The sequence below is a fragment of the Lissotriton vulgaris genome, chromosome 5 (assembly GCF_964263255.1).
Source record: "Lissotriton vulgaris chromosome 5, aLisVul1.2, whole genome shotgun sequence".
NCBI lineage: Eukaryota > Metazoa > Chordata > Amphibia > Caudata > Salamandridae > Lissotriton > Lissotriton vulgaris.
Window position 1 is genome coordinate 1,987,920,880 of NC_141693.1, and position 118,467 is coordinate 1,988,039,346.

At 45.7% G+C, this 118,467-nt stretch overlaps 2 protein-coding genes across 2 annotated transcripts; one reads left to right on the forward strand and one right to left on the reverse strand.

The window, feature by feature from the left end:
• Window positions 1-791: 791 nt before the first annotated feature.
• SURF2 (surfeit 2) lies at window positions 792-26,234 on the reverse strand. The gene is made up of 6 exons (XM_086924730.1): window positions 25,929-26,234; window positions 20,678-20,832; window positions 19,606-19,709; window positions 17,842-18,018; window positions 4,148-4,317; window positions 792-948 (listed from the first exon to the last, which is right to left on the reverse strand). Exons 1-6 carry the CDS (start codon window positions 26,001-26,003, stop codon window positions 865-867), a joined length of 765 nt encoding a protein of 254 aa, XP_086780856.1. The 5' UTR covers window positions 26,004-26,234; the 3' UTR covers window positions 792-864.
• Window positions 26,235-26,369: 135 nt separating this feature from the next.
• On the forward strand, window positions 26,370-106,015 carry SURF1 (SURF1 cytochrome c oxidase assembly factor). The gene is made up of 12 exons (XM_086924728.1): window positions 26,370-26,507; window positions 46,644-46,726; window positions 59,657-59,747; window positions 79,550-79,689; window positions 91,669-91,751; window positions 92,741-92,932; window positions 93,013-93,085; window positions 94,378-94,540; window positions 98,084-98,165; window positions 101,509-104,240; window positions 104,375-104,698; window positions 105,029-106,015. Exons 2-10 carry the CDS (start codon window positions 46,655-46,657, stop codon window positions 101,573-101,575), a joined length of 963 nt encoding a protein of 320 aa, XP_086780854.1. The 5' UTR covers window positions 26,370-26,507; window positions 46,644-46,654; the 3' UTR covers window positions 101,576-104,240; window positions 104,375-104,698; window positions 105,029-106,015.
• Window positions 106,016-118,467: the final 12,452 nt, after the last annotated feature.

The following is a 118,467-nucleotide window of genomic DNA, read 5'->3' on the forward strand; positions in this document are numbered from 1 at the left end:
TGGCCTCCTCCAAAGGTAATGAGAAATTCTTCTTAAAACCTACCACAAGTACAGAAGAAGGGGTAAAGGAGATATGATAATAAATTACACAATAGAGTGAGTAGGGTACCTCTTATCCATAGTTCACTTTTCTCCCTATAAGCACATCTGCTGCCCTCCTTTACATCACATATACAGAATAGATTGCTTGTATCAATGAATAATAAAGACAGGAGCTCTGAAAACAGGCCGCTGTGTGACAGAATGGGCTCATACAAGAACACACTAGGTTTCAGAACTTGTGATAGTAAATCTGTGATGTTCTAGAATGATCTGGTGCACTCTTACGCCTACCAGGCACTCCACCAGTAGCAGGTTAAAAAAGACTGGGGCTCTCCGGCCTGGCAGAATAACAGCCACTAGTGAATAGCTCGCACCACTTGCCAAAGTGCCAAGTCACGTCATTTAGTTTTAAGGCAGACTTCAAAAACACAGTACTTTAGAACAGGTATGCAATGCTCTGATTGGTGATGGCTGTGTATGCTTGTTGACCCGATGTCCTTTTAAGTCTGATCAGCGTACAGCTTTTTTTGCCCTTACTTGGGCATTCCTAGTACATGAAAATTCAAAGATCAACCATTTCCTGACCCATTACACAGAGGCCCATGGGAAACAGACATCATGATTTACTTATGTTCCTCACACAGACCCTACGACTGCCCCCACACTGTTCCGCTATATATACAGGTATTTTTTTGTTTCAAATTTGCATCTTAATACTTCTGTTTCCAGACTATGATACTGCAGAGGAGTTTTGTAACCACAAAAACGTTGTTTTATTAAAGTATTTAGCTAAACATCTCTATAAAGGAACCGGTACAGCTTTTATTTCCCATTTACAGTTTGCCTGAAAGATTTAGGCTTCCTGTGGTGACTCTTGAACTTCTTCTTTAATGACCCCGTCTGCTTCTGCAAAGAGAGGACACATTTCATCATGTGGTGTGCAGACTGCACAGTCAAGCGTTAGCAAAGGTAATGAAAAAAGCAAAGGGCTATTGCATTGCACTCACATAAAATATTGGGCCTGCTCACAACAGCATCAGTTTTAAAGGACTCAAAATGGCTGCTGCTCCGTCACCTGATATTTATAGAAAGGCCCCCACTCAAGGACCTGGAAGGTTGAGCATGAACTTTGTTGCAAGATAGCAAAGCAGGTTTGTCCTCGTGCATTCAACTGACTAATTTGTGGATTCAAACAACTGTTCAGATGAATGTTCAAGGAACAACATGGAACTCAATGTAACAATGCTGATTTGTGGTGGTAAGGTCACATGACCAAAATCTAAATAATAGACCTAAAGCCTCCAAAAGACACTGAGAAAATGTCTCTTCCTCCTTTTCTGATTTCACCCAAATGTAAACAAAACAATCCCTTCTCAATCACATCGCTACTCACCCCAACATCCCCTGTATCAATTCTCCTCTACATTCTATACCACACTCACTACAATCTGGAGTCTGTCTTGCAGCCTGCTGGATATCCAAGGCCTCCTCTGCTTATTTTACACTATGGACTTACACCATCTCATAGTACTATGGTGCTCTGCAAAGACCCCACCACAAAGAAGTTCAGCAACCTACCTTCCTCCAGCAACTACAGAATCCACCGGTTAGGAGACAACAAACCCTCTGGAAGGCATAGACTCGTTAGGCGTGGTTCACAGCTTTGAAGGTTTGGTGGGAATCCCACTGGCACAACCACAGGTCAGGCGTTAATGCCATCCGACCAGATGGTTAGAAGTACAACCAAATGAGCGTTCTGTATAAATACTGCTAGGGTGGACAATTAGGAGAGCAGGATGGGGGGGCACTCCTGCCCAGAAGGCAACCCCACTTCCTGGAGTGCTCTTTCCTTGAGAACACTGCCTGCACAGTTTATACTGTCATCGCTGTGATGGTGAGGAATTAAGGGCCCCAGGTGACATGTAAGGCTTGGGAAAAGGTGGTGGGGCTGGTCCAAAACCCCTGCCACTCTTACAGCCTGCTAGGTGATGGATCTAAGATGAGCTCAAGGAAAGAGAAATTGGAGAAGAGTGCCAGATATCTATATACAGGAAAGTACAGAACGGATTCAAGGACCTTCTCAATTAAATATCTAAGCAGTTTGCCTACAGCCCCTTGATATTCTCCAGGTTTATTCAAGTGTAATGAATTAATGCTGAGCACGTACAAACAAAAAGGATTCTCACAGCAGTCATTTTCATGAATTTCAAAATTTATGTGGCACTAAACAATTACCCATGTATTGTCTAAAGACTTTGTGAAACGCTAAATATGTAGGAGAAACTGAATCTCCACTTAACAAAGTTGCTCCATATAGCAATGCCACAAAATCCTCATGAGAAACTGCCTTTTGGACTGGTAAGGGGTACTCCTAAATTTAACAGTTGTGATGTATATTTAGTGTTAACAAAATTGAAGGGAATGGGAGATAGATATCCATGAGAGAGAGCACTCAATTCTCCAAATAACTGCTTTTATTATCTCTTAAGTGTACTTTACATTTTGCCACATATACGATTCCCAAGCTTGCGCTTGTCTCAGACTCACTGAAATCCACTTGCCCGCTGCGGGTTAAACAGTTAGTTTGACAGGTAGCTTCAAACAAGAACTAACTATGCCAGTGGAATCTATAAAACACATTGATTGTATCTGCATCCGAATTTTTAAGAACTTTACGTGAGCTATAACAATTCACTTAAAGAGAAAGGCTGTCAGAAAGCAAGTTGATTGAATGGGCTACTATACGGGAGAAGAAATAGATACGGGTCTGCACCGAAAACATGTTTTGTTGAGCAGGAAAAGTAGTCAACACTGCAAAACTATATGTTAGACCTCCACACTGTGGACTCAGGCTGCATATCTACTTTCACTTCTTTATCCCACGATTAACAAAGTAAAGTCCAAAACCATGTCACAACGCCTCAGCAACATCGGAATCCAAGGAAAAGCACTGGAATGGATCACCTCGTTCCTCGCCGGCAGAACTCAGAGAGTCCACCTCCCACCGTTCAAGTCAGAGGCCACCGAAGTCATTTGCGGCGTGCCACAAGGATCTTCACTCTGCCCCACCCTCTTCAACGTATACATGAGCGTCCTCGCGACCATCGCACGCCAACACAACCTCAACATCATCTCCTACGCTGATGACACTCAACTGATCCTCTCACTCACCAAAGACCCTAACACCGCCAAAACCAACCTACATGAAGGAATGAAAGAAGTAGCCGAGTGGATGAAGCACAGCCGTCTGAAACTGAACTCGGACAAAACGGAAGTCCTTATCTTAGGTGCATCCCCTTCCGCCTGGGACGACTCTTGGTGGCCAACGGCCCTAGGAAAAGCACCCATCCCGACGGACCACGCACGGAATCTGGGCGTCATCCTGGACTCCTCACTCTCGATGACCAGACAAGTCAACGCCGTCTCATCATCCTGCTTCAACATTCTTCGCATGCTCCAAAAAACATTTAGTTGGATCCCCACCGAAACTAGAAAAACGGTCACCCACGCTCTGGTTACAAGCCGCCTGGACTACGGAAACACCCTATACGCCGGCACCACCGCAAAACTTCTGAAAAAACTCCAACGCATCCAGAACGCATCAGCCAGACTCATACTAGACATCCCGCGTAAAGACCACATCTCTGGTCATCTGAAAAACCTCCACTGGCTCCCCGTCAATAAGAGGATAACATTCCGCCTCCTAACCCACGCACACAAAGCACTTTACGAACTTGGACCCGAATGCACCCGAATGCCTCAACACACGACTTTCCTTCTACACCCCCTCCCGCCAGCTACGCTCTTCCAACCAAGCCCTTGCTGCTGTACCCCGCATCAACAAAATCACCATGGGAGGAAGATCCTTCTCCTACCTGGCGGCTAAAACCTGGAACTCACTTCCCATTCACCTTCGTCTCACTCAGAACCACTTTGCATTCAGAAAGCAACTTAAAACTTGGATTTTCGACTTGTAATCCCCCACCCCTCTTCAAGCGCCTTGAGACCCTCTGGGTATGTAGCGCGCTATATAAATTACTTGACTTGACTAGAATATAAACACAGTGCAACTCTGCCATTTCTATTCACTGCTGCAGCTGCTCACCTGATGCCTCTTTGGGGCGGGAGGCCTCTCCACATCCATCCCTGCATCCTGTCCACTGCTTGTGTCACCGTCTTCTTCCTCCACATCCATAGTTTTCCGTCTCTCTGTGTGCTTTGGGAGGTCTTTGACTTTTTCCGAAGCAACGTTTCCCCTCTCGCCGAAGAGCTCAGCTGAAAACATAAACAAGAGGTGGAAGAAAGTCTGTATGCAATCACTTTCAGCGTGCAAATATTATGCAAAAGATAATCAACTGCTTTACCTCAAGTTGCCCAAGAACACATCAGTGGGATGTGACGTAAGCAAGAATGCAAAAAGTATTGCAGAAACTAAATTATTGTGGGATTACTAAAATGAGTATTAGTGTGACTGAATGAAATTGCGCTTGTTTTATTTAAATTCAAACCTTCCTGGTAATTCAATTGCCAATACAATGAATAAAACAAACAAAGCGAGCCAATATAAAATATTTATTAAAGAGTTTTGGATTAATATTACAGGAAAGGAAGAGCTCAGTACCAAAGCATTCACACATTGAAGGGTAAGGACAGTGTGCAAGTCTTTAAGTCTAGAACAAATGTCTAAGCTCAAAATGTGTCGTCTGGGATCTACAATATAGATACAAAGCAGTTCTTAGATGGTGCAAGTTAAAACTTAGACCTAGAAAAATCATAAAAATTTTACCACACATGCAGGTCTAGTAACTTGAAAAATCTAATCGACCTAACTAATGTACTTGACCCATAAACTGGTCTCATTATGTCATATGAAGTAAATCTTTTATTTTGCAGAGCCAACTTTTTCTTCATTATGACATATGTGAGCACTTTCGGATATGCAAGTTCAGCATTCCTGCTGTACATAAAAACCCCAATTTGTTTTGATTTAATAGACTAAACGTTTACTGTATTAAAAACAAGAAGCAAGCTTTCATGTAGGGTACACGTGACCCCTGACTTGCCTCTTAGTTCACAAATAGCATTGCCACTAGGGCAGGGGCAGGAATGTTTCACAGTTCATGTTTAAAAACTCACTTTTAATAAAAAGATTACCAAAGCATGATATGGTAGTGCATTGTTATTTACAGACAGCACATTTCCCATTTAACTGGCCACAAACTTTCCAAGTAACATGCAGTTTTAGTGATACAAATAAATAGTACATAAACGAAATTGGGTTTCAGCAAAAATATTTATCATTTGCACATAACCACGTAAATTGTTCTGATTTGGTTTCATCCTATAAAATCAATTTTCATCTCAAAGAATTACAAAAATGTGCTTTGATAACACTGAAATCTATGTTAAAAAGTAAGTGCAGTTCACATATTAGCTACTTAAATGCTGTTAGAAAAAAAGCCTTACATCCTCTTTTCATACATTTTGCACATCACGATTGTCAGTCAATTCCCTTTACAAAATCCTCTAATTTCGCAGTCAGAGAAAGAAAAGTGAATGTAAGAAGACAACCTGCCTTTTGAATGTGACACGATGAAACACAAATTGAAGGGATCTTTATTGCTCATTTACCTAGTGATTGAACATAACACCTGCTACTGGTCAACTGGCCGGAACTGGCCAGTATGCCCTTAAAGTAGCTCACCCCGATGACATCCGACTCACCAAAGCGAGTAGATTCCTCGAGGCCTGAAGTGTTCCGTTCTGTTTTCATCTTATTAAAATATTTTGTTCCATCATACAGAATAACAAAATAAGGTATTTCATAACGACTGAAATGTGTTTTAAAATGTTTGTACAGTTCACCTTTTAGCTATTTAAATGTCTGCTACAATAAAACATGACATCCTACAGCCTTTCATTTCATACTTTTTGGACAGCATGTTTGTCTGACAGATTCAAGTACAAAATCTTCTAACTTTGCAGTCAGAGAAAGAAAAGTAATTGTAGATGTAAACTGACTTTTGACCTCTGTCTTTGAACACAGAATAAATGTGACAAGATAAAAACAAGAGTTAAAGGCATCTTTAATGCTCCTTCATTTTGAGAGTAAAAAAATACACCTGTTTGTCAGCTCGCCCGCCCTGACAAAATCTGACGCTACCTAGTGAGTGGGCGAGTAGATTTGTCAAAGCCTGACGCTAGTCTGTTGAAATGCTGATGTTCCAACCTTTTTGGTAATTTGGTCATCATTAGGACGAAAATGTTTTTTAAAGCACTTAAATTGCAAAAAAAATTGTATACTAGGTAGACTAACTGTGGTAATACAGTTACTGTAATAAAACAAGTGGAATAATATTACATTATATGTCCAAAAGGGAGGAAACCACAAGTCTCCAGGGAAAAAACACCTGAGCAAAATGAAGAACTATTCACGCTGCATGAACTGATTTAGAGCCATATTAGTACTATAATGGAAAAAGATATTACCAGATGTGACACTGACGTTAAATGGAGCAAGAGGCAGTGTACTAGATAAGTACACTCCCTAGGTATTACAGACGTTGCCCACAAACATTACCCAGCCAGAGGAGCCACTGTGAGTAATTCAGTGGTCAGTCCTCGGCAGTGTGAGGTTCCGTGACGATCATAAGTGGTGTTTTCGACTCGCACGAATATGGTCGAGTCTGGTATCTATGAACCGCAAATGACGAGTTTAGTGGGTGTACGCGTTTTCGCTGTGCTAGCCTAAACCGTTCGTTTGTTTCATGGGTTTCTTCATCTGAACCCACGGGTTCCATTTTAGATACGGCATCCATTTTGTCTCTTGCCCTCAAGTAGCCAGCGAACGGACGCTGTCCGCTTCACGACCCTGGGATTCCCAAACTCTTGCGGAAGACACGTGTTCCTTTGAAGGTGTCTTTATGATGAGGGGGATGACACTGTAAGGCAGATGGCCCTGCTCGAGGCTCATCTTGCCGTGCCGGACTATTGTCTTAGTCGTGCATCTCATTAGGCACGTCCTTTGATTCTTGCAGCTCGTGTTTCCCGGTACCTCCCCTTTTACACCCTCTTCGTTCTCATCTTCCTCTGCACCTGTTTCTGTCTCTTCCTTGGTTCGTTTACTGCTGATTGGAATGTACTAATGGTGGGAAGTTGTGCTTTTACAGTTGAGAACTACCAAACGTTACTGTACTTATGTTCCGGGCCCTGAATACATGAAAGCGACCCCTTATGGTCTTTACGATGGGAACCAAGTTGTAAACCTTTGTGTACCATGTTATCCTATGTACGAAAACTGTATAAAAGGAGCGATCCACAGATACAATTTGAAGCAGTCTCCTCGAACCTACACGTGTTGTACTTCCTGTGACTTCTGTGCTCCCTGCAGTAAATAAACCTTGAATCTTTGACGCCGAAGGAAGTGTCCCGTGTCTCTGTTATTTGTACGCCGGAACAGGTAACCCACGAAGGTTTCAGGTGTTATCCCTGGCACCGCTGGGTCTTAAATTAACCCAGTCCTTCAGTTGGCGCCCAACGTGTGGCTGCATCGGTGGTACCGGTCCAAAGCCCAACGATCGTGAGGAACTTCGTGTGAAATCTCCGAGGGAAGGTGCACCCCGCTTCATCGATCCTGTTGTCGAAACAAGTGGCCCGACGACTTTTCCCGCGAAGATTCCCGCCTCCTGACGGCTGCGACGGACTGCTGCCCTGACTGTAGACCTGTTTTGGCGCCTGGCGTAGACCTTGGTACAGCGAGACGATAGACGGGCCTTCCTGGTGACGCCATAGATCTTTGAGTTAAGTATTTGTGGGTCGCTCCCAGAGTCCTTTGTTGTGTGTGCTTAGTTGTTGCATGGTTCCATTGCATTTGTGGTTCTTAGTACGTTGTTCTTTGTTGTGATATTTGACGTCTGCAGTCGCCAAAAACCGAGGGTTTTGCTCATTACTGGGATAGTGTAATCCTGTAACCCTTGACGTTAGTGAAACTCGGTTAGTGTGCACGATGCCTGGCTGTAGTACTTTGTTCGGTTGCTTTAAAGGTTGTGGTACGGATTCCCGACTGGAGGACTCGTGTCCGATACCTCCGGTTGGAACTCCAACTTATGAGTTCTATAGCCGCCATGGTTTGGGTCCAATCACATTCAATGAGTGTTGGGTTCGTTATACTAAAAAAGACGGTGTCCTTAGTTGGCCACCTCATGGTAGTTTTGAGACCCCGATTTTAGATAATCTTGAAGCGAAATTGTTCCAAAGAAAAGCAAGGCCGGCCATGTTTGATTCCTTTCGGTTGTGGCGTAAAGAGGCCAAGCAGAGAGAAATCAAACAGCTAAAACGTAATAAGAGAGAAGGTATTGTTACAACGGTAAGAAACGCAGAGCAGTTTCAGCGAGATAAGGAGGGAAAGGAGAAGGAAGTTTGATAGATTGCAGCGTATGACTATAGATAAGTGCTACCCCGCTTTACCGACGGGTACAGATAAAAAGGAGGAAGTGGTAGAGGACCCCCTGTTGTTCTATCTCTTGAAGTCACCACCTCCGTACGCACAGGGTACTGTAGTTCCTGTGGTTCCCCCTGCTCCTGTTCCTCCACCTGCTCCTGCTCCACAACCTGTTCCCGTACTTCAACCTGTTCCTGCTCCCCTACCTGCTTCTGTCCCTACTGCTCCTCTGCTCGTACTTCCCCATACTCCTGTTCCCGCTGCTCCTACTGTTCTGGTTACTCCTGCTGTTTCTTCTGTTTCTGACACTTCTCTTATTACTCCGTTGAGTTACTCTTCTTCTCCATCTGTTCGACGTCGTACCCTTTCTGTTGCTGCTAATTTCTTTAATTCTCTTGGACCTATTCTTGAGTCCGCTGGTTCGGATGGTCCTCAAAGACTGAGTCAGCTTCCCGGTAGTGAAGAACGTGATTCGCTGTATAACATGGCGATGGGTTGGATGAAATACCCCCTTAGAAATCCTCCACGTGTGGTGCTTGATACGTTTTGTCAATTCAACGAACCGACACAAAGGTTCGTGTTTGAAGAAATGTGCAAGCATTTACGTGACCTGATATCGGCTGATGCATCTGACGATGTAATGACTGCTCTCACTAATCTTCAGCTCCAGTTTGCGAGCGGAATATTGGTGGGTACTAATGTTCGACGTGCCGTCGAGCAGTTGTCTTTTCGTCCTTCTATAATGCCTCGGGCATTGTTTTTAGAAGACATTGAGGGACCGCTTGCAGCGCCTGGTCAGTATCCTATGCGCGAAGTTCCACCAGTGTGGATGCCAGGTGATGCTAATGCCGTTCCTATTATCCTGCCGCATTTCCAGAGAGTGTGAATACACCTCCCATGGAAACGATCGGAAGTTTTGCAGGTAAAGCAATCTTTGCCTGACCCTCGCAAAAATCCTGCAGGGTATTATAAAGAATTATCGCAGCTAGTGGATGCTACGATAATGAATCTTGCTGACATTGATATGTTGTTCGGTAACGTAGTTCCACAACCGGTTTGGGCGAAAATTCGTCAGGAAAATCATGTAGCAGAATTAGGTGGTGATTGGGCTGCTCTTATAGCGGCGGATACACGGCAAGTTGGTGGAGCTAAGCCTGAACAGTTAATTACGGCTTTGCCCCAGAGAATTATTACTCTTATGAAAACACTTATGCCAGCTATGAAGGTAAATTGGGACAAATTGTCCGCTTGCAAACAAAAGAAGGATGAGAGTGTCTCGGATTTCTTTACGAGATTTGAGGAGGCATTCATTGATCATAGTGGTCAAGATATGGGCACTGAGGGAGGTCAGCGATTGTTTGTGGACAAGCTTGTCTCAAATTTGTTGCCGGACCTAAGCAACAAATTACGAAATTCAGTAAGTGCGTGGGCTGTTTCCACTTCTGCTCAAATATTGGCCACGGCCCAATATTATGAGAATAGAGAGAAAGAGGAAAGTGATTGTGCCGATAAGAAAACAAAAGAGCTCAAAACTAAAGTGTTGTTGCAACAAGCGTATCCTCCACGTTCGAATCAGAACGATTCGCAACAGCAGAATCGATCGCAGTCTCAGTCAAATAGGTCGCAATCGCGAAATGACTTCTCTTCGCAGAGATCTTCGTTAGGGTACAATCAATGTGCCTATTGTAGGGGAGAGGGTCATTTAAAATTCGATTGTCCAGTTTTGCGTGATCGAAATAGTGGAAATTCATCTAGAGGAGGTCGTAGCGGTCCTCAGCAGGCTTCCCGTGGTAGAGGTCGTGGTGTCCAAAATGATCGTTCTAACAATTCTTCTGATTCTAATAATTGTTTTGATCAGCGTGGTTCGTCACAAGGAAGATCTGCGCAGTACAATGTGGACGATTATTACGTCGATCAGGATGCTGACGACGGTAATTACTAGAACAGCCATAGACAAGGAGAGGGAGTGGTATCAGTTCCGGTTGATCAGAGAGGGCCTTACGTCGCAGTTGCCACCTCGGGCGTCGTTGAGCCTTTTCTGTTGGACACTGGTGCAGCGAAAAGTTCCATCATGCATTCGAAACTCCCTGGCGCACCTTTGTCTGGCTTAACAAATGTTTCCGTTGGATTCTCTGGCGCCCCTGTTAGCAATCCGGTTTCTCGTCCGTTGCCCCTTACAATTGGGCCACGTGAGCTGAAAGCTCCTTTGATTTTGACTACTGGTTGTGGTGAAAATCTTTTGGGCTTGGATTTGCTGAAATGACTATATGCGACTTTGTATTGTTCTCCTGCGGGAGTGAAGCTTACTTTGGGTGAGAGAGTCATCTCACCTATGTACTTGTCTCTCGATAAGCTTCCACCGGAATTGAGTTCTCTTCCTGCATCTTTGTGGGCAACAGGCCCCAATGACGTGGGCCTGCTTGACATCTCCCCTTATGTTGTTCATTTGAAATCTAATGTGCGATTGCCACGTATTCCCCAGTACCGTATCTCCCTTGATGGTGAGCGAGCGCTGTTAGCGATCATTTATGATTTGATCGAGAAAGATGTTATTGAGGAGACTCGGGGAAACGTGTGCAATAGCCCTGTACTGCCCATTGTGAAGCGCACTGATCCATCAAAACCACCTGTTTATCGTTTTGTTATCGATTTACGGGAAGTGAATAAAATTGTGATTCCTCAGTTCCCTGTGGTGCCTGACATCACAGCTCTACTAACTCTGATTCCAGCCTCTGCATCCTGGTTCTCGGTGATCGATCTGAAGAATGCTTTCTTCAGCATTCCGATTGCCGAGGAGAGCAGGGACCTTTTCGGTTTCTCTCTTGGAGGTCGCAGCTTTAGGTTTAAACGCGCTCCTCAGGGCTACTGTGAGAGTCCATCGATATACAGTCAAGCCTTGAAGGGCCAACTTGACGCGTTTGTGTTGCCGGTTGGTGCGGCCTTGATCCAATATGTCGATGACTTGTTGGTGGCTGCTGATACTCAGGACATTTGCAAAACTGCTACGGTGTCGTTGTTGCAGCATCTCTGTGACTTACATCATAAGGTGTCACCTTCTAAACTGCAATATTGTTGTCAAGAAGTAACCTATCTAGGTCACTTATTGTCAAAGGAGGGAAGAAGGTTGACCCCAGAGAGAATTGCAGCGATCGCTCGAATGACTGTGCCAACAACTCAGAGAGATGTGCGTGCCTTTCTAGGTATCACGTCATACTGCAGGCAATAGATTCCAAATTTCTCATTGCTAGCGAAACCATTGGTGGCTCTTACGTGTAAGGATGTTCCAACTCCTTTACCATGGACAGAAGAATGTCAGAAAAGTTTTTCTGAACTGCGTGATGCGTTGCGTTCGGCTCCTGTGTTAGGTACCCCTGACTACAGTAAGCCGTTTACACTATACGTTCACGAGAGGGAAGGTTGTGCGTTGAGTGTTTTGACGCAACAGTTCGGGGGTAAGCAGCGTCCATGTGCATATTTTTCCTCGACCTTGGACCCGGTAGCTAGAGCATTGCCGAGTTGTTTGAGAGCAACAGCTGCAGCTGCGGTGTCCATCCGACAATCTGCAGGATTGGTCATGGATAATATGCTTACGGTGATGGTTCTGCATGCAGTTGACACTCTCTTGAATCGTACGAAAACTCAGCACCTGACGAGTGCAAGGTTGTCTGGTTATGAGTTGACGCTCTTGGCAAGTCACATTCAAATAAAACGTTATAATGTCCTGAACCCGGCGACTCTGTTGCCAATTAGTATGGAATCAGACGAAGTAGCACCTCATGACTGCTACTTACGAACCGAGGAGGAAACAAAAGGTCGTGTAGACCTGAAAAATACTCCATTGGAAGATCCCGATGGGACCTTGTATGTGGATGGGTCGTGTTTTAAGTTGCCGAATGGCGATGTAACGACTGCGTATGCTGTGGTGACACTGAGTACTGTTGTGGAAAGTGCGAGATTGAATCAGAATTCTGCTCAGGCGGCAGAACTGATTGCTTTGACTAGAGCATGCGTGTTGTCGAAAGGGAAACGGGTGAATGTGTTTACTGACAGCCAATACACATTTGGCGTGGCCCATAGCTTTGGACGTTTGCGGAGAGAGAGAGAGAGAGGGTTTATGACATCGCATGGAACGAAGATTCAGCATGGACAGCTTGTGAATGATCTTTTGGACGCACTTACATTGCCCAAGCAGGTGGCGATTATTAAATGTAGTGCACACCGTAAGGTGACGGATGATGTTGGTCGTGGTAATGCGTTTGCGGATGAGATTGCTAAGGAGACTGCCCGGAATCTTAGTACTAGAATGTATGTGACGAATTCGGTTAGGTGGCCTACAGAGACTGGTATGTGTGAGGACACTATCGAGAGTGTGAAAGCGATTCAGAACGAGGCCACCGAGACTGAAAAGACCAAGTGGAAAGAGAGTACGGGAAAGCTGGATGCGAATGGCTGTTGGATTGATTTGTCGGAGAATAAGAGATGGATGTTGCCGGATGCATATGTGCTAGCTGTTGTGACGATGGCACACGGTTTGGCACATATTAGTGTGAAAGGTATCTGCAAGTTGTTGTCCCCTGTATGGAAGAATGACGGTATTACTAAGTGTGCTGAGAGATTGGTTAAGAATTGTATGATATGTATGATGTACAATCCTGGTAAGGGAACCCCTACACCTCCTGGCCATTTTGCTCCCCCTTCATGTCCCTTTGAGGCGATTCAGCTAGACTTCATCCATATGGAGCGATGCAATAACCTGAAGTACGTTTTAGTTGTGGTTTGCGCATTCTCCCGATGGATCGAAGCCTACCCTCTCAAAGATAACACTGCTTTGTCCACTGCGAAAATCCTACTGAAGGAATACTTTCCTCGGTATGGAATGCCACGGATTGTATGGTCTGATAACGGAAGTGAGTTTGTGGGGAGTGTGATGAAGAGTGTGTGTAAGGGCCTTGGAATTACACAGAAATTCCACAGCGCCAATCATCCCCAGTCAGCAGGTTTGGTTGAAGGTTATAATGGCACCCTTAAATTAAAGTTAGCAAAGATTCAGGCTACGACTGGTCTCTCGTGGCCTGACACTTTGCCTTTAGCTCTTCTGTCACCTAGGGCGACTGTACACTCCCGAGTAGGGCTTAGCCCCTACGAGATTGTGTTCGGCCGCCCTGCAAATGTTTGGGGGGTCCCTAGACCGAGTGTGTTCTCTGATCTTGAATATCCAATGTTGATCGATTATCTTCATGATCTGACTGCTAAACTGAGGTTAATTCACCAACAGGTCCTTGAAGCACTGCCGACGCAGACGGAGGGTCCAGGCCACCAGCTCCAGCCCGGAGACTGGGTGGTCACGAGGAACTTCGCCAGAAAGCGCAACCTTGAGCCTCGTTTTACTGGACCCTACCAAGTACTCCTTGCCACGAGGACTGCTGTTCGTTTGGAAGGACGCAAAAATTGGGTGCACGCCACCCATACTAAAAAGGTACCTATACCTTTACCAGCAGACTCGTGGGTGAGGAAGGGCATTGCCTCGTCCGAAACAGAAGCTGTGCAGACTTTCGTTCCTTTTAGCGACGCTCAGCCTGTCGGAGAGACCTCAGTGCAGCAGAACGACATTGTTGAACATTTGTCATCGAAAAATTCAAACTCTGAACAATTGACTGATCAGCAGAACTCTGTTTCATCATCGGATCAGCTGTTTGACGAACAGACACGTCCTGGGAGAAGCCGATATTTTCTGCGATCCAATATCAAAGACTAATAAAGTTCTGCTTTCTCCTTTGACATCCACGTTACCCCATTGCTACCATTCAGTCTGAACACACTTGCATAATTGTGATTTTTGTAATTATGAGCCTTTTTCTATATATGTGTTTTTGCTTCCACAGCTAGGAGATTTTGTGCACATTTGTAAATTAAATATACCTTACATCCGGGTGGACCGTAAGGTCGCGCGGGTACTTCCTCCTGGTTAGTAGGTCTTGACACTAGGTCGAAGACCGTCGGTTCCTGGGAACTCCTAGGGATTGACTATTGCTACACAGAACGAAGTGCGTCAAAAACGTTGCGGACGGTTTTAGAGGATGGCTTTCTCAAAGCTGTTGGATTTGGAAAAAGCTCAGGCCCAAAGATTCAAGCTGCAGCAAATTGCTCGTACAAAATGCTTCATGTTTCAGGTGTTCCTTCTATTCTTAACTGTTTCCTCGTTATTGGTGGGTGGGGTGTATTACATGATACAGTCGTTCTTGCCTTCTGCCTCACCTACCCCTTCTTCTGAACCTAAACCTACATCCACTGTTTCTCCTCATTCCTTCCACATCCTACCCCAACACGAGCAGGCTAGACGTGCGGAGTTCATGAACAATTCCTTCGTTCAGCTCCTTCATCAGCATCAGTGGTTGTAAACACTACTAATTGTTGGGTGTGTGGGTTAATGCCACATACCACCGATAAGGGAATTCCGTACTTGGTTCTGCCTTATAGTTCCCAGGGTTCAGCTCGAGCATTCCAATCAATGTTTCGAAGTGCACTAGATTCTTACCCCAATCGAGAGCCACGTTCTCCCCACTTTGGTCCCGGTCCGTACCATAAGTCGTTGGCAATAGCTATAGCTGATTTAGATAGGGATATCTATGATCCATCGCTTATCCCAGATGAAGAGGTGCGAGCCTATAGGGATCTGAGTGAGGTGGAGTATAGTGCGCTCGTGGGCGATAGACAGCTTAGAAGTTCATCTCCAATATGGATCGTACCCCAACTTGGTAATTTCTGTCTAAAAGGTCGTGGCCGAAGCCCGAGAGCTCACCTTGGGGAGAGTGCTTGCTCTGAAACATATGTTTTACCAATGCTCTCTTCCCCTGTTCTCCTGACTGCCAAGGGTACGTACTTTGTCTGTTACGACCGTGCATATACATGGTTGCCCCTGGACTTCGTGGGCACCTGTTATATTGCAAATTTGTTGCCTCCAACCTTCACAGTTGCAGCAGATTACCATAAGACCAGAGTTGTGAGGGGCGTGATTAGCAAAGAGGACACTGCCGGTCAAGAGGCAGGAGACTTTTTCAAGGGTTTCTTTCCGTTTTGGGGACCTATGGTTAACAGTAGGAACCTGAGACAGTTGACTCGAGTGGTGGAATCGACTGCTAATATCACTGCCAGTGCCCTTGGTAACATTACAGCAGAGCTCCAGGCGGATAGGCTTATGACGTTACAAAACCGTATGGTTTTAGACGTTGTCTTAGCAGATCGAGGTGGAGTATGTAAGGTGATCCATTCGAGCTGTTGTATTTTCATTCCAGACAACGCTCTGACTGTCTATCAAGCCATCTCGAAGTTGCATAAGATCTCTGAGTCCATACACGTGGACGTAGGGGATTGGACGCTACTAGGATGGTTTTGGGGCCTAATGTCGACTTGGGGTTGGAAGATTCTGATGATCATTGGGGTTGCTGTAGCATTCCTGTTCACGTGCTGTCTTTGTGTGCAGTGTGGTCCTGCCTTATGTGGCCTCTGTGCTACAACGTGTATAAGACGGCCGCCTGTTACCAAGGAAGCATTGATGGATAGAATTATGTTGCAGCAGCATCTGGATGGTCTGATGAATATCGAGATCGATTATGATTCCGACTAGTGCTTGCCTACATGAGGGCAAAAGGAGCGTCTGAGGTTCCGTGACGATCGTAAGTGGTGTTTTCGACTCGCACGAATATGGTCGAGTCTGGTATCTATGAACCGCAAATGACGAGTTTAGTGGGTGTACGCGTTTTCGCTGTGCTAGCCTAAACCGTTCGTTTGTTTTGTGGGTTTCTTCATCTGAACCCACGGGTTCCATTTTAGATACGGCATCCATTTTGTCTCTTGCCCTCAAGTAGCCAGCGAACGGACGCTGTCCGCTTCACGACCCTGGGATTCCCAAACTCTTGCGGAAGACACGTGTTCCTTTGAAGGTGTCTTTATGATGAGGGGGATGACACTGTAAGGCAGATGGCCCTGCTCGAGGCTCATCTTGCCGTGCCGGACTATTGTCTTAGTCGTGCATCTCATTAGGCACGTCCTTTGATTCTTGCAGCTCGTGTTTCCCGGTACCTCCCCTTTTACACCCTCTTCGTTCTCATCTTCCTCTGCACCTGTTTCTGTCTCTTCCTTGGTTCGTTTACTGCTGATTGGAATGTACTAATGGTGGGAAGTTGTGCTTTTACAGTTGAGAACTACCAAACGTTACTGTACTTATGTTCCGGGCCCTGAATACATGAAAGCGACCCCTTATGGTCTTTACGATGGGAACCAAGTTGTAAACCTTTGTGTACCATGTTATCCTATGTACGAAAACTGTATAAAAGGAGCGATCCACAGATACAATTTGAAGCAGTCTCCTCGAACCTACACGTGTTGTACTTCCTGTGACTTCTGTGTTCCATGCAGTAAATAAACCTCAAATCTTTGACGCCGAAGGAAGTGTCCCGTGTCTGTTATTTGTACGCCGGAACAGGTAACCCACGAAGGTTTCAGGTGTTATCCCTGGCACCGCTGGGTCTTAAATTAACCCAGTCCTTCAAGTGCCTACTGTCAAAGCCCATGATTAAAAAATACAAGATGTATGTGAGAGCAATGTCTGCATTTAGAGAGGGCGGTCGCGAGGCAGCAAGCTACTTTTGTCCACAAATCAAGTTTTCAAAATCAACAACAGCAATAAAAATAAAATACATGAAGTAAACTTCCCATCAAGAAACAGCCTCTTCGATGTAAATTAACTGGCAAGCTGAAAAAAATGCTCACTTTGAAAAACAGAAAAAAAGACAATTGGGTATCGTCCCTATCCTGATAAATGCACACGATTGCTACGTCCACAGAACAGGAATGTGACTTGCAGAGTCTAACCACAAATGTAATTTAAAAAAAAAAAATCAGACTAGAATTCTTGCACCATCTGTGTATTCATATTGTAGAATCCAGACTAGGCACTGTCACCGTAGTCTTGTCTTTTGAACATATATACAAACCTGAACTGTTTCAAATATACTTCTCTGTGTGAACACTATGGGCACAGAGCACTCCTTTTGCAGTGATATTTATGATAAATTTTGTCATAAATGTTATGTATCAGCCAGATTTAAACTGTGTTGTATTGGCAACTGGCTTACCAAGAATGTTCGAATTTAGATCAAATGAGTGCTTACTTAAAAAAGGTTTCCATACGTGCCTAGCCCAGGTTTCTACTACGCATTATTCCTACTTACTATCAAGAAAGCAAAAAGGGCAGAAAATTGAGAATATGACCACAAACAAAGTAGGATGCCTCTAAGGATCTTGTTGCTTAGAAGACTACTGAAGTGCTCTGCAAAGAGAAAAACATGTCTTGAGCTCACCTGGATAGAGGTCACTTAAGCTGTCATCAGAATCCTCTTCCTCCTCATCTGAGCCCGGTTCACAGATGTCCCCCTGGCTGCCACCAGTGAAGGGCTCTTCCTCACGCGGTGGACGCTTTTTCTTCTGGAGCAGACACAGCGGAACATATTCCACACCTTCAGCCTGACATTTCTCATCTACATGAAGAAGCAAAACCTCGGTCACAAGATCACTTGCTGCTCTGATATGGTTGACTCTTGCCTTGGTTTGTAATTCTACCACAGGGGGGCCTGAAGGTGAAGAAATCCGCTGCTGAATTATCTACAGTGTTTTCTGCCTTTCACTGGTCGCCCCTCAAACATATTCATATAATCCTGCTCTTGAAAGGAGAACACTGGTTACCGTTGAAAGGAGCCAATAAAGAGGTGTTCCATAAAATCGGTCCAAAAAGGAATTTATAGCAGGTTTATAACTAGGGCTCCTGATTTTATGGTATTTTTTGGGGGGACATTTCTATCTCTATTTATCCATATTTATTTTTGCTAATTTTATCTGTATTTATCCATATTTAGCTTAGGTTTTGTGAAAAAATGAAGCTGAAATGTGTATATTTCGGCACGTGTTTAACCAGTTAATTTACACTTGTGCCTTAACGCCTAATAGGTTTCAATGATATAAACACACTTAGATTAGAAAATATGCACTCATAAGAAAACAGGCACATTTTAGACAAACTGTGGTTTAAGACTCTTTACTAAAATGCCTTTTTTTAAACCCCCTTCCCTGTCAATCTGCACAGCTATTGGCCTGACAGTTATGACTGATGGCATTTAGATTCCCTCAAACAGAACCCATTTTCCGTTTTTATCTGCATTTTAAAATAAATACAGGCAGGAAACTAAATGGTTTTCTGTCTGTATTTATCTGTGAAAATCAGTAAAAACGCAAAACAGGGAGCATTAATTCTAACCTAATGGGCAGGCGGCATGTGCCTTTGACAAGCTGGAGGTGCATCTGATACAGATATATTGCTCATACACCCAAACTACCAATTCAGCCATCAGACCCCCTCCCCCCTCACCACCCTTTCCACCATGCATGTAGACAGAGATGTCATTATTGGGGATGTTGTGGCTTCCAAATCAAAATGCATCCACACCAACTACTGGGGCATCCAAATCAATGTACTCAAACATTGTTGAAGATGCAGCGGGTGGTAGCAGCCTGTCACCCAGGAAGTTAAATACCAATTTTCAGGCTGCTCAGGAACTCATTGAGAGCCATGGCTGCAGGGGATGTACCTGAATGTAAAATGTGTCAACAATATTAAAAGATTTTCAGTGCTCACTTCCTTTTCCAATCTTCCTCTCGCACCCACTCCCTTCCCTACATATGAAGATATCTGGATGTGTGTGCTACATCGTAAACAAAAAATACCCAGAGTCCTTCCCAAATAACCCTATCACCCCAACACCAGCAATGCAAGCAGGTGTTCCAACTCAGATACTGTATATCTATGTTCTAGTTCTGTGCTGATACGCGTTTCAGGGTGTTATACTGCAGGCGCAGAACACAGCTGTACAGTTGTCTTTCAATACTTGATAGAGTCAAGTTGAAAACGGTAACTGCTGCACTATTTATCAATATTACAACATATGATGTGCAAAATTCCTCAGCTTCATCCTTGAAAGCCCTTTTCTAGAACTAGGGCAAATAATATAAACAGGCTACATGAAACATCAACCTGGAAAGTAACACTCAGGCGAATTGCAGGATGTACTCACATCTCTTCAACGCTCGCTGGTACCGCCTTCCATGTACATGACGCAGCACATGCTCAGGTACTTTGTTTATGTGACGCAGGGTTAACTTACAGAACAGCTGATGCCTGCCAGGAAATAAAAAGGGATTCAACAACGGCATGGAAGTCGAGCATCGACTAACGTCCAAAGACTATTCTACAGCTCTAGCGTCATGCGGCAAAGATAATTCTGGCCCTGGGGAGATCTAATGCAGCTTCTCCAACAAGAATTATATAGGTCAGCAGGTGAGTCTATGAGATCCCACTAGTCTCATGCAATACAGGCCCATAGTAGACTAAACATGCAACATCAGCAGTGATCCTCAGCAAAGGGCAATCTATAGATATACCCATCTTTGATGCAAATGTGCCACCTACAAGGCGACTAAGATACCATCCACTCTATGGTTCTGGCCTTACAACTGACCCTGATCATTTCAACCCATGTGCAAGTGTCCGACTGTGCAGGGGGCGAATGATGACGAGTTGTGCAGACTTTGTTATACCTGGTAATTACAGGCTGCTAAAAGTCTGCACTCCCTTTACATTACAGCAGGTCAAACCTGCTGGAATTAAAAGAAGGAAAGGCGCCTTAGTTACAGAGTCAGGCAGATTTTGGTGTGACGGATGAACTGGCAATCTTTGTTTTCAACACATTCGACCAATGTTGCATCCTACTCCAACTATAAAGGAACATGCAAGGTCCCAGACAACAGCTTATGGAGGGAAAGAAATGTACGAGAGATATTGGCCAGGATACAAGCCACAATCCCCCCTATTCTACAACTGATGGCAGATAACTGGGGGCCTAAAGAATTAAGTGGACCACATTACTCTATGTTCATGGAGCATTTTAACCTCCGACAATTCTCACTGATTTATCATATATCAAGTTTGACGTACTGAGCTGGGGCATCTCCACAGTACGACAGACGAGTCCATCTCTGCACAGATGTACCTTTCTGCCTGCCCCGCTGTGTGCATTGGAAATCAAGTAAACAATTTGCATGTTGTATTGTACAAGTAGCAGCTGGGGAACAACAGTGGACACTTACGGATTTTTAGTGCTTGGCACAATGTGAGGCTCAAACTCGCAATAATCAAAAGTTTTTGTGGTCTTGATTAATCGCAGATACTTCTTTCCACTGGTGTATATTTGTAATTCGGGCAATCGGCAGGGCAGTTCGTGGCCAGTCAGCCTGCACCTCACCTGAAAGAGAAAAAAAACGAAGAGGGTATTTTATTCTCATCTTACCTCCTTGTACTCGCTGTAAATGTGTTTTTCTTACCCTATCTCAAGGTTCAGGTTGGTCCAAAAGACTTGTCTTGTCTTTGGGGCAACCTCTAATGCCCTCAATATGTACTTACAATTCTGTTCCCCACCATCAGTGGGAGCATGCTTGGTTAATGCCACGCATCATACCCGATGTGCACCTCGCTGTTATAATCCACCATATACATCTACTACTGCAGCCAATGTCATGGTCCCACAAGACCATAACAGTACAGCTCCCCCTTTACCATGTGTAACTATCTTTACTCCCCTTCCTTATGTATGGTGTAATGTGGTTCCAGAATATTGTCTGACATTAAAATGACGCCCTAAATATAATATATAAAAATCTCCCCACCTTGGAGTTAATAAGAGAAAATCTACACTCAAAAGGGACATAATTTTAGGTCACATGGCATTTCTAGCTGTGATATTCTGACACAAAAACTAGTGTATAGCTCCTTCTACTGACCGTGCCCATCTCCACTACCTACCACCTTTCCAGAGCTCTTTATGACCCTACCCTGACTGCACTTCTCCATCCCCCCAGGTTCACTTCCCTTTAATGTCACAATACACTATGAAAGTCTCACACCTGTACCAGACACAATGCCCCATGTGCATCTCCCATTACTATTCCTGTAGGCCTCAAGTACCTCCAAGCCCTGGTCTCCGTCAGTCTCCACGCATTTCTCACTGCTGCATTCCTCCTCATGTATTCTTACCATTTCTGACCCGACTCTCAATGTGTACTTCTCACTTCTTCTGTGCTCCAAGACACACGTGTACCAGTACTTACTGAGTTCTTACTGTCACATTCCGTATGTGCACCTCTCATTCTTTTATCCTGCCATTACGCTCACCATCGCAGCGCTACTTTGTGTGTCTTTTACTACTGTGCCCCACAATTCCCCAGGTGTACACCCAATAACCGCCCTTCTCTCAATGCCTTCTTGGGCATCTCTCATTACTGCCCTTCAACATATTTTTAGAAACCCTTCCATTTCTGCCTCCCTCCATCCATATCACTCTCCCATTATTGTCCTCTATAATCCAAAGAGTATGTTTCATTAAAAGTTCCTGTACCCCCTAACATGCCCACCCCTTCCTACCTCTCTCCCAATATCCCCATGCAAGCCACCATTGCTGTCCCACAGTACACGCCCGAAACAAACCTGTAATTAATGCTTCCCAAACCAATGCAAAACGTGCTGATGAAATTATAGTTCACTCTCGCATTACACCCCTAACGTTTAACTCACATTACTGCTCTATTCTAAACTTATATTACTGTATAAAACCCCTAGATACAATTACATACCGTTTCAGTACAGAAAAATGTGTGATCAAAAAGAGGGTGATTTTTTAAAGTTTCAAAATGACAGATCAGCATAATACGTTATATCCTATGAGTCTTGACCCATAATGTTGCCACTGGAAATTACTGCACATCATTCAAGATAGGGCTGTCCCACCTGGAACCCCCAAGCAGCATTACCAGATGCCCCATTCCACTAATGCCAACACATTCCCGCCAGGAGATTTTTCAAAACATTGTTTGCAGGTCTGTTCCTTCATTTAAAGTGGATCAAGGATGCAGTTTCCAGGATTGATTTACGTTGTTGAATAAAAAGCCCAGTGCTGGAAAGTGTAGCCACTGGCAGAACCAAACTTCCCCTCCCAACTATCTCAGTTGTGGGGCCTTTACCGTCAACACTATTAATTCTGGAGAATCCTGAACTACAGCAATATCATTCTGCTCTTCCAAGACCAGTTCAAGCAGCTGTATTAATGCATAATCCCTCAAAGCACCAATTGTCCAACAGCACATCATAAACCCACAAAACCTACTTTACCCATCTTTAGCTCCTACCTCCATATCCATCACATGCTCCTCCATTCTGATTATGCGCTGCCTATTCCCCACCTGCTCTCGACCTCTCTGCACCAGACTCTGCCTCATCTACCTCTTCTGTAACCCTCCTCCCTCATTATGAACCTCCAGTCCCTTCTCTGCACCGCCTTCCTGTAGTCTCCCCATCCACTCACCTCTTATTTCCCATTCTCCTCTCTGGATGCACACAAGCCACTGGGCTCACATATGATCTATGGATTCAAACAACCCAGCCCCACTTTCAGGGCTTCTCACTAGCTGGACACATGTGCAGGGGGAAGTTAACTGGGAAGTAAGACTGCAGTTTATCTCATGCAGTCTCTGTTATACTGCAGTTGGGATTGTTTTTAGCTAGCTAAACAGGATTTCATTTAACTCCAGAATGCGCTGGCCATTGTTTTTTTAAACTTCTGTTCACTGTGCGAGTAGAGTAACTACAGAGGCCCGCTCTGGTTTCATGAAACAGCAGTAGTATGTAGAACAGTAAACACGACTCATCAGGCAGTAGGTATTAATAATAAAAAAGTAGTAGCCAACCAACTAAAGAGGTAGGGTTGGCAAGTACACCCTTCCACTCAGTTGCCTCCATTCCTACTCTTATTACTGTCCCATCTCAATGTACCTCGAATTAACATCCTTAGGACCTAACATGTAGTTTCAAATGCTAGCTTTTAAACCCCAAGCTTACTTCTCATAACTGTTGGGTCCCCAAGCTACTGAGAAGACCATTTCCAGGTCTCTAGTGCATCTGCCATTACTCTCCCTTAACTGCTCCTGTACTTAACACTACTACCCAATGTGCATGCTCATAAGTAACATCACATCAATGTCCTATCCACATACCCTCCTAGCATACCTTTTATTTTCCTCATACACCTACCCCAGGAAGCCCATACCTGTGATGATAAAATACACCAACCAAAATATCAAAGGAGGGAGTGAAGAGGAAAAAGGTAGGATCGCCCTCCTCTTGATACTGTTATCCAACATAGGGATTCTACCATGTATTATGTGAATATATATGCACCCATGCGTGTGCTGCTATTTGTATTTTTATTTGAAGTGTTAAGTCATACGTGAAAAATGGTGCAAAAGGATCAGAGCTCCTCTCAATTTTGGGAAGGGCAATGTTTAAAAAAAATGTGTAAAATACCCCTCACACACTGAAACCTGATTCAGTGTCATGCTTCATCATTGGAGTCTTCCCGCCCCTCTCTGGGACGGGGCGTGCTACGACTTACGCAGACGCAGAGGCACTTTATTCAGTGATTATTGAGTATGTGTAGTGCGTGGGATCGTGAAAATCAGACTACCAGGATACTTTATGACCTCATTGGTAGCATTTACCTATAAAGGTTTGAAATCTAACAGGGCGGTCAAGTTATTAAAAGTAGATGGTGTGAGCAAGACAGCAATGCCAAAACGTGCGACAGCAATACAATAAAACACAGATGAAAACTTTGAAAGTCTTGTCCCTGTGTCTGATCTCTATCGGGGGAAGAATATATATATATATATATATATATATATATATATATATAGATATATATCCAAAGAACTTCGTTTCCTCCTTCTGCCTTCGCCCAGAAAAACGAACACGGACCCATCCAGGTAATTTGCCAGTATTTTATTTCACGTGTAACACAACCTCCGTATGTATGTATGTATGCATTGTCTCTGGACTGGTGACGTCTGGGGGAGCAGGTGTAGGCCAAGTGTGAAGACAACGGACCAGATGTATCAAGCCTTTTACTGGTCGAAAGCGGGCCGATTAGGAGAATCGGCCCATTTGCGAACAGTAAAAAGCCTTTTGGGATGTAGGTATTCGCAAAATAGGGAATTGCTATTTATGCAAGGACCTATTTTGCAAATGCATTTAGGGAATGGCAATTTGATATTCCCTAAATGCAATGCAGGAAGCATGTCAACATTGCAACCTTGCTTTAACCCCTTCGCTGCTCATGACGAGCTCAGCTCGTCATGCAGTACACTGGTCGTGAGCTCATGACGAGCTGAGCTTGTCATGAACAATGGGAAATCTGGAATAACAGCACTCAAGGGGAATTGCCTTAGCACTGATGTGGTTAAGGAATCCGTAAATACTACCAACTTCAAGTTGGAGGTAATTTGCAAATCCTAGGAAAAATGCACCAAATTGCATTTTTCCAATGGGCATGTGTGTGCGCCACATGTGCACACATGACATTTTTGGGGGAGCATCACTATGGCCTTTTTGCCCCCTTGAATTTCATTCGCAATTTGCGATTACCAATTTGGTTATCGCAAATTACGAATGCCGTCCTATTCATTCCTATGGGCTAATGGGAAGGCAGTCCTTAGTAGCGAATCGCAAATTGTGATTCCCTATTAAGGAATATGTAGGAATCGCTATTTATTTTGCAAAACCTACATACATTGCATTTTGCAATTCTAGAATAGTAATTCGGTAAAATTCGCTATTATTGATTCGCAAAAAGCAATGTTGTTATATCTGGCCCAATACTATTATTTAATTATTTGGTTTGATATAAAACAGACAAGAAGGTGTTAGGGTCCTTCACATAGGACATGCAACATTTAATAGTAAAAGATGAATAACAAAATACATAATCAATAAGTAACAATATGTACACAGGGTCATGAATTTAATATACAACATTGAGGCAGAGAAGTAAGCTTGGAGACAGGAGATAAAGCATAGTTATTTAAATCCATCAGTTTACGTAGGCAGGAGGAGGAAGATAGGCTTTCAGTTCGGATTTAAAGATTGTTAGTTGCCAATGAGTTAGTGGGGCATACAACTTAATGTAAACAATTCCAGACTGTTTCAGTACTCCCTGAGAAGGAATGTGGTTCTGTGGTTCCAGAAGAAGTTTCGTGATGGTCTAAACCGACCAGATAACTTAGCTTGGCACTGGCAGCAGGTTTGAGAGGTGCACGTACTTTGAGGTGCAGGCACGGGCACCGCACTGTTAAACCTGTTTTCTTGAATAAGTGAACTGCTGGGGAGAACAAAAGTAAGGTCGCCACCTGCTATCAATTGTTTTAGCGCTGCGGTGCAACGTTAGCTCTGTCCCTGTGGCAGCAGCCGCCTGTCACTCATGACTACCATTACTGTCCCCTTCACAAGCCCTCTTACCTTATTTCCCTCCACCATCCCCAGGGTGGGGTGCTGCAGAAGGAAGCTCCGGATCTCTTCGGGGAGTTCGTTCATTCTTAGGGGGACTGTGGGAGCCGGAGGAGGAATAATCAGTGATCACTTCTGACACATTATCTCCCTAAATGTGGGTACCACATGGATTGGAAGACATACCTAACCCGGAAGTAGAACAGCTGACCAGACACTGCATTGACATAGAGAACGGACGAACGAACCCCCCCCCCCCCCCCCCCCCCCGAAGTCAACAACCTGTCCTCCCACAACAAGTGATTGAAACAGAAAGAGGGCAGGTCTTCAAAGCAGGAAGTCCTTGCAGAGGTGGCGTGTACGAGCACCGTGGGTCTCACGTATACCGTTCCAAGATGGCTCCCTACTGATCTCTTGGTCTGTGGCGTGAGCGAGCACTGTGGGTCTCACGTATACCGTTCCAAGATGGCTCCCTACTGATGTCTTCGTCTGCTCTCTGTGGCTGAATTGTCCCATGACCCGGAAGTGAGGACTTAGCTGACAGTAGGACCTGTGCATCCAGGAGACAGAGGTGAAGCCGAAACAGACTAAGTGCGTGAGTTCAGTTGCAAACAACTACAAGGTTGGAAAAGCCAGGGAAGACGCTCATTACCAGCAGAGATCGTTGTGGCAGACTGGGGGTGGGGCAGAAAATGCATTGAGGGGGCAGGAATGCACCCAGTTTAAAATGCAAAACTAGCGCCTAGAAGCAGGACATGTTTCCAGAACGCCAGAGTAGAGACGATATCAGGGGCAGCATTGACATCAAAATCCAGACAGTACACTACTGAACTAGCCAATAGGTCTCGGCTTTGGCTTTAGGACCCTATAAGTGTTTAGTTATGCAGAACAATATCCTTACTGCAACAACGTTAACTGTTGCATGGCTAAACACTTATAAGGTCCCAAAGGCGAGACCTATTGGCTATGCCAATGCTTGTTTTAAACTATGACACCACATCTGCACAGAAGCAATGGAAATTCTTTTTATCTTACAAACTCCAATGGAATTAGCAAGGCTAGACATATTTGCAATTCAGCTACAAAAATAATTAACGGAAGCCACCCACATACTGACGAACATGGAAGAAACTCGGTGTAGCTTCAAGTTGGAATATAAACATTAATTCTTGTGGTGTTCTTATGAATTTCTTTAGGCACATTATGAAATGCACCGTCCTGACTTCGTCAGTTACGGTCGCTCCCTCCTGCCCCTGCTCTCTCCTGCCTCAAGCTGGGTATCGTTTGCGCAGATCCGCTGCTAACCACAGAAATTGTCATTCGCTGCATTATTTGTGTATTTTTCAACTGTATTGTCCTGCCTTGAGATCGTGTGCCCGTGTTTGTTGTTAATTGCTGCATTATTTATCTGTTTGTTTATACCCCTGCATTAGCTGCCTTGAGATCGTGTGCCCGTGTTTGTTGTTAATTGCTGCATTATTTATCTGTTTGTTTATACCCCTGCATTAGCTGCCTTGAGATCGTGTGCACGTGTTTGTTGTTAATTGCTTCATTGTCTGTTTATTTTTGCTTTCTGCATTGGCATTTGTGTGGCTGCCCCGCGTAGTTATTTGGTCGGTTTCACCCGACCCGGTCAGCGCTTCCGCCCCAGCCGCCATTGCTGTTGTTGTTGTTGTTGCCCAGAGCCCGCCCCCTCCACCACGCACCCGCCTCCCAGCTGCTCCTCCCTCGCCCCTCCCCCCTCCCACTTATGACAGATGCTCTTGCGCGCAGCGGTCGCGCCCCATGCGCGCCGAAGGTGCGCCAAAGGTAAGCCCGTCTACACCTTTCCGCGCCTGGACCGCGCCCAGCGCCAGACCCCCCGGCCCTTGTACCACCTACCCCACCCGGATTACATACGACTCAACCACCACCGTCTTAGCCCTAAACCCCGGCCGTCTCCCCAACTGCGTCCAAGCCGCTCCTAGACACACCCATGGACCCTTCTCCTGCAACTCCTGCAAGTATGACGGCACCAAGACCAACTCCTCACCCACTAACACCAAACAGAGATCTGACACCAACCACCTAAAATGCATCCTGCTCAACACCCGCTCGGTCCACAGACACGCCATCGACCTTTGGAATCTACTAGACACCATCTCTCCGGACGTCGCCTTCCTAACAGAAACATGGATGAACGCCTCTTCTGCCCCAGACATCACCATTGCCATCCCGGAAGGCTACAAGATCATCCGTAAGGACCGCACCGACCAAACAGGAGGAGGCATCGCTATCGTCCATAAGAACTCCATCCGCATCTCAACCAGCTCAGACGTCAACCTTACCAGCGCCGAACACCTTCACTTCCAGATCCACACCGATCCCAAGACCACACTCAGAGGCACCCTCCTCTACCGACCACCAGGATCCCGTGCACAATTCACTGAAGACATCACTGATTTTATCACCCCACACGCCCTCCCCTCCGAGGAATACATTCTACTGGCAGACCTCAACTTTCACCTGGAAAAGAGCAATGACAGCAACGCCACCACCCTTCTGGATAATCTCGCCAACCTCGGACTCAAACAACTTGTCACTACCCCCACCCACATCGCAGGTCACATACTCGACCCTATCTTCACCTCCAGCAAACATGTCTCCTTCAGTCACACCACAACTCTACATTGGACGGACCACAGCTGCGTTCACTTTAGCTACAATAAGACCACAACTCACAACCATCCTCAACCTACTCTGCGAAGAAACTGGAACAAAATCACCATCGACCAGATCTCCTCGCTTCTTCAAAACCCCCCTGTCCACTCCTCAAACCCCGACCAAGCAGCCATTAACCTCACCCAATGGCTATCCAACAGCGCCGACATCCTAGCACCGTTGAAAAAACGCCAAATCAAGCTAGGCAGCAAGAACGCATCCTGGTTCAACGACGATCTTAAGAAATCTAAGAAACTCTGTCGCTCCCTCGAAAAGGCCTGGAAAAAAAGACCCAAACACCAGCACCAGGGACGCCTTCAAAAACGCCACCCGCACACACCACCAACTAATCCGGTCTGCCAAGAAAGCCGCACTCAAAGACCGACTAGATAACAACGCCCACAACAGCAAGGAATTATTCAACATCGTCAAAGAGTTTACCAACCCCTCAGCCAACTCCAACGACATCACCCCCTCTCAAGTCCTCTGCAACTCCCTAGCTTCATTTTTCCACAACAAAATCGCAGACATCCACAACAGCTTCGACAACCGACCCGGAGACCAACCCACCCAACCCTCTGCAGGACCTTCACCCCCCTTGAACATCCTTAATGACTGGAACCCAATCTCCACTGAGGACACCATCCGCCTGATGAACTCCATCCACTCAGGATCCCCCACAGACCCATGCCCTCGCCACATCTTCAACAAAGCAGACTCCATCATAGCACCACACCTCCGAGACGTCATCAACTGCTCCTTCAACTCCGCCACCTTCCCGGAAAGCTGGAAACATGCCGAAGTCAGCGCCCTTCTGAAAAAACCCACAGCTGACCCCACCGAACTCAAAAACTACCGCCCCATCTCGCTCCTTCCATTCCCGGCCAAAGTCATCGAGAAAGCTGTCAACAACCAGCTCGCCGCATTCCTCGAAACCAACAAATCCCTCGACTCCTCACAGTCCGGCTTCCGAGCCAAACACAGCTCATCGCAGCCACAGACGACATTCGAACTCTACTGGACAATGGAGACACAGTCGCCCTCATCCTCCTCGACCTCTCCGCAGCCTTCGACACAGTCTGTCATAGCACCCTATTACAGCGCCTCAGAAACATCGGAATCCAAGGAAAAGCACTGGATTGGATCACCTCGTTCCTCACCGGAAGAACCCAAAGAGTCCGCCTCCCACCATTGAAGTCTGAAGCCACTGAAGTCATCTGCGGCGTGCCACAAGGATCTTCACTCAGCCCCACCCTCTTCAACATATACATGAGCCCCCTCGCGGTTATCGCACGCCAACACAACCTCAACATCATCTCATACGCTGATGACACTCAACTGATCCTATCACTCACCAAAGACCCGAACACGGCCAAAACCAACCTACATGAAGGAATGAAAGAAGTAGCCGAGTGGATGAAGCACAGCCGACTAAAACTGAACTCAGACAAAACAGAAGTCCTTATCCTAGGTACCTCCCCCTCCGCCTGGGATGACTCTTGGTGGCCAGAGGCCCTTGGAAAAGCACCCATCCCGACGGACCATGCACGGAACCTGGGCGTCATCCTGCATTCTTCACTCTCCATGTACAGACAAGTCAACGCCGTTTCATCATCCTGCTTCAATATTCTTCGCATGCTCAAAAAAACATTTCGCTGGATCCCCACTGAAACTAGAAAAACTGTCACCCACGCTCTGGTCACAAGCCGCCTGGACTATGGAAACACCCTTTACGCCGGTATCACCGCAAAACTCCAGAAAAAACTCCAACGCATTCAGAACGCTTCAGCCAGACTCATACTAGACATCCCGCGTAAAGACCACATCTCTGGTCACCTGAAAAACCTCCACTGGCTCCCCGTCAATAAAAGGATTACTTTCCGCCTCCTAAACCACGCTCACAAAGCACTCTACGAACTTGGACCCGATTGCCTTAACACACGACTCTCCTTCTACACCCCCTCCCGCCAGCTACGATCCTCCAACCAAGCCCTTGCTACTGTACCTCGCATCAACAAAACCACCATGGGAGGTAGATCCTTCTCCTACCTGGCAGCTAAAACCTGGAACTCACTTCCCACTCACATTCGCCTCACTCAGAACCACCTAGCATTCAGAAAGCAACTTAAAACTTGGATATTCGACAAGTAATTCCCCCACCCTTCTTCAAGCGCCTTGAAACCCTCTGGGTATGTAGTGCGCTATATAAATCATTTGACTTGACTTGACCATTTGAAATGAAATGTGGTAATTAATAATGTGATCATTTTAGCACGGTCACGCAATGATTTTGTAACAATTTTTTTAATTGAAACAAATAAATGTATTTACTCATTCATGAAAGGCGGGCATACTCTCTACTATTCTCTGTTGTCTGTCAAGCTCCTCAGGCACAGAGGGCCATATTTTATAAAGTATGACGCAAACATTATCGCCGCTTTACCAGCAGGAAACTGCAGCGTTAAGGGGCTTGATAATATGCCCATGTCAATTCCCATAGAAGCCCAGGTTTGATGTCCTGCACACCAGAACCTGAGCTTTGGGAATTCACAAGGGCATATTATCAAGCCCCTTATCGCCGCTTTAGCAGCAGTTTCCTGACGCTAAAGCGGCGATAATGTAATCGCCGTTCTTGATAATATGGCCCAAAATATCTTGTGATCTGACACTAGCTTTTACCCTCAACACTTTAATCCTGAAACCTCACAACTGACATCACAACAGCCATCCTCTGCCCTCTCCCTCCCACACAATGTAGAGTAGATGGCAAAGGCGATCTGGAGAGGCACAGCAGGGTGCAGACACAGGACATAATTATGGAGCACATTACTGGGCACAGATGTTGGAGGGGCACAGTGGACATCAATGGTAGTAGGCACTGTGGGCAGGGGTGAATGGCACAGCTCTTCAGAGTGCATCGACACAGCCCTGTGAGCACATTATGGGCACAGCTTCTGAGTTATTTGGGTACGGTGTACCTATGGGGGAAGAGCACGAAGAACAGCTGGGAAGGCATACATGCCACTGGTACAAATGGCGAGGTGCATAGCTCCAGGATTAAGACCATACAAACCGCTGGGCAGTCTGCACAGTTTTGTGGAGAACAGCACTGCATAAGGGAGGCTGCATGACTTGTACTGGGCACATGCGAGAGGCGGCAACTCTAGGCAGACTGGGGAGAGGCATAGTATGGAGTAGGACCCAGCGTCGGCATAGCTGAGAGACAAGGCTCTTGGGAATAAGCCACTTGGTACACTTGAGAGGGAGAGATTGGACAATAGTGCACTCAGCAAGGGAGAGGGGCGGAGGGCAAGGCCCCAAGGAGAGAGCTGACTGGCACAGGTCGGAGTTTGGTGAAGAGCGAGAGGCAGGTAAGCGTAGTACCAGGATTAAAGTGCAGTATGCATCTGTTCTTGGCATGTAGAGCTGCAGAGTCACACACTGCGCATTAGATCGCCAATGGTGTTGGGCTCGGATGATTGCATGTTGTTGTCGTCTTGGAAGAAGTCTTTGTACTCACAAGATAGGTGACTCCTCCCTTGGACGATAGTGCGCATGGGCATCGACTCCATCCTTAGATTGTTTTTCGCCATGATGGGAAATGATGGAGTTAGTAGAAAGAAACAAGCATTTGCAATGCAATAGGTCTCGCAGCATTAAAGTTTAAGTTACTGGCATTGTAAATGACAATGCTTTGCATATTTTTTTTTAATTTGCAATTGGTATATAAACATTGTTTGTGAATGGTTAGCTGTTGCTTATGCTAAGCTAAGTTGGCAGTAATATAGAGTGCCAGTCTTGCTTGTTATAAGCATGCTGATTTAAAGCGCTCTGATACCTGCGGGTAAAGTTTGTGCTATATAAAAGTGAAAACTAATAAATAAATAAAAAAACAGCCTACCTCTACCATGTCCGTTCTTATGACAGAAGCATGCACAAAGAGAGAAGGGATAGAGGTGTGCACACACAAGGAAGCAGGGACGTGCACACAAGAAACAATGGAAGCGTGCGGACAGCTGGCGGCAGAGAAAAGTGCACACAAGAGATCCTAAGAGGGTCAACACGAGGGATGAGGCAGATTAAGACGCATCCTTTTGTGCAGCACCTGTGTGTGAGACTAGTGCCAGTTTTGTAGCGCATCGGCCTGAGGGCCTTGTGGCGCTGAACATATCGGTGCTCCTGCCCGAGTTAACCCAGGCTTGCCCTTTCCTGTGCCTTCCCCTTTACAGACAGGCGGTCTGTGGTTCTCTGTTGCTGCCCAAGCTGCGGCCTGTGCCATTTCCGGTTAACTCGCGTCATGTACGCGGGCGCCCAAGGGCTATATTCGTATTTTAGAGGCCCTCCCTCGGAGTGCCCCCTTTCTGATGCGGGGCTCCCCGACTCCCCCAACCCTGCCTGTCTCCAGCCTTGCCACATGCCTAGCATTCCAAACTACTGACCCCCTCCCGGGGCAGAGCTCAGCACCCACATCCCTGCCCCGGGAGTACAGCATCCTCTTACAGCCACCGCACCGCCATCCATCCCTGGCCTCAGAAACAGCATTGTCAGCTGAGGTCTGTCGCCTACATCCATTCTCTGCCAGAATTACTGCTCCGCGGTTCTTACGCAAGGGTGTAACGTGAACCATCACTGAAGTATCACTGTTAGCAACAAGAGGCACTCTGGTATAGCAAGCCATTTAAAAGAGCGCATTGTCTTTGGGATGGCAACTTTGCAAATGTAGTGACTAATGTCTGCTGGTGGCTGGATTTGATTCAATAACAATGGGGGCAGGGAGGAAAGTATGCTATGTTAATTGTTTTACAGAGCACTGCTGTTACCCAGTGTCCTGGGGCTAAAGACAGCATTCAGCAAAACCATATCAATATTCAAATGAATAAATATACAGACTGATGACGTTTTTCTTTTTTTCATTACATGCCATCCATTGTCTCATTTGCAGCAGCTGTGAGGTGGGTGGACTTGATAATTCGCCAGACAGAGCTGAATATGAATTTCCTCACTCAAAAATCACTATACCATTTTACTGTAGATGGCCTTAAAGTTGATAAACCCAAAAATGTAACCATAGGGCTGCACTTCCTTGCATCAGATCGAGCTTTAGTTTTGTTTGACATCAGCACTGGATTCATTTTTAAAAAATGTACGTTTAGTTTGTGTAAATTATGATCCATCAGAGCCCTTGCCTAATAGCAGGGATTGTGAACAGCCTTTCCAAAAACCCATGTGAATCTCTACTAATCAATATGTCAATAACGTACAGGGCCTCATCTTTGGTGTTCGGTACGTTTCTTTAAAAAGCCTGTAGAGGAGGAGAGCCTGATGGGAGGAGGTAGCCTTTCCCTTGGACGACCTTTCTATAAAAAATAATAAAGAAAACACAATAAAATGCTATACAGCTGTACGCCTTACATAACATTGTACACACACGAATGATGCGCAGCCTCACCGGAAGTCAGGCAAAGTCGCCTGTGACGGGGGCGGGGCCGCGTCCGGACCAGAAGAGGAGGCAGGCGGAGTGAAAGCGTCTCGAGGCCCGGGGCTCCTGTAAGCCGTGGAGAGCCCCGGGGCCGCCAGAAGGAGGTTGCGCAAGTGTTGCACATGCCTGGTGCCTGCCGCGTGCGGAGAGCGGAGTCCCCCAAAATTGGCCCGGTAAGTTGAAAAGGGCTGGGGGGGTCTCGGTGCACTCGTGTGTGTGTGCGTGTGTGTGTATGCATGTGTGCGACGGCGGGGGGGCTGGGTGCACTCGTGTGTGCGCGCGCATGTGTGTATGTGTGCGGGGGGTGTGTCTCTGTATGTATGTGCGTACGTGCATGGGCGCTCGTGTGTGTATGCGCATGCATGTGTGGTGTTTCGAGCTTCCCAGGAGACAGCGCCTGGCCACAGCGCACGTTCGCGTGCACGTGACAGTTTCAAATCGCCTCCAAGGCGATGCGCGCAGCCAGGATTGTCTCCTGGGAAGCAGACACGGCGACAATAGGTTCTTGGCGAGAACGCGCTTCCGCGCGCTTAGCCGAGACCTAAAAAGAGATGTCTATGCGTGTATATCTAAGTAAGATAGAACTGGAACAGATACAGGTCCCGGGGAGGCGGGTGGGCGTGTGAGACTTTGCAGTTCTACATGCCAAGAACAGTTGCATACTGGTAAGTAGCATTTTCCGTTCGAGGCATATGAGCTGCAGATCTCACACTGAGCATTGATTATACAGCAACGTCTCCCCTAGCGGTGGTCACCTGCATCTGTTGCAGTAGTTTGAAAGAGAGCTTTGAGGACAGATTGGCCTACAGCAGCTTGCTGCTTGGCTTGCACATCAACACAATAGTGTTTAGTGAAGGTATGTGTTGTAGACCATGTTGCTGCCTTGCAGATGTCTTCTAGGGGAATGTTCCCTAAGAAAGCCATAGAGGCTCCTAGTTTATGTGTGGAGTGGGCTCTAGGAGGAATTGTTAATGTACGTTTTGCTTTTTGATAGCATATTTGTTTGCATTTTACAATCCACCTTGCAACTCCAGCTTTAGAGATGGGGTTGCCCTTATGTGGTGGAGAGAAAGCTACAAACAATTGCTTTGTTTTGCGAAAGGGCTTGGTCCTGTCAATGTAATAGAGAAGGGCTCTTTTCACGTCTAGGGTGTGTAGAGCTCTTTCTGGGTTTTGAAAAAACACAGGCAATTCTACTTATTGGTTTAGATAAAAAGGAGTAATGACTTTAGGAAGTAATTTGGAATTTGTTCTTAGGACCACTTTGTGTAATTGTAAAAATGGTTCTTGTATAGTGAAAGCTTGAATCTCACTCACTGTACCTAAGAGAGGTAATAGCAATAAGGGAAGCTGTTTTCCATGTGAGGAATTACAGTTCACGTTTGTGTAAAGGTTCAAAAGAGGGTCCCATGAGCCTTGTAAGTACAATGTTTAGGTTCCACACTGGAGGGGGTGGTAACCTAGGAGGAATGATTCTTTTTAATCCTTCCATAAATGCTTTAATTGCAGGCACTCTGAATAATGACAGATGTCTATTTTGTAGGTACGCAGCAATGGCTGCAAGATCTAGACGTATAGATATATATGCTAGATTACATCTTTGTAAGTGTAGAAGGTAGCAGATGATATTCTGGATGGAAGCATCCAGGGGATCAACGTGATTATTGGTGCAGTAACTGGCAAATCTTTTCCATTTTGCAGCATAGCAAGCTCTAGTAGTAGGTCTTCCGGCTTCCTTAATGATATTCATACAGTCTGGTGGCAGGTTAAGGTAAACTATCAATGGGAGCACAGAGGGAATCAGACAGGGTCGCCCTCCACTCAAAACTAGACCTAATACAAAAGACCCTGTCGAACGGACGTCCAAATGTGTCAGTTACTCAGAAATAGAACAGTCTGAATGTACTGATAACTATTCCAATCCCTTATGGTTTGTAAGGGGGTAATTCACTGTGCTGTTTCCCAATTTTTATGTTAAAAGAGGCCCAACTTCCTTGACAGAAACACAGAACAAAAAATGCAACTTGTCTGACCCTTCAAGGTCAGTACTAATTATCCACACCAACAATGTTGGACAAATATCTGTTTAGAAAAAATGTGTGAGAAACAAGTGACACCTCACGGAAACACCGCCAACGGGGTAACTGGTATGTAATTTCCAGACAAGCCCCTGTCTCATCATCGGTAGTCACTTGATTCTCAAAGAAAATAGAAAAGGGAGTGTCCAAAACAAACAACCAAAGAAGTGTGACAAACAGTGGAAAGCAGAAGCATCTGCTAGTGACAAGCACACAACATAAATCAGTGCACACAACACAGCAACCAAGTCCCTTAACCAATTTTATTCATAAGGAAAGAGGTGTGCTGTACCAATAAAAAGGCTGGTAGCTATTCCTGCATACCTTTACCTATTTAAAATGCCGACATGTTTCACTGCCACCATAGTTTTGGCAGTTTCATCAGGGCTGCACTATATGCTGCCACTCCACTCTTGGACACTTGTTCTGTGTTAACCAGAGTCAGCCTAGTTGATCATACCGGCCGCCCAGGGGTTGAAACGGATGATGGGGTACTCCTAACGTGAGTCCTCGCCTTCACCTGGCTTTTTAGCTCTCTTGGTGTAGCATCAAATCTCGACTCGAGATCACGAACGAGATGAGGCGCGTTTCAACCCCTGGGCGGCCGGTATGATCAACTAGGCTGACTCTGGTTAACACAGAACAAGTGTCCAAGAGTGGAGTGGCAGCATATAGTGCAGCCCTGATGAAACTGCCAAAACTATGGTGGCAGTGAAACATGTCGGCATTTTAAATAGGTAAAGGTATGCAGGAATAGCTACCAGCCTTTTTATTGGTACAGCACACCTCTTTCCCTATGAATAAAATTGGTTAAGGGATTTGGTTGCTGTGTTGTGTGCACTGATTTATGTTGTGTGTTTGTCACTAGCAGATGCTTCTGCTTTCCACTGTTTGTCACACTTCTTTGGTTGTTTGTTTTGGACACTCCCTTTTCTATTTTCTTTGAGAATCAAGTGACTACCGATGATGAGACACGGGCTTGTCTGGAAATTACATACCAGTTACCCCGTTGGTGGTGTTTCCGTGAGGTGTCACTTGTTTCTCACACATTTTTTCTAAACAGATATTTGTCCAACATTGTTGGTGTGGATAATTGGTACTGACCTTGAAGGGTCAGACAAGTTGCATTTTTTGTTCTGTGTTTCTGTCAAGGAAGTTGGGCCTCTTTTAACATAAAAATTGGGACGCAGCACAGTGAATTACCCCCTTATAAACCATAAGGGATTGGAATAGTTATCAGTACATTCAGACTGTTCTATTTCTGAGTAACTGACACATTTGGACGTCCGTTCGACAGGGTCTTTTGTTGTAGGGCAGGTTAAGGTAACCAAACTCTAAGACTTCAGGAGTCAGATCGCCAGATTCAGTTGACTTGGATCTGGATGTCTGATGTCTCCATGGTTCTGCGTTAGCATGGATGGTGTCAGACACAGTCTTTGGGGTGGAACTAGAGAGAGAGTTCTAGTAGCGTTGTGAACCACGGTTGGCGTGCCCATGTGGGGGCTACTAAGATCATTTTGAGAGACTGTTGTAGGAGCTTGCGTACCACTAGTGGTATTAGTGGGAGTGGCGGAAAAGCGTACGCAAATCTGCCTGACCAGTTCATCCATATCGCATTGCCTTTGCACAGCGGGTGTGGGAACCTGGCAGCGAAGGTTGGGCATTTTGCGTTTTCGTGTGTTGGATACAGATCTATGTCTGGATGACCCCACTTGTGAAAGAATAGTAGAAGAACTTGTGGATGTAGTTCCCATGCGTGAATCTGTTGTGTCTGTCGACTTAACAGATCTGCAATCTGATAGTGAACTCCTGGAAGGTGTTCTGCTAGTATATATTTTGTGGAAAGGCCCACATCCAAATGTTCTGTGCAAGCAGTGACAGTTGCAGAGAATGTGTGCCTCCTTGTTTTTTAATGTAGTACATGGCTGTCATGTTGTCCGTCTGGATCAGGACAGCTTTGTTCTGTACATGTACTTGGAAGGATTTCAGTGCTAGGAATATTGCTAGCAACTCTAGGCAATTGATGTGGAGCACTTTTTGTTGAATGGTCCATTTTCACTGAGTTGTATGGTGTAGGAGATGGGCTCCCCATCATGTCAGGGATGTGTCTGTTGTAGATATTATCTGTGGAACAGGTTCGAGGAACCGCCACCCTCTGGACAAGTTTTTGGTGTTCCACCACTGCAGAGAGCGATGTGTGCGGCTGTCCACCAACACCAGTCTGTAAGTTGTCCTTGAGCCTGGTTCCACTGATGTGTTAGACATTCCTGCAATGGGCACATTTGCAGTCTTGCATATGATACAATAACAATGCAAGATGCCATCATGCCATGAACACTCTGGCTGGGAGAGAGTGTTGGGTTTGAAACCTTGTGACTATGCTTGAATGCTGTGTATTCTGGATGGACTGGGATAAGCCAGAGCTGTAAAAGTTTTTATTGTAGCCCCTAGGTATTGATGTATATGAGAGGGCTGGAGATGCGACTTGGTGTAGTTTATTGTAAACCCCAAGTTGTGCAATGTTTGAATAGTCTGAGATGTGTGTTGGACACACTGATTGAATGACTTGGCTTTTATGAGCCAATCGTCTAGATATGGGAAGACATGGATGTGTTGTCTTCTGAGATGTGCTGCTACTACTGTTAGGCACTTTGTAAACAGGTACAGGTAGCACCATTTCTTTTCTGTATCGCTTGGACGCCCCAGGGCAGCAACGCGCTCTACAAATCCCCTTTTCATTTCATTTCAGTTGTGACTCCGAATGGAAGGGCTTTGAACTGATAGGGTTGTCCTTCTAGTACAAACCTTAGATGCTTCCTGTGAGAAGGATTTCTAGGAATGTGGAAGTAAGCGTCCTTGAGATCTATTGTAGTAAGGAAATCACCTTGTTGCAACAATGGGAGCACTTGTTGTAAAGTGATCATATGAAAATGATCTGAGTGTATATACAGATTGAGGGGCCTGAGGTCGAGAATTGGTCTTAGTATCCAATCCTTCTTGGGTATTAGGAAATACAGCGAGTAAACCCTGTCCCTTGATGTTTTAATGGAACTATCTCTGTTGTGTCCTTTTGAAGCAATGAGAGAACCTCTTGTTTGAGTAAGATGTTCTGTGGACTTTGGACGCTGTCTGGGTGGTATATGTGGAGGGGTAGCTGTGAGTTCTAGGCAGTAACCATACTGGATAATCTGTCTTACCCACTTGTCTGTTGTGATGGAATTCCAGACAGGTAGAAACTGTGTTAGTCTCCCCCCGACAAGAGTTGAATGCTGTTGGGGGAGCGGAAGGAAGTCACTGTTTTGTGGTGGGAGAGGTTTGATTGTTGTTATTACCTCGACCTCTTCCCTTGTTGTTGTTGCCTTTGTAGCCTCCTCTAAAATATCCCTTATTGGAGGATGCTTGCATATTGTTTTGAAAGGAAGCTGAATTGTCTGCTCCAGCTTGTTTGGAACCCCCTCTATAGAAGGAGCGACGAAAGGAGCCTCGTGTTTTTGGGAACTGTAAAGCTTACATAGATTTGGCAGTGTCAGTGTCCTTTTTCATTTTTTCAAGTGTTGTGTCTACAGCAGGCCCAAAATGCTGCTGTTGGTTAAATGGCTGATTTAAGATGGTAGTTTGCACCTCTTGCTTAAAGCCTGAGATGCGTAGCCATGAATGGCGTCTAAGGAGACATTAGTGTGCATTGCCCTAGATGCAGTGTCTGCTGCATCAAGTGCGCACTTGACGGAAGCATTAGAAATTAGCTTACCCTCTTGGATAAGGTCATTTGCTTGTGCTTTATATTGGTTAGGTAGATGCTGTAAGAGTGTTTCTAACTGATCATAATGAGCCCTGTCGTATCTTGCGAGGAGGGCTTGTGTGTTAGCTATGCGCCATGTGTTGCTTGCCTGGGCAGCTATTCTCTTGCCTGAAGCGTCTATCATTTTTAGGTCTCGCCTGTCGATGCGCATGCGCATCGAGCAAGCGAGACTATGGGGGCTTATCCACTGCAAGGAATCGTGGCGATTCCTTGCAGTGCCCGTGACGTTTAAGCTCAATGCGCATGGAGCTTAAAAGCACGTGCACGTCCGTCTTGTTTTACCCGCTCCGCCCCCTCCCCTTCCCGCCGTGTCGCATTTCTCCTCCCCCCTCCCCTCTCTTCCCTTCGTCTTGTTTGTTTATTTTACCCGCTCCGCCCCCTCCCCTTCCCGCCGTGTCGCATTTCTCCTCCCCCCTCCCCTCTCTTCCCTCCGTCTTGTTTATTTTACCCGCTCCGCCCCCTCCCCTGCCCGCCGTGTCGCATTTTTTTTTAAATCCCCACTTCCCCCCTACCCCCCATCAATGCCAACACTGACGCCGTGCTCTGCTGCTTGTTTTTTTCTTCCTCACTTCTAGCTGCTGCAATTCCAGTCCAGCAGCCTGGGCGACGGAGGGAGGATTTGCAAGCAGAGCTGCTCCCATTTGCAATCAATTTCCGTAGAATTTGGCAATGATTTAAATGCTTACTTTTTTCCGCATTTTTGTTAGCACAGAGCTGTGGCATTATCGAACCGGCGTCGATCTCTTTCTGCTTACTCAACAAGGCGCACTGTTGACAAACACTGATGAGCCAACTGGTTTAGCGAGGATAGCGATGTTGGCCACCCCTCACCCTCACTCACCCTCACCCTCACCCTCACTCACCCTCAACCCCTCACCCTCACTCACCCTCAACCCCTCACCCTCATTCACCCTCAACCCCTCACCCTCACTCACCCTCGACCACTCCCCCTCAACACCTCACCCTCACTCACCCTCAACCCCTCACCCTCACTCACCCTCAACCCCTCACCCTCACTCACCCTCACCCTCAGTCACCCTCACCCACCCTCACTCACCCTTACTCACCCTCAACCCCCCACCCTCACTCCCCCTCACTCACCCTCACCCTCACTCACCTTCAACCCCTCACCCTCACTCACCCTCAACCCCTCACCCTCAACCCCTCACTCATCCTCACTCACCCTCAACCCCTCATCCTCACTCACCCTCACCCACCCTCAACCCCTCACCCTCACTCACCCTCAAACCCTCACCCTCACTCACCCTCAACCCCTCACCCACCCTCACTCACCCTCACCCACCCTCAACACCTCATCCTCACTCACCCTCACTCACCCTCACCCTCACTCACACTCACTCACCCTCACCCTCTCACCCTCAACCCCTCACCCTCAATCCCTCACCCTCACTCACCCTCACCCTCACTCACCCTCACTCACCCTCAACCCCTCACCCTCACTCACCCTCAACCCCTCACCCTCAACCCCTCACTCTCACTCATCCTCACTCACCCTCAACCCCTCACCCTCACTCACCCTCAACCCCTCACCCACCCTCACTCACCCTCACTCACCCTCACTCACCCTCACTCACCCTCACTCACCCTCACTCACCCTCACTCACCCTCACCCACCCTCACCCACCCTCACTCACCCTCAACCCCTCACCCACCCTCACCCTCAACCCCTCACTCACCCTCACCCTCACTCACCCTCACCCTCACTCACCCTCACTCAGCGCAACCACAGCATCTTAAACTAAATATATTTAATAAACTTTAAGCTATTGGCAATATAAAATAAAATCCATTTTATTTACGTATTAATTATGATATTTTTTTTAAAGCCATTGATTTTTTTTATTTCAATACATATAAGTCACATATAAGTCCCGTTAATACAAAACATGTTGCTTTACAAATGCTAGAGGTGTCACATTTACAAAAATTATAACTATTGGCTTTGTAAAGAAGAAAGCTATTAATTTCCCTATTTAGAAAAAACAACACATAAATAAAAAACAAAAAAATAAATAACACCTATAGCTCAAACTTTACTACTGCGAGACCTATTGCATTTCCAATGCTTGTTGACTCTTTATCAGGAGGTGGCGCTTCCCCTGAGGTTTGGGAGTTTGCTCGTTTTCTAGCGTTGGAAACGACTAGGGGATACCTTAATGTAGGCAGATCCCCAGGGGCAGGACTATATTTCTTTTCTATTCTGGGGTTTATGATCCTATCACGTACAGTATCTTTAAACACTTCTGGTGCATGCTTAATGACCCCTTTGAACATTGGTAATATTTGAACTGACTTTTGGGATTGTTCAAAAGTGTCTAGTAAAAAATCTTCTTCTGCCTCATTGGAGTGCATTGTGACCCCCTGATGGATGGCAGCTCTATTCAGTAAGTGTCTAAACCCAATATTATCTTCGGGAGGAGATGGTTTGGATGGGTATGGATGTGGGTCAGGGATATCTGGTACATCCTGTGGGATTGAATACTCCCAGTCAGGTGGATCTGTTGGGTAATTAAAAGGGTCATTTGAGTCGCCCCCTCCCCCCATAATATCATCATTATGAGGCGGTGTATGTTGTGGTGAAAAATGAGGAGGAGAAATTTGAGAGGGTGAAGAAGAGGAGGTAGAAAAGAGGGAGGTATAGGAGAAGAAGGGTGCATGGGTGATGTGGCAGAGTCCTTCTTTACAGGCACTGGAGAGGGAGGTGCTGTATCTAACTTCCTCTTTTTGTCTGGCACAGTAGAAACATGTCCTGTCTTTTGGTCAATATAGATCTTTTTCTGTCTAGGATCAGGGTGAAAAAGCTCCTCTTCTTCAGGAACCACTTTCGGTGCCGATTTTTTCTGTTCCGGTCGTGGTTTTTTCTTTTCTATGTGATTAGCCTTAGGAGTTGTGGCAGAGTCCTTTGGCATAGGTCTTGGCTCTGAAGATCTTTGCTTTGGAGCCGAAGCTGGTTTTGTCGGCTTGGAAGCGTCAGAAGCAGGCTTTATTATTTTTGGAGCCGTTTTGTCTTTCGGAGTCAACGGTTTCAGAGTGGATTTCGGAACCAGGACTTCTTTCGGTTTCAGTGCCGAGGGAGCTGGTGGTATCGGCACATGCAGTTTGCTCGGTCCCGAGCTACCGGAAGGCCTTTGAATTTTCTTCGGAGCCAGGCTCGAAGGCGGGGCTTCTGAAGTAGTTTTTCGGTCACGACTGGACCCGGAGGCGAAGTGTTGACGTTTGCCTTCGATTTGGGTGTTGGGTTGGGGTAGGAGCAGTAGTACTCGTGCATTGACCCGATGGTATGAAGTCATCGGAGTCGTCTGCCCCAGATACGATTTCGAGATCTTCGGAATCTTCCTCTGGGACATCTGGACCCTCGTCGAAGATGTCCACCGGTTCCGAAGCTGATGTCTGCATGATATGTCGACGGCCCCACCGATCCCGAATGGTCTTCTTGGATCGAAAGGATGCGCAGGCTGGACAGCTGGACTCGTTGTGTTCAGGTGATAAGCACAGGCTACAGACCTTGTGATGGTCTCTGTGCGGGAATTTTGCTCCACACTTGGGGCATTTCTTGAACGGCGTCCTTTCCATGAGCTGCAGGCCTCATGGCGTAGATAGGCCCAACGCCCCGCATCGACGACCGGAATCAAGCTGATGAGATCGAGTCGATGGTTATTGATGTCCAAAATTGTTTAGAAGAGTTTATGTACGTTTTTTACGCCTCAAACTACTTAGAAAGTAGATTTCTACCGGAAGGCCTTTGAATTTTCTTCGGAGCCAGGCTTGAAGGCGGGGCTTCTGAAGTAGTCTTTCGGTCGCAACTGGGCCCGGAGGCGAAGTGTTGACGTTTGCCTTCGATTTGGGTGTTGGGTTGAGGTAGGAGCAGTAGTACTCGCGTGTTGACCCGATGGTATGAAGTCATCGGAGTCGTCTGCCCCAGATACGATTTCGAGATCTTCGGAATCTTCCTCTGGGACATCTGGACCCTCGTCGAAGATGTCCACCGGTTCCGAAGCTGATGTCTGCATGATGTGTCGACGGGTCCACCGATCCCAAATGGTCTTCTTGGATCGAAAGGATGCGCAGGCTGGACAGCTGGACTCGTTGTGTTCAAGTGATAAGCACAGGTTACAGACCTTGTGATGGTCTCTGTGCGGGAATTTTGCTCCACACTTGGGGCATATCTTGAACGGCGTCCTTTCCATGAGCTGCAGGCCTCATGGCGTAGATAGGCCCAACGGCCCGCATCGACGACCGGAATCGAGCTGATGAGATCGAGTCGATGGTTATTGATGTCCAAAATTGTTTAGAAGAGTTTATGTAAGTTTTTTACGCGTCAAACTACTTAGAAAGTAGATTTCTAACCGGAGCAGAAAAGTTACATCTGAAACCAGTGGCGGAAAAAAACAATCTAAGGATGGAGTCGATGCCCATGCGTACTATCGTCCAAGGAAGGAGTCACCCGTCTTGTGACTACAAAGACTTCTTCCAAGACGACGACAACGTGCAATCATCCGAGTCCAACACCAGGTGGCGATCTTATGCTCAGTGTGAGATCTGCAGCTCATATGCCTCGAACAAGGTATTATGATCATTCTAACTTATTAATAACAAAATACCATGCAAATGTTCTATTGTCTTTTTTTCTGAGTTAAGTGATGTTTTTTGTAGCCCCGCTACCAATTATAAAACAAAACATGTATGCAGTTATAGAGGTATGGTGCCCACATTACACAGCCTTAAACATTAGCATAACAAATAGCATAAGGCAAATAAACAGCATAGTCAATGTTAGGATTGCAGCATTCAAATAGGTGTCTTAATGAAAGGAAAGAGGCTGCTTGGTATAGTTTATAATCATGGGGATTTCACCGAGCTAGCTGAGTGGGTTGTGCAAGTGGCTGCAAAGAGCTAACACGTGGGTTCCAACACCAGAAGTGCTCCGTTCACAGACCCATGGTGCTTGTTTACAGTCAGAGATGCAGCTCTGCTGTTCCGGTTTGCTCACAGATGCAGAGTGGCTTTGATCGCACTTTATGAGGGTCCGACCTGCGAGTCTGTGGACACCAGTAAGAGGAGGGGCTGTGGGGGCACTTTGGTTTACCTAAACTTGCAGAGACTCCTAGTGGGAGCAGTAGCATTTCATCTGAATATTTGACTGATACAAATACTGAATCCTGCCATGGTAATTTCTGGGACCCTTAAACCGTACAGCCTGCAGTCGAGGTGTAGGTGTGCTGCATATCTTGTCTTGCATGGGGCAGCATAGTTAAGCTACACAGAAAGAAAGAGCAGCTCATCAGCATTACCGTACCTGGCTTGTTTGTGGCTGTCTGGCTGCCTCTCCAGCCAATCCATTAGCCGTCACACCCTGCTGGTTTGGTCCGAGCTAAGGGTGCCTGCTCTTTCTGTATTGATGGCTCGAGCTAAGGGCGCCTGCTCTTTCTTCTAGTACTGACGACCAGGTGCTGGCTCTTTCAACAGGCCTTCCTTCCTTTTTTCGTGATGTTCACGAAGGGGGAGAGGCGCTGATCTCCGAGGCACATATAATACCCGCTAACTCCCTGAAGGTTTTATGAGCAATACATACAGGGTTGTTATGTTTCTCGTTACAAGGTTTCAGATATTAATCAAACAGCATTCTTATCACAAGGTTAACAAGTGGACTCATCCTAAAAGCCCCAACAGCTCGAGTGTGGCTCGGGTGGAGGGCTGCACACATCAAAAGAGCGAGCTGTAAGTAGCTGCATTGAAATTTAAAACAACAAGCCCGCAAGTGGTGCGCGCGGTACAGGAAGCGATCAGTTTTCAATTATCGCGCCTGTGTCTGGGCACGATAATTGAAAACAGATGTGGCCCGTGCGGGTAACCGCAAGCAATAGGCCGTGGGCAGAGCATAGGAGGGACATGCACCCGCCTTTGCCCAACTGCGTGCTGTCTTTCTTAGAAAGACGCACGCAAAGCCCAATATCCTATGACACAAACAAATACACGCACAAGCGTGTGGTGAGCTTTCTTACATAAAGTCTTGCAGAGCAGCGCATGCCCGCTGCTAGGCTCAACCTAAAAAGCCTATTTTCCAAGCTAATGAATGGGGGACTCTATTCGTTGAAACTAATCATGCATATCAGGTTCTTTTTCAATTTCGATTAATTGGCCAAAAGTAACACTTAGGAGAGTCATAGAAATATATGTCTATATAGAGAATTATAAGTGTAGTGAGGGTCAGACCCTTGTGTTTAGGGTCGTCGAGTTTAATTAGCAACAATCACATTGAGTTCTGGAACCCTTTACAAGAGCCACATCCAAGAGATACATAGTGTTTAATTTGAGCCGGTATTTGTTGGTATGGCCCACTGGCACTTACTTTTGGGGCCAGCACGCTAACTGGCAGTTTCTATTACAAAGGGGATAGGGAAATGGGTTGTTCTTTAACAGCCACTGCACAAAACTGTCAGAACTATCACTCAGTGTGTGATCCGCCTCATGTTTCCGAGAACCCTCTATTATCATGATCATCATTGTGGTCTGAGACCGTGAAGCAATCTGTTTCTTACAAAAACACTATACGTGAAGTAGGTTCAGGAGTAGGGGGAAGCCTTATGTACATGTATGTAAAATGTTCTTGTATTATATGATGATTGGCTTCTCTTCATTGTTTCTTTCAGCTTTTGTGGCCATGTCTGCACTAATGCTGCTCTTGCAGAATGGGGGACTGAAGAGATTCTTATTGCAGAATGTTAGACACAGGGTAAGTAGCAAGTGCTCTAGTAGTACGTGCCTGGTCATAATACCCGTCTTTTCAGAATTAGCTGCATGCACCCAGACTAAATACACTTTTGTCTTTTCTTCTCCAGTGAGCCAGTTCTCAATGATGTTTTCTGTCTTCACTCGCTCATCTGAAACACTCTTAGCTCATTTTAATCTACTGCAAACTTTTACTGGCTATTTTTTAGACTTTAGCAACCTGTGAATGTGAGTTCATCTTTAATATTTTCCGCGTGTGGATCTTCCCCATGTACTGTAACATATTAGATTTTGCCGAAAGAGCTAGAAGATATTTCCTAATATGGAGGTTTTACATCGGTTCTCAGAATGCACGTGATCAGGAATATGTTGCTTTCACAAAGCATTTTCCAGAGGGGCCCCAATTTAGAATGTTTAATTTGATTTGATTTGATTTTGAAAGTTTTATATAGCGCGAACAGGATCTTTGCAGATATCAGAGCGCTTTACACGGCTGGGGATGCCAGCAAGAAAGTGGGGTTACACATAAGTGGTACAGCAAACAATAGTGCAAGTATAACAGTTAAATGTGTGCATAGATAGTCAGTGGCATCAATCATACAATGCCAGCAGGACAGTGGGGTTACACATAAGTGGTACAGCAAACAATAGTGCAAGTATAACAGTTAAATGTGTGCATAGATAGTCAGTGGCATCAATCATACAGGTAAGATACATATTCATAGAGTTCGAACAGCGCATTAAATGTGTGCGTAGATAGTTAGTAGCGACAATAATTCAGGTGAAATACATAATCGCGGTGTTACTCCAACACAAAATGGCTCAAGGTGAAATACATAGACATAGAGAACGAACAAAGCAATACAGGTCAGAGTAGTTCTTCTTCTTGGTTCAAAAGCATGATCTGATGTTTAGGAGCAGGGCTCCTTCTTTTATATAGCATTTCTTTTGTTCTTTCAGGCCAGAGGGGCTTTGCCTAATCCAGTCCAGTCCCTGAACACTTTGTTTTGGAGACTCTGGCTTCTCCTTTCAGTGACCAGGGCAGGGACATGAGACGCTCCTCAGGAGGTGGAGCCAGCATTGTGGTGACAAGTACAGTCCAGGAGCACTCTGTTGACAGTCTTCCCTCTCTCTTCACAAGGTGCAGGGCAAAGTCCTCAGTCGCTCCTCAGGGGGCGGAGCCAGCATTGAGGTGGCAGAGCACAGCCCTATTCAGAGTCAAGGGGCACTCCCCCCACCCATCCTGGTGTCATCTCCCTATTCGCCACCTGTCAGTCCCAGCCTATCTCCTGGAATTCCCCAGCCCTGTCACTCACAGAAACCAGACTCATGATTTCTACACTTAAGGAGAGAATCCTGATTTTAAGAAATCATGTGCAGAAACCTATGTGCTCACGTGAAGCCAGTCTACATTGGGTATATCAACAAGAATAAGTCCAAGATAAGTTAGAAAAGGAACAGTATAGAGTGTTCTGCGAAGGTGGATATGCCAATATACGTTCAACAATCTTATCAACATCACCACTCTCAAATGTGAACTTTGTGGGTATTCACTAAGCCGTTGGATGGCATTTCCCTGCCTGTAAAGATACTGAGGAGTGTTCCTGAAAAAAGCAGGAGAAAGTGCTTTTCTTGGATGATTGTCGTAAATATTTAATTTACCGTCTTAATTTCTATGCAGGTAAGTACTTAATCAATAATAACTCAATCGGAAAGAAAAAAACAGAGTCCGTGGTGTTAGAGTTCTTAGGGGTTTTATTCCTCAAAAAGGAATGGTCATGACCTGGATATCATGTTCCTGCAACCACAGGGGTTCAGGAAGGGATAGAGCAATATTTCATTGACAATACATAGCTTATATACTTAAATCACATCATAGAAACCAATATAGTAGGCGTAACAGCTGAGAGAAGACAAGATAACAGCATCCACGTGTTAGTAATACGTAATCAGAAGGCGTGAACTAGGCGTGAACTAGAGGTGTGTGCTAGAAACGTCACAGATAGGTATCATAAGTGGGTGGCAACAAAGCAGAATCTTGTAATGTCAGCAGAAATCTGAGGCTTGGATGCGCGCGCAGCTGCATGACGTGTGATTGACGTGAAACTGGAGGGTGCAGGGGACTTGACATTTACACTGGGGGAAAAGAGACAGAAGTCTGGCATGTCAGATCAACTCGTACTTCTATCATATCTGATATCTGATGTTTGGGAACCATATTATCTAAACGGAAAGGTCTCTGGGGCAGAAGCTATTCTATACTGACTGTGAGTGCGTGTATAAGCGCCTAAGTGTCTGCATGAGAAGCGTGGGGGCATGGGCCTTTCATGGGAGCATGGTAACAGAGGCTATGAATTTCTTGCATGGAGACAGTGTGGCAGGGCCCTTTCTGCTCTGCAGCTGGGGGGATGTTTACTTAAGCTGGTAGGCAGGAATGTATTTTCGAGGAGCGGAACAGATAATTCGAAGGTTGAAGTCAATCTTGGCAGGCAGCAGGCTGAGCTGAGCGCGGTGGGCCGCGCTGGAAGTAAGTCAGAGGTCACGAGTACAGAGGCAGCCTGTGCTGAGGCTTTCAGAGTCAGAAGCCAGGAAAAAGGCTCGATGGCAGAATTCAGGGCCTACTTCGCCAGAGCTGAAAAACGTGTAAAGTACACTACAAAAAGACGTTGGCATAGCATACTTAGGAACGGACTATTCAACCCATTCAGGGTGGGTCTAAAAGAGGACATGTTAACGTTGGACGCAAATGTATTTGCGTCTTCATAGCTGACACAGGAGGGAAGTTACATGCACTTTAAGCTGGTACATGGAGACGGTGGGGTACACGATAGGGAACACAACTTGACCATAAATTTTATATTTCCTCATTCCCTCCTTGTTCCCTACGGACCCTTCATGATATATCGATCCTCATGAATCGATCAGTTTGTTCTTGTAATATCATTTGCTCTTCTTTCTTCCTTTCACGTTTTGAGAGAAAACTGGAATGTTCAATGCATGATGTGGCGCACAGTCCACAAAACGCTGGCCCACACTGTAGGCACAGGCAACAACTGAATACTAGGACTAGGCCAATGCCTAGGAAGGATAGGATCTTCCATCCCCAAGCAGTTAACGTTGTCCAGAACCAACCGGACCAAGTCCAGGTGCCTGGATTCTGATGTATCAGATTTGCAATTTTATGAAGACGTGTAATAGCTTTGTATACAGATGGCGCGTTTTCTGGAATGAAAACACAGCAACTTGACCCGATGACCTTACAAGCTCCGCCTCTATCTGCCAAGATGACGTCAATAACAAGACGATTCTGAAGAACGACAACCCGCATGGCGGACTGCTCTTCTGTTAAGTTACCTAGGGCGGAGGCAGTTTCATTTACTACTGCTTCAAGTGTTCTAGTTAGTCTGCGTATTAGTTTACTATTCTGGACGGGGCCTAAGAAGAAAAAGAATCCTTTATTAAAATCTGTATATTGTTCCCATGCCGTTTCTGTGTAGTCGATAATCGGGAGATCTCTTCGGAGTCTATTCTTTACTAGATTTGTATTTCTGTGATAATCAGGAGGAGCTAGAAAAACAGGTGGCAGAAGGAATGCAATGTAACAGGTACCATCCCAATCTGGAGGTAAGCGTATGTATGCGGTATGACCACAAACAAAGTAGGAATGACGGGTAGCTCTAAAGGATGATTTACCTTGAGCCATTGTGAGTGAACGGGTACGGAAAGAGGGGCAGAGCTCCCTTGTATTTCTGGTAGGGAGGGAGTCGGCCACATATCCAGCAGTTTGTAGCATTGTTAGTCTGATGGGAGTGATGTAACATACTAATGAATGTGTTGTTGCGCAGCGCAAGTCTGTAAGAGAGTTCGTGTGGAGGTAATTCACTAAAAGAGTGTTCAGCAGAAATATTGTAAGCAGATTGTTCACGCTTGAAAATAGGGTAGTAGATAGGAAGCAGTATACTTGCAACAATAATCAGAAGACTTAGAAAAAACATAATCAATAATGTCACTATACAGTGACTACGGAGTGATTTGCAATATGTACGTTTCTTGAGTTGTCTCTCTCTCTCTCTATCTCGATCTAGGGGATACATGTCAGAAACTATTTAACCGATTCACCTAGGGGAGGACTTAAACAATTAAACTGTCTGACTTGCTAGATCGGAGTTTCAGTTTATACTCCTCTTGGGGAGTTTTCTCTCGTTCGGGAACTTTAAAGTCACTTGGCTCGATACAGTCTTTGGAGGGGGTGGACGAGTCTGGGTCTGGTTTCAGTTCATTGCATTGTTTAATATGACTCGTATGTATCCACCCCTTTCTGCCTTTCACCTTTACTGCTGTCCTCGTAGTAAGAAGGACGGTCTTCGGCTCTTTCCAGCGGGGCTCCAGCGGACTTTTCCTGTCGAAGTTCCTAATCAAGACCAGATCTCCGGGACGGACATCATGCGGCTTTACATCAGTGTTGTCAGGGAAGGCTGCAGCAACCTGTGAACGACATGATTGGAGTGCAGACATCAAGGAGGCAAGGTAATCTGTCAGCATATTACAATCGACATCGGTAATTTTCTTAGGAATGGGCGTCCCCCACATATTCGGTGGTCTGCCAAAGACCACTTCATATGGGGATAGTCCTGATCTCGAGTGGGCGACCATCCTCATATAGAACAATGCAACTGGCAGGGCGACTATCCAGTCGACCCCTTTCTCTTTACATATTTTACTAAGGCGGGTCTTTAGTGTCTGATTATGCCTCTCTACAAGGCCAGCGGCTTCGGGATGTCGGACACAATGGAATTTCCACTGATATCCTAGCAGCAAGGAAACTTGTTTCATTAATTCGGATGAGAATGGCTGTCCGTTATCTGAGTACACGACACGAGGCAAGCCGTATCGTGGGAAGAATTCTCGAACCAGCTGCCTGGCAGTGGTCGGGGCAGTGTAATCTGAGACTGGATATGCTTCGGTCCAACGGGAAAGTGCACAAACAATTACGAGGACATATTTGAATCCTCGACAACGGTCCATCTGGATATAATCCATCTGGAGGACTTCAAAAGGGTGATCGGGAGGATGAAATCCACCTTGTTCTGCGGGGACACTTTTTCCTGGATTGAACTGACAACAGATCATGCAAGTACGCACTTTCTGTTTTGCTGCTGCTCGTAAGTGTTTATTGCACCAGAGATTCTGTAAACTGTCTAACATCGCTTTCTCTCCTAGGTGTGCTGGACTATGTGCTGTATTGATTATGACTTGAACCATAGAGTCGGGGAGAAACCATGTAGATTTTCCCTTCGTCATCCAACCTTGATCTGTCTGGATCCCTCCTAGTTCAGTCCATTTCTTTATTTCATCTGGGGTAGCATGTGTCTGAATATCGATTACATCTAGTGCGGGATCCCTGACTGTCATACAATGTGTCGGTACTATTGTCTTTGTCACGTCCGTTGTCTGGGTGTGAGTCAATGCTGTATGTTTTGCTGTCTGGTCTGCCAGGTCGTTACCCTGGGAAACAGAATCTGTAACTTTAGTATGTGCTTTACACTTCATGACGGAAATGCCTGAAGGCAGATGTATTGCTTCTAACAGTGCTTGAATGAGGGGACCGTGTTGGATCTTGGCACCATGAGAGGTCAAGAAACCTCGTTCTTGCCATAACATTCCGAAGTCGTGTACAACTCCGAACGCATAACGGGAATCAGTGTATATGTTAACATTTCTGTTCTTGGCTAGTATACAAGCTCGGGTCAGAGCAATGAGCTCCGCCGCTTGAGCAGACAGTGTGTCAATACGATGTGTTTCTTTAACTTCAGTTTCAGTGGTCACGGCATACGCGGCCACTAATTCTCCTGTACTTGTTCTCATACATGAACCATCCACATAAAGTGTCAGGTCTGGATTTGTCAATGGAACATCGGTTAAGTCTCGTCGAGGCTTTGTTACTGCATTAATGATCTCTATACAATCATGCGGGGCTGGATCTGTCATAATTGAAGGTAACAATGTTGCGGGGTTCAGAATGCTGCAGCGTCTGATTTCTATGTGTGGCTGGAATAGCGTTAATTCATAACCTGTCAGTCGTGCTATAGTTAAGTGCTGAGTCTGGGTTCTGTTTAAAAGAACCTCTACAGAATGTGGAACTTGTACTGTTAACTGATGTCCTAAAACAATTGAGTCGCTCTGTCTGATTGCTAAAGCTGTTGCTGCTACTGACTTCAAGCACGCAGGGAGTGCCTGGGCTACTGAATCCAATGTACTTGAAAAATAGGCGCAAGGCTTATGTGAACCTGCTTGATCTTGGGTGAGGACAGACAACGCTGTACCATCACGTTCTGTAACAAAAAGTGTAAAAGGTTTGCTGTACCATGGTGTCGCTAAAACTGGTGCTTGGCATAAAGCTTTCTTTAATTTTTCAAAGGCTTGTGTGTGTTCCTGAGTCCAAGGGAGGACAGTCGAAGCCGCTGCCTCCTGTGTTGTTAACTGAATGAGTGGTTTGGCTAGAAATGCATACTGAGGGATCCATTGTCTGCAGTACGAGGTGAGGCCTATAAAGGCCCGTACTTCCTTTTGTGTCTGGGGTTGTGGCATATTTACAATTAACTGAATGCGATCGGGAGTGAGCTGTCTCCCCACTTTGGACAGCAAGTGACCCAAGTACACAACTTCCTGAACACAGAATTGTAGCTTCGAAGGAGACACCTTGTGTCCCTTGTCGGCCAGAAAATGTAAAACTGTCAGTGATGCTTGTTCACATTCGGGCTCACTTCGTGCGGTGATCAGCAGATCATCGACGTATTGCAGTAAAGCGGTGTTAACTGGCATTTGAATACAATCTAGTTGTCTTTTCAGTGCTTGACTATAGATGCTGGGGCTTTCTGTGAATCCTTGAGGTGCGCGGGAAAATTTGAAACTTCGTCCATTTAAACTGAATCCAAAAAGGTATTGGCTCTCGGGGTCAATAGGTACACTAAAGAAGGCGTTCTTGAGGTCAATTACAGTGAAGAACGTTGCTTCAGAATCAATAGCAGTCAATAGGGAAGAGATATCGGGGACCACAGGATACTGTGGTACAATGCATTTATTCAGTTCTCTTAAATCAATCACCAGCCGATATACTGGCGGTGCATTGGGATCAGTACGTTTAAGAATCGGAATGATGGGTGAATTACAGATATTGGAGTCGGTCTCTACGACCACTCCTTGGGCAATGAGCTCTTCAATGATTTCCAGTAAAGCCACTACAGCATCAGGTGGTAACTTGTATTGTCCGATTCGGGGTAAAACAACTCCTGGCTTGAGTGTAACACGGTATGGTGTGATATGCATACAACCTACATCAGTTGGGCCTTGTGCCCACAAGTGATCTGGTACATTTTTTAATCTGACATCAAACTCTCGTAATACATAATGACCTTTGAAATCTCGCAGAAAGAGTCTAACTCCCTCCGGGGAACAACATATCACTGCTCCTAGAGCCTTCAATGTTTTGATACCTAACAGATTTTCTGGACATGATTTCGTAAGTAACAGGTCTGTAACACGTGATAACGGACCCCCAGCCAGGGGAACGGGTTCTGATACCTCGTTTACAATAGGCTGTCCTGAAAAACCAAGGGAAACATTCTGTGAGCCTGAGAGGGGTGCCCCTGGGACTTCGTCATGGCTGATTGTTGTGCGGCTTGCCCCTGTGTCAATTAAAAACTTTCTGTCTTTTCCCAATACTTGACTGTGTACATAAGGACCCTCTTGATCTACAGGAATTTCAATAAGAGGCAAGCCCAACTCCCTCTCTAGGCTGTTTCATGTGTATCGCTGGTAATCGGGGTAAGCAGATTGGGCATACTGGTACATCTGTTGGGAAACTTGTTGAGTCGCGGCAATGGGCTGTGGCTGTGATACCGCTACTGTCTGTGCTGTATGAGATGAAGCATGCATAGGCTGCGTATTCTGCATGGGCTGTACGTTCTGTGAAGTCTGTTGCTGGGCCTGGTCTTGTCTTGGTGGATGCGGTCTCTCTTTAGTTTTACCTGTTGCTATGTTATGTTTCAGAACTGGACATTCATGTACGTAGTGACCTGGCTGCTTGCAATAATTACATGTCCCTTTAACGGGAGCTGTGGCGTGACTTGTCTGGGTCGTACCCTTTCTCTGGCTGTCGGCTGGAACTGATTGGGCCACTAACATTTTCATTTTCGTGTCTTTCATACGTTTCTGTTCATGATCCTGTTCTTCTCTAATTCTGTTCTGATGGTATTGTAACATTTGTAACATCTGTGATGGCGTATTTGCTTGCCATGTACTCTCGACCTTGTATACACGATTTTTAACTGCTAACAGGGAATTCTCCACTAATTTTGATACAAAAAGATGCGGGTACGACTCGCTACTTGGTTTAAGACCACTATTAATAATGAAACATTTCTCGAATCTTGAATAGAAGTCACTAGTATCTTCATCTGGTTTCTGTTTACAGGCCGAAATTGCATCCCAATCTTCCTTTCTAGTTGTCAGTAATCTTGGCAGAACCTGTACTATCAAACCTGGTAATGCTTTAGTTTTCTCCCCAAGGCCTACCCCTGGGGTACGTTTGTTCTCCTCGTCTTCTATTTCTGCCCATACAATCTTTTTCTCTCCCACCTCCCATTCTTTTTCCTTGAGTTTCTCGTAGATGCCGGTAGGCAACAATACCTTTAACATTTTCATGATATCTTCATATGTATAATCCCCCATCAGTAACATGTCTTTAAGTTCTCTATGAAAACCTGCAGGGTCTTTATCATGACAGGGTACTAATTTCTTCATTTCTAACAGTTCTAACTTAGTCAGAGGCGTGTGTACATACACACGTTTCAAGGTCTGATCGGCACCCATAACTGGATGTACTTCTCGTAAGGGGTTCTGACTTTCAAGACCATGCAGACGCTCCATATGATACATTTTTCTTTCTGGGGACGGAGCGGGAACATATTCGGAGCTTACGAAAGTGTTATACCTATGTCGTTGTTCTAGAATTATTTGTATTAACTTGGTACTTAGACCTCTCCATCTATCCATGAGTAGTGCTTCTAACGTATCGTGTAAGGGACCTGGATCAGAATGTTGGTTTCTGTATAACGTGAGAAGGTGCTGAATCATGTATACACCTGCTAATTTCTGCTTGTCTGGGGAGAGGTTCAGAAATGTCTGCGCTACTGTGTCATCATTGTATATGTTCGCATTGTCAGCCCATAATACTGCTGACCGAGCTAGTTCTTGTTCATCCATAGAATTGAGTACGTGGTACCCTATTCGGTCTCGAAGCCTTTTATCAGTCTCTTGGAACTGGTGTTCCGGAGAATTCGGTTTTGTTATGCCAGAGAGAAAAACTCTCTTGCTTTCCGGACGAATGCCTTTCCTAAGGTAAGTTCCCTTACCTACATACGCTATCGTGTCTGTAGTCCTTTCTGATTCTTCAGGTTCTTCCTCCTCCTCGGAGGAGGCCCTTTCTTTCTCTTTTTCGTGTATTTCTATCACTGCTTTTCTTATTCTCTTGTACATACTGGCTATGCAACCCCCTTTATCATGCTTTCCTTCGGATATATTTTGACCCCACTTGTTGAGCCCATCTAATTCCTCCTGTTCTGTCTCAGGCCTGTCTCGTTCTCTTATTAGGCAATCTATAAAAAAGCGTAGTATATATGCTTGTGTCAACTTTCTGATGCGCCATGGCATCCTTAATACTTTCAGGGTCTTTCCCAGTCTGAACAAAGTGATATATTCTATCTAGGTGCTCTTTCATTCCTGAGAATAACAGTAGGTAATCTGCAGCATGTCGTAAGCGTAGTGATGCCATCATCATTCTATCGTCTTTGCCGGGTACTGGATCATATCTGCAAACTGCAAGCGGTTCTTTGGGTATGTCGAGACGGGGTGATTTGAACGTGAAAGGACTCTGCATATCCCTAAGGTGTAATCTGTGTGTTAATGGCGGGGTCCGAAGACCCCCTATCGCACCTCCTGAGGCGGAAGCTTGGACATTATCTCTCTGTGGAGTCTGTATCTGTACTTGAACTTGTCTTTTAGTAGGATCAGGTAGAAGCGGTTTCGGTATATCAATTTTAGGTGCGGGAAGTGGTGGAGGTGGAGGAGCGACAGGCTGTCGGACGGGAAAACCTGATTGCAGTAACGGTGGGATATGGTCTGGGGGCGGGTTGCCACCTCCGTCACCGTCAGTAGGCGGGACGCGAACAGGCAGATTGGTGTAAGCGGGTGCTACATCCTCTAGATAGGAATTCAGGAATATGTCTTTAGTGGTCCTGTGAGTTACTTTAGTTGGAACCAATGGTGGCGGCAGATTTTTCGGTATTTCTGAAGTGGTCTCAGGCGAACCCTCGGCCACGAGATACATACCGTTTACGAGATTGTTTCGTGCGCGGTCTATTTGCTCTGATTTTACTCGGATCCCTTCAGTAACTAATTCATTTTCTTGGGCTTTATCTGATTCTTTAAGTCTGTCTTCTCTACGTAGTGCTTTTTCAGCACGCTTATGTGATTCCTTACGCCAAAACTCTATGGCGTCTTTCTGAGATTGTCTGGCTTTCTTTTTCCATAGTGCTTCTTCTACCTTCATGATGCACTCGGCATCCCATGTTCCGGTAACAGGCCATCTGTGTCTTTCGTCTAGATGCTTAGTATAATCGGCCCATAAATCTAGATACAATATGGCATCTAAGCCATGCTTGTGGTACATAAAATTTCCAGGAGTGTCCCTAGGGGGGATAGGAATTTCTTCCTCTAGTATCCCTTTCCTAGTTCCTATCTGCTTTAACTTGTTGAAAAACGGCATCTTGTTTACTTAATACTGAATGCTCAATCCTTGCTACTTAATTCTGAATACAGTTGGTTACACACGAACACAATAATGCACATTAAAAACAGTCACACTCATACCACAACATTAATCACATAAAGGACATTTGAGACATATATGACTACCCCCTTATACCGGATGTACTGCTGAACAGCATAGATACACTGTCAGAGACAATGCAAAAACTTGAATAACTGATGTACTGCTAAACAGTACAGATACACTGTCTAAAACAGTGCAGACCGGACTTGTGTACCCAAACCCGTCTAGATACGTCCCAGCAATGGTACTCACCGGGAAGCACGGAAACAGAAGGCCTCGGAAAACTCGACTGGACTGGACCGGACTCGACTCGACACGTGGATACTTCGGACACTGGTGGGCCTCTTGACACCTCGGACCTTGCTTCTTTCGGCTAGGCTCTGGTCGGGATCCTCCGCACTCCTCACCGCCTCGTCTGGGTGCTGATTGCAGTCTTCGTCACCTCCGTGGGCCAGAGGGAGATACAGGAAATCCTGCTGGTACGCGTAGTTTCCGTCTAACTGATGGCAGGGGACAGAGCTTGCAACGCACCAACCGGCGCGTGGGGTGGGGGAGGGGTCCCTGTTCGGGCGCCAAAATGTCGTAAATATTTAATTTACCGTCTTAATTTCTATGCAGGTAAGTACTTAATCAATAATAACTCAATCGGAAAGAAAAAAACAGAGTCCGTGGTGTTAGAGTTCTTAGGGGTTTTATTCCTCAAAAAGGAATGGTCATGACCTGGATATCATGTTCCTGCAACCACAGGGGTTCAGGAAGGGATAGAGCAATATTTCATTGACAATACATAGCTTATATACTTAAATCACATCATAGAAACCAATATAGTAGGCGTAACAGCTGAGAGAAGACAAGATAACAGCATCCACGTGTTAGTAATACGTAATCAGAAGGCGTGAACTAGGCGTGAACTAGAGGTGTGTGCTAGAAACGTCACAGATAGGTATCATAAGTGGGTGGCAACAAAGCAGAATCTTGTAATGTCAGCAGAAATCTGAGGCTTGGATGCGCGCGCAGCTGCATGACGTGTGATTGACGTGAAACTGGAGGGTGCAGGGGACTTGACATTTACACTGGGGGAAAAGAGACAGAAGTCTGGCATGTCAGATCAACTCGTACTTCTATCATATCTGATATCTGATGTTTGGGAACCATATTATCTAAACGGAAAGGTCTCTGGGGCAGAAGCTATTCTATACTGACTGTGAGTGCGTGTATAAGCGCCTAAGTGTCTGCATGAGAAGCGTGGGGGCATGGGCCTTTCATGGGAGCATGGTAACAGAGGCTATGAATTTCTTGCACGGAGACAGTGAGGCCGGGCCCTTTCTGCTCTGCAGCTGGGGGGATGTTTACTTAAGCTGGTAGGCAGGAATGTATTTTCGAGGAGCGGAACAGATAATTCGAAGGTTGAAGTCAATCTTGGCAGGCAGCAGGCTGAGCTGAGCGCGGTGGGCCGCGCTGGAAGTAAGTCAGAGGTCACGAGTACAGAGGCAGCCTGGGCTGAGGCTTTCAGAGTCAGAAGCCAGGAAAAAGGCTCGATGGCAGAATTCAGGGCCTACTTCGCCAGAGCTGAAAAACGTGTAAAGTACACTACAAAAAGAAGTTGGCATAGCATACTTAGGAACGGACTATTCAACCCATTCAGGGTGGGTCTAAAAGAGGACATGTTAACGTTGGACGCAAATGTATTTGCGTCTTCATAGCTGACACAGGAGGGAAGTTACATGCACTTTAAGCTGGTACATGGAGACGGTGGGGTACACGATAGGGAACACAACTTGACCATAAATTTTATATTTCCTCATGATGATGGGAATTCACAGTTGGCAATCCCAGCAGGAGATGTGCATCTGCTTCTGCTGGACTTGGGTCATATTCTGTGTGGTTGGTCAAAAGTGTGATAATATATTTCAGTTTCCACCCAGAAGCATAAGATCTACATGAATGTGTCTGCGTGTAGTAGTGTAAATGCGTACCTGCATGGAAGCGTGCTCACGCCTGTTGGTTATCCATGCATGTGCACTAAAAGATATTTTCTTGTAGGTACCAAACAGCTGTTTCACAACAACGATTCCTGGATCTCCTACCACAGGACTTTGCTTGTTCGGTCAAAACAAAAGGGTGCTGCAAAGAAGTGAGTACTTCAATTTAAAAGTTAACACCTTTCAAGTGGTTAAGTAACCCAGCATTTGTAGTCCACCATGACAATATAACATCTAAGTGAGCACTGCAAGAGAAGAGACCAAAACAGTTTCTATTAAGGGTGCGTTCTAGGCTGTTCAGAAGGGGAAAATTGGATCAGAACAGACTCTAGATATGGGTGTCCAGAGTTTAAGTTTGAATGCTATGCTTGTCCAATGGTGACTGCTGCTAACTATAGTTGATAAACCTAGTTAAAGTGCTAGGTTATAGGCATACAAAATCTTTTGAAACACTTTTCATAAAGGCAGCAAACTTCCTAAAACCAGCAGAGTTTTTTGTGGACTCGGGTAATTAATGTTAAAATTGGCAATTGACTTCACTTCCTGTTCAATGGAAACAGACCGTTGTATTGTCACAGCTTGTTATTATCCGCACCATTTAGTGTAATTTAAACTTTCCAGAAAGCTGCCAAGCCTCCCCGCCCCCCCATCCTTAAAAGTGCCCCCTGCTCTGGTTTTAAAACAAAGAGTCCTTTCAATTCTGGGATCTGTACTGGTTTACCACTATTGATAAAATGGGCTTGAAATCCCCAGCATTTATGGTGTTGGTAAAAAATCTTTGACTAGTTCTAAATGTTAATGCAAGTTGGAGCCCCTTGCTATGTGTGCATTAGATCTTCTAATTCTTGGCAATGTACTACATTAGAACCATCACATACGGCTTCACGTAAAAAGCGCCCAACGCAAGTAGTGGGAGCATTGCCACAGCTACTTAGAATTCCACAGACCCTCACAGTGTTTGACTTGACCCTTGCTTTCCTTCCATCATTTACTCGTTCATTTATTGGCAAGGGCCTTTTGCTCTGAACCTTCCTCCCCCCACCAGATTCTTTTCAGAGGTATATTGTATTACATGTAATAGTTATCTGCAAACACTCTTTACTCACTCAAAAAACAGCACCACAGACTCAAGTTTAATCTCCTTTTATCTTGGTGCAGCGCCCCCATACTATCAACTCTATTAATAAGGAGCAAGTTAATGCTTTAGGCTGTCTGATCACTACGTTACCCCAATATCTTGTGGATTAGGGCTGCTTTGCGCACATCATAAGGTTTAGTTGAATATCTGCCCTGTGACACTGGGAAGTGTCGGAGGTACTACCCATAGTACTCTCCTTTTCAAAAGTACTTGAAGTATTTCAAAACATATTTATAAATGATGTAGCAAATAGCTTTTTGGAATCTTTTGTCAGACTCCCACTCTTCAGGGGGTGCCAGCAGCAGAGAGGTGGAGGGAACATGCAGACCCCTACTGAGTCATGAACTGGGAAACGAGTATCAGAAATAAGAGCACAGCATTGGGTTTTAACAGTGAAAATATAGAGTGATTGCCTTTCCCCTCTCAAAACACAGTGGTTGTATTTATTGTTGGGAGATGGGACTGTAACTCGAACTGTTGGAAGAGTAAGATAGTGGGATGGATTTTGCTCTTTTCCTAAAACCTCCAGGTTACTGTTGCCAATCCCTATAGTCTGAGCTCAGCCTTTCATCCTTCCGAGGTTGATAAAACTAGCTTTAGTGAGCCTATCATTAGAGCGTCTAGAAACAGTTAAAAAGGGTGGTATCAGCTATACAAAGAAATAATAATAATTGAGAACAAGCCCTGATAAAGCCAATTGCTGCATTGGAGAACCACCAGACTCAACTAGTGGGAGCCTTTTCTTTGGCTGCTTATAATTCTACAATCCTAGTACAGCACAGGCAACTGCAGTGTAATTTTCATTGCATATATCAGGTTCAAAAGTGAAAGCATTCCTGTACATCCCCAGACCTCTATATGCCCAAAACTCAGCATCCGGGTCTCTGTGTACCACCGCCCTTGGACAGATGTCACGTTTTAACACTCTCCATGTTGCTCGCAGTGGAGGAACCTGGCAGGGTTCTTGGTGCACGGGTTTTGATTCAGAGACAGGGCTTCACATTGCCCCAGGCTTCCCAGCCATCTCTCTGCTCCTGGCATCTCCCTCTGTTCTGTGATCAGCCTGTGGGAGCCTGGCTGGGCTGTGGGTCTGTACCCTTCCAATGCCAGTGAGGTGGGAGCACATCTGCAGCAAAAGCAGAGGTTTGGGTGATTTCCAACTTTGGTCTCTCTGACTGGCGGGAGTATTGCTTCCGTCCACAACCTTGACATTACACTATGTATTGATGGCTTTATTTCGATATAAAAATATCATAAAAGCTTGTACAACAAGTATAAAACACAACATTTATAACAATCACTTGCTAATAGCACAAAAAGGGAAAACAAGGAAGAAATGTTAAAACAGTTAAAACAGGATTAAATTGACAAAGAAAGCCTTCTTGCTCGAATCAACCATGACCACTTTAAAAATTTTGACACAGCACAAACAATCAGAGTGGATGTGTCAGACATTAAAATGCGAAGTGCCACTTTGTGTTGGCGGGTGCCTAAGAGTCTACATAAGGGTTTAAGCCAGCACCTCCTAGGTGTGCAGTAGTCCGGGCATTCGAAAAGAATATGGGCTACTGACTCTACTCGAGTGGGACAACGCGCACAAAAGGGGGAAAACTGGTAAGAGTATTTCCAACGGGCAAAAAGTTCGCCTACTGGTAGGGTCCCCACTCTGAACTTAAAATACAAGGCGCGGTCGAAAGGGATGGAAATCATGTCTAGGTAAGGTTCATAGGCCACCACATCTTTGATCCTCACAAAGGCTACAGTGGAATTACAGTGACGTGGGTCTGAAAGTAGTTTAGAGGAGACCCAGTTCCAATACAGTTTCTTAATCGTGGCTTTAGGAGGGACGGTTCTCAATGCCCATGCATCGCCTAACCCTATCTCCGCTAATAGCCGTTTTACATCCCTCAACCATTTGATCGTAGACCAGCCGTCCATGGCCATTACCTCTGATAGTTCTTCTGCATAGGAGGCTAGTTCGGGCACCCGCCACAACCGAGCCCAAAATGCAGGGGGCGAAGTTGTGCTTGGTCCTTGATCGATCTGCATCCTAGATCTAGTAGCACTGGTACAGTAGGAGTACTCAACGGGAGAGCCATCAGATCTTTCAGGAATTTGCTCTCCGATTTGTGAGTACATCCAGGTTGCAAGTACCCCACAACTCCACCCCGTATAGGGCTGCGCTGACCCCTCTAGCTTTGTATATCTCCACAACTGGGGCTATAGGTTTGCTTGTGGAGGAGCGTTGTTCTTTGAGTAATACTCCACCCACCCTTTTTTGACTGAGGAGCATTGTAGGAGAGTAGGGTCTGCAATCCTATGATCACCCAGATTTTTTGCTTTTGTTTCACTGGTTTACGACTTTCTCTGGCTGTGGGCCTGCCAATCAGACCCACAGCCTGGCTGTTCTCTTTCTAAATTACGACATGTACCCTAGGTGCATTTACCAATTGGTACTGGGCCACCTTATCAGACCCTGTAGCTCAGGGCATAGGTGTACCCAGGGCTGCCAGGGGCTGCAGCATGTATTATGCCACCCCTGGCTGGCCTCTTAAATTTGACACAACTGGCTGCATGACAGCTGGGGCAAAGTCGTGTAAACACGCTTTGCTGTAGGTGTAGTATACCTATACCTAACCCTAAAATGGACACACAGATTCCTATCAGTCACTCCTATGGCAGGCCTTGACAATCCTGAAGGCAGAGTGCTTGGAATCGTGTGAGATGGTGCTCTGGCATGAGCTGAGCCTGTCTGCAGCTTGCGGAACCAAGTCCTAATAGCTGTTCCATGATATCGCATACCATATACTCTTAAGTGCATTATAATCCTCGCGGTTAAATGCTAACTTTGGTATTGCTTTATCAAAACATGTCGAGTAAGGTGTCATACGAATTGGAATACTAACCCCTCGCCAATTCTGGCGATGGGGTTAGCATTCCACCCTTCTAGAGGGACACGACATGTATGTAACTGTGAACCCCGGTTAAAGTTAAACGAAGCCTCAGCTCCACAAAGTGGATGCTGCCACCACAGACACGAGTCTGACCCCCTACAGCTGGGAGTCCTTCCAGCGAGGGGAGCCTGGACAAAGGGTTTCCTGTCAGGGGCGGTGCTAGCACCGTCCCAGACATGGTTTTGTGTATCCTGGGTAGGCAGGGCTTTTCAGGAAGGTGACTGCTGAGTGGCACCCCGGTGCTCACTACGCATAGGCCGGTCTGAACCAGTTCCAGGGGCACACCAGCCCCTGGCCTGGGGAAGTCCGGCATGGCTGAGGGGTGTAACCACCCCCCACCTAGTCCCACCCATAGGCAGGACCTAGTCACCGGGTCAGCCCCCTTTTTTAGTATAAAGATGGGAGCGGGCCCCCTGTTAAAATTAGATCATCTTTGGAATCAAGACACGACTTTCTGCGAAAGGACTTCAAGATTTCTTCCTCAAGATTCTCCCTTGTGGCTAAGGAGTAGTCACCCTGCATCAAGCGGGCACCATCCTAAAGAACACTGCGGTCTGCTGCAAGTCCTTCATCACGAATCCGACGACCCAGCTCGACGAGACCCGGCTTCCCTGGCACCTCTGACCTCTACTCACCTCTACAGCAAAGCTGAGAACTGTGAGTGCGACGAGACCTCGAGGGACCGACGATCGCCAAGACTGCACGACATCTTTACTGCAAGCCCACCGTGTCCTCCACGGGTGAGTGCTTTGGGGTCCGAGAAGCCCCGACCCTGCACAGCTCCAGCACCCAAGATCAGCCTCCCTGCATCTCCACGATCGGCGTGGGGCCCTTCTGCTGTTTGCTGTGCACCGCGTTGTTTGGCTACTAGCCGGCTGGCTTGTGGCCTTCTGAACGACGCCCGACGACATCACTGCTGCTGGTCTGGTTGCTCCAGACTGGCCCTTGCTTCCTTCTTGAAGAGAGGCACCCCGGACCCTCCTGGTCCACTCCAGACGCCATTTTAGGTCCACCGCGTGGGCTTGAATTTGCCAAGGCTTTGTTGCCCAATCCTGGGTCCAGCGACGCCGACAGCTTCTATCTTCGTGGGACAGCTCGATCCTCCTTCCTGGTCGCCGACAACGCCTCCTGGTCCGTGTGATCTCTGGGCACAGCGTCACCCACACGCCTTGTCGAGGTGGCTACCATCCGGTGCCCTCCTGGTGCCCACTCACTACTGGCTAGTAGTCTCGAACTTGGTCCCCTCTGCTTTCAGGTGTCATCTTCCATCGATCCAGGCTTGGATCCACCGAACTTTCTTCACTGGTCGCCTGCCAGCAACTTCTTTCTTCCAGGCTCCTGGTCCGTCAACGAGGATTCCCGACGTCTTTTGAGTCCTATGCAGCTGCAGCCCCTGGGCTAGGTAACTTCGGCATTTCGGTGCCCCAGCATAGCCTCACTATCCAAGGGTCAGAATCTACTTTCGTTTTCTCCCTACCAGGTCGGGTTCGCCCGAGAACACTAACTTTGCTAATTCTAGCTACCATAGACTTTGTCCCGCATCTCGCGTGAGAGTGCACACACTGCACCCGAGTCCCCTAGGCCTCCTATAAGTAATCTGAAGGTTCTATAGTTAAATCCTAGCGATTCCTAAGCCTATTAGTACTGTACTTACCTGCTAGTAATTTCGCATTCCACTTTTCTAGTATATGGTTTTCCGTGCCCCTCGGGCATTTGTATATACTGTGCTAACTTAAGTATTTTTGTAAGAGTTTTGGTTTGTGCTTAGTACCCTGTCCTCATAAAGAGTACAGGGATGTTGTGATCTTTAATAAATAACTGTTTATTTTCATAACACTTGTGTGGTGTCCTTTCACTTGGTGTTCAAGGGGTATATGTGGTATAACAGCTGGCTTAACACGCCCTCTCGAGTCTTTAGCCTTAGACTGCTCGTATCCACGCTACTAGGATAGCTGGTCTATAAGGTTGACTTACAACCAATCATCAATAAGGGTTGCTGGACTGATACATAGTGTTCACTAGAATAGGGACCACTGCATATCAGGCCACCTTCTCACATTGGTGAGCAGCGGTTGGGATTTGAGCTTGCTGTTGTTTTACCACACGTATCCTAAGAATATCTTGTGAAAGATCACATAAGTACTGTTAGTACATATAATCAAGCTTAGAATACTCTGAGTTCTACTGAACCAGCTGTTGCAGCTCCTCAAGGCCTAGCACACCTTGGCTGCAACTCTTAGCAAGGGATCAGTAGGTAAACACATAGTGTAGGTAGGTGCATCACTTACACCACACTAGAAACAGTATGTCGGACAAAGGAGGAAACTCTGAGTCTCCCCTTGTGTCAGCTGACCCTCCACAGGTCATCCCTTCAAGATATACTGTGCTGAGCTTCAAGGAGTTAAGACAAGTGTGTCACTCCAGGAAGATCAAGCAGGGGTCTAACCCCACAACTTCCTTTCTGATTGGTCTCTTGGAGACTTATGATGCCAGAAAAGCTGAGACCCTTCTTAGCTCTTCTAATCCAGAAGGAGGTATGCCTCCCCTTGAGGGAACCAGAGGTGACCCTGACCTCATCCACCTCTCAACTGAGAACGAAGATGTGGAGGAGGATGAGAATGAGGATCCCTCTGGAGATGAGGCAGATAAGGGACAGGTAGAAGTCGTTAGACTAAGGAGGTCCAACTTAAGCAAACATGACAGTGGTACTGGGGGACCCCTGGGGCCACTATCAGGTCAGCTTAACATTGGGAATGGACGAGCCAGATCTCTGTCAAGAGACTCTGGCAGATCCCTTCAAACCAATGGCTCTCACAACTCTTCTCAAAGAGGGATGACATCCCCTCAGAGGAGAGTGTATGAAGCTAAAGAAAGGGCAGCCAATCTGAGGATTGAAAGGGAAGAACTTGCCCTGGCCAAAGAGAGGCTTGCCTTTGCTAGAGAGCAACAGTTAAGTGGGGTAGTCCCCACTGGTGGCAGCATTGTACCTAGCAATAGGGAAAGGAGTTTTGATACAAAACACCTTGGGAAGATAGTGCCCCCCTTTAAACAAGGGGATGACATCTACAAATGGATTACTGCTTTGGAGAGGGCCTGCACTGTGCAAGGTGTTCCCCAGACTCAGTGGGCAGCTATCTTGTGGCTCTCCTTTGAAGGTAAAGGAAGAGACAAGCTCCTCACCACAAGGGTAGAGGATGCTAACAATTACCAAGTCTTGAAGAATACACTGGTTGAAGGGTTTGGCCTAACCACTGAGCAGTACAGGGTGCTGTTCAGGGATACCCAGAAAACTCAGTCTCAAGATTGGTCTGACTTTGTAGATTGTGCCACTAAGGCTTTGGAGGGCTGGTTGCTGGGCAGTAAGGTTACTGATTATACAGGATTGTACAATTTGATCATGAGAGAACAAATTTTAAACAATTGTCAGAACCAGTTGTTGCATCAGCATCTTGTTGACTCAGATCTGACCTCTCCCCAAGAATTGGGAAAGAAGGCAGACAGATGGGTTAGAACAAGAGTTAAACAGAACCAGGGCCAGAATCAAGGTGGTCAGAAGAAAGCAGACCAGAAGGGTAAAGATTCTAAGGGGGAACAAAATGACCAGAAGTCTTCGACAGGTCCCCAACAACCCAAAGAGGGTGGGGGTCAGGCTCCCCAAAAGAAGAAAGAAGGCCAATCTAAGAGGTGGTGCCAATACTGTAAAAGTAAAACTCACTGGTTTAGTGAGTGCACCAAGAAAGGAGGAGGGCAGACTCCTGCCACTGCAGCCCCTAAGGCACCTGTGCCCCCTAGTACAGCCAGCAGTGGTAGTGCACCTCCCAAGGGTTTAGTAGGGTTAACCCTGGGTTCTGAGGGGTGTGACAACTTAGTTGGTACACTCACTCAGGCTGTCCTTGTCAGTACAGGGGATATGGATATGTCCCCTGACATAAGTCCCAATAGTTTGGGCAAATACAGACAGACACCTTTCATAAATGGAAAAATGGCTCAGGCCTATAGGGACACTTGTGCCAGTGTCACCATGGTGACACCTAACTTTGTGGACCCTGGACAGATCATGCCAGGTACAGATTTCCTGGTGACCAATGCAAGCAATGTCACTACCAGTCACAGTATGGCAATTGTAGCTTTCTCCTGGGGAGGGGTAACTGGCCAAAAGAAGGTTGTAGTTAGTTCAGACCTCCCAGTGGATTGTTTGTTGGGCAATGATTTGGAGTCATCACAATGGTCAGAAGTGGAGCAGAGGACTCACATGGAAATGTTAGGCTTGCCAGCACATGTGTTTGCTGTGACCAGGTCACAGGTCAGGAAATGCCCCACTGAACAGGTGCTGGATCCTGGAACCATGGACCAGACACCTTCCAAGAAAAAGAGCAGCAGGGTTAAGGCTGTGCCTTCCCCCTTGCCCCAGGTTGAGGATCAAGTCTCAGAGGAGGCTGACCTACAGGAATTGAGGGAAACTGAGCCCAGAGAGTTTGAACTTGATCAAGTTGAATTCTTGGGTTCAGGGGGACCCTCAAGGGAAGACCTGGGGAAGGACCAGTTAAGCTGCCCTTCTCTTGAACCCCTCAGACAGCAGGCTGCTGCTGAGGCTGCTGGGAACGCCACAGGTACCCACAAGGTATACTGGGAAGATGGACTCCTGTACACTGAGTCAAGAGACCCCAAGCCTGGCATGACCAGGAGGCTGGTTGTACCCTTGTCTCAGAGAGGTTTCCTACTTACCTTGGCCCATGAGATTCCCTTAGCAGGTCACTTAGGCCAGACAAAGACTTGGGACAGGCTTGTCTCACACTTTCACTGGCCTCACATGAATGAGGATACCAAGGAGTTTTGTCGCTCCTGTGTCACTTGCCAAGCCAGTGGTAAGTCAGGTGGCACAACAAAGGCCCCCCTTATACCAATGCCTGTGGTGGGGGTGCCCTTTGAAAGAGTGGGGATTGACATTGTTGGTCCAATGGAACCCCAGACAGCATCAGGGCACAAGTTTATACTGGTGGTAGTGGATCATGCCACCAGGTATCCTGAAGCTATTCCACTTAGGACCACCACAGCACCTGTGGTGGCAAGGGCCCTAGTTGGAGTGTTCTCCAGAGTGGGCTTCCCTAAGGAGGTTGTCTCTGACAGAGGTGCAAACTTCATGTCAAGCTACTTAACTGCTATGTGGAAGGAATGTGGTGTCAATTACAAATTCACTACACCCTATCATCCACAATGCAATGGGCTTGTTGAAAGGTTCAACAGGACCCTAAAAGGGATGATTCATGGACTACCTGAAAAGCTCAGGCGTAGATGGGATGTCCTGATTCCCTGCCTTCTGTTTGCTTACAGAGAGGTCCCACAAAAGGGGGTTGGCTACAGCCCTTTTGAACTTTTGTATGGGCATCCTGTGAGAGGCCCCCTGTGTTTGGTGAAGGAAGGATGGGAGAGACCTCTCAAAAAGCCTGCAACCAGCATAGTGGACTATGTACTTGGTCTCCGCTCCAGGATGGCTGAGTATATGGAGAAGGCATCAGAAAACCTTAAGGCCAGTCAAGAACTTCAAAAAGCTTGGCATGACCAAAAGGCTGTCCTGACTGTTTATCAGCCTGGACAGAAGGTGTGGGTGTTGGAGCCAGTGGCCCCAGCAGCACTCAAAGACAAATGGTCTGGGCCCCACACAATTCTTGAGCAAAAGGGATAGATCACCTACCTGGTGGACCTTGGAACTCCCAGGAGCCCCCACAGGGTGCTCCATGTCAACAGGCTCAAAGCATATGTCGACAGGAAGGACATGAGTTTGCTCATGGCCATAGATGAGGGACAGGAGGAAGAGAGTGACCCTCTCCCAGACCTGCTCACTCAGAATCCTGATGATGGGTCAGTAGATGGTGTTGTCTTTTGTGGCAGCCTCTCTGAGCATCAACAGAAAGACTGTAAACAGGTTCTTCAGTCTTTCAGACATATGTTTTCTCTGACACCCAGTCAGACCAATTGGTGTACCCATGAGGTTGACACTGGTGACAGTCTGCCAGTTAAGAGTAAAATCTACAGGCAGCCTGATCATGTTAGAGACTGCATAAAAACTGAAGTGCAGAAAATGTTGGAGTTGGGAGTCATTGAACCCTCAGATAGCCCTTGGGCTAGTCCAGTAGTTCTAGTGCCAAAGCCTCACACCCAGGGTGGTAAGAGAGAGATGAGGTTTTGCGTAGACTACAGGGGTCTCAATGCAGTCACTAAGACTGATGCCCACCCAATACCAAGGGCAGATGAGCTGATAGATAGATTGGCTTCTGCCAACTACTTAAGCACATTTGACTTAACAGCTGGGTATTGGCAAATCAGGTTAGCTGAGGATGCCAAGCCCAAGACAGCATTTTCAACCCCTGGTGGGCATTATCAATTTGTGGTAATGCCCTTTGGTCTGAAAAATGCACCTGCCACCTTCCAAAGGTTGGTGAATCAAGTTCTTACTGGGCTGGATGACTTCTGTGCAGCATATCTAGATGATATTGCTGTCTTTAGCTCCACCTGGGAGGATCACCTGGTCCACCTGAGGAAAGTGTTAGAGGCTCTGCAAGCAGCAGGCCTCACTATCAAGGCCACCAAGTGCCAGATAGGGCAGACACAGGTTGTATACCTGGGCCACCTTGTAGGTGGAGGCCAGGTTCAGCCACTGGAGAGCAAAATACAGTCAATCAGGGACTGGGCTCCTCCAACCACCCAGACTCAGGTTCGAGCTTTCTTGGGCCTGACTGGTTACTATAGGAAGTTTGTCAGGAACTATGGTTCAATTGTGACACCATTAAATGAACTGACAAGTAAGAAAATGCCAAAAAAGGTTCAGTGGACAGCAGGCTGTCAAAAAGCATTCGATGACCTAAAGCAGGCCATGTGCACAGCACCTATCCTTAAGAGTCCAGACTACTCCAAACCATTCATTGTCCAAACAGATGCTTCTGAGTTGGGTGTGGGAGCTGTTCTTTCTCAACTGAATTTTGATGGTCAAGACCAGCCCATTGCTTTTATAAGCAGAAGGCTGACCCCCAGAGAGAAGAATTGGTCAGCTATTGAGAGGGAGGCCTTTGCTGTGGTTTGGGCCCTGAAGAAGCTGAGGCCATACTTGTTTGGCACTCACTTCAAGATTCAGACCGACCATAAGCCCCTCTTGTGGCTAAATCAGATGAAGGGTGAAAACCCCAAACTGCTTAGGTGGTCCATTTCCCTACAGGGGATGGATTTTACAGTGGAGCATAGACCTGGCACTGATCATGGCAATGCAGATGGGCTCTCCAGATATTTCCACTTAGAACAAGAAGACTCACCTGGTCAAGGTTAGCTTATTGTCCCAAAGTTTGGGGGGGGGGGGGTCATGTAGGAGAGTAGGGTCTGCAATCCTATGATCACCCAGATTTTTTGCTTTTGTTTCACTGGTTTACGACTTTCTCTGGCTGTGGGCCTGCCAATCAGACCCACAGCCTGGCTGTTCTCTTTCTAAATTACGACATGTACCCTAGGTGCATTTACCAATTGGTACTGGGCCACCTTATCAGACCCTGTAACTCAGGGCATAGGTGTACCCAGGGCTGCCAGGGGCTGCAGCATGTATTATGCCACCCCTGGCTGGCCTCTTAAATTTGACACAACTGGCTGCATGACAGCTGGGGCAAAGTCGTGTAAACACGCTTTGCTGTAGGTGTAGTATACCTATACCTAACCCTAAAATGGACACACAGATTCCTATCAGTCACTCCTATGGCAGGCCTTGAAAATCCTGAAGGCAGAGTGCTTGGAATCGTGTGAGATGGTGCTCTGGCATGAGCTGAGCCTGTCTGCAGCTTGCGGAACCAAGTCCTAATAGCTGTTCCATGATATCGCATACCATATACTCTTAAGTGCATTATAATCCTCGCGGTTAAATGCTAACTTTGGTATTGCTTTATCAAAACATGTCGAGTAAGGTGTCATACGAATTGGAATACTAACCCCTCGCCAATTCTGGCGACGGGGTTAGCATTCCACCCTTCTAGAGGGACACGACATGTATGTAACTGTGAACCCCGGTTAAAGTTAAACAAAGCCTCAGCTCCACAAAATGGATGCTGCCACCACAGACACGAGTCTGACCCCCTACAGCTGGGAGTCCTTCCAGCGAGGGGAGCCTGGACAAAGGGTTTCCTGTCTGGGGCGGTGCTAGCACCGTCCCAGACATGGTTTTGTGTATCCTGGGTAGGCAGGGCTTTTCAGGAAGGTGACTGCTGAGTGGCACCCCGGTGCTCACTACGCATAGGCCGGTCTGAACCAGTTCCAGGGGCACACCAGCCCCTGGCCTGGGGAAGTCCGGCATGGCTGAGGGGTGTAATCACCCCCCACCTAGTCCCACCCATAGGCAGGACCTAGTCACCGGGTCAGCCCCCTTTTTTAGTATAAAGATGGGAGCGGGCCCCCTGTTAAAATTAGATCATCTTTGGAATCAAGACACGACTTTCTGCGAAAGGACTTCAAGATTTCTTCCTCAAGATTCTCCCTTGTGGCTAAGGAGTAGTCACCCTGCATCAAGCGGGCACCATCCTAAAGAACACTGCGGTCTGCTGCAAGTCCTTCATCACGAATCCGACGACCCAGCTCGACGAGACCCGGCTTCCCTGGCACCTCTGACCTCTACTCACCTCTACAGCAAAGCTGAGAACCGTGAGTGCGACGAGACCTCGAGGGACCGACGATCGCCAAGACTGCACGACATCTTTACTGCAAGCCCACCGTGTCCTCCACGGGTGAGTGCTTTGGGGTCCGAGAAGCCCCGACCCTGCACAGCTCCAGCACCCAAGATCAGCCTCCCTGCATCTCCACGATCGGCGTGGGGCCCTTCTGCTGTTTGCTGTGCACCGCGTTGTTTGGCTACTAGCCGGCTGGCTTGTGGCCTTCTGAACGACGCCCGACGACATCACTGCTGCTGGTCTGGTTGCTCCAGACTGGCCCTTGCTTCCTTCTTGAAGAGAGGCACCCCGGACCCTCCTGGTCCACTCCAGACGCCATTTTAGGTCCACCGCGTGGGCTTGAATTTGCCAAGGCTTTGTTGCCCAATCCTGGGTCCAGCGACGCCGACAGCTTCTATCTTCGTGGGACAGCTCGATCCTCCTTCCTGGTCGCCGACAACGCCTCCTGGTCCGTGTGATCTCTGGGCACAGCGTCACCCACACGCCTTGTCGAGGTGGCTACCATCCGGTGCCCTCCTGGTGCCCACTCACTACTGGCTAGTAGTCTCGAACTTGGTCCCCTCTGCTTTCAGGTGTCATCTTCCATCGATCCAGGCTTGGATCCACCGAACTTTCTTCACTGGTCGCCTGCCAGCAACTTCTTTCTTCCAGGCTCCTGGTCCGTCAACGAGGATTCCCGACGTCTTTTGAGTCCTATGCAGCTGCAGCCCCTGGGCTAGGTAACTTCGGCATTTCGGTGCCCCAGCATAGCCTCACTATCCAAGGGTCAGAATCTACTTTCGTTTTCTCCCTACCAGGTCGGGTTCGCCCGAGAACACTAACTTTGCTAATTCTAGCTACCATAGACTTTGTCCCGCATCTCGCGTGAGAGTGCACACACTGCACCCGAGTCCCCTAGGCCTCCTATAAGTAATCTGAAGGTTCTATAGTTAAGTCCTAGCGATTCCTAAGCCTATTAGTACTGTACTTACCTGCTAGTAATTTCGCATTCCACTTTTCTAGTATATGGTTTTCCGTGCCCCTCGGGCATTTGTATATACTGTGCTAACTTAAGTATTTTTGTAAGAGTTTTGGTTTGTGCTTAGTACCCTGTCCTCATAAAGAGTACAGGGCTGTTGTGATCTTTAATAAATAACTGTTTATTTTCATAACACTTGTGTGGTGTCCTTTCACTTGGTGTTCAAGGGGTATATGTGGTATAACAGCTGGCTTAACACGCCCTCTCGAGTCTTTAGCCTTAGACTGCTCGTATCCACGCTACTAGGATAGCTGGTCTATAAGGTTGACTTACAACCAATCATCAATAAGGGTTGCTGGACTGATACATAGTGTTCACTAGAATAGTGACCACTGCATATCAGGCCACCTTCTCACAAGCATTTTTTGGATGTGTGAGTTCCAACTAAATGAATCATTAAGGCGGATACCCAAATAGTCAAACTCGGATACCCTCTCCAATGGATCAGAATTCAAAACCGGAGGTCGCCCAGGTTTTTTGGGGGGATTCATAATCAAGTGCTTAGTTTTATCAGTATTGATTACCAATCCCCTCAGTGAGCAGAACTCCTGAAAGCTATTCAGGAGACTCTGCAGACCCATGGGGGACTTTGAAATGAGAAGGGTGTCCTCTGCAAAAAGCAGCGTTGGGATCCGTTTGCCCGCCAGGGAAGGAGCATCAGAAGGATTTCTTAACAAATGCTCAACCACTCCGTTCACATAAAGATAGAACAGAGTGGGAGCTAGCACACATCCCTGACGGACACCCCTTCCCACAGGAATCCTATCAGTTTTTTCACCATTCGTGCCCCATCGCACCTGCGCAAAATTGTCGGCGTGTAGTCTCACGAGGAGGGAGAGGATATACGGAGGCAACCCCAGTTCAGACAAAACCTTCCACAGCTCCTCCCTTGGTACCAGGTCAAATGCAGTCTTAAGGTCTATAAAGGCCAAATACAGACTGCCTTTGCCCAGCACCACCACCTTCCAATACAAGAGAGCCAGTCTAAAGGCCTGTTCAATAGTCCCGGTTCCAGAGTGAAAACCAGCCTGGAAGTCCGACAGGATGTTATTGTCGTCCACCCACTGGAGCACCCTTCCCAAAATCACCTTCCCTGCCACTTTTTGGGATGAGTCGATGAGACTTATTGGCCTGTAGTTGTCTGGGTTGTCCCGACACCCCTTTTTGAATATCGGGACAACCTCAGCCCCCTTCCAGGATTCTGGTACAGGCGCACCGCTAATAATGGCGTTGAGCAATGATGAAATCAGCTTCCCCCACTCCATGGGATTTGCCCGTAGCAAATCGCCCGGTATCCCATCGGGCCCTGCTGCTTTAAGAGGTACCAATGATTTGATTACACCTTCCACCTCTCTAGCAGTAAAGAGAACACATTCGGTACCCCCTGTGCAATCAGCCAAGGGAAAGGTGGTATTTGAAGCTGCCTCAATAGGGGTGTAGAGGGACGAGAAGTGATTGAACCAGTTCTGGGCAGGGATGTTACACGTCATCAGAGTGCTGTCTGGCCTATCCCTAGATCTTATAAGGTTCCAGAAGCTTCTGGCATCCCTGCCCGTACTTGCTTCCATGAGATCCGCCCAGAACCTATCCTCCCATTCTCTCTTTGCTGCAGAAGTAGTCTGGGAATACTCTTTCCTAGCCATCCTAATTGCAGCTTGGGATTTGATTTTAACAGCACCTATCAGGGCTTTTTTCTTCCCCCTACATTTTTTTTTATACTAACCCAGCGGTTTTGACAGCTTCTTACTGTTGCCAGATCAAGAAGCCTTATTTGGGAGAGTGAGTAGATCACTCAGAGCCTTGGTTGTGTCACAAAAAAGTACCATGACTTCCCCAGGCTGAGGAATCAACGAATCCAATTTAGACTGAGCTATATCTAAGAGTGCCCCAATAGCTAGCACTTTCTCTTCACCTAAGATAAGCTTACTCCATTTCAATCGTCTGCCGCAGTTGGAAGGATATACTTCCTGAGCCGTAGACGCTAAATGAGACGTAAGCACCCCCTGGTTCCCGATCCACAAAGGACGGAGGGCAAGAGAGAGGAGATTGTGATCACTCTCGACTGAAGGGAGTACCTCCATATCCTGCAAGAAGGTCCAGAGTTTTACGTTGAGGAGAATATAATCTATCCTAGACGTGTGGTTCGCCCTGTTATAAGTATGGGCTCCGGAAGGATCTGACGTCGTCCTTCCGTTAACAGCCCTAAGGCCAAATTCCATATTTAGGGAGTTAATTTGAACCACCACTTGAGACCATCTCCTAATAGGAGGTAAAGTTAGGGCTGGTATCCCTCTCCTAATGTCTTCTTCGGCAGTTCCCAAGGTGTCCTCCACCCCAAGGGGCTCAAACGTGCAGTTTAGGTCCCCTGCGACCAGGACATGAGAACTATTGGAGCACTGTCTAAGCAGGGATTCCAACCCTGATACAGTAGATGAATGCGAGCCTCCATTCGTGCCCCTGGCGTAGATATTAAAAATGTCTAAGATCAGCCCTCTCTGCGGTCCCTTGATTGATAAGCTCAGAAGATCTGGTGAATTAGACGCATGCTGGGTGACTTGGCAGCCAAGTGAGGTAGCGACCCATATTAAGAGGCCTCCTGAGGGGCGGCCCTTCCCCGAAGTGGGCGGCACTGCTGGTACAAAAAAGGATGAATAACCTACCTTGTAACAAGGTTCCCTACTCCTAGTTTCTTGGAAGATGCAAATAGGGTAGCCTTCCACAAGGGTATTCCAGTCGGGTAGGGCCAGCTTCCTCAAAATACCCGCAATGTTCCAGCTGAGAATCCTTAGATCCGGATCCGTCACAGCAGGCTCGCCGCGGGGTTCGGGGCTAGGTGCCCTCTCCCTCTCGGGGGGTATCCAAGGTGCTCTTTCTCCTTGTTGAATCCAGACAACCAGGTTAAGATCCTGAACTAGGGGCTGCATACAGCTGGTGAGAGTGGCGGACTGGCATTGCTAGTCCCTGAGGCATAAGGCTCTAACACAAATCCTGGACTCAGGGACAAGGGAACCACCCCAGGGAAAATGTTGTTTCAATATCCTGGCGTACTCCCATATGGACCTGTCCATGCGACTGGTTGGAGAGGAAAAGAGATGAACTGAGTCTCGGGAGGGATAAGATTGTACCTCCATCTTCCACCTGGGTGGATAACACATTGGTTGCCTACAGCTCTCGGGTAGAAGTAGGTCAAGTCTACTACCCCTATGCCAGCACCACCAAACCCCTGATTCTGATTGCAAATTAATTGGGCAACCCTACCATCCTTAAAATTAACCACCACACAATCACCCTCAAAGTGCTTGTGCCCGTAGCCTACCCACCCTACCCTTCTGACCCCTAAAATCAAACCATGAAGTTCCCTAGGGAGAGGTCTATTTGTCCTTAGCCAATGCATAGTTTTGTTTTTTTAGCATTTGGTAGGATTCTAGCTGGTCAGCCTTCAAGGGTGGAACATTAGTAAGAATAGCAACATAGGGTTGACAGTCTGGTGGTAAGTCCATCGGTGGTATTCTAGGGGCCTCTTTAGGAGGGAGCGCATCAGGCTGGGTAACAGGTAGAGAGATGGGTCTAGATCTTCTCGGTTGGGCTTGCCCAAGGCCTATGCTAGTGCCAGGGTTTTTGGGATTGACAGGGCTGTTTCTACCAGAAGCCTCGGAACGCACAAACTTCTTAACAGGGACATTACTAGCCTTTGATATATTAGGATATTCTGTAACGTTCATTGTGGCCGACCCAGTGTTCCGAACACCCCCTTTTGAGGCCGCAGCTAGTACAGCGTGAGCATTTTCCGCTGCCACTCCCTTGGTAGATAAAACTAGCTTTAGTGAGCCTATCATAAGAGCGCCTAGAAACAGTTAAAAAGTGTGGTATCAGCTATACAAAGAAATAATAATAATTGAGAACAAGCACTGATAAAGCCAATTGCTGAATGGGAGAACCACCAGACTCAACTAGTGGGAGCCTTTTCCTTGGCTGCTTATAATTCTACAATCCTAGTACAGCACAGGCAACTGCAGTGTAATTTTCATTTCATATATCAGGTTCAAAAGTGAAAGCATTCCTGTACATCCCCAGACCTCTATATGCCCAAAACTCAGCATCCAGGTCTCTGTGTACCACCGCCCTTGGACAGATGTTACGTTTTAACACTCGCCATGTTGCTCGCAGTGGAGGAACCTGGCAAGGTTCTTGGTGCACAGGTTTTGATTCAGAGACAGGGCTTCACATTGCCCCAGGCTTCCCAGCCATCTCTCTGCTCCTGGCATCTCCCGCTGTTCTGTGATCAGCCTGTGGGAGCCTGGCTGGGCTGTGGGTCTCTACCCTTCCAATGCCAGTGAGGTGGGAGCACATCTGCAGCAAAAGCAGAGGTTTGGGTGATTTCCAACTTTGGTCGCTCTGACTGGCGGGAGTATTGCTTCCGTCCACAACCTTGACATTACACTATGTAGAAAGAAGACTAAATGGGATAATTGCTTCATCTCTCATTATGGGCAGCAAACTCTTTCTCTTTCAAGGCATTGATTTGCAAAATCTATTATCCCTGCACCTTGCGATAACCAGTGTGCATTGCCGCATGCATGGAAACCCATAGACCTGGGGTCTCCAACCTATTCTGTAATAAGAGCTACTTAGTTTCAGGGAAACTCACCAAGAGTGTCAACTATTATTAGTGTTGTAATACTGGCCACATCGGACGAGTTTAGTGACCACCTTATGCAAGATTACTGCCATTGATCATCTCAGTGCATCAGGTTGCCTGCCGTCATGTAAAAAAGGCTTTGTCAATTTGGAATGCCTCTACATAGGTAATACATAATAGCCATAGCTGCAATGCCTCTGGCACCAAGGTAATAACATTTGTAAAAAGTCTCCCCAATTCTACTTGATTTTTCATTCAAATATCAGCTTTAAATATATTTTGGAAGTCATACATTTTTTTCTTAAATATAAACTTTTAATTTTGTTATAGGTAGATTAATTCAGCCAAGCAAATGCTTCTAATTTAGTAGGCTGTCCATAGGAGAGCTACTTACAAGTTGCTGCAGAGCTACCAGTAGCTCACGTGCTACTTGTTGGAGAGGCCTGCAACATAGATGCATTCCTTAGTAAAGCAAGATATATCAACGAACTTCTGAATTATTCACTATTTTCTTGTTTATACCTATGGAATAATGAGCTCACTTGTAGCACAATTAGGTCACAGTGTAAATTGCAGTATGGAATAACCTTTAAGGATACAGAGGGGGTATTAAACTATGTCATCTCATTTTACATCTGTTATATCGGTTTGTCTCACTGTGACAGCTCAATTTTGAAAAACATTCCTCTAGTTTAGATCTCTCTGTGTTTTCACGTGCAGTGAGATATAAATTCTCATCTATTGGCACCTCAATATTTCTGATGTATTTGTTGCCCAGCAGATGAGTTTCCAGTCTGACTGTGGCAAAATCATTTGTTCTAAAGTGAACAAAAACATTCTTTTTTTTAATCATGATGCATGTGGAGGCAAGTGGAGAAGTGTGGCTCAATGGTTAGAGCGGCAGACCCTGATGCAGAGGTCTAGCCCGGGACCAGGGTTCAATTCCCCGCCTCGGCGGGTCTTGGGCTCAAAATTCCACGGACCTGATGACTCTCGCCTCGGTGCCTATTCCAATCATGGAGTCCCACTCTGCAACTCTGGGCAATAGCTTGCTTAATCTCCACAACAGCCCCCACAACGCTAAGGATGCCTGGCCTCCATCTTGGGGGTGCCCAGGAGTGGACGCCTCACAGGGAAAGCCAGGATGGGTTCCACAGCGGTATTCGTACAAGCGCCTTGAGACCCTTGCGGGTGAGTAGTGCGCTATACAAGTATCAATTTACATATCAATTTACATTTACATGTTTTAGCTTTGGGTCCCAGTCATGAAGCAATATGAAACTCATCAGTTTTTAAGGTGTGCTATGTTTACAAATCTCTGATTGTTAACTACTTTAATAGGTGATAAGTGAAAACATGCCCATGCAGCTCCCAACAGGGGCACAGATAGTTATATAACCTGCACAAGGTGATCCACCAAACCAGACTGCTGATCTCCTCACAATGAGTGTTTTCAGAATAAGATTTTGGTGAAGAAACTATCTTGATGCACCCTTTTCTCCTTTCTAGATCTTCCCTTGAAGGTGTGCAGGAGCCACAGCTCTTCGGTCGCTGGCGCTCAGCATGTTGTTGAGTCCCAAGAGGATACTTTGCTCAAATGGTTTCTTCTGCTCATCCCTATCACCACCTTTGGCCTCGGCACATGGCAGGTAAGTGTTGAATGGACCTCACTTTCATAAACTATGACCAGCTTCATCAATGGCTTCTAAGTTACCACACTCTAATCCTGAATGTTTGTTGCCTTTTGGAAAATCCTTCTATACAACATACAGCCAACACAAGGAGATGATGGACGGAGCACTGAAACCTTTCAAACACTCACCCCCAGTCACAGATCTGGGTTGCATCCATCAACGTTCTGTAGCTCACTTTTTCATCCCAGTTCAAACCCAGCCACATGCAAATCAGTCTTGACCCTGTGCCTCATGGGAACAGTCCAGCCCGAACTGCCAAGCCAGGACTTTCCTGAACATGAAACAAGCATCCTGCCCGATAAGGGGTGTTACCCCGAAACCAGTCCCAAAATGCTTGTTTCTGGTCCAGGGAAGACCTGGTTTGGCAGTTCGGGGCTTTGGATACTTTTGCATTCCGGTTAGATAATCGAGTACTACTAACTGCCTAAGGGTGCTTGATCGATTAGTTCAGTAGGAGCTAATAGGTTTGGAGCTGAGAATATGACTCAGTAAATACACAAAATAAAACCTATCTCGGGTCAGAACTATGGGCCATATTCATGAACACATTTTCCCATAGACACAGAATGGCCAAAACCCTTAGATGAATCTGGCCCAATATCTTTAGAGAATAGTGGACTTTATTTATGGTTCGAACAGATAGGACATTTAAAGTAAGACAGCCCAAAGAAAGCCAGAACGTTCTAGCAACTTGTAGAACAGGGTTATGACTCTGTATATTATGCTAGTGCTTATATGTGAAAATATTGAAGTCCATTTAACATTTAAGGATATGGGCAATATTCCCCTATGGTGAAGGGTGGCAACGACGTTCCAATCCTCATATCCTTTTATGTCTCCTTATTTGTACTTTCAGTCCCATGGTCTCATCAATGGACTATGGGTGCCAGGCAGGATGCTCTCAACAATGTCCTGTGGGTCTCAGGCATTGAGATAATATGCATCTCGAAGCACTGTCTAGGATATAACCTTGTTTCCCTAGTCTGACATTCAAGGTAGGTAACTCTGTGGGGATCCGAAAGAATGTGGCGCTGGTACCAAATCCAACAAATCCATCACCCCAAAGAACATTGGAGACACCAAATCACTGACGAGAGGGTGTCTGGTTGGCACTTGAAATGGGTAGAGAGTTAATTTGCTGTGTTTTGGATCTGTCACTTGACACAAAACTGGGTTGTGTCTCAAGTCATGGCGCCGCCACTAGTCAAGCTCTGGTGTCCCCAATAGGCTACTAGACAAAATTCAGTTCAGCAGTAGAGACTCTCATTGGTTTGAAAAAAGTTTAGGGCGCCAAGCAATTCAGGAAACGGTTGACACTTCTTGTTGATATCCTGGTGTGTCCTATACTTTTGAGGCTTGTATTTAAAACTTGTTAACTGGGGTCAAGATTTTTGGTGTCTGGAAACACTCCATTTACTCTAACCCTCACTGGTAGCAGTAGCACCCTTGTGGAGGCATCACTTGAACTTGTAACCGCGCTACCTCGAGAAACATTTGTTGTGGTGAGATGGGTCTTAAGGTTCCCAACTGAGGGCAAGAACATCCACATGTCTATGGATGCATAGCAGATCTTTGAGGGGCAATGGGGAAATCCTGTTTTTTTTCAGACTCAAAATTCCGGAGATATGGGTTAGTCATCAAGGCATAGTGGTTGTAGGAAGGGTTACACCTCCTACCTGCCATATAGTTAAAGGCTGGGGTACTGATTACTAGATTGTAGAGCAGATCAAGGGAAAAGTGCACACTCACCGGCAGACATTGACTTTTAGAGTTTGTGGCATGTCTTTGAACCTTTCTTGAGGGGTTTATTATCCTGGCTCAAAGGGTCACCCCTTATCTGTTGAACTGCAGACGTGTGGAAGGTGGGAATACCATCTCGAGTTGTTCCTTCATGCATGTCAGCTGAGCCTTTGCGATGCCTCCTTCCACGAGGACAGGTATTCTCTGCATTAGGAAGTGAAGCACATCATCTCCCAGACAGGGGCATTAGGTTCAGTAATCTCCTCGTGGCCTAGGATAAGTCCCAGCCTTCAGGAAAGTATTAACTGGGTATCCTGATTCAGAGTTGTTCTCTGAGGTGGTGCTGCAGTGCTTCCTTTGGAAGTCCCAAACAAAAACAAGGTACTGGTTTCAGGGGGCCAGTGCTGGGGGCACTTGCAAAAGCCCAGAACCAAATCAATTGCCATCATTAACGTTTCACTCCCTAGACAACCAAAGCATGAAAGCTCCCACTCTCTCTACACTTGAGGAGGGGGATACTAAGTGGTTATTGAGATGAGTACTGGGAGCCCTAATCATGGTCTCCCACGTTGGGGTCAACTGATTGCTTGGCAGAACAAGGCTTTATTTTATTTTTTACAATCAATTTTGTTGAGTTTTTAACACAACAGTGAAACTAGTTGCAATTTTTCTAGATGCTACTAAGGCTTTCGACTCTATTGAATGGAATTACATCTTTGGGATAATGCTCCGGATGGGGTTCCCGCCGCTGTTTCTATCTTGGATACGTTTATTGTACCATCAACCGGGAGCCAGGGTGCTTATTAATAGACACATGTCCCAAAGATGCTCGATTACCAGGGGCACTCGACAGGAGTGCCCTCTGTCCCCATTGCTCTTTGCCTTGGCGACAGAACCTCTGGCAGCACGACTGTGTCGGCATCATAATGACATGGCCTTGCGGTGCAACATGAGACAAATATTGGTTTCCATGTATGCCGATGATATTACCTTGTATGTAAGAGACCCCCAGAATAATTTGAATACACTCCTTCAGGAATTCATTGTATTTGGTCATCTATCGGGGTCCAGATAAATTGGGGGAAATCCTGCCTCTTTCTGTTGACAGACTCAGTTGTGCGCTTTCCTCTGAACTACCCGTTGGAATGGTGCGAGGACGAACTAAGGTATTTGGGAATTGGCATTATTAGAAACAAGGAAGAACTCATGAGGCTCAACTATGGGGTAGCGCTGACCCGCATAACAGAAAGTGTGAACCGTTGGATAACACTCCCACTCTCTATGGCAGGTCGAGCATCACTGATCAAAATGGTGATACTGCCCCAATCGCTTTATTTGTTTTTAAACATCCCATACTATCCAGGTCGGCATTTTTAAAAATCCCTTAGAACAGAATTGATACGGGGGGCAAACGGGCCAGAATAAAGTGGACTGTCCTAGCTAGGCCCTACTTGTCAGGTGGGTTTGGTATTCCAGACTTCGAGCTCTATTATATTAGTGCTCAGGCCCATTATTTATACTTTTGAATCTGGCAGCCTAAATATATGCCACAACTGGCAGCAGAACACTGGCTTGTGCATCCAATACTGATAGAGGGAGTCTTATATATGGCTCTGAATGCCCAGGAGCGCACACAGAACACTGTTTATGCCACAATTACGGTATGGAGGTGCATTGAGCAACTCCTGGCAGCCCCCATGCTTTATTACCCACTACTACCATTGGTGTATCACCCAAATGTGCCCACCCTAGAAGAAACACTTTCATAAATTGCAGGAACGCACGTCTCTCAAAACCTGGGGGACCTATATGAGAATGGACAATTCCGGGATTCAGAGAATGTTTTCCAGGGTGTAAAGCGCACTCCGTTAGATACCTTTCTGTACATACGCCTTAAACAGGGGGTTCGGTCTTTAAATGCTGACTTTCCAGATGAGCCTCAGGTACTTGCACCACTGCAGTTGCTCCTGCAACAAACGATGCCCAAACGCCTAGTTTCCTTGATTTATCGAGCAGTCCACACACAGCGAAAAGTGGAGGCTCCACCATCTCGCACACGATGGGGGGAAGACTTAGGATTTTTAATTAACGGAGGAACAATGGGAGTACTGCTGCTCGCAGACTGAGCGGATATCGGCCAGCAGCAGGCTGCGAATTATACAGTATAAATATCTGCACAGGCTATGCCACACACCGGTTAGTATGCATAGGCACCACCTCCGTGACACAGATAGGTGTGATAGGTGTCATGCGCCATAGGATGATTTTTTGCACTTGACCTGGAATTGCCCAGGAGTGCATGAATATCGGGGACACGTCTTTGAAGCCTTGCACCGGATGACTGCCACGCATATAGAAGCCACGCCACTGCTGGCTTTACTGAGCTATGTCAAAAATGTACCCTTGGCACGTTGCCGATATATAGCCCTTGCGTTATTGATGGCCAAGAGACGGATAGCCTGTAAGTGGGGCAGCGAGAGAGCACCCACATTTAAGGATTGGCTTAATGATATGGTCTGTTGTCAAGAGCAGTCTGACATTTATGCCGAGTTGCTGCCTAGTGCGTCCAGACCTAGATACATCTGGTCGCCGCTAACGTCCTATTTACTGACGAGACCCCAGGAGAATGGCCATTCATAAAGACCCATATGTAGGTTACCTTATATTAGCAACATCCAATGACCCGCACATGGATCATAACACTGTTGAAACTGTCTGAGTGATACTGTTTTTGAGAATGTAGAGATGAGGGTAGAGCAGATGGGTTTAGACACGCTCTCTGATGTTTCTTTATTTCCACAACGAGCAATAATGTCATGTGTACTATATTATAATGCAATGCATAACATGTAGCGCTGAACTGTGAGCGGGAACTGAATGCTCCAATATGAACCACACTATAAATCTCTACCGTCTTTTTATGAAATTTTTTTGTTTGTTTCCTAACGACCAACACAGATATCTGTCAATCTACTGTTTCATGAAACGCGGCCGGCCCGTAGAGGTTGTAGGCGGCTTGCATGTGTCTACATATATTGCTTACGTTGCTCTCCATTTGATTCTTGATGTAAAAATAACAAAGCGCTGCCGGCCGCCATATGGTTGTAGGCAATGAGCTGTGTCAAGTGCTGTAAACCACTAATAAAGGTTTGTTTGAAAAGTAAAAATTAATAAAAACAGTGAAACTAGTTTATTCTTGATGCTGTTCCTAAATATATCTCCAGTCTAGCATAATTTGCATGTGGACTGCTCCTTACATTCAATCTACCTAGAGGGTCTCTGATGCACAAAGCCAAGGGAGTGATACTTATTGGTTGGCACATCCACCAGGATGAAAGAAATCCGTAGAGGACTCTCATTGTGTGCTATATTTACCAAGCTCTAGCAGGGGAAACCGTTGCCACAGAACAAGGATACGTACAGGCACCACACAAGCCTGGCTCCAGTAAGGGGAAAATATAGGACCACATTCATTGATTTCAGCAAGAGGGCCAGTACATACCACTTCAGGTGTGACTGGTAAAAGGCTTGTACCCCTGCATACCAAATCAGCTGCCACCAACCGCATGGTGATTATTATACTGGTATGTGGGCAGGACCACTCTTCTGCTATGGTTGTTCATCTCAGTCAAGCAGAGCCTGGTGCTGTCTTGAGGAAGCGACAAAGCAATGTAGAATTCACTCAGTGGACATCAAGGTGTTGATAGCAGTCCGTGAAACAGACGGGGATCAGCTGCCCTAGTAGTGAAGAACCTTTGTCCCTGAAACCGAACTTTAAAGTCATTTAAGTGTCTTCAGAACAGGACACCTGGAGTGGTGAGCTTTCCTTCTCGCTATGGACACCTTTATCTGGATGTGAAATCGAGTAAGAAAGGCTATGAGCGCAATGAATCAATGCTGTAAATAAGAGAGTAAAATACACACAATTGATGAGGGAATGCAGAACAAATCAAAACAAGAGATCTGGGTTAAATCCATAATTCTTTGCTCACCATGCCACCTCAGTTTAGACCTGGCCATATGCAAATCAGTCTTGACCCTGTGCCTCATGGGTACAATCCAGCCCGAACTCAGCCAGGATAGCTTGGATCCAGTGGCACAGTGAACCCAGGACCCACTTCTGGGCATACCCAGCGCACTTAGGGCGAGAAACCAAAAGACACACAATTGATGGAGGGAATGCAGAACTAATCAAAACATTCACACCCAGTCAAAAGATCTGGGTTAAATCCATAATTATTTTGCTCACAATGCCACCCCAGTTAAGACCTAGCCATATGCAAATCAGTCTTGACCCTGTGCCTCATGGGAACAGTCCAGCCCGAACTGCCAAGCCAGGTCCTCACTAGACCGGATACAAGCATCCTAGGACCAGTTTCGGGGTTTCACCTCTCTTTAGCCAGGATAGCTTGATTCCAGTGGCACAGTGAGCCCGGGACCCACGTCTGGGCATACCCGGCGCACTTAGGGCGAGAAAGCAAAAGACACACAATTGATGGAGGGAATACAGAACAAATCAAAATATTCACCCACAGTCAAGAGATCTGGGTTATATCCATCATTCTTTTGCTCACCACGCCACCCCAGTTTAGACTCAGCCATATGGCCTGGCAGTTTGGGCTGGACTGTTCCCATTGGGCACAGGGTCAAGACTGATTTGCATATGACTGGGTTCAAACTGGAACGGCATGGTGACCAAAAAAATGAAGGATTTATGCCCAGATCTCTGTACTCGTGTCAAGTCAAGTCAAGTTAGTTAGTTAGATAAATATAGGTAACTTGTTGAGCACTTTAACATCGATCTGAAGTCTGCAAATTAACTAGCGCCAAGACGCCTGCGGGTATTTGTCGCGCTTTACAAATGGCAATAAATAAATAAATAAATAAATATAGCGCACTACTCACCCAGAGGGTCTCAAGGCGCTTGAGGGAGGGGGGTACGTTACTTATCGAATATCCAAGTTTTTAGTTGTTTTAAAGTGCTACGATACCAGGTGACCAGGGAGCGTGGGGAGCGACCGCTTCTGTAACATTGTTCTGCATTCTGTCCATCAATTGTTGTTTTTAGGTCGAAGCCTGCGTTATAGGGCATGCCCTGCTGCAGACAAAGAGATATTGTGAGCAGGGGATTTCAGTATGGCGTGAAGCCACGCCCCTTTTTTCCATTGGCAGGCCTCTGGAAACGGAGGCCTGCCATTGGAAAACGCTCCTGTTTAGCAGATTTGCCTGCTCTGGATCCCGCCTCTCGAGGACTCCATGACCTGACTTACGGTAGCACGACAATATTTTTAGCAATATTGCCTTGGCAACCATGAGGCAGGTCAGGGAGTCCTGGAGGGGCGGGATTCAGTATTCTGTTCCCGCCCCGTTTTTTTTTTTTTTTCTCGTTTGTGCCGTCATTCCTGTGAGTTCCTGGGCGGTGGAGGAGGTAGGGGAGAGGCGGTGCTGGTTATGTTTGTTGCAGGATGCCTTTTTTTTTTAAATGCAGATGATCCTTTCACGGCCGTGCAGCTTTACTGCTGCGCGGCCAATGCTTGTTTTAATTTGTCTCTCCCCACCCCGACTCCGAACTCGCTGTTAATTTTTTATTAATTAAATAATGCAGCCCACGCCGAGCCTCGAACCCTATTCTCCAGGTCCAGGCAGCGCGCTCAGCCTGCCATCTGTTTTGGATCAGGTTACTGCTTTCACTTTTGCGGCTATTATTATAAAGAGCATTGCATTGTTTTTTTGTGACGCGACTTTGTTTTTATGTCATTTGCAAATTGCATATGATAGTCACCTCACTATTTTCCTTAGGACTTGTGACCTGAATATACCACAAAGGGAATTTAATTTAAGATGTGAATATTATTTCGTTTATAGCAACTGTGCTTAATGCCTTATCTTGATAGATCCACTAAATGGGAGGTGTTGTAACACAGTAATTTAGAAGATTTATTTGAGATCAGGCTGCTTGGGTGTATTCTGCCCCGCCGCCGCCCTCGCCTTAACAACAGAGCACTGCTCAGCTCTGCTGAGTCACTTCTGCCCACCCGGTCCTCGCTGTGGATCTGCGGCTATGTTCGCAGATGGAGAGCGGCCACCGCGGGAGGTAAATACAGGTAGGCGGCGTGGGTTGTGCGGTCTCTGCGGGGCACGAGAGACCTGGGGCGGATACGAGACTGGGAGGGCCCAGCCTACGGGCAGTGTTTGGTGGTTCAGGCGCTCCGGTACCGCTCAGGCCAGCACTGCCCCTCTTCCTTAAACCCACGGATAAGGTCCGCCTGGGAGCCACTGTTGTTCTTCAGGCCTGCCCTGCCACTGAGTTGCCCCTGCTTAAGCTGGGCTCACCATGGCGATACCCGGGAGCCAGGCACCGTGTACCAAGCATGGGTTCGAGCTCTTTCTGGCAGTAGGGACAGATCCAGGGGTCCGTGCAAACGTCCAACTTAACCCCGGTGAGCGCATAGCATGACACTATGCATATTAGCTGACACTGTCACCATCCCTGAAACGGTTGCTTCTCCACCACTTTCGCTATTGAGTTATTTTGGTACCATAAACATGAGCGGGTGTAACCTGGATCATTGAGTGGGAGACTCATGTCTTCTGTCTAAAAGTGTCAAATACGTCTTACAGTGTTGTTTTTAATGTAATATCATGTGATCTGTTTCTGTTACATTATGCAGTGTTATGAGAGCTGCTAAAACCATACTGTCTATCACAATGAGATCCCCTATTGATTGTACTTTTTTGTGTGTGCATATAATCCAATGTGCTGTGCGTGCCCTCCTCCCTTGGCACAGTCTGTGTATGCTATTTGCGTTTTTATTTTCTAAATGTCTGTATCCCGACACTCTGCTACTAGGGTGCACAGGAATGCTCGACTTCCTACGGACACACATGGGCACCCCTCTCGCTTATAGCAGGACTTCTCTCCCCTCCCTAAATAGCTCGAGCTTTGCTCTCGCATCCAGGCTTCCTTCCAACAGTAAGTTTTAGAAATCCCCTAAAGGAAATGAACAGTTCACTCGAGCACATGTTTCCTTTCTTGTACACATTTATACAGACATTCTTTCTCTCAAACACTGTCACAAATATTTTCCCAAACTGTGTCACACTCTGACACTAATTCTCTCACACATGGTTCTCTCTTGGTGCAGTCGTATCTTCGTGTATGTTTCAGCTTCGGAGAATCAGGAAAGTTTCCCACTTACTTTCGCCTGAAGCCCTGATACAAGTTCTGATCGCCCTTGTGCTCTCCCGCTTGGATTTTTCCAACTCCTTGTATCATGGCCTACCGAAATACCTGCTCCATAGGCTGCAAGTTGTGCAGAATCAGGCGGCCCGACTAGCCTTTAAGACCCCGAAGTGGCAGTCTGCAAAACCACTGCTCTGTAAACTCCACTGGTTGCCGGTCGAACAGAGAGCTGCATTTAAGATCGGCTGCCTGACCTACAAAGCTGTGACTGGCACGTCTCCCGTTTTTCTAAAGTCCCTAGTGACTCCTTACTGTCCGGCACGTAACCTTCGGTCCTCCCATCGTCAACTTCTGACTGCAGTCCCAATCAAACTCAAAAAATATGGTGGTTGCAGATTTGCTCATCTGGCTCCCAAACTTTGGAACCAGTTGCCGTTATCGCTCAAATCCTCCATGTCTCTGCTGGAATTTAGAAAACTTCTGAAAACCAATCTTTTTACACAGTCTGGCTAGCTCCCCTTCTCTACATCTCTCAGTACCACCCAGCGCCAGGAAACCTATGGTGACAGAGCGCTATACAAGTCTCCCTTAAGATAAGATAAGATAAGATCTCTCTCTCTCTCTCTCTCTCTCTCTCTCTCTCTCTCTCTCTCTCTCTCTCTCTCTCTCTCTCACACACTCACTCTCACACACACTCACTCTCTCTCACACACACTCTCGCTCTCTCACACACACTCTCGCTCTCTCACTCTCTCTCACACACACAGACACATTCTTTCTCTCTCACTCACACTCGCTCTCACACACTCTCGCTCGCTCTCTCACACACACACACACTCTCACTCACATTCTAAATCTGTCTCTCGTCCACCGGTTCAGAGCCCCATCCCTGGGGGTGCACAGCCTCACTAGCCCTTGCCGTGTTGCCAATTCCGCTGCACATGCGGTGACTGCACAGGTTGCTGCATCCAGACTGACTTCTTGAGTCTCTGCATCCGCCGGTACTTCGCAGCCAACGGGTTCTTATGTCTGGTTGTCAGTGCCGCGGGTACAGCTTTTCTTTCATCAACCTCTTCTAAAACTCCCAAATCACTTGTCACTTTGTTACACTTGCAGCACTTAAAGCGCACATCCCCCGCGATGCTGTTGTGCCCACCCTGTGCCAAGAGGAGCCTCTGACTGCATATGAAGCTCTGACTGCCGCTGGAGGACCTCTTGTAGTGTGTCTGTGTTTCACTGAGTATTAACATGTAGATTATATAAAAAATAATGGATTATGCAACAAATCTCTAATGATGGGAAAATCGTTGAGGCTGCACAATCGCATAATTCCAGTGGCCCTATCTATACCCCAGGAGCTCAATTACCGTCAATAGTGCCCCCCCATCTCTCCATCATTCTTGCAATTTTTTTGCATATAATTTTCATGCATCTCTTTGCCCCATGTGGAATTTTGTCAGATTTACTTCGCTACTTCTTTGGTTTTCTCCTCAATGAGTCATTGAAACGTTCCACAGTTGCGCTCCCTAAACTCAGATGGTTTTTAGGTCCGGCCTGGGCAGGGCATGCGCTGCTCTATGAGGTATGCTGTATTGAGGTAGGGACTTGAAGATCCGCCCACTCTCCGCCCACATTTTTCATTGCCTTGTGTCATTGTCCGCTGTAAACTCGGGCTGTTCATTGGTCAAAAGGCTTAGTAGTCCCACCTTAGTACCACCTTGTCTCATTTTGTTACCTCCCATGGCGACAACCCCTGTTACGTGTGTTGCTGCTCAGTAGGCTTTAATTACAGCCTCCGAGCACTATTTTCTCAAATAGCTTTATCCTGCCTGCTGTTGGAGGCAGGACACTCTCTCCTAACGCTTTTGTACGCATTTGCAATGCAATAGGCTTTGCCTTTGCAAGAAATAAGCTATTGACATTGTAAATGACAATGCCTTTTATTTATCTTTTTTTAAAAAACACCTAAAAAAATGCTTTGTCATTTATAATGCCGATAGCTCAAACTCTCATACATGCGAGACCTATTGCATTGCAAATGCTTGTTGTAAATAAGAGAGTAAGTACAGCCTTTCACATGGTGTGACACCCTTTGTCCGCCTTGAGGTCCTGTGTAAAATCATGGTTTGGTTCATATTTTAGCAAAGGGCAACAACTGCCTTAAGTGTTTGTCTCGGTCTTTCAACTTGAGTTGCTTATTCTGGCATGGTTAAATTAACAGGCTATAGTACAGAACAGCCCTCGTGAAGGTTTGCTGCTGGGTTCCTGTGCATGAATCTACTCTGCTGAAAGTTGAGTGTATGTTTAAGTCTGCAGTCTTCTTATAAAGGGAACTCCTTGAGTTATGTGGGAAGAGCGTATCTCAGTTACCACTAGGAAACAGCAAATCTGGATTTTAAGAGGCATTATTTAAGAACAAGCCATCTCACCTGGATATGCTTTGTATTGAATACATGGAAGTGGTATATCTTTTGAATCCTGGGGTACGGAAGAGCACAAGATACATTTCACACATTTAAACTGGTGCTACATATTTTTATCCTAAAGAATTTTAATATTTGTGCATTTTAACGCGGGGTCTTCGAAATGGATGTTCCCATGAGAAGACTAGTAGGGAAGAGAAGCAGGTTCAGGCCTAACCCTTGCACTCCAACAAGCAGGTTAATGAACAGCAGGATGCAGAGAGAAGTAAAGTGATCAAAGCACTTGCCAGCCCTGCTTCACTCTGAAATGAGGCCCAAAGATTTTGTGCTGCAGACAGTGAATATCTGCATAGTTGAATGAATAATACCTCCGGTGTGGGGTGGGGGATTCATTACCACACCCCAACCATTCCTCCAGGTAAGCAGTTTACTAATTGTACTTAAATTACCAAGTCAGAATGCTTGGTCATCGCCTAATTTTTTTCCTGTGCATCTAGGAGACCACTGCTAAATGGTGAGCTTTGAAGTCAATCTCATGTTTTGCCCATGCTAGAACTGAACTATTTTGTGTCATATCATCTGCTGTAGGTTCAGCGGCGGCGCTGGAAACTGAAACTGATTGCAGATCTAGAAGCCAGAGTTGCAGCAGAGCCGGTTCCCCTGCCAAGAGAGTGAGTGGCCAGGTTTGCACACAGAGGTTGGGCGGGAGTCACTCTTCGCGACTGTCTTGGCACTATAGAGCCGCTCATATCAGGAGAATTTTATTACAATTTGGAAATGTTGTCATTACATCGAGCTTCACACATGGCCTGCTTAGCTGGCCTTGTTGTCCTACTTCGCTGCTGCTCCAGCTGTTGCGGCATTTTCAGAAAATGGGAAGTAGTTGAAAGGTAACTTTAACTGCATTTTAGTTTGGGCAACTTAGATGCTCTTTTTATCCCCTTTTCTGGGTCCTTTATTTTGCTGATGAAGATAACTATAGAGCTGGCTGTTTCTGTGACTACAGCTTCTCACATCCCTGTTCCTCCTGCAAAAGGTCTGCAAGATGATCCTACGTGAAGACATGAAGTGGCCAGTGGATCTGCTTCCAACTTTAGATATGTGTTTTTAAAGATGGCGACAGGCATTTGTGTTGGATGTGAGGTTCAAGGACATTCCATTGGCCCAGCACTTTTCTGTATAGTCTCTGGGATGCAAAGTGGCAAATAGGACTGTGTCAAGGATTGGAACCCGTGTGCTTTTACAAACTGTTTTGATTTTTGGGTTCGTCCTGTCCTGCATGATGTTTGTTTCAGAGGTCCTAAAAAGGTCTTGAGATGCCCATTCCTATAAGGCTCGAAGGTTTAAATCTCAGTTTGTTCATTTCTTGTCCCGCCGGAGTGAGTCTATTGAGGCACAGTATAGGCCATGCTTGCAGACTGGAACTCAACTTCTTAGGTTGGCACTTGTGAGATCAGCTTGACAAAGACTGCTTTGTTTTGACTGTCAGTGGCACAATATTCTCCTTGATCCTTTTTTGCTGAGTTTTAATTTTAAAAAGCGCACAACCCCACCATTGGGCGCTTCCGCGCTCCATTGCAGCTGTTACCCTTTTTTCACTTGCCCTTTGAATTATTTGTTTTTTTGTAAGCAATTAGGTGTTCCTTTTTTATTTTCTTAGTCCCCTAGAACTGAAGGAGCTGGAATACAGACCTGTGAAGGTCAGAGGTCGCTTCGATCACAGCAAAGAGTTGTACATACAGCCTCGGTCCCTGGTGAACCCAGAGCGGGAGGCGCGAGAAGCAGGGAAGCTGGGATCCAGTGCAGAAAGCGGTGCCAATGTTATCACTCCATTTTACTGCACAGATCTCGGGTACGGTACTAATGCTGAAGCCCAGGATGTGGGTAGGTGGAAGTACGTACTGATGTTCATCTTGCTTTTCTTTCACATAGGATCACAATTCTCGTCAACAGAGGGTTCGTTCCAAGGAAGAGGCTGAATCCATCCACACGAAGCAGAGGACAGGTAGAATAGTACTCTGTCCTGATTCTGGCTTCCATGTATGCAGTTTAATGTGTGCAGTCTGCTGGTTGGTGCAGCCAGTACTCTGGAGAGCTTAGCTTGGGGTCAGTGAATGGCAGGCCACATGATTGTACTGGGGAGAGATTAGCTGAGCTGCAGCCATGACACTATAGTGGGGAGCGCTTGAGTTACTGCGGGTGATTGTGGAGCCCTCCATGGTGGAGCCGCAGGCAGAGCCCATCTTTTGGTACAGATGAGGCACAAAAACTCAGTGGTGCAAATTATATTTACAACCAGTACGCCTGGTATTTTTGTTATATTAAGGTGCCCAAACTGTATTTGCTTTCATTTTGAGTGCAATATTACCCCTAGCATACTGGTTTTCATGGACAGTTACCAGCGGGTCAGGCCTTGTGGTGCGTGTCTACTCAAAACACCTGAGAAAGCATGAGAATTCATCCTTTTTCCTAAGAGGAACTTGTGTACAGCGCTCTGCAAATTATGTTTGAACCTGATTTTTACTTTAGCACACATGTCTAAGTGACTCTTTGTGTGTCCTAGAAAGCTCTTCCAGTTGTTCCACTGTACTTCTGAAAAGTCTTACAATGTTCATTTCCTTTGAGATTTCACTGTGAAATTGTTAAATTAGCCAGCATCTCTTAGTGCCACTTGTGTTTTGAACCATGCCAACAGCAGATCCTTCTCCCACCTCGCCGCCAAGACATGGAACATCCTCCCACTGAGCCTACGACAGACCCAAGACCTGCTGACCTTCAGGAGGCTACTCAAAACCTGGTTGTTCGAGCAGTAGCTGCGCCCAGACCCCCTCCCTCAGCGCCTTGAGACCCTCACGAGTGATTAGTGCGCTCTACAAATGCTTGATTGATTGACTGATAGATCACTTCTCGGCCACTGTCATACTGTCTCTGTCCTTTGAGACATTTAAACTGTACAACTGGACATAATACTCCAGATGGGGCCTGCAGTATTACTCCCAAACTCCTGGTGTGGCCTCCAAAACTATACTCCGTACTTCAAAAGGGGTGTCCTGAACTGAAAAGATGGGCTCTCATAGCAATATGAACAGTGGTGACACTACTCCCAGTGCTTTGCTAGGACTGACTCTCCTGATGTACCACAGCATTTCTTCTGCTCTCTTCTTGGCCTTATCTTATTGATTGGCCGTTTTTGTGGTTCACTTCACACATCATCCATAGGAACTGCCTGAATCTCTATCTGGATGACTATGACTACATGTTTAAAATAGCAACATAATCCATTTATCTTTTCTGCAGATCGAAGATGAAGTTGAGCTTGTTGGGATAGTGAGGCTGTCGGAAACTCGCAAACCCTTTGTTCCGCAGAATGACATTGAGAGGAATCACTGGCATTATAAGGACCTGGAGGCCATGGGGCAAGTCGCTGGAGCCGAGCCTATATTAATCGATGCAAATCTGGGTAAGTATGGAAGAATGCATGTGTACACTCTGTCTAAAATTTCCTTAGTATCGTCCACACCTCTTCATGAACCTCTTGGAATTCGCATCTCTTCTTGCATCAGCTCAGACACAGGTGACATTTATAAACAACACCTGCTGTCCTTTTCTCAATGACCCACATCTTTACTGTACACCTAATCTCGGTTCTTCCTTTATGCCTCCATTCTTTTTCATGCATGTTCCTCCCCTCCATGGGTCTACTCCCCTTTCTTGATGCACCGATTTTAGACATACTGTCTCTTGATGATGATGATGATGATGATTATTATTTTTTTATTAAAATTAACATTTTTTCACCACTGGACATATAACAAAGCATGCATATACCATGACATATCTGAAAATTAAAACAAACTCATAAAAAAAGGAACCCTGACACCTAAATAGTGAAACTAACGTAAAGAATAGCTCCAGCATACAGATTGAGGGAAAAGTCTGAAGGCGCTGTGACAATGAAAAATAAGACATGACCGCAGGATCTGAGAGCACAAATGACCATGACCAAATAAACGAACAACCAGGTGACCGCAGCCTCACTGCAGATGAATGAGAGATATGAGCACAAGGCATGCAACTCGCATGAATATAAGATTCACTGAGCAAACTCGCAGGTTTGTGGAAGGTCACAGCTGGAGCAGACTAATCAGAAGACAACAATGTGTACATTGAGAACCAAAATAACCCCACCCTGCAGCAGGGAGACATTGACACACTCACAGGAACTGAAAGACCAGACCCACTGGTTACTTTCACATGGTCTGTTGTTGGACACAAAACCTGACACCCGAGAGTCTATACATTGTGGAAACCACAACCATGAGACACAAGTCTTCATTCAAAGAACAAGACGTGCCTCATTACTAAAATACACAATTGCATATGTGGTGTAAGATTGCAAGAGCCTCAATGCTGCCAACCCTCTACCCGCTCTTCCAGAGCTGCTGTCTCTGGGAGAGCTCATGATCAACAGAAAACAATCTGTGTTCTAAAGACAGCATGTGAGCCACAGTCAAGCCCTGTTACAGGAACCCAAGACCCACCCATCACACTCGCACAGGTTAGTGAAAGGTCGTAAGACCTGAACCACATTCTGCGCCCTCACATAATCATCAGACTGTAGTCTGTGCGCAAAGGACAAAGAGTTTGAAAAAACCCACTGATAGCACTTGCTTAGGTTCTGGAAGCATGGCAGGACCCTTCTTTGGAACCTCTTGCACTGAGAACAAATGCAACTGGCAAACAATGGGCTGCAAACAGAGACCCAACAGCACCAAGACAATAAAGAACTGACAAACTTTGTGACATACAATTAGGCCTGGGCGTAGTTCGCGGAGTTTTGCTATGTGGAACTCTACGAAGTTACAAAAAAAGCTCTGCGAAGTTCCGTGAGTGGGGGAGTGCAGTGCGAACTGCAGTTTGTGCTGGTATTTCTGCCGCTCAGGTAGAAATTCTACCCGAGCAGCAGCTTGCGCTCGCGAATTTACCATTCGCGATTAGGAGCGGGGGAAAAAACTCTGCTGCACGTCGTGAAGCTGAGTTTTCTGCACTCTGCAAGCTATGCGGAGTGTGGAGTGCAGAAAAGTCTGCGAACTGAGCAAATTACATACAACACCACATGATATTGTGATCCGAAAGCACAGCTATATACTCATCCTCAGGAGCTCAGTTTGGGGTTCTCAACAAGTGAAAGCAGGAAATTTCAGAACTAAGTAATCAAAAGCTTATAGTCTGCAGGCACAAACCACAAGATTACATTCACTAAAAGCACCAAATGCAATCTGATTTTGTGAATTGACCTATGTACCGATAGGTTGGGCCACAAAATATTAATAATATTTCATTAATAAAAACTACTTTGTGTGCAGATATGCTCGCTGTGAAAGAGTGAAGCTAGACGATACAGAGAGAGACAGAATTTTCATAAACTCAAAAGGTCAGGGTCAACGCCAAACCAAATATGGGGCCCAATTTTAAAGAAAGTCTCAAAAGTGCACCAATGGTATGTGTCCTTACCTTAAGGGCAGCTATACAGCTTTCTTGAATTTCCAAGAATTTCCAAGAGTAGGTCAAGAAATGGTACTCCTAGAAAATAGTTGTGAACTGCATTTTAGCATAAGCAAATATGCATGTGTAGATTTGCTCATGCGAAAATCTGAGTATTTGCAAGTTGACTTTCCGGCCAACTACTTTTTTCCCAACTCTGGAAGAAGGTTTACGTCTGCCATTGTTTGGAGTAAATTGCCAACATTTCTCAATATGGGAACAGATTAGAGAAGAGTTGTTGAAAACCCTTAAAACATGCAAGTTAGTAGGTTTGCAAAGACTCAAAAAGGCATTCTAACCCTAGATCTATTGCTTACCACTACCTTCAGCCCGAGTATGTAGATCTGTGGAAACGTGGCAACATAAGGGGATTGCAAGTATTCAAACACTACTATGGTATGATCCCTGGCATAATCAGAGGGGCTGTCAGAGCTCTTCTATAATGAGATTGCTGCCATAATTTGTCGCCTCCCACTGCACCAAAGGGACAAGTGCATTTAATTCCAGTACACGTAGATTTATGATGCAACCTGCCCCATGGACAGGTAGATATGTTATTAAATTCCACACCCCTGCAGAAGGCATGTCATAAACACGCCTCTTCCAAGCAGTGATTTGGTACCTATTTCTAAACCTATCCAGCAATTAAAAAAATTATTATAATAACTTTTCTGATTTGCTAAATTAGTTTAGTACATTAGACTATTCGTGTTTTCAAATCCTCTGATTATCAAATGCTAAATCTGTTTGTACATCTATCCCTAAGTTCATACATTCAAATTCCTACCATGCAGGAACCCAACAAATGGAATGGTCTGCCAGGTTAATCTTCGAGATTCAACATTGCTAAAATAGGTGTCCAAGCAAAGAGGGGGCACAAAGCCAGCATGTATTATGCAGCTTACTTGACCCATAGATGAGAGCAGTGTCGGATTGTAGGATAAGAGACGAGGAAACAAAACCCCACTAGAACACCTAAAAAATCTTGCCTCTACCACACACGTAAACAGGTCCCGAAGCAATTGTAAAAATAAATAGGCTGGTCTGCATTGTCTAAACTTTAACGATTTCATCAAAGGCTTAATAAAAATAATACTTAAGTCTGTATAAAATTTGCAGAAAAACAGTACGTGGATAGTTGATTGTTTAAAGATCTGGTCGCAAGGACAGCATGTTAGTTGGCGAGACCACTTATTGGTATTGGGGAAACTGGTCAAGTAATGAAAAATGTCTAATCTAAAATGTGTCAAGGCAAATCTATGTTGAGCATTTCAAACATCAATTAAATACGGTTGCATTGTGTAACAGGTCAGTACCATTTGAAGTCATTACTATTATCCCAATCTAATGTTATCCGACATGTGGCTACGATGAAAGTCTCACAAAACTTGATGCCATTGAACTAATTTTGTATAAAACTAGTTTCATCGCCTTACTTCTCGTGGTCTGTTCCCTGCAGAGAGCACGGTCCCAGGAGGGCCCATCGGGGGTCAAACACGAGTGACACTGAGGAACGAGCATATGCAGTACATTGTGACTTGGTAAGCTTCAGATATCACATATGAAGTGAGTGATCTTGAATTAAAGACACGGTAAATGGCGCACCAGTCAGCGGAGTTTCCTACTTGAAAAAAAGTACAGGATATTCTTTAGAAAGACAGATTTTAACTTATTTGAGAATGAATTTTGGTTAAACACAACTTTTCCAACAGTTTTGCGTGCTACCACATGTTTAACTTCAGAAATAAAGGTGGATGGAGGGTGTCTTTGTATTTTAGTCTCTCAATGTGGAATTGAAACTCTTTAAAATCTAAAAGTATAAAATATTTCTTTCGTTTCCAGTATTTATGTTGTAACAAAGTAGGTACTAACAATAACTAAGGAGAGTATTGGAATGAAGTTAAATATCTTCTGCGTGGGCCAGAACAAAAAGACAATAAGACAAACATGGGAGCCTGTTGTTTCAATGAGTCCTGGTCGGACGATTTTAAACAAGGGGCCTTTTTGGATGTGTTGCACTTTAGACGCCATAGATTGAGCAGTGGGACGTTCCATGTCTTTGTCCTTGTGTTTTGAAAATCCCTTCCTCCTCCTGACTCTGTGCCCTTTTGGAAACAGACATGTTTCTTCTCTAGCCACTTCACCTGGTTTTCATGCTTTTGGGCATCAAAGTCCTCTGTCTCCTGCCAATGATCTGCTGAAGTGTAGGTGTGCTGTACAAATAGCATTGACCATAACGTTTTGTTGTATCTTATATCTTCCTGCTGCTCAGCTAGAATGCATGCTATGTGGAATGTTGGATGAATAGAATGTTAGTGGTTTGTGAATGTCAGTTGGGTGAGGGCTGAGCGGCAGGACAGCTGCTCCTGATGGGGTTATCATTTCTATCTTAACAACTTATCTTAATAAAGTAACCTGAATAATCTAACATGAAGTATCCATCATCCTTTTGATTACATCATTTTTAACAATTACAGGTCCATAAGTGACATTATGGAAAGATGAGCCTTCTGGCTTTCCTAAAGGGCAACATGTTGGTTGGGAGGTGCATCCTTGTAGAGACAGCGAGAGATCCCAGTTCAGACAGCAGAGTGGAATGGAGCCCATGTAAGAGTCAGGGGGAAATTTGTGGAGCAGTCATTATTTCCCTGGAGGGCTGGAGCCTGCAGTAATTGAGAATATATTATTTGAACTGGGATGGTCAACTATGGTGAATATGTTTGAAAGATTTAAATAATATTGAAAACATTGTATGCCTTTAAGGAGGAACCAGCGACTGTCCATGAGCAGGGAAGGAAGGTGTAGCGAAAGGAGTTTGAGAATACAGAGGAAGCGTTGAAGAGGTGTATATATGGCTATGTAAATGTTATTGGGAGTAGTTTTCAAGCGTAGAGTATTCAGATACACAGTTCACTTCTAGTGTGGAAGCATTTCATTAGCACACATCGTCGCAAGGAGCCTATAAGATCTCAGGGAGGGGATGCTTTTGAATATGCCACGCCCTCCAGACCTCCTCGTACTGTTCCTGTTCTGTCCCCTTAAAATCACCTGATGCCATCACCGGAAAGATCGTGCTTTCCCTACAAAAAACACAGCATCTTGAGATAACAAAATGTGGGAATCTGGAGGGCTACATGTGTGCCCTGGAGAGGAATGGAGCTGCAAGACATGCCTTTCAGCGCACCACCAAATTATGTGGTAAATGTCTTCTACACACAACCTCAAATATAGAAGGGTAAAGAACCCAGTAGTGCCAGATGGGGGTGGAGGGTTTATTTTGATTTTGTTGTTGTTGTTGTTGGGGAGGGGCAGCTTTTCGGAGAGTTTCCCTTTTAAAAAAAATGTGGAGGGATTGAGGATTAGCTTACAAGTAATTAAAGAAGCTGATCTATTCTGTGTTTTAGCGGTGTGTTGCAGAAGACACCGAATCCGTCAGAAAGTATAAACTTAGTTTTGTTAACCAACATCTAACTTAAGGGACATTTTGCCCCACGTGAAGCATCTCCTCTCGGGAGTCATGGCCCCTCCCCACACTCAACAATGCTAATAAACACCATATTGCCCTCTGCACACAAACAATATATCGTTATAAATGGAGAGAATCCAGTAGCCTGACCAATAGCAATTCAATTGTATGTAAAAAAAACTAGATTGCTAGTAAAAAGATCTAACAGAAACATGTCAGTGCTGGGATTTGAATAAAGGGTGTCCTGTACCCGAAAGGAGACGTCTAGAGATGGCCTTAATTAGGATCACGCGTTTGGGGGCATGTGCAAACTAGGGGCTCAGCCTTGTGATCCCTGTTGCATTGAGTAAAGGAGTTTATTCATATATTACATGTACCAAGTGTTTTACATCGCAATGATGTAATCATTTTGCTTTGCGTTTGTGTTGTGTCAGTATGCATTAACGTATGAGTATTACTCGTGAAGGAGGCTCGATGTTTTGGTTTTGCTTACTATTTCCACGTATTCATCGGCGTAATGAAGACCCAACTCCGCACTCCAGTTGACAGACAGACAAACATTTATTTATTTTCCAAGTGCAAATGTGATGGCGGTGCTAAATCCCAATGCATTTCAGGCTCTCATGGCCTTAATCGTTTGGTGAACGATGCACGTTATGAATAAATACATCTGACCCATGGCCTTCCTGAATTGTGTGCGTCACTCAACTCTCTTAAAGCTGGTTGTATGATGTTTAGCACTCTGTCGTCTCTGGGTGGAACCCACTGAGCATGCCTTGGTTGTTTAATTGTGCCTTCATATTTTGGGCTTCTGCCACTCTGGTGTAAACTTTTGCTAGTATTCTGTGGTTGTTTATCAATGTCTCCAAGGGTTAATCTGCTCTTGCTTTGGGATTGACCACTGAACAGTTCCCAGGGGTGTGGCGTTGTCACTCATGTTCAAATCCATATTGCATATTACTTGTGGGTCCACTGATTCACGTGCACGGTGGCTTCTTTTGTGCAAAACAGACCACCCAAAGGGGGTAACTATCCGCTTGTGTGACTGCTTAGATTTTCACACTTCAAGCTCAGCGACGCTGCAACACCATTGTAAGCACATCTCCGAACCTCACACTGATCACCCAGACCCCTTTACATAGGTAAAACTACAACCAACACCATTTGTAGTGAGACCCTGCAACAGGGTGTTGAGCAGCTGATGTATATCCAAACTTTAGCCAAACACCTGCGCACGCTGCATACATCATACAGTACAAGCACAAAACATGTTTGGTTATAAGTTACTTGGTGATGACAACTCATTTTCCAGTGGCAGAACTGATGATTGGTAAAATGTAAATCATATGAGAAGTGGTTTCTACTTTAAATTGAGCATTACTCTTCTTTTCCACTGAGTGTTCCCTTTGGTCTTGCAGGTACGGACTGTGTGCGGCAACGTCATACCTTTGGTGCAAGAAGTTCCTCATGAAGTTACCAGTGTAGAAGATGGAAGCGAGCTCCTAGAGTGGACAAGCAGACGGACACTTGCACTTGGAGAACAGTTGGGAAGGTGTACTCACTTCTCATATGCTACATTTGGATTCGCTTAAGATGAAATGCACCCAGGACAATGGACAACCTCATGTGCAATTAATATTGCCACCCTCCCCCGACACAAGTGCCCAAGTGTTTTTCAGCACTCCAGAGATCTACAACATTGTGATGGTTGGCTACTACATTCAGACTTTGCAATGAAGATATACAACCGTTAAATAATTTCAGAACTTGAGTGTTCGAGAAGAGAATTAACTGAAAGTTGAAAATAGCTTCTGGGCTAATTTCGCTATGTAAATCAGTTTCTGGTGTCTTTTGGATTCATGGATGAAGCACAGCGTGGGTAGTTTTTATTACAAATAAATAAGGAACTACTGAAGTGATAACATCTGCATTCCTGATGTGTTTAACAATTGCATCAAGGAAAGTAGAGTGGAAATTAGGTCGCCTAGATTTCAAAATCATTAGCAGATGGTTAGAACTTTACTTTCCGATCACGTCACCATTGCTACAATTGTGCAGGCTTAGGACAAGTGGACAGAGTGTGAGAATCTTGGTGCACGTTATGTTATTGTCATTGCAACACCTTCAGTAGTCTGCGAGTGACTTTCCAAATGGTTCTGAGCTGTCCATGTCATTCCCTAATATTATTTGACTTGTCAAGGTGTGCTAAGTAGTGTGAACTGGGAGAGAGGTTGTGATGTCTAAGTAGCTGCTGCCGCTGATTTTGAGGATGATGTGGGCTTGCACTGGGTAGGTAGTGTTGATGTCATATTTCTTCAGGCCCCTGAAGAGGCATGCTGTAGCATTTAGGGTGCCTATTAGATGAGGCCAGTGTGGAGTCTGGGAGGACGTGGAGCAGGGTGCTGCCACCATCCAAGCGTGAGGGCACAAGGGCTTGACTGGCAGGTCTGAAGTTGCTTTCTGGGATAATCTGTTACTTTCTTGTACCGGGGCATCTGTTTTTTTGTTTTTTTGCTGGTGTGCTGTGTTGTGATGTTATTTCACATCTTCTCTCTTTCTTTACTCATTTCCTGCTGTTCAGCCTGGTTGTGAATGGAATGTTATGACTTCATAGAATGTTGGGTGCATGATCTTGGTCAGTTGGTGTTAGCAGGCTGAGCAGCTGGGAGGCTGCTCCTGGTGGGGCGGACATTATGGCCTAGTTCTCTTCTTGGCTGTACCTAAGGCTTCTGTAACTGGAATATAAATAAAGTTATAACTTGGAACCTACTACCTGGCTTCCTGTAAAGATTCTTACTTCAAGATTTTGGCGACGATCTAGTCTTTGAACCCTTGGAAACCTACTATATGATTGAAGCACTAACCTGCTTGATCTTCAAGGAATCAACTGCTATTACCTGGAATTAAAATATTCTGCAACTTTAAAGAAATTCAAACTACCTATGAATTTTCTTTCAAAGCACTTGGCAGCCCCAGCCCCACCAGTGACCTAAAGACACCGGTTAGCTTCAACTCTAGCGTGCCAGGTTTCCACCAAGTTTCGTGAATAATGTATTGTGCTTTTTGCTGTAATTTGCCTAGCGTCTTCAAAGCCTGCTTAAGGTATTTTACTACTTTCTTCTACCGGCCTGTGTTTCTGAGCTCCAAGTGCTGCCTGGTTTTCGCTGTCTAACAAGACTTACAAGAACTGTTAATGAATCGTCCCTGCCGTGCAGCACTTTTCTTTGTGCCTGCTTGGACCATTTTTATACTTATTCTTGGAGTTTTATAAGTGTGTTCATCTATTACATTTGGCCAGTTCAACTGTTATTCGATTTTCAAAATATGGCTCGAGCTGCCCTTGACACGCGCTGTCTTACCTGTATCCTACGAGCCTGGCATGGATCCTCAGTGACGTCTGCTCTTCCTGGCTGTTCTGGACGTTTTGGTGCACAAGTACACCTAAAGCCATCCTGCAAGCATGTTGTGTGCATGCCGTCATCTTGTGGTTGGCTCCATCGATGCAATATGCCTTGCTCACCTCTGCGCGTCAATTGGCCAACATCCTTCCTCACAACGTCACCTTTTGGTCTCAACGCTAGCTGGTACACTACTTGAAACCCGCCACTTCTGACAGAGTTGCTTGTTCTAGCTATTTGCAGTTGTTCTTGTAATAGACGCCCTGCTGTATTTTTGCTTCTCTTCTTATTTTGCATGGTGCAATCACGTAGGAGCATTTTGTTTACTGCTATGAGGTGAGGTTTTTTTATAAGGTTGTACCGTTGATATATAAGGTTGTTTTCCACCAACGCAGTGTAATTCAGAACTAAGCAAGCAGGAAGTACTTCTTCGAGATTGAACCACAGTATCCTTTTTCAAAAGCATATTATCACCACAGACTACGGTGACTACTTTACTTGATTTAATTTATTGTTTTTTCTCAGATGGATATTTTCTATCACGTTTGGACTTCAGTTTTATTTTTCATGATGACAGTCTTGACGTGCTTTCTTTTCACTTCGTTGCTGTTGGCATTTCTTTTCTTTATTTCTTTTGCCGCTGTTTTCAGCTTAGAGTGTCTTTTTGGCACAGTTAAGATATAGACATATTTCTAGGTTCAGTTAAGATATTTCAAACTCTGTTGCAGTGTGTTTTTTTCTCTTCTTTGAATGTTCTTAACCGCATCGCTGCTGCGGTGATTTTTGCGCTGCGCGGCTTTTTTCACTTTTCCGCGTTACATGACGAGCTCAGCTCGTCATCAGCACACGCCACCCGTGGGTGATGACGAGCTGAGCTCGTCATCAGCATCGAAGGGGTTAATATTTCTAATGCAAGTTTACTTTAAATTGTGCTTATTTCGCCATCTTCTGGTACTGTGCACTACATCATTTTAGATTGTACTTTATTTATTAGTTGACACTCGGGAACTTAGATCGATTACCGGTGAAATTAATTCCGGTTCCATTTGCATTGATTATTATATGCTTTGTGTGTTGTGCATTCCTGTTATTCTATTTGTTCTGCCAAGCGCACAGTGTAACTCTAGTTCTTCAGAGTTGTTCTTTTGCTGATGGGTGAGTGTATCCTTTTATGAATGGTTATGTGTATCCCTGTACTTCCTGTTCACGGGTGAGTGTATTAGTATAGGAAAATTATAGCTAGAGAAAGATATGTTGACGAGGCCTATTAATAAGAATACGTCTCTGTATGTGGGATATTTAAATGTACTCAAGGAGCACCCTATAAAAACAATGTGTACACATACAGAAAATAACACGATAGATTTATTTACTTATTTTTTATATATAATTCATTTAATATTACAAAAACTCAATTGTGCATATAGGATTCACATTGATCATTCCAAAGAATTAATTTCAACAGCCAACATAAGTATATACAAATCCATAAGGTAGACGAAACGTTTATTCAGGCAGTGCGGCAGATGTCTACAAACAGGTGAGTGTATTCCGGATTTTTACTTGTGGGTGAGTGTATCCCACTTTTAGTGTTTTTTTACTCGACGGCTGAGTGTATCCCGTCATGTTACTTGACGGGTGAGTGTATCTCGGTATGTTACTTGACGGTGAGTGGATCCCGGCATATTGCCTGTGAGTAAGTGTATCCCGGCACCTTTGTACATTTTATGTACCATTTTGTTACTTTCATTCATTGCTCATCACGTACTCACATTTTATTCCTATGTGTGGGTTTTGAGTTCTGCCATGCTTATCGTGCTGGTCCACTGTGTGCTATACGGCAGATTTGATTCACTCTTCATAGAGGTGCCGGAGACGTCTGGGGTTCATGTTTTGTTCTTGTTGTTTTCTTCTTGTTATCTTCTTGTTACATCTTGTCCTTTTCTGGTTCTATTATGTTTCTTTTTGCATTGTGATCTTGGCACATGTTTTATTGGTTTTGCTGTTCCCTTGGGAAAAAGGGGGTTGTTTTTACTACAATTTTCTTGTTTGTAGTAGTTCACTTTCCTGACTTGGTGTTTGTGCCTTGTCTTTCTACAATTTTCCTGATTGTAGAAGTTCGTTTTCCTGATTGTAGTAATTAATTTCTACTGTTTTTGTGCGTTTCTTCCTATTTTGATATTCTTTTGTCTTTGCATTTCTGGTTTCTTTATAAATTCTCTATTATGTTTTACATATTTTGATCTTTTTTCTTCTTTTCTTTCTCTTTGTAAGGAAAGAGGGTCTGTTATAAGGTTTTTCCTTGTCTTTCTCCTGTCCACCCTGTCTTCCTTCGTTGTTCAGTCTGGGAACACTTACAATGTTCATTGATGTCACAGAATGTGTTGTGACTGATGTGTGACAGTTGACTCCTGGCTGAGCTCAAGGAAACAGCTCCTGGTGGGACCTTCTTACCAGCTAACATCTTGGCCTACCTACTATCCTGACTTACCACCTCTGAACTTCAATAAAGATACTTCCTTGAATTGATACCTGGACTCCTGTGAGGTATTTACTTTCAACATGCTGCTTGAAGTGAAGTCAATCTGTTGTAATTTGTTTGAAGACAGATCAGTTGAATGCAGATAAATATGTACTTCACTCTTACGGAAGTAAGACCCCCACACCACACTCCTACCAGGCACGGCTAGGAAGCATAATGACTGTCTCAATCTACATTCTAAAGATGACATAAATGGAACACAAGCGTGTCAATCAATCAATTAATCAATCAAGGGTTGGTGAAGGGCGCTACTCACCTGCGAGGGTCTGAAGGCGCTGGGGGTGGGGTAGGTCTAGTGGCTCTGATCAGTTGAAAAGCCAGGTCTTGAGTGCCCGTCTGAAGGTGAGTAGGGTAGTCGAACATCTTATTTCAACTGAGAGAGCGTTCCATGCTGTGGTGGCGGTGTAGGAGAAAGCTCTCCTTCCGGCTCTGCTTCGGTGGATGCGGGGGACCTCTACCAGGGCAAGGTCAGAAGAGTGGAGTTTCCTCTTGGGTTTGTGCAAAGTCATTCGGTCGTTGAGGTATTTGGGCCTGATGTTGTTCAGGGATTTGTACGCGTGCGTGAGTAGTTTGTAGGTGACCCTCTTCTCAATGGGGAGCCAGTGGAGCTCTCGTAGGTGCGGCGTCATGTGTTCCCGGCGTGGTAGTGCTAGGACGAGCTTGGCGGCTGCGTTTTGGATGGTTTGAAGTTTGCGAAGTAGTGATTTGTTGATTCCGGCGTAGAGGGAGTTGCCGTAGTCGAGCCTGCTGGTGATGAGTGCGTGTGTGACAGTCTTTCAGCAGTCTGCGGGGATCCATTTGAAAGTCTTACGTAGGGTTCGGAGGCAGTTGAAACTGGCGGCGGCGATAGCGTTAATTTGCCGGGTTCGTGCGGAGTCGAGGATTATGCCGAGGTTCGGAGCGTGGTTTGTTGGGATCGGAGGGGGGCCGAGGGCGGGAGGCCACCAGGAGTCGTCCCAGGCTGAGGGGCTGGGTCCGAAGATCAGAACCTCGGTCTTTTCGGAGTTGTTTGAGGCAACTGTCCTTCATCCAGGTGGCTACTCTACTCATTCCCTCCTGGAAGCTCATTCTGGTGTCTTCGGGGTTGCTGGTGAGGGAGAGGATGAGCTGGGTGTCGTCTGCATAGGATATGATGCTGAGTCCGTGATGGCGGCCATGTAGATGTTGAATATGGTCAGGCTCAGAGAGGATCCCTGGGGGACCCCGCAGATGATGTCGATGAGTTTGGAGAGGAAAGGGAGGAGCATGACCCTCTGTGTTCTGCTGGAGAGGAAGGATCGGATCAGGTTGAGGGCGTCTCCGCGAATTCCCGTGTTGTGGAGTCTTGTGGTTAGTGTGCGGTGTGAGACGGTGTCGAAGGCTGCCGAAAGGTCGATGAGGGCTGCGATGTCCCTGATCAAGCAGGATGTGGATGTCATCGGTGGCTGCGATTAGGGCTGTTTCTGTGCTGTGGTTGCTGCGGAAACCAGATTGGGAGGGATCCAGTTTTCTTCGATGAAGGTTGTCAGCTGGGTGTTCACGATTCGTTCTGAGACTTTGGCCGCAAAAGGAAGGAGGGAGATAGGTCTGTAGTTCCTGAGGTCAGTTGGGTCTGCCGATGGTTTTTTGAGGAGGGGCCTCACTTCAGCGCGCTTCCAGTCCATAGGACAGGGAAGAGTTGATGGTGCGGGTTAGCTCTGGAGCGATGGCCGTGATGGCTCTGTGAAAGATGTGCAGGGGTCCGTGGGGGCGCCAGAGTGGGTCTTCTTCATGGTAATGGTGATTAGTTTGACTGAAGGGGGGCTCCATGTGGAGAGTGTTGGGTTGGCGCTGGTCGTGATTGTAGGGGCAAAGGCCAAATTGTCGTAAAGGGTCAATCTTTTGGTGGAAGAAGGTGCTGAGCTTGTTACAGAGATCTTGGGTGGGTGTGATGTCAGTGGCTTCGCATGATGGTTTGGTGAGACGTTTGATGACGTTGAAAAGTTCACTAGAGTTCGCTGCGTTGGCATTGATTTTTCCCTGATGAAGGTTCTTTTGGTGTCCCTTATTGTTGTTGGTAGTTCTTCATGGCGGTCTTGTGGTTGATGAGGGCTTTGTTTGTCTTCTGGTTCCTCCATGTTTTCTTGAGTCGCCTGCAGGCGCGTCTAATCTCTAGTAGTTCGGTAGTGAACCAGGCTGCTTTTGCGGGGCGTATCTTGGAAGACTGTCACAAGTAGGAGTGTAGCATCAACCTAGCATATGCTACCTACACACATTATAACACATCTCCCCACCTTGGGAAATTTAACTTTACCGAATACATAAAAGTATGAAGAGAGACCCATAGGAAAGATGAAGGTGTGAAAAAGGTGTGCATGAAGGGAGCACAAAATACAGAAATGAAAGAAGTGTGAGAGATAAGAAAAGATCCAAGAGGTACAAATGAAAAGAAAAAGCAAAGTGCAGAAAACAACTGAGAACACCAGAGAAACAAAGTAATAGGAAGCATAATAACAGTGTCCCAATCTACATTCTAAAGGTGACATAAATGGAACACAAGCATGTCACAAGTATGAGTGTAGCAGCAACCTAGCAGATGCTACCTACACACATAACACAATCCCTGCATGCATCCGAGTGACTTGGCGTTGGGTGAAAGTTGAGGTTCATATCCATCCAGGTTCATATCGTAGTGTGCACTAGTTGTTGCTCATTATGTTTGGCAAAAGGTAATACTTGTGCTTTGTTTGGGTTGAACTTCATGTAGGGTGCTGGACATCCACGGCTGGATAAGGGTGCACGCAGTGTTTGAGGAGTTGGATTTCTAGAGTGGAGAAGACTTTCAAGAGGCGTTTAGTCATTGGTATATTGATGATTTTTTTATGCTATTGGTTAGTTACATGCCAAGGGCCTCCATGGAAGATGGAATAGTGAAGGACTCTGCAGGTAAGCGGGATCTTCTGGGACCTGCAAGTATACATGTGAACGAATTGGTATTGGTTGGATAGGTAGGAAGAGAACCAGTGAATCCCAGTTGAGGGATTTGATGAGAGTCAGATATTGAAAGATGCCACAGGCAACTGAGAGGCAATTTTAAGGAGGCAAACAAATAAAAAGTAAAAAAATAAATAACATTTTAAGATATGGGGACACCCCTGAATTAAGAAAACAAAACATGAGGGCCGTGGATACCGGCTCTAGGTTGTCGCTCTTCTGATAGACTAACAAAATACAGAACAGGGTTAGTGCAGTTCTTCTTTTGGAAGCTTCATTAATGGTGTTGTTATAGTACTGGGCGTTAGAGGTGGGGTGACTGTTTGCATGTTGTACAAAGGGACTGAAGCATGAAGTCATCAGGGTTTCTGTTTGTCTTCCAGTTTCTTTCCTGTCTATAGATGGAGCATATATTGCCTTCAAGGTCTTCAGAGTTCCAAAGGATTTAGCATGTGCTTGTGTGTTTTAGCTGAATCATGGGTGTGCCCTTGATTGTCCAGAAATGTACTTGTTGTTTAGATAGTTTTGACAGTGGATGTGGAGGGTGCTGGGTGAGAGATGAGTTTCAGGTTTAGGTTCTCGATGGAGAACTGTGATCTGAATGCTTGTACTTTTTTCGGCTGACCCTCTGTTGGATGCCGAACAGGGAGCACAGAATGGTGAGGTCATTGATTGGTTCAGTAATGGCATACTGAAGATTTGCACTGAATGGTGAAATTGTGATGAGATCTTGGATTTAGACTCAGAAGTTTGTTTGTTGTGTGACAAGTGATGAGGCCAGGCAAGGCATTGCTTAGTTTTTAGGTCTCGCCTGTCGATGCGCATCGAGCTTGCGAGACTATGGGGGCTTAAACAGTCTTTAACCAACTTGCAAGGAATCGTGGCAATTCTTGGTTGCACGGCCGCTAGGCCGTGCCTCCCCTACTCTCCTCCCCCCTCCTCCTACTACTCTCCTCCCCCTCCTCCTCCTCTCCTCCCCACTCTCTCTCTCCCAGCACAACCTTCTTTACTTTTGTCTTCCTGTGAAAACGCACGTCTGTGTCTGTCTGATTTTTTTCTCAATAACTAGGGAGATAAACCTGCGTTAAATGAACAATTTGCTGAGTTCCACGTTTTGGGGTGTGCAGGATGTTAGCTAGTATTTTTTAACACACCGGTGTGCACTGTGGAGAGGCTTCCGTGACGATATAGGTCATGGGCGCTCATGTGGTTAAAGATGGCAATAGGCAGTGTGAGTGAGCAAAGAGCTGCTTCTGTGCGTGTTTTCAGCCGGCAGTAAGCATCTTTGTGAGACTGCTCTGCAGTTGTTGCTTTCCCAATCGGCATTGTGTTTCCCTTAATGGCCATTTGATTTCAAATGTTGCTGCTTGCAAATGATGTGTGTGAGAGACCCCTCTGGGGGCCTCTTATGTTCGTCATAACTTCCTAGTGGGACCGCCGTTGTCGGCCAAGACTTTTGGCGGGGCTGTTAAAGCGAAGACAGCGGAAAACGAGCCATTCTGATTACGTGCAGCACGGCCTCCAACTCAGCACGATCACAAGCAAAACCTCTCCCTGCTCCTGTCCAGTGCTAAGGACGTGCCTTTTATGGGCTATGAGACTATATCTTGGACGGGCTTTGTGCTTTGACCTTCTCTTGTATTCGTCACTCTCTTGTAACCAACCCTCTATCATTCAAATAGGTTAGTATTTCCCACCACTTTCTTCCAAACATCCTCTAGGAGGCAGGATACAAACGGTTAATGTTGCCTGCATAGATTTTAATACGTGAGGAAAGTCTAACACGGCGCCCGATTATTGCCCTTCATATGTTCCCCGACTTTTTTTCTTCATTTCCTCATGTTTGTCAGTTTGCAGTTTTCCCTGCAAAATGACATTATTATTTCTCAGTGCAAGTTGGCACTGAAAGTGGTTGAACTCCTTTCTCGCAATTTTATTTCAACACCACTTGCCTCGCGAATTTGATGGATGTTGGAGATCTTTATTTTCTCACGACATTTTAAAAGGGAAGCAAAAGTCCTGATTTTAATTTGAAAACACAAATGTAAAAAACTGCGACCTCCAGGTAGCAATTATGCATTCGCAAGTATTACGAAAAGTTTACTAGAGAGACATTTTGGTTTTGCACATCCCTTATTCAATGCATGACTACTGCAATCAAGTCTAAAGCCAGTTTCTGAGCTGTCATTGAAATTGAAATAGTCAATTGTTCCAGAAAATAAAGCATGTCGTTGAGTGTGTAACATCCATGTCATTCAATACAACAGCCATGCTCTAGATCAGAAGCTTTTCATCCAAACACCTTCCTTGATCTAAACCAATACAATGAGCTAACAGATCACTAACTTATAGGTGGAGTGTGAAAAATAAAATATCAAGGAAGCAAACCTGTATTACGCCTTGAAAATGGAGCAACACCCTTCTACACATAATGCTTGCACCTTCATTTCTATAATTCAAAAAAATATGAATACATCTTTCTTGAACATTTTCAAAAAATATTTCATCCATTATCCATGATTAAAAGAGCACCAATTTGCCACCTCGGAATCCACTTAGATTACATTTACCTTTCTTCTGCTATCATCTGTATTATGCACAAAGTCATATCACCTCTTCCCCAAGTTCTACATACGTTCATTTTTAGGCCTCGCGTACCGACAGCTCATGTATGCTCATGTATCCCGCTTTCACCAAATCCACATCCACCACCACTTTCACCACATCCACCACCACATCACCATATCCACCACCACATCACCATATCCACCACCACATCACCACCACCTCCACCACCACCACCACCACATCCACCACCACCACATCCACCACCACCATATCCCCCACCACCACATCTATATGTGTGTGGCTGTGTGTGTTTAGGTGCAAATGCAATGTTCTTGGATTTTCGTCACAATAAAATACACTGAACATAATCTTCACAAAAGTTATTTACAAACGTTTAAGCTATTGCCATTATAAATTACAATAACTTTTATTTAAGTATTAATTATTTACAAAATTAAAAGCCATTGTTATTTGTAATATCAATACATCTAAGTCACGTAAATACAACACACATTGCATTACAAATGCTATAGGTGTCACATTTGCAAAAGTTAAAACTATTGACATTGTAACTGACAAAGCGATTAATTTTGCTACTTTCAAAACCAACACAAATAAAAAAGTGTCATTTACAATATCAATAGCTCAAACTTTCCTAATGCGAGACCTATTGCATTTCCAATGCTTGTTTTTTAAGTTGTCTCACGGGTTGAACTCACCCAGGAGTGTGGTGCAGGCGTGTAAAATGAATGAATTGGTGACAAAGAATGGATATTTGTCTATGAAGTCCTATTCTGTCTGGGATTCCTGCAGTTGAAGTGGATGAGAGCGTAGTAAGTTAAAGAGAGTGGTAAGTTACAAGTCAGGAGCTCTATAGAGTTGTGTTGATTGTTTTTTTTAGAGTGCAGGATCTGGGGAATGTATAGATAACAGTAAGGCCTGGGTTGCATATTGGATGCTGTAATGAGTGTGTTCAAAATTATCAAAGATATGGAGGTGAGCCATGTTTCTTCGATGAACATTGCTTCAAGCTTGTGATAGGCAATGATGGGTGTAGTTCTGTAGAGCATTCCTTAATGCGCATGAGTTGGAGTGTGTGTTTTGTAGTCTGTGCAGTTGATGGCAGGGGTTGCTGTTTGGTGGCGTAATAGCCAAAAATGCCATGTTTAGACTGCTCTGGACTCATGATTTTTCATAATGGATCCTGATGAAGGATACTATTTTGAGCAGTGATATTTGGCTATATATTTGTGCGCTGTTGAGTGGGTGTGAATGTTCTGTACTTCTGGATGGATGTGGTTGTGAGAACAGTAATACCTAAATATATGGCACATCTGTGATGTGCCGCTTGTGTACAGTGTTTTGTCTAAAGTGCCCTTTTGAGAGTATGTTTTGTCCATGGCCAGAATGGTTCTGGAAAAGCAGAAATAAAGCTGCTGTGCTAGTAGGTAGCCATCCGTCATGTGGAAAGGTGGTTTGGATTACTAAGTTTTTATGATGTAGGTGGGACCAGGGTCCTCACAAAGTTGTGGAGAGTAACATCTGTGCCATCATCTAGAGAGTGAAGGATAGCCCTCTGTTCCCCACACTGCAGAAAGGTGTGCATGATTAGGAGCATGCTACACTACCATTGTTTAGTGCTAGAGGGATCTAGCTCATTCTCTGCTTTCAAACATTTTAACACAAAGCAGTCGCACGCCGCGTCATGTTTCTTTTCCCAAGACCTGCCTCATACATGCTTTGATGAGTGTAAAGGAAGGTGGGCTGATCCTCTAGCTGTGACCAGAAACAGGGTCTATGCCTTTTCCTAACCAATAAAGGTCCTAGATCTGAAGAGACATGTACTTGTTGGATTTGGGGACACTCACAAATGAGGGTGTCCTCAGACCTGAGGATACGTTGAGCGATAATTCATGTGGCATGGTTTAACCATAGAATCCTCCTCGAAACCTTGCAGGGGTGGTACCCTACAAGATCATTGTACCACAACCACTTTTCATACCAGATTAATGTTGGCATCCATAATGCAATTAAAAACTGAAACCTGTCCAGGGGCTGCCAACCTTATCTTAGGGTTCTGTCATTTCATGCCAATTCCCTCACCTGAACTGGGCTTTATGGACCAACAGCTTTCTCCCCCTAGTACAACCGGTGCCTGCTTGCACAGTAACACACAAATAAATGGACACATTTGATTGACCCAATATTCTACCATACTCATTTCACTAATAAATAGGCTTACCGTAGTGTTCCATCATGTGATACTCAACTTGACCTCAGCATCCTAGCCGGACACTTGAGCTCCCATTTACAAAGATGTATACACCAGCACAAACCTGATCTACTCCAATAAATTTAGATGTCTGCTGTACCACAATTCAGTGTGGTGGATACCAGAAACAAAGACCAAAGGATAATCAGGCAATTAAGGCTGGTAAGAAAAGATCTAAAGCGGAACCTCCAGCGCCAGACTCTCCTGTAAAGCTAAAATAAGACCAAACAGCCAACATGCAATTAATACTGCAAAGACATACAGCTCTCCACAATCTAGCACAAGAAACCAAAACCAACAGTGTCCAAAGACTTTAAAGCTTTAATAAGCGGAATCTAGAATTAGCCACATGGAATACACCAAGAGTCAAAAACACTATTAACTCCCTATCCACCAAATTCTGTGCCCTTACAAACAAAGTTGCCGCATTAGAAGATCGTAACTGTAGAGGAAACTTGCATATCTTTGGTCTCTCATAGGAGCAGCCTCACATGCAGTATTTTTAGAAATTTGGATTCTAAAAACACAGGGTTTAATCTTCCCCAAATACTTCAACGTTTAAAGAGCCCATCCTGTGGGGTTGCCCGAAGATAGTTAGCTATTGGCTGGAAGTTACAGATTTGCTGTCCAGAGTCTCAGGCAAGTGTGTCTCTATGGACGCAAAATGGCTACTCCTGATGATCAAAGGGGATTTCGATTGGCCCAGGTACACCGGAATCTGGCTGGCCCTGGCGGCCGGCATCGCTAAAAGGAACATTGCACGGAGGTGGGGGTCACCCTTGCCGCCCTCACTGAGAGAGTGGAAATGCAACCTGGACTGGTGCCAAAGAACAGAAGAGACGGTTTATAAAGGGAGAGGATGTAACAAAAAGTGGGAGAGAATATGGTCTCCATGGCGTAAATATAGATTGGGGTTGGGTTTGGAAGACTGTCAACCTTAAAGTCATAGATAGGAGACAGAAGCTGTGTCGCTAATGCGGGGAGGTTTTAGCGGCTATATTTGTACATTGATATGGGTTACAACTATTGAAAAGAATGTTGTTAATGTCCTTCTGTCCCACTGGGAGACGAATGTGGTCAGACTTTATTGGCAACTGGGGGCATGTTATTGTAATCATGATTGTCTGTGATCCTTTGAGCAAAATGTTAATTGAAAAGATGTTTTAATTTTTTTTTTCTCTAAAGAGCCCACTGGATCCTCTCAGGTAAGCCCAAACTCCGAACTAGTTAAAGCCATGCAGTAGCCGGAACTGATGATATTCAAACCACATAAGATGCCATCAAGCCAAAGAAACCCTAAACCACATGAAGAAAAAGCAACAGGTGATGAGGAATGGCTCCAAATTCGACATTGCTCAAGACTATGCAAAGGAAACGATCCAAAAAAGGAAAGGCTTTCTCACACTTGTAAATGTGGGTATACTTGTAAAGCGCACTGCCGCCCCATCTCAGTGCATCCTGGCGCTGTATACCGCGGTGGAACCCTTCCTGGCTTTCCCTGTGAGATGCTCTCTACTGGGCACCCCCAAGGTGAAGCCAGGCATCCCCAGCGCTGTTGGGGCCGTTGTGGAGACTAAGCAAGCTTGCAACTTTGAGTTCTTTCCATCCCTTTTATCTTCGCATGTCCTGCTCGATTCAAGATTACCTATGATGGGAATTCAAGATACTTTGAGGAATCCCAACATTTCTGAGACTTTATTGCAAGCATCACACAATCTAAGTTGATTCACTAACTGGCACATGCATCAACGTAGGCTTTTGCGATTCCATAATTGCGAATATTAAGGAATCACAATTAAGGAATCGCAAAAGCCTATGCATTTAGGAATCGCTATACAAAATAGCGATTCCTAAACATTCCTTAATTGCTACTCGCAAATTGCTAGGCGCAATTAAGGAATGCTGTCCCATTCATTCCTATGGGCATGAGCAATTGCTCATGCAATTTCAAGGGTGTCAAAATGACACCCTGTTGCACCCCTGAAATTGATCTGTGCACATGTGCGCAACATGAAACTTTGAAAAATTCACAAAAGGTAATTTGCTACTCCTTTTAGCGAAATTGCTAATTTTTTAACTTTCATGCATTGCATCTCAATTTGGGATTCCTTAAATGCAATCGCAATTTAAGCAATCGCAATTTAGAGATTCCTTAAATTGTGATTTTTGCATTTGGGATGATGCACAATTACACATTTGTGCTACAAAGCTCAATTACACTGCAACTGCTTTTGCCTAGTTGTACCTTTAATTCCTGACAGTTTTCTTTACGAGCGAAGCAAGCTCGCTGTGCTCCCTCTCTCAAGATGCTACTCCTGGGTGGGTTGGAGTGTTTTTTTGGCCTTTTGATTTTCTTTTCCTCATCTAGTCAAGGTCTCAGGTTCCCCCGTTATCTCCCACCCCTATATTACTGGAGTTTTAACATGTTCTGTGCACTTTGTATATACCAGTCCAGTGCCTAATTTGTACCAGTGCTCTCTGGTGCTCAGAACCAGCATTTTACTTATTTATTTTTTTTAAGTTTTATATAGCGCGAACTAGATCTTTGCAGATATCAGAGCGCTTTACAGAAAACAGTAGGTAGGATACACAAACTGTTGAAAACAGTATAAAATTCAGTAGTGAGTGAGTTGCAAAATAGGGTAGCACTCGCACAAAAGTATGCACAATAATAACAATCAAGAAACAATAATATAGAAGCCATGCAGTGTCAACTCGAGTGAGATTATAGCACCCCAGAGGGTGAGTAGCCACACTGTTGAAAACAGAATAGTAGGCAGTAGTGAGTGGATTGCAAGTTAGTAAGGCATTCAAGTCCTAGTGTACAGCCCTAATAAACAATCTGGAAACCAATAATTTAGCATCCGTGCAGTGATTTTGATCCAGTAGCAGTCATAAAAGAGTAACATAGATAAGCATTCAGGTAGCCGATAATAAAGGAGCCATGTACTGTCATTGTTCCAGTAGCAATAGGGTTCAGGTGAACTTGGCCATAAGGATGGCTTCTACCTCTTTCTTGAAGAGTACAGAGGAGGGGATAAGCCTAGTTTCTGGCGGGAGTGCATTCCAGATCCTAGGTGCCATTCCAGAGAAGGAGCGTTTGTATGTTTTTTCCTTCCGGAATCTACGAGGTTTCAGGAGGAGATTCTTTGCGCTTCTGTTGGATCTTGAGCCTCCTGATATAGTCAGCTTGTGAGTGAGGTAGTTGGGTGAATTGTGATGTACGGCCGAGTGTCATACAGGCAATTTTCAGCTGAACTCTGGCTTCAAAAGGCAACCAGTTCAGGGCTTTTAAGTCAGGGGATATATGCGAGTGTTTTCTTGAACCAGTAATGAGTCTCGCGGCCGCGTTCAAGGAGGCTCGTAGGGGCGCCGTTGTTGTTAGGGGGAGCCCGCAGAGAGCCACAATTCCGTTGTCTATGCGAGGAATTACTAGAGCTTGTACAACAGTTCGGAAGTCCTTGGGTGGTAGGAAGGGTTTGAGTTCTCAGCGTGTTGATTTGGAAGTTGGCTCCTTTAGTTGCTTTGCTAATATGCAGCTGCATGTCAAGATTGGAGTCAAGTGTGATGCCAAGGGATTTTGCAGAGTCCACGATGGTGGGATGGACATTTAGTGCGGTTAGATGATTGAGCCAGGTTTGGGTGATGGCCTTTTTCGCAGGAGGTGAGATCAGAAGGAACTCCGTTTTCAGAGCATTTCGTTTAAGGTGATTGTCTGCCAGCCATGCTTGGGTGTTTTAGTGTGGCATTCAGAAGTTTGATGTCTTCAGGGGATTGAAGCTTGAGGTAGAGTTGAGTGTCGTCGGCGTACATATGGAATTGTACATTTGATGCTTGAAGCAAGGTGGTGAGTGGTTCCATGACGAGGTTGAACAATGTGGGGGATGGGGAGGAGCCTTGCGGGACGCCTAGTGTTACGGGCACAGGCGAGGACAATGCGTTGTTGATCTTGAACTTCTGAGACCGGTTGTGCAGAAAGGAAGTGAACCATTTGAGAACAGTCCCAGATATGCCCATTCTGGTATTTAACAGCTCCAGTAGATTCTCATGTTTGACCGTATCAAATGCTGAGGAGAGGTCAAGAAGGATGAGGAGGCAGGACTCATTTTGATCAAGGATTTGGAGGGCGTCATCAATTATGTGTGTCATAGCCGTTTCCGTGCTATGTTTTGCTCTGAAACCTGATTGGTGAGGGTTGAGGAGGTCAAACTGCTCGATGTGTTTTGTCAGTTGGAGTTGTACGCATTTTTCTAGCAATTTGGCCAGAGTGGGAATATTGGTGATAGGTCGGTAATTGGTTAGGTCGGCCGGGTCAGCTGTGGGTTTCTTGAGTATAGGTGTGACTTGCCCTATCTTGAGGGAGTCTGGGATGAGTCCTTGTTGCAAGGAACAGTTGATGATTTTAGTCCAGAGTGGGAGGAGCAGGGGGGTGAGGGCTTTAACAGCGTTGGCAGGTAGGGGGTCTGTGAGGTGATTGGCGGGTTTCAGGGTACCGAGCAGCTTGTGAATTGATTCTTCAGTATAGGTGTCGAAGGACGTCCATGAAGCGTTGTTTTTAGGTTGAGTGTTGGTTATGCATCTGGAGCTGGAATATCGACTTACATCCTTGAGGAGATCACTTCTTATATTGTCGGTCTTTTGCTTG

What these genes read in the sequence shown, in the direction of transcription:
- SURF2 (XM_086924730.1), bottom strand. Translation starts at nt 26,003, where the DNA reads ATGAACGAACTCCCCGAAGAGATCCGGAGCTTCCTTCTGCAGCACCCC. An exon ending in CCAGCGAGCGTTGAAGAGAT is followed by an intron (nt 18,019 to 19,605) that starts GTGAGTACATCC and finishes TTCTTCATGTAG; the next exon opens with ATGAGAAATGTCAGGCTGAA. An exon ending in CTTAAGTGACCTCTATCCAG is followed by an intron (nt 4,318 to 17,841) that starts GTGAGCTCAAGA and finishes TTATGTTTTCAG; the next exon opens with CTGAGCTCTTCGGCGAGAGG.
- SURF1 (XM_086924728.1), top strand. Translation starts at nt 46,655, where the DNA reads ATGTCTGCACTAATGCTGCTCTTGCAGAATGGGGGACTGAAGAGATTC. An exon ending in CAAAAGGGTGCTGCAAAGAA is followed by an intron (nt 59,748 to 79,549) that starts GTGAGTACTTCA and finishes TCTCCTTTCTAG; the next exon opens with ATCTTCCCTTGAAGGTGTGC. An exon ending in TTGGCCTCGGCACATGGCAG is followed by an intron (nt 79,690 to 91,668) that starts GTAAGTGTTGAA and finishes CATCTGCTGTAG; the next exon opens with GTTCAGCGGCGGCGCTGGAA.